The sequence below is a fragment of the Phaseolus vulgaris genome, chromosome 6 (genome assembly GCF_051622355.1).
Source record: "Phaseolus vulgaris cultivar YP4 chromosome 6, ASM5162235v1, whole genome shotgun sequence".
In the NCBI taxonomy this organism is placed as follows: Eukaryota; Viridiplantae; Streptophyta; class Magnoliopsida; order Fabales; family Fabaceae; genus Phaseolus; species Phaseolus vulgaris.
The window spans coordinates 32,851,321-32,992,276 of NC_143503.1; the positions used below are offsets into that span (position 1 = coordinate 32,851,321).

At 31.4% G+C, this 140,956-nt stretch overlaps 17 protein-coding genes and 2 non-coding genes across 39 annotated transcripts in view; 10 read left to right on the plus strand and 9 right to left on the minus strand.

The window, feature by feature from the left end:
* Positions 1-3,639: 3,639 nt before the first annotated feature.
* LOC137832316 (DNAse I-like superfamily protein) lies at positions 3,640-5,836 on the plus strand. Its single transcript, XM_068640412.1, has 4 exons — positions 3,640-4,733; positions 4,926-5,133; positions 5,204-5,333; positions 5,437-5,836. The coding sequence occupies exons 1-4, from the start codon at positions 3,883-3,885 to the stop codon at positions 5,724-5,726; spliced, it is 1,479 nt and encodes a 492-aa protein (XP_068496513.1). The 5' UTR covers positions 3,640-3,882; the 3' UTR covers positions 5,727-5,836.
* A 2,230-nt stretch (positions 5,837-8,066) lies between these two features.
* On the minus strand, positions 8,067-9,036 carry LOC137832317 (protein DMP2). Its single transcript, XM_068640413.2, has one exon. It carries the CDS (start codon positions 8,980-8,982, stop codon positions 8,371-8,373), a length of 612 nt encoding a protein of 203 aa, XP_068496514.1. The 5' UTR covers positions 8,983-9,036; the 3' UTR covers positions 8,067-8,370.
* A 3,466-nt stretch (positions 9,037-12,502) lies between these two features.
* LOC137832323 (proline-rich nuclear receptor coactivator) lies at positions 12,503-13,741 on the minus strand. The gene has a single exon (XM_068640420.2). The coding sequence runs from the start codon at positions 13,542-13,544 to the stop codon at positions 13,014-13,016; it is 531 nt and encodes a 176-aa protein (XP_068496521.1). The 5' UTR covers positions 13,545-13,741; the 3' UTR covers positions 12,503-13,013.
* Positions 13,742-16,084: 2,343 nt separating this feature from the next.
* LOC137832325 (uncharacterized protein At4g15545) lies at positions 16,085-19,868 on the plus strand. Its single transcript, XM_068640426.2, has 9 exons — positions 16,085-16,796; positions 16,897-16,965; positions 17,081-17,137; positions 17,746-17,815; positions 18,121-18,216; positions 18,345-18,554; positions 18,659-18,701; positions 19,480-19,558; positions 19,632-19,868. The coding sequence occupies exons 1-9, from the start codon at positions 16,518-16,520 to the stop codon at positions 19,722-19,724; spliced, it is 996 nt and encodes a 331-aa protein (XP_068496527.1). The 5' UTR covers positions 16,085-16,517; the 3' UTR covers positions 19,725-19,868.
* A 1,920-nt stretch (positions 19,869-21,788) lies between these two features.
* LOC137832318 (Protein kinase superfamily protein) lies at positions 21,789-25,347 on the plus strand. Its single transcript, XM_068640414.2, has 9 exons — positions 21,789-22,005; positions 22,357-22,463; positions 22,599-22,991; positions 23,150-23,401; positions 23,501-23,655; positions 23,871-23,950; positions 24,069-24,204; positions 24,421-24,570; positions 24,814-25,347. The coding sequence occupies exons 1-9, from the start codon at positions 21,971-21,973 to the stop codon at positions 25,000-25,002; spliced, it is 1,497 nt and encodes a 498-aa protein (XP_068496515.1). The 5' UTR covers positions 21,789-21,970; the 3' UTR covers positions 25,003-25,347.
* Positions 25,348-26,894: 1,547 nt separating this feature from the next.
* Positions 26,895-31,409, plus strand: LOC137832326 (putative prolyl 4-hydroxylase 4). 4 transcript variants are annotated; one of them, XR_011084555.1, is made up of 8 exons: positions 26,895-27,107; positions 27,195-27,357; positions 28,058-28,115; positions 29,578-29,753; positions 30,375-30,444; positions 30,567-30,893; positions 30,985-31,017; positions 31,138-31,409. XR_011084555.1 is itself a non-coding variant. In XM_068640428.1 (7 exons), exons 1-6 carry the CDS (start codon positions 26,971-26,973, stop codon positions 30,854-30,856), a joined length of 894 nt encoding a protein of 297 aa, XP_068496529.1. In that variant the 5' UTR covers positions 26,895-26,970; the 3' UTR covers positions 30,857-30,893; positions 30,985-31,105. The 4 variants fall into 4 exon arrangements, 2 of the variants coding, with proteins under 2 accessions (XP_068496529.1, XP_068496528.1); XR_011084554.1 differs by having other exon boundaries at positions 30,567-31,017; XM_068640428.1 differs by lacking the exon at positions 31,138-31,409 and having other exon boundaries at positions 30,985-31,105.
* AHP1 (histidine-containing phosphotransmitter 1) lies at positions 31,162-35,326 on the plus strand. Its single transcript, XM_068640429.2, has 8 exons — positions 31,162-31,267; positions 33,258-33,517; positions 33,688-33,774; positions 33,923-34,053; positions 34,373-34,441; positions 34,679-34,750; positions 34,910-34,982; positions 35,075-35,326. Exons 3-8 carry the CDS (start codon positions 33,715-33,717, stop codon positions 35,135-35,137), a joined length of 468 nt encoding a protein of 155 aa, XP_068496530.1. The 5' UTR covers positions 31,162-31,267; positions 33,258-33,517; positions 33,688-33,714; the 3' UTR covers positions 35,138-35,326.
* Positions 35,327-36,448: 1,122 nt separating this feature from the next.
* Positions 36,449-44,861, minus strand: LOC137832324 (nucleoside hydrolase 3). Of its 7 annotated transcripts, XR_016521662.1 has the most exons (14): positions 44,526-44,661; positions 43,645-43,830; positions 43,088-43,267; positions 42,748-42,858; positions 42,143-42,478; positions 41,419-41,604; positions 41,027-41,314; positions 40,790-40,915; positions 38,983-39,180; positions 38,648-38,901; positions 38,270-38,471; positions 37,462-37,515; positions 37,210-37,300; positions 36,449-36,842 (listed from the first exon to the last, which is right to left on the minus strand). XR_016521662.1 is itself a non-coding variant. In XM_068640422.1 (13 exons), exons 2-13 carry the CDS (start codon positions 43,795-43,797, stop codon positions 36,549-36,551), a joined length of 2,634 nt encoding a protein of 877 aa, XP_068496523.1. In that variant the 5' UTR covers positions 43,798-43,830; positions 44,526-44,861; the 3' UTR covers positions 36,449-36,548. The 7 variants fall into 7 exon arrangements, 6 of the variants coding, with proteins under 6 accessions (XP_068496523.1, XP_068496525.1, XP_090159804.1 ...); XM_068640422.1 differs by having other exon boundaries at positions 37,210-37,515; positions 44,526-44,861; XM_068640424.1 differs by having other exon boundaries at positions 37,210-37,515; positions 38,270-38,408; positions 44,526-44,859.
* Positions 44,862-49,473: 4,612 nt separating this feature from the next.
* LOC137832329 (LEC14B homolog) lies at positions 49,474-55,931 on the minus strand. 2 transcript variants are annotated; one of them, XM_068640430.2, is made up of 10 exons: positions 55,698-55,931; positions 54,859-55,254; positions 54,579-54,698; positions 54,124-54,201; positions 53,337-53,510; positions 52,908-52,985; positions 51,171-51,346; positions 50,427-50,582; positions 50,051-50,111; positions 49,474-49,968 (listed from the first exon to the last, which is right to left on the minus strand). In XM_068640430.2, the coding sequence occupies exons 2-10, from the start codon at positions 55,237-55,239 to the stop codon at positions 49,747-49,749; spliced, it is 1,446 nt and encodes a 481-aa protein (XP_068496531.1). In that variant the 5' UTR covers positions 55,240-55,254; positions 55,698-55,931; the 3' UTR covers positions 49,474-49,746. The 2 variants fall into 2 exon arrangements, with proteins under 2 accessions (XP_068496531.1, XP_068496532.1); XM_068640431.2 differs by having other exon boundaries at positions 55,586-55,710.
* Positions 55,932-57,964: 2,033 nt separating this feature from the next.
* LOC137832330 (Major facilitator superfamily protein) lies at positions 57,965-61,918 on the minus strand. The gene is made up of 18 exons (XM_068640432.2): positions 61,488-61,918; positions 61,208-61,270; positions 61,037-61,126; positions 60,707-60,766; positions 60,548-60,616; positions 60,350-60,415; positions 60,178-60,253; positions 60,014-60,078; positions 59,831-59,923; positions 59,659-59,739; positions 59,486-59,570; positions 59,344-59,390; positions 59,191-59,253; positions 59,036-59,095; positions 58,880-58,933; positions 58,717-58,776; positions 58,412-58,526; positions 57,965-58,301 (listed from the first exon to the last, which is right to left on the minus strand). Exons 1-18 carry the CDS (start codon positions 61,797-61,799, stop codon positions 58,186-58,188), a joined length of 1,575 nt encoding a protein of 524 aa, XP_068496533.2. The 5' UTR covers positions 61,800-61,918; the 3' UTR covers positions 57,965-58,185.
* A 5,230-nt stretch (positions 61,919-67,148) lies between these two features.
* Positions 67,149-81,837, minus strand: SPL7 (squamosa promoter binding protein-like 7). 8 transcript variants are annotated; one of them, XR_016521425.1, is made up of 11 exons: positions 81,146-81,810; positions 80,817-80,992; positions 80,306-80,520; positions 80,135-80,209; positions 79,922-80,029; positions 79,459-79,573; positions 78,903-79,038; positions 75,254-75,416; positions 74,403-74,789; positions 74,153-74,268; positions 69,202-69,337 (listed from the first exon to the last, which is right to left on the minus strand). XR_016521425.1 is itself a non-coding variant. In XM_068640433.1 (10 exons), exons 1-10 carry the CDS (start codon positions 81,598-81,600, stop codon positions 67,283-67,285), a joined length of 2,289 nt encoding a protein of 762 aa, XP_068496534.1. In that variant the 5' UTR covers positions 81,601-81,837; the 3' UTR covers positions 67,149-67,282. The 8 variants fall into 8 exon arrangements, 6 of the variants coding, with proteins under 6 accessions (XP_068496534.1, XP_090159370.1, XP_090159369.1 ...); XM_068640433.1 differs by lacking the exons at positions 74,153-74,268; positions 74,403-74,789 and adding an exon at positions 67,149-67,570 and having other exon boundaries at positions 68,780-69,337; positions 81,146-81,837; XM_090303244.1 differs by lacking the exons at positions 74,153-74,268; positions 74,403-74,789 and adding an exon at positions 67,149-67,570 and having other exon boundaries at positions 68,780-69,337; positions 80,111-80,199.
* A 20,382-nt stretch (positions 81,838-102,219) lies between these two features.
* LOC137832332 (putative 1-deoxy-D-xylulose-5-phosphate synthase, chloroplastic) lies at positions 102,220-106,240 on the plus strand. The gene is made up of 10 exons (XM_068640434.2): positions 102,220-102,455; positions 102,740-102,868; positions 103,011-103,175; positions 103,282-103,432; positions 103,856-104,127; positions 104,215-104,488; positions 104,601-104,908; positions 105,009-105,290; positions 105,384-105,668; positions 105,766-106,240. The coding sequence occupies exons 1-10, from the start codon at positions 102,234-102,236 to the stop codon at positions 105,913-105,915; spliced, it is 2,238 nt and encodes a 745-aa protein (XP_068496535.1). The 5' UTR covers positions 102,220-102,233; the 3' UTR covers positions 105,916-106,240.
* A 2,928-nt stretch (positions 106,241-109,168) lies between these two features.
* Positions 109,169-110,062, plus strand: LOC137833160 (uncharacterized). Of its 2 annotated transcripts, none has more exons than XM_090303586.1 (2): positions 109,169-109,713; positions 109,800-110,062. In XM_090303586.1, exon 1 carries the CDS (start codon positions 109,230-109,232, stop codon positions 109,707-109,709), a length of 480 nt encoding a protein of 159 aa, XP_090159712.1. In that variant the 5' UTR covers positions 109,169-109,229; the 3' UTR covers positions 109,710-109,713; positions 109,800-110,062. The 2 variants fall into 2 exon arrangements, with proteins under 2 accessions (XP_090159712.1, XP_068497621.1); XM_068641520.2 differs by having other exon boundaries at positions 109,170-109,713; positions 109,788-110,062.
* Positions 110,063-115,926: 5,864 nt separating this feature from the next.
* On the plus strand, positions 115,927-120,457 carry LOC137832335 (uncharacterized). Its single transcript, XM_068640436.2, has 8 exons — positions 115,927-116,260; positions 117,171-117,569; positions 117,879-117,999; positions 118,473-118,788; positions 119,035-119,107; positions 119,529-119,619; positions 119,709-119,788; positions 120,105-120,457. Exons 1-8 carry the CDS (start codon positions 116,207-116,209, stop codon positions 120,237-120,239), a joined length of 1,269 nt encoding a protein of 422 aa, XP_068496537.1. The 5' UTR covers positions 115,927-116,206; the 3' UTR covers positions 120,240-120,457.
* A 904-nt stretch (positions 120,458-121,361) lies between these two features.
* LOC137832333 (uncharacterized) lies at positions 121,362-125,301 on the plus strand. Its single transcript, XM_068640435.2, has 7 exons — positions 121,362-122,001; positions 122,458-122,607; positions 122,789-122,914; positions 123,122-123,184; positions 123,603-123,719; positions 123,839-124,305; positions 124,503-125,301. Exons 1-7 carry the CDS (start codon positions 121,491-121,493, stop codon positions 125,112-125,114), a joined length of 2,046 nt encoding a protein of 681 aa, XP_068496536.1. The 5' UTR covers positions 121,362-121,490; the 3' UTR covers positions 125,115-125,301.
* Positions 125,302-126,776: 1,475 nt separating this feature from the next.
* Positions 126,777-134,477, minus strand: LOC137832336 (BRCT domain-containing DNA repair protein). 3 transcript variants are annotated; one of them, XM_068640438.2, is made up of 8 exons: positions 134,177-134,477; positions 133,730-134,068; positions 130,679-133,047; positions 130,327-130,596; positions 129,614-129,694; positions 129,182-129,293; positions 129,039-129,105; positions 126,777-127,167 (listed from the first exon to the last, which is right to left on the minus strand). In XM_068640438.2, exons 1-8 carry the CDS (start codon positions 134,262-134,264, stop codon positions 127,119-127,121), a joined length of 3,375 nt encoding a protein of 1,124 aa, XP_068496539.1. In that variant the 5' UTR covers positions 134,265-134,477; the 3' UTR covers positions 126,777-127,118. The 3 variants fall into 3 exon arrangements, with proteins under 3 accessions (XP_068496539.1, XP_068496540.1, XP_068496538.1); XM_068640439.2 differs by having other exon boundaries at positions 130,384-130,596; positions 130,679-133,062; positions 134,177-134,397; XM_068640437.2 differs by having other exon boundaries at positions 130,679-133,062; positions 134,177-134,396.
* Positions 134,478-134,835: 358 nt separating this feature from the next.
* Positions 134,836-134,907, plus strand: TRNAP-AGG (transfer RNA proline (anticodon AGG)). The gene has a single exon. It is a non-coding gene; the product is annotated as a tRNA-Pro (tRNA).
* A 490-nt stretch (positions 134,908-135,397) lies between these two features.
* On the minus strand, positions 135,398-135,469 carry TRNAP-UGG (transfer RNA proline (anticodon UGG)). The gene has a single exon. It is a non-coding gene; the product is annotated as a tRNA-Pro (tRNA).
* A 428-nt stretch (positions 135,470-135,897) lies between these two features.
* The window catches only part of LOC137832337 (uncharacterized), a 5,399-nt gene continuing 340 nt past the window's right edge, over positions 135,898-140,956 (minus strand). Inside the window, exons 2-3 of the mRNA XM_068640440.2 lie at positions 140,571-140,691; positions 135,898-139,401 (exon numbers count right to left, since the gene is read on the minus strand). Coding sequence (XP_068496541.1) covers positions 136,327-139,218 — 2,892 coding nt within the window. The 5' untranslated portion in view covers positions 139,219-139,401; positions 140,571-140,691 and the 3' untranslated portion in view covers positions 135,898-136,326. The remainder of the gene's footprint in view (positions 139,402-140,570; positions 140,692-140,956) is intronic.

Sequence of the window (140,956 nt, forward strand, 5' to 3'; positions counted from 1 at the left end):
ACTGTTATGGAATCTTATCCCGAGAAGAATGTGGTAGTGATGTTTCACAAAAGATGATGAAGCATGCTTTCTTTCTAAGCTAGTTAAGAATCCAGTGAAGTGCTTATAGCACAGAGACTCATCAGAAAGCAATTAAGTAAAAACGAGGTGATTGAGAAGGAGATAGAATATGGGAAACACATATAGCAGCAACATATCAAGCGTTGAAGTGTCAAAGAGCCCTAACGGGCAAGAACAATCTGTGGTATACTCAACTCCGGATTCAAGAACCTGCACCATTCAGGTAAGCGTGGGCGTCAACACTGCATGTGTCTCCCTCAGAGACTACACTTTCGACAGAGAAGGAACCAGAGTGGACATTAGGGTTCGAGACATTGAAACCAACAAAGAAGGTGGTAAAGGCGTTGGCGCCATTGATCTCAAATACGGAGGCTCCACTTTAGACGTTCGCAAAGACGCAGGCCAGTTCAGCATCGGATACGGCGTTCCGCACGTGAGGTGTGGTTATCTGGTTGCTACCAAACACGACACCACCACACACGGAGGCTCTTTGTTTGTGACACACATGTGCGGCCCTGCGGAACAAAGGTTGTCTCTCGTTGTCGTGCAGGTTTGGTACGATGCTGCTAAAGGCTCTTTTATGTGCAACATAACTGGTCCTTCGCGACACGCTTCGTTTGTAGAGGTGATGGCGGCTATGAAGAAGGCCTATGGTGACCTTGTTGGTTCGCCTAGTTCCACCGCGCATGCAGCTTTCGCCAACACACGCATCATAAACAATTCTGGTGGATTCTATGGTCCTCTCAATGGCTCCATGGTCAGTGATTCCCTGATCAACTTTTTTAATGTCTACATGATCAGTAAGTAAGGGATTCAGCATATCGTATGTGGAGATTGTGCTACTCTTGTTTTATTTCCTTCCCAATAATCAAACTTTTCATTTGATAAAAATATTTTATTGTATATAAGTGAGTGGAAATCTCAAGTCGATTTTATGGGATTGAGTTAGATTTATTAAAGTTCATTTTGTAATATGGTATCAGAATCATGTTTGTTGGGCCTATCGTGCCACCTGCTATTGGACCGTCGAACCATCCATAATATATTGTACCACACACGAGCTATCACTCTCGGCGTGAGGGGTGTGTTGGAGATCAGATATAGACTAAAAATAAAAATATTTCATTGTATATAAGTATATGTAAATTTCATTTCACGAGTCAGTTTTATAAAGTTGAGTTATATTTAAAATGAGCTAGTTTTATCAAGTTGAGTTACCTTTAAAATAATATCTTCCAGAATAATAGGTTGTACACTTCTATTACGCTAATTTGGACGGACATGAATGATGAATTTGATAGAAAAGAACAGGTTAAAGTACTTTAATTGTTTGCTTCTTTATTAAACTAGATTGACGCGTGTTGCTCTGATATTTTTTTTTTGGTGTTGACCCACTTTCTCTACAACAGAACATCCAAACACGTTGAAATCTGTTTACTCTATAAACTATTTATTTTAATTGAGTCCACAAACACCACTTTTTTAATTAGTCCTTGGTAATAATTTATCATTTTCCGACCATTTTTAAACCATCACAATTTAATTTTAAGAAACTATTTTTTTCTAGTTAAGAAACTATTTTTTTTTAGTTTTAGGATTTATTTATTTATATTTATCAAATACTTTCATAAAAAAATCTTTAGGACAACTAAAATCTGTGGTAAAATTCAAAATCGTTAAATGGATTTGTGACTGAAATAGATGATAACAAAAATGATATGATTATTATAATAATTATTATTGTGATATTTTATTATTATTATGACTATTATTATTATGTTTCTTGTTGTTATTAATTTTATTATTATTATTATAACTAATATTATTACTATATTAATAATAATCAAAACAATAATCATAATAACAAAAATAGAAATAAATAAAATATATAATATATAAAATAAGGCTTTAAATCATATTAAATATTATATTTGTATAGGTTTTCAAAAGGTTATTAGGTTGATAAGTGCGATGGTTTTAATTATCACAAACTTCTTAAACGAAACTATTTATAAAATCTAAAAGACGAATTAAAGTCTACTTAGATCTCCTTAAGCAAATTATTTATAATTTTTGAAGGTATTGTCCTGTTACATATTTTTTTTATTCCTTCACTCACGTAATTTAATTAATGTCGATGACACGATTTTTTTCCTAACGTTTCCAAATTGCAACACTATGGTGAGCCTTATAATGTTATATGAGATTTAAAAATCTTAACAAGTTTTTCCTAATCCATGGATCTAATTTTTTAGAACTTAAAATTATCACAATTCTCAAAAACTATATTAAGAACTGTTCAAGTAGTGAAATAATGATTAATTTTTTTTAGAGCTCTTCTTCTCTTATCTTTTTACAAACTTATTTTATTTTAATCAATTCAATCATCAACTTTATGAGATTATCAAGTTTGATGCATTCACATCAAAACATTTCTTTTATAACCATTTAAGTATCTAATTGATCTTTGTATCAACTATCAAGTACTTTTGATTAGTAATCATTCCATCTGTATTTATTTTATTTAGTTTGCTAAATATACTCAATAGTCAAGTCAATTAGAAAAATGATTCAGAAAACCTTAACTTTCTAAATTTTATGATTGGTTAGAATCTACCCTTAGTATGACTAAACTATGCTATTTGTGACTCAAAATTTCCAGCTTAGAGTTTATCCAATGGTCACAATTCAATATATTTTTTTTGACTCAAATGTTATCACTTCAAAAGTTAAGGCTTTTTTTATGTCTAATAATAATGTGAAAAAAATCATTAGTGGTTAGTATTAGTATACTGCATTAGAAGGCATCAATTGAAAAGGTAAATATATTTAAAATAGAATTTGAATTGAAATTAAAGAGATTAAAAAAATATTAAGAATAACACAGGTTAGGTATGAGATTTCTCTTTTTTGAGAGTGCTAAGACTATTTTCTACAACTTCTGTTTCGCCTATTTCAAACATTTAACAGCAAAGCTTCTGTATTCACAAAGAGCATAGTTTACTCATACTAAGGGTATAATTAATTTTTTTCATATAATTTGTAAAGTGTATCATAAAAGTTTTGCTATTGAAACAACTGCATGCTGATTTTGCAAAGGCATGGTTATCAAATCTTTCTCTACCTAAGTCATTGAGTTTTGTTTTGTGAAAAGGACTTAAAAATCTTTGTTTTCCAAATATCTTTTTGAGGGTTAGAATAGCTGAATCAAAATTACAATAGCATACACAGACAAAATTTATTGAGAGATTATAATGTAAAGTTTATGCTGTTAAAAAATTGAAAGCATGATCTACTATTTATATAATTATTACAACTAAATTGTAACTTTTTATAATAGATCAGAGAAAGCTAAGATTTCAACTCATTATATAAGAAAAGTATAAAGCTGCATCAGCCTACGCAATGGATGTGATGCAGTCAAAAATGTCTGCAAATCACGGGATGTAAATGGAGGCTTCCACTCCACTGAACATTGGCTGACCCTACTAAAAAAATCATTAGTTGCTTTATGCAAATTTTTATAATGGTTGTTATTATTAACACATATAAAAAACAAGACAGTAGTTAATTTCATCTGTTCATGTTGGTAGCAGTTGGCCTTGTTTTCTTGTGTTGGAAAAGAAGCTCAACAACATTGCACCATTGTCAACTCTTCTGACTCTGTCTATCTCCCTCCCTGGAGTAGTTAGGACCTAATTTTGTCTCCACTTGTTCCTTATATTCGCTCCTTTGGAAGATGTGCCACTAATTAAGGTGGTGAAAGAAATCATGAACATGTCATGAAAAAAGAAACATTGAATTTATATTTTCTCTGGCAAGATGTTAAGTGTCATTAGAAGAAAACTCCGGCACTTTTATTCAAGGATATTGTGGCTACTATGGAAGCGCCCCAGGTCTAAAGTTGTTATTAAAAGGCTTAGAAAATTGAGCTTTAAGGGTCACCCTAGAGCAGAATTGTGTAAAAACAAATCTAGAAGTGACTCAAATGGCCTCTTGGTTGAGTCTGAATCTGGAAGGCCTATTAGGATTGCTACATTCAATGTTGCCATGTTTTCACTTGCACCTGCTGTTTCAGAATTTGATGAATGGGTTGTCTCCAATCACGAGCATGGATCTAAAAAGAAGAATCTCATAAAGGGTGACTTTCCCAAGAGTATACTCAAGCAGTCTCCATTGCATGCCTCTCTGAACAAAGCTCAGCATCTTTCTGACTCAGAGAGTTTGCCACGTTCAAATTTGAAGGTTTCTATTAATCTTCCTGACAATGAGATTTCATTGGCAAATAGTAGATTGCTTGCTTCAATGGAGAGTACTAAAGAGGGCACATCAGATACAATTATGGGAAATGTTTCTGGCAGGCATCAGGTTCCTGCAAGGTCTCCTGTGTGCTTTCCTTTCATCATGAACTGCTGTGAGGGCTCTGAGAGATTCACAAGCAGCAGAAGCATCCTGGAAGTTCTGAGGGAGATTGATGCCGATGTGATGGCCCTGCAGGATGTGAAGGCAGAGGAAGAGAAGAACATGAAGCCTCTTTCTGATTTGGCAGCTGCCTTGGGGATGAAATACGTGTTTGCTGAGAGTTGGGCTCCAGAATATGGAAATGCCATCTTATCGAAATGGCCAATTAAGAAGTGGAAAGTTCAAAAGATTGCTGATGATAATGATTTCAGGTGTTTATTCCTTCCACATTTCCATTGAAATAATCGCCACTCTTCAGTTAAAAGAACTTAGTTATGATTATTATTATGACTAGTTGAAAGACAAAAACTGTTCTGTTTGTCCACAATTTTTTAGGCTCACTTTTTTTCTTCTTTGAAATTATATTTGTTGCATACATAGTTGATCTGATTTGTGTGATTTAGGAATGTTTTGAAGGCTACAATTGATGTGCCCTGGGCAGGAGAAATAAATTTGCACTCTACTCAACTTGACCATTTAGATGAGAATTGGAGAATGAAACAAGTGAAGGCAATATTTGGGTCCAATGACCCTCCCCATATCTTGGCAGGAGGTCTCAATTCCTTATATGCACCAGATTACTCATCTCAGAGATGGACAGATATTTTTAATGTAACATTCTTAGTTCTCACAACTATTTATGTTAAATTCATTTTCATCTGAGAGTTTGTTTTTGTTGTAGTATTATGAGAAACTCGGAAAGCCTAGGCCAAGGTCAGAAGTCATGAACCTCATGAAATCCAGAGGCTATATTGATGCAAAGGATTATGCAGGAGAATGTGAGCCCATTGTCATCATTGCCAAAGGCCAAAGTATTTTTTCACTTCTTCAATTGCTCTTTCTAACTAATAAACTTAGGTAATTATTATGATTATGATTGTTCAAACTAATTAAACTTGAGTGATCAAATAATAGATGTGCAGGGGACATGCAAGTATGGTACAAGAGTGGATTACGTATTGGCTTCCCCAAACTCTCCATACAAATATGTACCAGGGTCCTACTCAGTCATTTCTTCAAAAGGAACTTCTGATCACCATATAGTGAAAGTGGAGATTATGAGAGTAAATGCATGTACTCAGAAAAACGTCATTAGACAGTGCAGGAAACTAAAGAGTAAGGTTGTGAAAATAACACCACCATGTTCATGTTCTGCTACAAGTGTAAGGGAATCAACCCCACCTACCAAAATACTTGTACCATAGAAAATTGTATATTTTGATTTGATCAATAATTCAACTACATTCCTATGTAATATGTTGTTGCATCATATTGCAAGTAATTTAAATATCAAATTAAACTCAAATTAGTTCAAGTTCAAGTTCAATTCAAGTGAGGCTTATGCTACCAAGGTGAAACACTAACTTCTCTTCAACTCTGATGAATTTGATTTGATGATAAACTATGTCTTATGTAAATAAGATTTATATCCATTTATATATTATGATTAATTAGTTAGTGGATATGTTATCTCCAACCACATAATTGTAGTAAGCGCATGGTATTTTGATTATTGTGAGATGATACAGCATGGGAAATAAATTATATCATAGCACGAGATCTCTGTGAATGGGAAGTTAAGAGCTCGTGGAATTTGCGATCAAAGCATGAGATGAGTTTAACGAAAGTTAAAAGCGCGTGGAAAATAAATCAAGCCACCACATCAGTTCGACATAAAAGGAGGAATTTTGATCGAGAAATTGAAGAAGCACGTGTTATGCAGAAGATATTTTACTGAATCTCACTAACATATGCCCCTTTCATTTTTAAAAAGAATATTTTATTAAATACAAATTATGGTTATTTTAAAATACATTTAGTTAATATACTTCATTCAATAAAAACACGTCAGTAAATGTTCATAACATTCCTGATGTATACTCAAACTTTGTGACATTTTCCTCTCTATATATATATACCTATTTTTTCGAAATACATTTTTTTAAAAATTATAGTTTTAATTCTTTTTAAACGTGATTCTTATAAAAGATTATAGATTGAACTGGTAACATTGAAAGTCGGTATGTCAAAAGGTCAGAAAGTTGAAAAAAATCAAGAACAAGTGCAAACGATAGTGGAAACGTTACACGGAGAAGTAAACAAGTCTCAGTCTTAAAAGGAGACACGTATAAATATATGGATAAAATTAATTAAGTATAAAAATCAATTAGTATGAGATAAATAAAAATATTAAAATGATGTGGCAGGTCCAATAAACCCATTAGCAAGTAGTATAAATAAATAGAATGTTTAATTCAATTTTAGTTTTTTTTATGTGTTAATTAAGATAAAACACTGACTTAATCTTTAGAGTGTTTCGGTAGGTGTTACATCACACATCGGTAGGTGTTACATCACACATCGAGAGACTGAGAAGAAATCCCATAAACACAAGTAACCGAGAAAAAAAAAAGTGAACGAAAAAAAGAAACACCCGAAAAGTGAATTCTAAGACTCTCTCCCATATATTTGGTCCAAGTAAATAAATTATATTAACAAATCCTATTTTATAAATGATTTAGTGTAACAAATAAATATAAATAATTTAGTGAAACAAATAAATAAAGTTTATTTTAAAAAATGATAAAACTAAATGTGAAATCACGAATCTCATATGGGTAAAAACATTTCAATTCAAATAATATAGAGAGGGGAAAAAAGAAATAGAATATGAAAAAAATATTAATGTCTTTGGTTTACAAATATTTTAATTTATGTTTTTGTCTTAGTCTCGTAAACGATGACTACTGTAGACTTACTGCCATATTCATAGATGCGGGAAAAATTTCTTAAAATTGTGTAATTTTGATATTTTTTAAGAAAATTATTAAAAAATAAAAATTTATTCATATATCTTAGTCTCTTGTTTGAAAGAAAAATGACTTTATTTTTGTGTCATCTCACAAATTCCTTTGCATTTAGGTTCATATCATAATCTATCTTATACACACTTTCTAACTTTAATTTTTTAAAATTTCATATATGTCTTATTAAAAGAGTCTACTTATCTTACAACAAAATTATTAAATAAAAATTAATTTTAAAAATAAAAATTAATTAATTACTATACTAACTAAGTTAAACATTATTTTATAAATTAAAAACTATTAATATCTAAAATAATATTATTAATAAAAATTATAAACTACATTCTAAATTTATATTTAATATTATTTATCAAGATTTTAGTTATTATTTAATTTATATTTTAAATTAACCATTATAAATATTAATTTAAAATATAAAATAATTATTAGTTAAAATCTTATAAATTAATATTAGATACTAATCTATAAACTAGTTTATAATTTGCTATTAATAATAAAAATAAATTATTTTTTACTATTTTAAAAATTAATTATTATTTAATAATTTTTTTTGAGATTGTGATCGGATAATGTCTTTCATATCAAATTTTCTTTTTTTCTATTTGGATAGGATACTTCCCTGTTTTATGCAATTTATATTCTTTTTGGTATACTTGGTGTGACCCCATTAGAATCTACTTTGTATTTGTCTAAGTTTCTTTGCTACTCCTGAGAAAATTTTAAATCAACTATCAACATTCTCATCTTGGTAAATCTTCTCAAAGATATGAGCATATGATTAGGCAAGTCCCAGGTGAAGGAGCAAGAAAGCAACCTCAAACTACACACAGTATAACATAGGTCTTATATCAGCATTTGTTTACATCTCTTGTCTATAAAACAAAACCTAAGGTAAAAAAATTATTTATAAGAAAGAATTCAAAGAACATATAACTGTAATAGATACAACAATCTTTGACCATTAAGAATAATTTGCTGACATTCCAAGGTGCATATATATATATATGAATCTGGAGATATATCAAGTCTTAGACTTCTGAGAAGTATCGTTGGAATCAGAACTGGTAGGGTATCCAATTCCATGACGCTTATTGGGGAAAATAACGAACACGGAGCTCGCAACTACTCCAATAACCGGAGGCACCACCTGCATCAGAAGCTTCTCACCGGACTCAAATTCAGGATAGAAACAACGCACAGTGTTGGTATCGAGCAATCCCAGCACAGCGAAAACAACCAACGACAACAAAGCGTGAACGAAGTCCCCGAACCGGAGCTTATATACGGACAAGTCGAGTGACTCGGACGCCGGCGAAGGCCACAGCCCCTTGTTGGTGACGACGCCATAGTGGCGCTCACCGTCACTGCCGGTGTAGCTGTCGGTGAAGGAAGCGAAGGCGCAGTTGAAAGCACACACCACAAGGAGCGCTCCGGTGAGGTACTTGTTGACAGTGGTGCAGTGTCCGTTGTTTGTGACGACAGGAATGAGGAACTGGAAGAGGAAAACAGTGCCGGTGGGGAGAAGCTTGACGAGGTTTCCTAGCGCCGAGAATGTTTTTCCCGACATAGTTGAAGCGCGTGTTTTCTGGGAGGTTGTTTTGGAGGAAGAGGTTATGAGGCCTTTATTCGTCATGGTGTTGCAGTTGAAGAAGAAGTTGCACACTCACTCACCCAATAAATGATTATGCGCTACTTGTGCGGTTTTTATAGAAGTTGAGAGAGGGAGTTAGTTGCTTCTACGCGATGTGGAACATGGAAAAGAGAGTTGAATTTGGGATGCATAAATGCTCATACTCTTGCTTTTGCTTCTGGTTTTGGAAAGACCCACACCCACCTTCAATTCTAATTCAAGCTTTCACGTTTTTTAAACCTCTCATAACCCTCAAAATCTGGTTTCTCTGTGTTCATATACAAAACTCTCCAAATACTCATATCTTCTTTTACTTCTATTTTTCTTTTGCCCACACGCATATTTCTTGATAGGAGAAACGCACGCGGAAAGCAATCATCAAGCAACTTCAGAAAAATAAATGACACAAAATTTCATGTGGTTCGGTCGTCAACTCTAATCTACATTTATACGGGAAACTATTAGGTTTTGATTTTATCATGTTGTATATCAATTACAAATAAAATGATCTCTTTAAATAGAGATTATAAAAGGAACACAATGAGTAAGTCTACTTACTAATCAGCCCAACCCAATTGGTTATGGTTTCATACCCAACATTTCCTACATTTTCCTACATGATAAATCATTAACTCATATCAAATTGTTAATGATACATAACATGATGTATAAATAAATATTATTTATCTTTTACTAAATTAAAAAATTTAAATTCCAATCACGTAAAACCAACAAGTTAAACATGAACTTTTTTTGTATTTTTTTTAGAATTGAATTTTGATGCATGATTTTAGAAATCCAAATATTTTAATTTCATTTTTGAAATTGAATGAGCAGATATAGATATGACGTTATGTCTTTAGTAACAAGAAATTAAGATGTTATGTTAATAGTGTTTGTATTATCCCTTTAGCTGTTGGGAGGTATGCTTCATGTAATGCGTGTTGGATAACCCAGCAATACCATAATTAGTGCATTCTAATTTTGAGACGAAATTATTTCCATCACAATTTTCTTATTTAGTTACCCAATATATATATGTATTGTAGAACTCAATTTTATTAAAGGTTACGGTGTTTCCCTATCATACATATTACCTTTTTTTTGTTCCTGGTAAACCAAATGTTTGGTTATTTGAAGATATGCGTGTTGAATGAGATTTAAAAACTTGAACTTCATCAATATCTCATCATTAAATCAAAAATTAGTTTAGGATGTTTTAATTCTCTACCAATAAAGTGTTACCTTCATTTTAATTATTTGTTAATTTTAAATTCTTTAAATTCTTATTTTTAATAATAGTTAGTTTATATTGAAAAATGAAAATTATTAAATGAGATAATTGAATATTTTAAATTAGGATGAATGTACATTATTACTTTATAAAAGTTTTATCAGCGAATATAATAAAATAATGATTTTAAAACATTAGTTGATTTTATGAGTATGAAAGTTTGTAGTTTTTTTATCTTTCAATTTTTTTTCACACTAAAACACAATAAATTTATGTACCATAGAACCCCTAGATAAATTTTGGGAGATATGGCATGCTTTTCATAATTCAACAAATACTTATTAACCTAGTATGATTAATATAATTACAATACGGAAATTTTTCTTCATTTTGAGGTTAACCCGATAACCTATCCTAATTAAAGTTCAACAATGAGAGGTTCATCACAATCCTATAATTATGCACATCAACCAAGGTAAATAAATGCATTAAACATTATTTATTATTCTCAATTCCCTAAGCTCTAAATATTTGTCAGAGTGAAAAGTTTTAAATATATGTGTACTGGTTGGATCTTGGACTACCGAAGACATGAATTATGTAATAAATACGTGATAAGAAAGTAGTTACATACAGTTAATCTTGAATGAGTCAAGGACACTTCGAAACGCACTTCCGTAATATTAGGAAGTCACTACACACGACCTGATGATCACTACACATCTCTTAGCAAACTAGTTAAACTAGTTATCTGGACCACGTGAGTGAAGACCCAAGTAAACATATAAAAGAGACTTCTGAAGGAGAAAAAATACATTTTTTTTTCATATCATAAGAGAACAGACTAATCACTAGTACTGTACTGACTTGAGTATCGGAGTGCAAAGACAGCAAATTGTGTATCAAGTGGATCAAAATTATATAAATAAATGAAATTTTATTCACTAAATTGTATCCTATTTTTATTTTATTATCATTTTGCCCTTATAAATACAATTAACTATTAATTCTAAAACCTATCAAAACTAATAAAAAAATATTAATTAGTATGACATAAATTCACTTTTTCACGCGTCAATTTTTTATAATAATATATATAATTAAAAATAATTTATTAATATTAAAAATATCACTAAAATATATGTATATAAAAAACGCACTATTTTTAATAAATTTAATCGATTAATAAATAATATATAAACGGATTTATTTTTTATTAAAAAAATCATAACAACATAGTGTGATGTTGAAGATTTGAAGCACTCACCAAAATTACCAGCTAAACACAGAATATATATATATATATATATATATATATATATATATATTTGATTGCAAATAATGAGAGTTCAGCTTTTCCCTGTACAAAATAATGTAGGCCGAAAGTAAACCTTTTATGTCGTATTGGGTCAACTATTGGCTTATCTCCCATTCAAAAATTTCAATCGTAAATAGAAAACAAAAACGAATTATGAAAAGTTATATCTTTGTTTTTGGTTTCCAATAAATTTAAGTTATATATCATATAAAAATCTGGGAATTTAATTTAAGCAATTAAGATGAGAAGACAAAAATTACCTAATCAATAGCAATTAATTTATTAAAAGTGGAAGAGCTTGGTGAGATCGACCAACTAAACTGAGAATTAGAGTTATTTGGAACATTCAAAATTAGTGTAGCAAATGGCAGCTTTTGAAATTTGATTGACAATGTCTTTGGCACATAACATTTAAATTTAAACCTGTAACACACCGTTTTTAAATTAAACAAAAAAGTTAAAGCTGACCCAAGTAATTTTAAATCCAAAATCAATGTTGAATGAACTAAAATTTATCCTAAATGTTATTCCTTTTGCGCACATTTTTAAACCACGAAATCACTTAAGTAACTTAACTTTTTCAATTCAAAGATATTTCTTTTGGGAACAATTTAACAACTTTACTCACAAAGCATTCATGATTAAAGCATTGGGAAACTAACAGAATAAAGGAGAAAAAAAAAGTAAAAGGTGGCACAAAAAGTAAAGTTTTGAGAAGAGTGAATGATGATTCTGTAGTTATACATGACACAACTCTACGCAATCCTTATTTTCACCAAATTATGGACCTTTCTTCTCTCTCCTCAAATCCTCAAACTCCAACCCCACCTTATCATCCCAACCCAAAACCAAAACAAATACAATAACAGTTCAGGACCATCTCCTTCTTCTTCTTCTTCTCCTTTGTTTCTGTAATTGAAGTTGGTAAAACAAAATAGAAAGTGAAATAATGGAAAAGAAGTGAAAGAGAATTAGAATGTGGCCAAATTTCCCTATTTAATAATTGGACTTTATATTACAAAAGGGTACAGACCTAAAGAAGCTCACAGGCAGAATCGAATTTAGCCCATAAAAACCAAACCAATCCATTCACTTCCGGATTTTACAAATCAACCCCCATCCTCCTCCTCCCGTCTTTCCTCTCACTTTTTTAATTTAGTTTACTTTATTTTCCATCTCTAACCTGAAATTACAACCTAAACTTACCCTTAAAAAACCACCCTCCACCACATCCACAACATCTTACACGCCGTCCAAACATAAACTACTCCAAACTTCTTTTATTAACACTTCAGCCCCCAAACTTTCCCCAATTCCAGATCCGCCCTCCCGTTTAAAAAAATCACGGTCGGCTCAGGACTCCGGAACCGGAGGGGCGTAACGCAGAAGTATAAGAAGATTCTAGAATAAGGAATGGAACGAAGGAAAGGAAGACGGGTCGGTTATATCACACCCCAAACCCGGAAGTGCTCCCGCTCCGGCTCATTCAAGGCGGAGCAAGCGCCTCAGATCCCTCGTGGCGGAGTCGTCCACAGCCGCCGCCGCTCCCACTTGCCTCTTCGAAAACGACGGCAAGGGAAGCGCGCTGGGCGCAGGCGACATCGCGAACGCCGACCCCGCATAAACATCGCGTCCGGACCTGAAATCCACGATCCGGATCTGCTTCCCAAGCTTTTCCGGGTCGGGTCCGAGTCTCTGGGTCCCGACGACAACCAAATCGTCACCTTCCTTCTTCAAGGCTTCGCTTTTGAGCTTTGAATCGAGCGACTCCCCCCTCCGGAGAATCGTCACCTTCTCCATCACCATCCCGCTGCTCCTCGAAACCTTCGAATCGTCGGAAACCGGCCTTTTCTCCGCGACCCGTTTTCGTTGTTCGGGTCGGGCGACAGGCTTTCGGTGAGCGCGGTAAACATTGACGTTGTTGGCGTAAGTCCTCCGGCGGGAAAATGCCGGCGGCGGAACACCGATTCGGTGGCTTAAGCAATCTTGTGGACGTAGAACCTCCGTGCCCATGGTGAAGAAATTTGAGAAGAAAAAAGGTAGAAGGTTGCAGATCTGAAAGGTTGATTCTTAGATTTGTGTGGTAGGTTGGTTGGTTTGGTTTTGGTTTGGTTGATGTTGTTCTTCCTTGTTTAAGTTATGTTATTGATGAAACAAGGAAGAGAAGGGTATAACGGGTAATGAAAGAGGGGTTGAGTCTGGAATGCGAGAGAGTGGGGAAGGGTGATATATAGGGGAAGAGGAAAGAGACAAAGGTGGGGGTGGGTTCCACACACTTGCGTTGCGCGTGAAGAAAGAGAAAGAGAGTGCCTCTTTCCGTTATAGGTCCACGTTTTCTAACACCTATTTTTTTTTTTTCCTTCTTCCCTTCACGCTTCAGACCCACCGTTTCTGACGTCAGCTAACGGCGCCGTGCACCCTCGGTTAGTTGTCATTCTCGATGGCCCTGTTTCCTGGAAATTATTATTTGAGGTGGGCTCCAGCTCGGGTTGCCCAATAATTATGCAATTTCCAAAGATTCTTCTTTTATTTAAAAAAACAAATATTATAAATAATATTTATGTGCTTTTTTTGCCATTATTAAAATTATAAAATGAAAGGAGTGGCTACAATAATAATAATAAATGCCACCTCCACACTAATATACACTCTCACTTCCGGTCAACAGTCAACTATTCAAGCTACACAATAAAAATTAATACTACTCAATATTATCACTTTTTTCAACTTCACATAAATGAAAATTATGGTATAATTTGAAAATCACTTCAATAAAAAACTTTTTGTAATATCAATTAAAGGGAAATTTTTGCGAGTGTAATATAATAAAGAGGAAATGATTTTGCACTTCACATGGCCATGTTCATGCTCTTAATTATGAATGCTGTTGAATAATTCCCTCTTATCTAGTTTTTAAAGAGAATATGACATTCGTTGTTTCCTTGCCACCCTTTTATTTTCTAACCTAACCTATGATCATTCTCTAAACTATTTTATATTATTCATTGTTATCATATTCTTCAACACGATTTCATCTTATTATTTTATACTTCTTTCTCTTTGATTTCTCTTAATCTATCTCTTAATGGTAATAATTTTATTATATAAAAACAATTGGTCAATCTCACAATAATAATCCATACAATCAAAGCCAATCTTTGTAAAATATAAAGAAAAGAGGATGATCATGAAAATATTAAAAAACAAGGGTTGAAATGGACATTTCACCTTCTTCATGGGTGTTTGAATGATGTTGTATGCGCACTTAGTCAAGCATTCCATTGCTTACTCAAACAGAAACACTTGCACATTTATTCGCCCCCTGTTTCGGATTTTTTTAAAATACCCTTTAAAATATAATTTCACTTTAAAAATAAAATTATAGGTTATAATCATCAATAAAAAATCAATAGCTAAAACGTGTAATTACATAAACTATTATATTTGCTTAGTCACAATTTTCCGAATTAATATCTTAATGACAAAAAAAAGACTATAATTATGTTTTAACTTCGTTGTTATTCCAATTGTGTTGTTTTCTACTTTTAGCACCACAAATAACAATAGTTGAAATAAATAAAATGAAACTTAAAATTGTAAAAAGGTAAAAAAAGCCATTTCAAATAAAGGAAATTTAAGGAAATGAACTAAAACAAGGTGTTCATTGATCTATTTTTAATAAATGACTAAATTTCTATTTATTATGAGGTCGAAGTTAAGAGTTAAAAAAAGTCAAGGTTGTAAATTAATTGTTTTCTCGTTTGTATCTTTCATTTTATTGGGATAAAATTTTAGTAACATAGTTTGACAAAAAAAGTAAGATTCACAGTTCCATAAAAAGAAACTTCATGATAGTTATTTTTTTTCATTTAGCTTCATTATAGTTCGAGCAACTTATAAAAGGAATCAATATAAAAATATAGGAAGAAATTAACAGTTATTACTATTTTGAAAAGGTTATTTGTTTAGAGATGAAAGAGCATATTAGTGTTTATGAAGTTTGGGAAATAGTTTTTTAAAATTGTAATAACTAAGTTGTTATTATAAATAATAGTACTAAAAATAATATAAACGATTCCCTATCCCCCACCTGTCTGTTTCAATATTTTGAATTATAAAAAAAGAGAAAAAGAAATGTGGGGTCGAATAAAGGTTTTCCATAATAATTAATTAATTAGAAAGAATATGGTGTCTGTTTAGTGTCTGTGCAGTTTGGAGACATGGAATCATAGAAAGTAATAGAGAATGGGATTTGGAAGGATAGTGGAAATATCCAAACAAGAGACAGGTGGCTTCCTATGATTCAAAGGATACCTTAATAAATGATAGAACAAACAAACAATCGTTAAAATAAGCTTAAAATATTTTGAACCTAACTCAATCTCATAAAATCTACTCATAAAATAAAGGTTTCTATTCAATTATATATAATAAAATGTTATAATCTTTAGTTGACGTCGGATTTCCCACAACATTATTATGTATAATAATAATTTTTGTTTAGTCAAATTACCGTTCTTCATATATAATTATAGAAAACTCGAGGAAGAGTTGTAAGAGAAAATGTACTTGTACATGATTGGTGTTTCTGGCTGTGAATGGTGCACCAAAAGTTATGGTGATGGAGAAGCTTATGAAGAATGAATGAAGCACCTTCAGTAATGGATACGTAAATAATAAATGATTGTATTGGGAGTTTTGGGTCACAGAAATTACAGAGCCAATATCCACCACAGTGTCTCCTTCAAGTCCTATCCTCGCTCAAACGTAACCAAGCCACAAGTTATAACAAAAAACAAAACAGACCAATTCATAAGATAAAACGTCTTCCCACACACTCATCTTACTATCCAAACCCTCTGCCCTACCTTCTCGTTCATCAACAAAACATCATACTACATAATTAAATCCAAAACAAAATAAATCAAACAAAAATTTACTACATTATTCTACTATGTAACGGTGTAGCAGAGGAACCAACAATAAATGATGCTGGTTCAATCCAGTGGTTCCCAGGTGGATCTTCCGGAGGAGTTGCTACAAGTTCTGCCGTCTGATCCTTATGAGCAGCTTGATGTGGCCCGCAAGATCACCTCCGTTGCGCTCTCCACACGTGTCAACGCGCTCCAATCAGAGTCATCCACTTTGCGCGCCGAACTCGCCGATAGGGAGCAGCTCATCGCCGAGCTCCAGGCTCAGGTCGACTCCTACGACGCCGCTCTCTCCGAAGCCGCCGATAAGCTGGCCCGAGCCGACCAAGACAAGGTCCGAACCGGTCCCTCAACCCGCAACCCGGTTCAATTTGCAATAACCAATTATTTTATTTTATTTATTTATTTGTTTGGCCTGAGATTATTAATTACAGGAGAGTTTGGTGAAGGAGAATGCTTCTCTTTCCAATGCGGTGAGAAAGCTCACCAGAGATGTCTCCAAGGTGAAAATTCTGAATTCGATTGTAACTTTTATCAGCAATTCCCATGAAGTCTTGGAATGTGGATATGGTTTTGGACTAATGGGTTCTCTTCTCAATGTTATTGCATGCATTGCAGTTGGAGAGTTTCAGAAAGACACTTATGAAGTCACTCCACGAGGATGAAGATAATTCTGTACGTTACTTTTATTTATTAATATTAATATTAACATTATTATAAAAAGGACATCTTATCTAGTGTGGTTAAGGTTTAATAAAAATAAATAAGTTTTTTTACAAAAAATATTAGCAGTATATTTACTTAAAATTTATAATATATATTTATGATTTTTTTAATGAGTTACTCTTTACTAGTATTGTTGCCTTGTTTCGTGTGAACGTGTTTTTTTCTTTTATCTTGGTTGGCTTAATTTATTAATTAGTTTACCAATATATGCGACTATTGTCAAATACACAGTTGCTTTCCTAATGGGGAGAAATGATTAGCTGGTTTTCAACCACAGGTCAATTTATGGTTCAGATAATTTTATGTGTTATATAAATAAATATTATTAATTATTTTATTTAAATTTAAAAATTAAAATACGTGTTTATAATAATGCCTACTTAAGAGATTTTCTTAAACCATACCTTTTGAGATTTATCAATTTTTTTTTTATGTATTTTACTTAAGAATCAAATATAATCTGTATGTGTGACATATATGATTAAGTGTTACTAAAGAACTTTTTATAAATTTAAAATTTCATGTTACATGAACAATCGCATTTGAGTTTGGCACAGGGAGGAACACCAGAAAGTGCCGCTAAGTTGCATAGTCAAGCAAGTATCACTTCCTCGTCGCAATTTGGAGGTACTTTCAAAGTATATAATTAATTTTTTAGTGCCACCAAGTTCACCAATATTAACCAGGGAGAATTTTTGTGTGTGTAATCTAAATTAATGAATGACATTATTTCCTGACATTAAATAATAACTATGCAAATTTTTGTGCTAAGTACCAGTTTACCTATTGTTAATTGGTGCTATAAGTTTACACAACAATGTACCAATTAATGCTAGTTCTTGAATTTGAAGGAGAGGAAAAGGTGAAGAAAAACAATCGTTTGGCAGTATTTTCCCATTCTGGTTGTGATTCGAGTTCTTGTTTGACTGCAGATGAAGATGCTTCAACGCCTTCTTCTAGATCTTCTTCAATGCGACTAAACCCTTCTGATACGTCAAATTATTTTGCAGAGGATCGTGAGTCTGATGGTGTGTACCATCATCTAATGGGTTAATAAAACTATACATATATTATGTATATATGCATGCATCACCAAAATATGTTATGTACCTTTTTCTTGCTTTTGTTGTGAATTTGAAAAGTACGATGTATGCAGGTTCAAGATCTGGAGCATCACATAATGTTGTGTTATCATCTCAAAGTAGCACCCCTCGCATTACTCCTCCAGGTTCCCCTCCTAGTAGGTCTGCACTGGTATCCCCAACAAGAACATCATCTAAGCCTGTGTCTCCAAGGCGCCATGCAATGTCCTTTTCAACCTCAAGAGGAATGTTTGATGATAGGTCCTCAGCAGCCTCACAAACTGGTCACTCCCTTCAAATCATTGCCTTTCTTGCATATGTTCCACCACTTTTTTCTCTACGTTTTTTCTAATAATACCTAGTTTCACTGCTTTTTCTTTTGTTTCAGGTCGAACACGGGTGGATGGAAAAGAGTTTTTTCGCCAAGTTAGGTTAGTGAGGTTTCTTTTACTAACTAATTTAACTATAAAACAAATGAATTTTGTTATGGATCAAGATGGGTCCAGGGAACTATTAAGACTACCCCTCTTCTTCTTTGGTCGATTATTCGGATAACACTTTATTTATTCTCAAAGCAAGTTTTTTCCTTTCCTCTACTTGTTACACCTCTTTCGGTCTTCTTGTAACCTAGATTCGAATGATACCTACAGAAGATATTATGACGTTCAAGTCAATTTTAATATTCGACACTCAGTAGTCAAAGCACTGTATGATGACGTACCTGGTTTTTAGAATCTGTGTTATTTATATTATTTTAGTGAGTCTTTCTTATTGGATAAGATTAGGGAGCTGAGTCATATTTAGAAATACATTACCTAACTCTTAATCATTGATTAACTTCGCTAACTCTGTTCGTAATTGGAGACATAGTATCGATCATACGACTCTTGCCACTACAAATTCAAATATGAAAGAAAAAAAATCAAGTTTTATACATATCCCTAATAAAGATGAAGTCAAAATAATCATTCTCTTATAATTTTATAAAAATAATTTATCATTAAAAAATACAGATACTTTCTAAATATATATATATATATATATATATATATATATATATATATAGATAGATGAGAACAGTATTCACTGTCAAAGTAGTGTTCACTGTCTTTAAATTTGAAGCAATGGTTTGTAAGCACAAATGTTAAATTATGTTTTTGATATATAACAATTATTCTTCATTCAATTGGTTGTGTTTGTTATTTTTAGGAGTCGCTTATCTTATGAGCAGTTTGGTGCATTTTTAGCAAATGTGAAGGAACTGAATTCTCATAAACAAACCAAAGAGGTATGCTTCCTTGTCTCTTCCATGCTTCCCCTCCCATGAATCTAAATTTTGTTGCCACTTTTGTGAATTGCAGGAAACACTACAGAATGCTAATGAAATTTTTGGGGCTGAAAACAAAGACCTTTATACTATATTTGAGGGATTGATAATGCGCAATGTCCATTAGCCCTGCCTTCACTAAACTTTGTAACATCTCATCATATTTCCTCTACTTCTTCCCAAACTACATTTCTCACTACTTGTTGCTTCATAAAGTTTTCTTTGAGTTCTACAAGGTTGTTTTTATATTTATTTAAAAGATCTTATTACATGTATCAGTCTGTAATTTTTTTTATGTCAAGCTAAGCAATACTTTTTTCAATAAAAAAAAAGAGATTATATGTGGCTTCAAAATTCCCCGCAGATTTTTTATGTGGAAGAAATGAACATGCTTAAAAAGCAAATAAACTTTCACGATTTTTTGAATCAATCACGTGCACATGAATCTTTTGTTATTAACTTGTGAGTTCCAAAAGAAGGAAACCCAAGCTGGGAGTGTATACCTTATAATGAACAATGATCGTGATTGATTTTCCTTCAATATTTTTTACACTATTTGCTTCAAACCCACGCATTAATTTTCTCCTTTATGCATCTGAAAGCGAGGCTTTGCTTAAGTAACCCCAATCACTGGGATTCAGATTGCAGCTACCAGCTAGGATTAGAAATATCCTATGCTATTTGTTTCTTATTAATTTCTATACACAATTGATTATATTCTTATTTTTTTTCTTTAAAACTATTCTCTTTTGTTTTTTAGTTATTGTGTATTGAAGAACGAAAGATTATTTTAAAGTTATTGTACATCATGGGAGTAAATTCATATTAGAAGTAAAAGTGGTAAGTTGGAGTATGCGGAGATGTTAGTGAATAACAATGAGTGTGGTGGATAAATGGTGAATATAATTGAAAAATGAAGGGACATTGTGTTAGCATTATTAAAAAATTATTAAATAAAAATTAATTTTAAAAATTAAAAATAATTAGTTATTATATTAACTAAATTAGATACTATTTTAGAGACTAAAACAATTATTAATTTTTAAATTAATTTCTATTATTAATAAATAATTTTTAAATTACTTTCTTGTATCATACACTAACTTCTTAAAATAATACCCTGAATTGAAATTGAAGCAAATGATGTGGAGTTGCCAAAGCCTTAAATTTGGGAAAGAAATGTTTGAAATACGAAAAAAAAAATGAAGAACCTTGTGTCATCTTTAATGAGATTTCCCAAAAATTTAGGGTTTTAGAGAAATAATTTTATGTTTTTACTTGTTAGGGACAGAAGGTGAAATGAAAATTTGAAGGTGATCTTTTCTCAAAGTAATTCAGCACTACTTTGATATGAGCTTCAATTTATTTTCAATGGAGTAATCTGTAATGAGGTCCAAATCACTAATCAGGTTCAATAAGGTTATTAAAATAATATAAATAACACACATCTCAAGGAGAAAGATAGTCATTTTTACTGTGCACTCATCGAATACTGATTACTTGTTTTACTGACTTGAGCGTCAGAGTGCCTTTCGCAGGTATCCTATTCGGTATTCACCCGAGACCGAGAGCCGAAAGAGAAGCACGAAGATAAGAAAGACCCCAAACACCCAGCAACCTGTCCGATCAAAGGAGAAAGACTAAGACTTCAATAGTTCTCTAGGTCTCATCTCCCTAGCAGCAATATAACCTATAATATGAAAATATGGGTTGGATGTTAATTTTTATACATTTGCACACAAAAATTACCAAACAGATAAAAAGACTTAAAACGTTAATGTAAAAAGATAATATTAGTTAAGGGACAACTTAGTATGTTAATGTTAGATGTCAGGAACTGAAAAAATGACTAAATTGGGGGTAACTATCCTTTTCAGTGGAAGCTATATAATTAATTTAAAGTGATTTGTTATTATGGCAAAAAAAGGTGGCATGGGTTGGCTTGAGCTCTACGTGGAAGTTGATAAGCCTTTCTGAGACAGCGACAACCTTTTAATTAAACTGGATTAATATATTAATTTGGTACACAAACTTGTTTATTCATTTAATTATTAATCTATATTTCTTTTAGATTAAAAGGAAAAAAAAGAATTGAGATTTAGTTTGAGAAGAAACGATGAATGAGCAACTAACCAAAGCCGTATTTTGGGCATAAAAAAACGGTTTGAAATAATGACAACGTTGTTGTATTATCATAGGAAGTAGGAAAACACAGAAAAATCATGCCAACCGCTACTTTCATGTCTCTCCTTCTCTCTTTCTCTCTCTCCCTCTCTTTCTCTTCTCCTCCTCTCTGACTCTACATGCGTGCACGTCATTCCCGTGGCAACCCTTTTGGTTCTCGGAAACTCGTCTTGCTTAGCCTTGGCCACCATGAACGATGAACGAGAACCAACAGCTTCCCCGAGGTACCTCTCTTTCATGCACCTGCTTTCTCCTTCCTTCTTTCTTGCTGAAACCTTTGCGTTCTATTTGCTTTTCCATGCAACGTTTGCTTTTCATCTCATTCATGGTTTCTCAGTTTCTGTTGGTAATGTTTCACGTGCCAATCTTTTTTTAAACTGGGCTTGCCACTTTTCAACCATGTCACCATTGATGTTGTCTTGATATTTTTGGCGATAATCTTGTGTTCGGGGCATGCATTCAGTCGGTGGATTTTGATCACACGTGGTTTTATTGGAACTTGATTTTAGTCTCTTAGGTTTTGTCCGTTGTGTGTGTGTGTTTTTTTTTGCTGACAAAGAAGATTATATTGGCAGCAATGGCGTCCACAAGATAGAAAAAAAACAAATAGTTGAAAAGGAGAAATCTCTTTTTAAAGGGAGACGTCCACGACCTGGGTTTTCTGATTCATTCTCAAGTATAGGTAATTAAATTTTTCTTTGTCTTCTTTTCCTGTTTCCAACAAGCGTTTTAGTTTGCTCCAAACATGTTGAATTGAAGTGTATTGGACCTTGCTCTTTCATTTTTGTACTAATGCTGAAAATGAATACCATATTAGAATTGGAAACTTTAGACATTGAAGTGGGAGCCCCACCTGAGCACTCTCCTAGGAGTCAAGGGTCTGAAACCCCAAGTTCAAGGACCAGCACTTCTGATTCGGAGAGTCAGGGGTCTTTAGTAGGAAATTCACCTAATTCTAATAACCAATGGCGTGGTTTCTTTAAGTTACTGAAGAAAGGATCCCAAATGCCTTTCCAAACTTTTCATCCACTTAAAAATGTTCCTAAACTGACAAGAAGAAAAAGCAAGAGAATCAGGGAGGACCTGATTCCATCTTTGAATTCTCCAGCTCTTCAGTCATCATTTGACACTGAGTTTGGCTGCTTCAAATCTTCCTGGAAAAACTTCACTCTCGCAGAGATCTTGACCGCAACAGACGAATTTAGCCAAGGTATGCAATTCTCTTGCCAGGAAATATAAAGTTACTGTTGGATGAAAAAGAAACTACTAATTTCTTTCTAATTGAAGAATCCAAGAAACTCTGAAAGAAACCTTCGTTTTCTTTTCTTTTTATGATGACATGTTGACTTTATATGTTTACTTTTGAAGTTAATTTGATTGGGGAGGGAGGCTATGCTGAGGTTTATTTAGGCAAATTGGAAGATGGAAACTTTGTTGCCATTAAACGGTTGACAAGAGGGAACCAAGAAGAAATGACTGCAGATTTCTTGTCCGAGCTTGGCATTATAGTACATGTGGATCACCCCAATATAGCTAGATTGATTGGATATGGTGTTGAAGGAGGAATGTTTCTTGTTCTTCAATTGTCTCCACATGGTAGCTTGTCATCTATACTTTATGGTAAAAATGCTAACTAACCATTTTGAGTGTTTCTGCAATGCCTTGCAAATCTTGGGAAAATAGAAGTTCTAACTTTTTCTTTACTTTGCATGATTTCAGGACCTAGAGAGAAACTAAATTGGAGACTCAGATATAAGATTATTTTGGGGACTGCTGAGGGCCTCCGCTATCTGCATGAAGAATGTCAAAGAAGGATCATTCACAAAGACATTAAGGCTTCTAATATTTTGCTCTCAGAGGATTTTGAGCCCCAGGTGCCTACTTAGCCTCACTTCTTCTGTTCTAAATCAATTTACCATCTTAGAACGTGTTTTCTTAAGAGTTAATTGAATGTAACTGACGTTTATCCAATAAGACAAAAAGTGTTACTTCTCTTTTTCCTTCATAGGACTGTGTAAATGTCCTTTTAACAACTTTTAAACCTCAAATCAAACAAACACCTAATTGTTTCATGCCAATATTATACCAGATATCCGATTTTGGGCTTGCAAAGTGGTTACCTGACCAATGGACTCACCATACTGTCTCCAAAGTGGAAGGCACATTCGGGTTTGAATATTTAACATCTTCACAAGTTTTTCCCTGTATACATTTTTTTCATTCCACACTTATCAATCACCACTCTTATTTCCTGTTTTTTTTTCGTTGACCTTGAATGCCACAACAGCTACCTTCCTCCTGAATTCTTCATGCATGGTATAGTAGATGAAAAGACAGATGTCTATGCTTATGGTGTGCTATTATTGGAGCTCATTACTGGTCGACAAGCTTTGGATAGCTCACAGAGAAGCCTGGTGATGTGGGTATGTCTGCCTTTTCACATAGAAATACCAAGTGTTTGTTAAGCACCTTCTTGACATGGAAAATGTTTAGTTTTAAGAGAGTATAGTTTATTATTCACTTAAACAATGTAAAGGATTATTATACTGCGATCCAATAACAATTGTCATGCTAGAAAAACAGTGAATAAAAATTAAACTCAAATTTTAATATGCCCTTTTAAAAAATAATTGTTGCAGGCAAAACCTCTGCTATCTGCAAACAACATCAAAGCCCTAGTCGATCCAGTTTTGGTTGATGCTTACGATGAAGAGCAGATGAAACTTGTAACCTTAACAGCTTCTCTATGTGTTGACCAGTCTTCGATTCAGCGACCAGATATGAGCCAGGCATGTCCTTAATAATATATTCAGTAGATTGCTAGAGCAGGTGGACTTGTCTCATTTTCTTACCTAACAATGAATAACATATGGTTAAGCGTTGATCCTGTGTTTGGATTTGGACAAGAAAATAAGAAACAAAATAAAATCTTTTAATGCTGCGAGTAATCATTTTTTAGATCAGAGCTATCCAATACACTCAATGTTGCCAGCTGATATGGAGCATGTGTGTTTTTTGGTGATTGGATGCAGGTGTTGGAGATCCTAAGAGGGGAAGAAGAAATCCTAAGCATCTTGAAAGAACGGTCCAAGGTAAAACTTCAGAGGACATACTCTGAAGAACTCTTAGATGCAGAAGAGTACAACTCAACCAAGTTTTTGAGTGAGAGGGATCGACATATGGAGACTATTCTAGGATCAGTTACAGACGAAGATAAATAGTACATGGCCTGTACTTGGGATAATGTGTGTACAGGAAACTTGAGAAGTTGAAATTGTAGTGCTGAGATTTATTTTCAGAACATGGAAACTGATTCTGACAATACAAGAGGATTCAGAGCTGGCAATACATTGTTGAAAGTGTTTACCAAGACACAAAGAGAGGTAGATGCAGAACCTCGTGTGATGTACCATGTTTGTCAATAGTTTATTTAGCTATAATGATGAAGTTGGGGTATGATTTGTGAAGCCAAATTCAAGCTTCAGGATGGTTGCCTTGGATGGGATTACTGTTTTCCATTTTATCTACACACATTCAATGATCATCAGCAATTGGAAATACCATTTTCAGCAAGTTCTTTTATTTTCTACTGTAACCAAAAGCAGATTGCCCAAGAAATTTTCTGTCATTTGTTCCATTTGTGTCAAGTGAGTTTTATGTCTCACCTCAAGTGTTACCACCGGGACTTGGAGATGGATGTAAATTTTTAGCTTTTAGTTTTCAAATACAGATTTCAAACATCAATACAAACTGTTTTCTTAAAGTATCAATCAATGGTTTTCAATACAGTTTCAAAACACTTTTAACTATCTTTTTCCTTTTTCAAGTTGTTTTGGATTTTCACTTTTACTTCTAAATACAACTAATTAAACACATTCTCATCCTTAAATTACAGATGAGACAATTTTTGCTGCTATATAAACACTAATAGTTGTCCTGTTTTTTACTACAACCACCAATAATATAGGTCAATACTTTTTACTGTAGTTTTTAATTCTGTTATGGTCTTTTATCTCTGTTATTAATTCACTACTATAGTTACTATTAATAATTATTTTATCAGTCAAAATCGGAAACATATAAAACATTCGAACAACTCACTCATCTTCTTAATCAATCAGTTATATCCATTATCAACAATTAAGTAATGTTGGCTTTTTATGTTTATAATTTTGTTACACTCTAATGTGTGTAATGTGACACCATAATTTCGCAATATGAAATTATGCTTTTTCATATTATTTAAAATTACAATTTTAGTAATTAAGTAAATTCTAATATATTAGATGCCCTATTCTGTTTCGTGTCTACTTTATTACTTAAAAACTGTTTGAAAAACAAAGTTAATACTAAATAATAGGAGTATTCATGAAAAAAATATTGAAAAACAAAGTTAATACTAAATAATTAATAGTAAATGGTAAGAGTATTCGTGAATATAAAGAAGGGAACAAACGAAAAGAGAAGAAATATTGTAAATTAAAACCATATCCACTTTCAAAGTTAATATGATTCATTAAAATATACTTCTAATTTGTGTTTGGATGAATATTAAAATTTGTTAGTTTGGTTGGAATATGAAAAATAAGTAATAAGGAGAAAATTGTTTATTTGCATTTAATATTTAATATTGGGGAGCAACATGTTTATCATTTATACACTATTATATTGTAATAAACCTTCAGTTTTATTATTGAAAACTTCAAATAGTCTTAAAATATTACCTTCGTTGTTATAAAACTAATTATTCAAGTAATGTTTCTTCAAGAATTAGAAATCATCGTGTAATCGATTAAAACCCTATAGATATAATTAATTAATTAAAAAAATATGAAGAAAGTAGTGGTAAAAAAATCATATAATAATAATAGTATTATAATTTAAATTAATTTATATAAACAACGTAATTTGATCAATTAATTAAATATGTCCTTGTATAATTTTTAAAATATATCCTATCTATTAAATCATTGGTCAATTTTTCTTTCATTGTTGATTCTCTTTTTCCTAATCAGAGAACATCGCGTTTAATGGCAAAATGAAGAGTTTTTGAAGAATAAAAGTAATGATAATAATTAATTAAGAATGGAAACTAATAATGACAAAAAGGTTTCAAAAAGTCAAAGTGTGTTTAATGTAAAGGCAAAGTACAGAGGAAGTTAGTTAGGAATTGAAAGAGGGAGAGGAAGATGAGTAGGGTTTGGTGTGTAGTGGTATCAGCCTTTGCGTGGATGATGCAATGGCAGGGAGGGTCCAGTTCCTACGCCGGCTCTGCTAGTGCCATCATAGACCCTTCCAAGGTCAAGCAAATCTCGTGGAAACCGAGGTCTGTTTGTGTCTCTGCACATGTTTTGCTTATCAAACTAAATTTGGTAGCCAGCGAATGATGATTGCATCGATTTGGATGATGCAGAGCTTTTGTTTATGAGGGTTTTCTGACGGAATTGGAATGCGACCACCTGATTTCCATCGCCAAATCGGAGCTCAAGAGATCCGTTGTGGCCGATAATTTGTCCGGTGAGAGCAAGTTGAGTGAAATCAGAACCAGCTCCGGCATGTTCATTTCCAAGAATAAGGTTCTTTATCTTCATTCATTGCTATTGATTGCTTTTATAGAATTTTGATATTTGTGATAGTGGTAGATCCAATGTCAATCTTATACGTGCTGTATGTGGGGCTGTAATGTAACTGTAAAGGAGCATATGTTTATTGTCTTTAGCTTTGATTTTTTTTGTTAGTAAAAATGGTAACACGGAGAGACACTCGCAATGCTGTCTGGTAGGTCCCAATAACTAATAGAAGTCCATTTAAAGGATTACAACACATGTCTAAATTGCAAATAGTTAAATCCAATTATGGATTACTCAACTGGTCTTTGAGCGTTGGCGGCTCTCTCTAGAGAGGTTATCCACAAAGTAAGATTTTAATGGCGTCAAGGAAAATTGAACCCGCTTCCATGGGGAAGACGAGAGTTAAAAAATTGCACTGCTCTTGTTATAATTTGGATAGTCATTTCCACCCATGAGATAGAGAATAACCTCTGGTGACTTGGAAATTCTATTCCACCCGTGGTTTGGAAAGTCACGAGTTAGGGAATAACGATGAGGACTGTTTTATAGAAGAATAACGGTTTTCTAAACATTATGGTGGGTTTTAGGTTTGATATGTTGGTTGAACTTTGGTGGGTTGCTTTTTGTAATTCGTATTATAAAAAAGAAAAAACTGTGCTGAGTTCTTTTTATGAACTGTTTTTTACTCTGTTCAGTTATTTTATAGGATCCCATTATTTCTGGTATTGAGGATAGGATTTCGTCATGGAGCTTCCTTCCTAAAGGTATGGTATATATAAAATCATGATGGATGTCTGCATGGTATTATTGTAACCTGTGGAACTTATATCTTAGCCCTGTTGTTGATACTTGTTATTGCGTATGGCTTTTACTTGCACATGATTGGGACAACTGTATTTATATTATTGTCATTTGTTATCACTATTTTCTTTTTTTGTTTTTTCTGCTTCTATAAGAACTGGATTATACAGAATCAATTTAGTTTTTAGCCAGAAACACTAGCTTTACAAGTGAATAAGAAGCCAGTCTTACTATTCTCCATATCTTGTCTCTTGTTTAGTTATGGTAACGCAGTCTTTGGCTTTAAAGGAATAAAAACAAGGACTTTAAAAAACATAGGAAGAAACCAATTCTATATCAATCATGAATATGTTTACTTATTGAATAGAACATAAGCACATTATTTCAGGATTGAACTGTGATGCTAATTTTGGGTTTTCGAGCTATTAAGATTTACATTTTTTAAGTTTTAGGGAACCCGTTCTCTCTCTTCCATCTTCCTGCATACCATGGCCCTCCACAGTTTCCTTTCCAGTCTTATTCTGCATGTCAGAGACCTACTGTGACTGCTATGTGTGGAATTGTTTATTGCAATTCTCATTCCTCTGAACTTCTATATAATGGCACAATGAACTTTAAACTTGTCTCAATTAAATATTGGAAGCTATTATCATTTATTAGTTGAAACAAGGAAACTTTTGATTGCATTTAGTGACGTCTTATGTGTTCAGTATGCTTTTATTCAACTAACAGTTTAGAACTTTTAAACTAACTCCACTAAATCATTCTCTCCAAATTTCCCATTTTTAGCATGGAATTCTGTTTTCAAACAGTCCTACATTACTTTATTTCCTGATAAAAACTTTCCACTTTTATATTCTTAATCAAATAGCATAAATTAAAGTAAACTGCTTTTGTATTGAAGACTTAAATGGTTTAATTTGTGTGGATTTAGCTTTTCCATAACTCTAAGCATTGACTTTAAAAATGTTAGAGTATGTGGAAAGCATGAAGGGCATTACTCTTTAATCGTTCTTTTTTTCCTGTGTATGGTTTCCATGAAGCATTCAATTGGCTGCTGCTTAACAGTCATAAACATTTGTTGCATCATCAATATTCCATAAATGCTTGACAACTCTCCATACGTACCTATCCATTTGGAACCTGCTACAGAAACAATTTAAAGCATTCAAAATTTACTGGAGAAAATCAGAAGTAGAGGGACCAAAGAATAGTAATTGCGAATCACAAGTATCTTTTGCAAATATAATCTTCATAAAACCATGAGCCAAAAAATGTGTCTTCATAAATGAAGTTATTGTCTAAACAGTTAAATATAGAAGTGCATTTGCAGCTTCTCTCCCTTCCCTTAACCCACAAGACAAAAAATGTTAAAATAAGGAGGCAGTAGTCAATTCCTTACATTATTTTATTATTAAATTTCAGAAAATGGAGAAGACATACAAGTATTAAGATATGAGCACGGGCAGAAATACGACCCTCACTATGATTACTTTTCTGATAAAGTTAATATTGTTCGGGGTGGACACCGCGTTGCCACGGTTCTCATGTATCTCTCTAATGTAACCAAAGGCGGTGAAACAGTGTTCCCTAATGCAGAGGTTTGTCTAGTATTTCACATTTTTCCTTAGAAATAAAAAATAATGGTGGTAAGTCATTGCTGTTATTGTTTTGTCAAATTATTTTTTATGGTATCTCCATAATTATAATTGGCCTTGTGTTCTAGCTCAGATCCTTATTTAGTTCTACATATTTCTAGTGTCAACTGAACCTATCACTGTGAACTAATTAATATTAAGTTACCCAAAATGTCCTGTGAGATTATATTGACCTGAGTTTTCTCTCATCTTTTCACTAGTTGCTCATAATTATTCTAACGATAAGCCTGGAGACTGCGCAAAAGCTTTTGGTTTTAAAAAGTTTATACTTGATTAGGGCCTCTTTGGCATATACTCAATTGGTGCTAAGAACATTTCAGTTTTTGAGAATGGTAGACGTAGAGGAGAATAGGAGATGCAATAGTTTCTGCGATATCATATTATGATTTTTTTCCACGCCAATAAATCCCCCTCTTTGTCCCTCTTCTGTTTTTTTCGACGCCATGTATGGCAAGTTTCACAGCTTAAGAGTCGGAAGATTCCTAGTTTTGCAAAGGAAATTGTTTTTTCCTTTTACATCTAGTAGCTAACTTCAGTAAGATAACTTTATAATTCTGGTTACAGGAATCTCCACATCACAAAGGGTCTGAAACAAAAGATGATCTCTCTGACTGTGCCCAAAAAGGAATAGCAGGTGGTCAATTGGACATTTTTTTTCTTTAATGTTTTTTCTTCTCCACTAATGTCTTGTGCCACATTTGCTGCTTGTCAAATTATCTTGAATAATTATTTTCATTTCGTCCGAGAAATTTACAGTGAAACCAAGAAGAGGTGATGCACTTCTTTTCTTTAGTCTCTTCCCAAATGCTATCCCAGACACTAGAAGTCTGCATGCAGAATGCCCTGTAATTGAAGGTGAGAAATGGTCAGCGACAAAATGGATTCATGTGGACTCATTTGATAAGATGGTTGAAGGGGAGTGCAGTGATCAGAATGAAAACTGTGAGAAATGGGCTAACCTTGGAGAATGCACAAGTAATCCCGAATATATGGTTGGATCTCCGGGTCTTCCTGGCTACTGCATGAGAAGTTGCAAGGCATGTTAGGAACAAGTGTTACTGAATGCTTTCCAGATTCCACGTGGTATTATGCATTTTTTTCGTGAATTATAATGTATTCTGTCTCATTATAATATTGACTAGCTCCCTGATTCCATTGCATGTTCACCTTCAAGAGGTGCATTTGTGAGTTATGAAGTTGTTGGCAGGTAATGCGGGATTCACCATTTTTTTGTCGGATACTTTTTGTATGTAAAACTACAAAAAAAGAAAAGGATGGGTACGTTATTTTCGCTATTGTGATGTTTTGTCATTTTTGTTACGTTCAGTTGTTGCTCTCGTGGAATGAGAATATATCCGGAAGTGTTTCTAGAATTCAACTTAGCTGGAGGTAGAAATTGAACCAAGAGAAGCAGAATATTTTCTTATAACCAAATACACGAATAAGAAGCCTAATGGGTGAGTACAAAACATAATTTGCTGAATTTTATATTGGACTTTTACTCTCTGCGTCATGAATCATTATCAATTTATAGGAACTACGGTGAAGAGAACAAGAAGAAAGTAATTGTTAATACGAAATGGTTAGCGTTATCACTTACTGGCAAGTATAAAATTAAGTAAAATCGTAATTTAATTCATCACAATTGACTCTTGAAGAATGATTGTAAAGAAACTACGAAATATTTTTCATGAATGTTTTTCGTTTAATATTTTCTTTGTGAAATATTAAAAAATAAAATAAAAAGATATAACATTATTAAAAGGTAGTAATTAATGCATTTTCCTAATGAAGGAAAGAAAATATTGTTGTGGGCCAACCTCCTTGATGGTGTCTCATAATTTGTGTATAAATTGATGAAGTGCCTCTCTGGTTAGGCGTTCAGTAATGTGAACGTGGATCAACTTGAGGCAAAATTATTTACTTTTGCGTGATTGCTGAATTCTGTTCGTTATTATATTGGAAAAAGAGAATCAAGAATCAGATCCAAACAAGCAATTAGATTGCTAATCTTTTCTCAAAAAGTGTGTCATGTTAGAATAATTGAAAATTGTAAAGGCACTTTGTTGGTTCGTGCATTAAACTGCTTCTTAATTATAACTCATTTTCTAACCAGGTCAATTCAAGTTTTATGGTTTTGTCTTGTATGGTTAATAAAGAATAAGAGTGGTGAATAAAGTTACACGTTTGGTTTATCAGTGTGAACAATCATGGCAGGTTTTTTGCTTTGTTGGGAAACGGAGTTCCGTGATAACTTGAGCCACGCGCATGCATATTTTAAGCAACAAATTTTGAAGGCTGTTTTTTAGGTGTTAGACATGAATGGATGGTTTTTTAGACGGTAAAAGCATGCTATTGTATTATGAATGGATAGGAAAATATTATTTTATAACTATTAACACTACTTTATAACCATGTATACATCTGATTTTATCGATATAATTTTAAAACTATTTTATTTAAAACAAAATTCTGGAAATTTATAGCACTCTTATGGATGTAATGACAAAAGTATCGTGGAAAGTATAAGAGAAGAATAGAAAAGGAAATGGTGAATTAACGATAAGGACATTTGGTGGGAGCATGGGCTTCCAAATGTGAAGGAGTGGTTAGTGAAGAGTTTATAATGGTGAGGTTGGCAAAGATCAGAGAGAATGGTGTCAAATCAGATAAATGAAATGAAAGAAAGATGAGCATGTTTTGTGGTCCTTCTCTTCCCGAACAGATTCTAAGTGCATTGCAGCTACCACTACACTCACTAATTAATTACATTCTTATTTCACGAATGAGTTTATTTAAGAACACCCTTAACACAAATTAATTTAACTTTGATCTAATAAAACTCATACTAGTAAAATAATTCTGTTTGTTTAATATTTTTAGCTAGTGTATGAATTTTTGTTTGTTTAATTGCTCATTTTAATAGTTGAATAAATTTTATTTAATCTCTACAGTCAAAAATAATTTCTTTTAGTTATTGTACTGACTGTTTTTAATATTTTTAGTCTACATAAGTTGATGATAACAATTTGAAGAAATTTTAAAAAAATATGCGTAGGAACTAAAAAAGTTAAAATGATATGTGTAAAGATTAAAATGAAGGAATTTGAATGAGGACGAAAATATGAAATTTAAATACAGTTAAATGAGTAATTATTTTTTTATAATGTATAATCTTTCTTGAAAACTTTGTAAACATATTGGTGATTTTTAAGTTATAATATTACATCATTTGAATTTGGTTAACCCATATAAGTTCACATTTAGTGAGTTAACCCTAACTAAGGTTTAGTTAATGCAAATTCTGAGTCAAACTCGTCAATCTACCATCAAGCAAAACTCTTGTAACTCAAGAATGTGTTACATCTGCATGTATTTATTTACCTATTTTTGTTCTGGTTTTTTACTTTGTCTGTTTTCTGTTTGTGTAATAAAAATGATGAGAAGATTTGAGTGTGGAGAAGAGAGAGAAAGAGTAATATGGAAGGAAATGTTAGGAATGAATGAATGGTATAAATAAGAGAGAGAGAGAGAAAGAGGAAGTGGGGTCCCAAATGGTGCAGAGCAAAGAAAGCAAAGGGAAAGAGAAGAGAAGAGAAGAGAAAGGAGAAGAATAAAAACCCTTTCTCCCGGGGCCATCCAGTGTATAGAGCAGACACCAACACCCAAACCTTCAAATATTTTGCTCTCTCTCTCTCTCTTTCAAGGTATACTCTCTCCCCTTCATTTCATTTCTCACACTCTTTCATTCACCAATAATAAATAAATAAATACAAATATTAGCTCACTCACTCATTCACTGATTCTTTTGTAACACAACATAATATAACATAACAACCACCACTGTCTTTCTGTTTTCTGCTGTGTTGTGTGACAGACAACAGAGGAGCGCGCCCAATAAACCATGGACGTGGGTCAGATGCAGAGACAGTGGATCGACTACACCAAACCCCTTTTCGTCGAGGTAGCCCCTCCACTCCACACACACACCCTCTTGGTCTTTGTCTTCTTTTATTCCCTTTCCAGCCTTTTTAAATTGCTAGTAGTAGATCTGTTGTTGGGTTGCTTTCAATTTTTGATTTTTTTTGTTTTTTTTTTTATGGTGAGAGAAGGGGTTCTTGGATGGTCAGTTTCTGCAACTTCTGCAGCTTCAAGACGAGAACAACCCTGACTTTGTCGTCGAAGTCGTCTCTCTCTTCTTCGAAGATTCTGAAAGGCTTCTCAAAGATCTCACCTTTGCACTGTCAGTACCATTTCCTTCCATGCCCAATTTTATTTTAATAAACCAGAGTTAAAAATGGACCATGCATTTAAATAAAACAACTTCCTGAGGTTTGTAATTTTTTGAGTTACGTTTTATTTTATTATTATAAATTAATGGGTTGGATTTCATGCTGTCACCTTTTGTTACCGCGGGAAATCTACACTTGGTTGTGAAAGCTTTGATTGGATGAATGTTTGAGAAACTTACTGCAATGTTGTGTGTTAGTATTGTTTTATGTCAAGTGATGAATTTGGAAAAGTGCTTGATCTTCCATGTTCTTGGGGCTTTTCCTGTGCAGAGATCAGAATGGCGTTGACTTCAAAAAAGTTGATGCTCATGTTCACCAGTTAAAGGGTAGCAGTTCAAGGTATGGGGTTTTATTAAAAGCCAACCAAAAATGTAAAATACCATGCAATCCGAATAAGTTGGACTTTTTGTGCCACTAACCTGTGTTGGTTTGGGTCTGTACTTCCAATGCTTTTGAAACGTTGAGTTTTATTCTTTAAAACTCAGGATAAGTTAAGCTTAATAGGAGAAACCAGTTGCTATGCTATGCTGTCTTGGTTTGCTGAGGCAAATTTGTTTTTGTTTGTCTGGTCCACAGCATAGGTGCACAAAGGGTGAAAAATGCCTGCATTGCTTTCCGCAACTTCTGTGAGGAGCAGAACACTGATGCGTGAGTTGTTAATTTTCAGAAAGTTGTTTACTAGTTTTGGCGTCTTGAAGGATAAGTGCACAAGATGAATGAATAAGCTACTCGGGCTTTTTAAGTGCTCAAGTGTGCTAGTTTGGCTGATTTCATGGTCTGATCATGGAAAGTTTCTGATTACCGCAGGTGCCTCAGATGTCTGCAACAAGTGAAGCAAGAGTACTGCCTTGTGAAGAATAAACTTGAAACACTGTTCAGGGTATTAACTAGATTAAAAACTTATAACTGAATATCATTCTATTTACATTCTGGATTTGTAATTTATATTTCTTTTATGGATTCTTGATGCAGATTGAGCAACAGATTGTGGCAGCTGGAGGGTCAATCCCTACGGAACTGAGTTTCAGTGGGTGACTGGGTGGTTTGTAGAGAGATTCTTGTATACTGATTCTCTTTGTTAAATTATTATCCTTTATCTTAAGTCCATGGTGAATGTATGGTTTTTTGTTTCCATTCAATGTACCTTTTTCCTCACCAAAAAGCTCCTCATAATTTGTAATCTCTTGCATGCTTTAATGAAGGATGATAGCACCATTAAATGAACTTTGCCTATTGTATTTCTATGAAGAACAAGAAAGAAAATCAGTGGTGAGAGCACAACGCAGTCCTTTGAACACCAGCTATACTCTAGATAGATGCCTTTGAACACCAGCTATACTCTAGATAGATGCCTTTGAACACCAGCTTACTCTAGATGCCTTTGAACACCAGCTATACTCTAGATGCCTTTGAACAAAACGCAATCCTTTGAACATATATGAATAATAACTGCAAGAATGATGCCTGAATAATACCTTAATTGTACAAGTTTATTTCGCACTTTATATTTCTCTCCACTTGTTACCAGTTCTTTCTATTTCGAGATGTAAACTATCATTGGATTTACACAAAATTTCACTCTCAACAAAATGTTTGGCCATGGAGAATGATTCATGATTCTTTATTTACCTGAAGTGAGATGGGGTGAACTGGGGACGGTAATGGCATCAAATAGCAGTATTTAGGGTGAAAGAATATAAGACAGTTGTCACCCCTTGGCTGAAAGAGTGTAGGGGTATAACTTATAAGCCAATGGAGTTGCAATGTCACTTTATTTTGGAATAAGAAACTGGCAAGGACGGCAAAAAAAGTATTAAAAATTGGTGTGGAAGATAAGAGAATCTTGAGGAGATATGATTCCTTAGAAGTCAAATCATGATGTAGTGGCGTAAATCACAAAAGGAAATGAATGCAATGTCCATTTTTGTCTACTCCTTAGTGGAGTAAATCACAAAAGGAAATGAATGCCCAACATGACCATAGGCCATATTACCAAACAAAATCGTTTTTTAAATTTGATGTTGATATTCTTAGGATGCCTATCCGCAAGCTTAGACATGCTAACCCGACAGCGGTGTCAACTCACCATTGTCACTCTCATGCACATGCACTCAAGATTTTTCCTCGTTTCTGTTGATTGGTACAACGAAACATGGCAAATAAATAACCATAACCTACCTACATACCCGCCATATTTTTATTTTTATTCTGCTAGAGACAACTGCTACTGATGATTTATAGAATCTTTAAACTTTCAATATTATACTCGTGTTTGAGACATGCAATTTTTAAATCTATTATGTATTGTAGTAAACTGTTTAATCTAAAGGGTAATTACAAGATGATAGCCAAAATCAGAATCAAGCACACAACAAAACTACAGTGTATAGAATAAAAAAACATGTTCTTCTTTTAACAGGGAAAACATGTTCTACTCTAGCTTTTATCATGAGGAATGTGGACGACTCCATTTCCTTCTCTGATCTTCAAAGCTTCCTACCTTAGCCGATTGGTTCCAGTCACCAAGCCTGTTTGCATACATCTCATGATAAGCCTTGGCATTCACATGGCTTAAAATTCTGACTAATTTTCCATCTTCCTCATCCACCACCATTTCTCCATCGATGGACACATCTCCTTGGGCCAAGACTTTAACCGGCTTCACCTCAAATTCTTCACTTAGATTTGAATGGTTGTCAGCTATGACAACAGCACCAAGAATTTCTCCTAAGAATGTATCCTACATTGTAAACACAAACCGTTAGTAGCAGAAACAATACAGAAAACCAAACAGTAATATTAACATAGTATCATATGATATAGAGATTAAACTCAATATACTAAGGAATAGTGTATATATTGACTGTAATTTTCTTAATGCTGTGATTCAATTTCAAATTGACATTAACGACGAAATATTTAGTGTGATTTGTTGTTGATAGTGTGAAATTTTTTGCTATACCTTGTATAAAGATTAAATGCAATCTATAGAGTAAACAATAATTGTTCTGTAAAGGGTTATTCGTTCACAAATTGAATTGTGTGAAAAGTGTGTAGACTTTTAAAATAGCTTCCTTAAAAGTCATACTTATACATTGAAGTTATACCATATGCTGATATCTGTGGTGGCTTTGCTTCAGACGTTGTAGCCTTAATAGAACACGCTTGGAAAACACAACTTCAGGTGTCTGTTCAATCCTACGCAACCAACATAAAATGTGTGAAAACGAACTTACTTTATGTTGGACACTGAGGGGAATGAGTGTGATGTTAACTTCCGATTGAAACACTATTTTGGCTGCTAAAGGATCTAAGAACATATTAAATTCTGCATATCGGTTGGAAGGAACAGAAAATACATTTCCTTTGTCATAGACGTTGTTGTTGATGTGTCCTCCCACTACATAAACCTCCTGAAACATAGAAAATTGCTGTGTTATGTCATTACTGCAAATTATAATATTGTAGCTACAATTTTGCCTTAACATGACAGAATGCTAAGCAAAGTAAAGTTAAAATAGTCAATTTTAGGATTTACTTAGGACTAAAATCTCTGTTTCATCAGAATGACATCAAAATCCACTTTTCAAAGACTACTCTTACATATGTTTTAGTTATCCAGTGTTCTTGTTTGTTTTCATAAAATTACAGCTTAAGTATATCCACGAGCCTTTAATTTGACTTATGCGAAGTAAGTTATTTTTTTTTTAAATCAGGTAAATTTGCTTTATTGATTGGTTTTCTTCTATTTAAAACTGTTAAATTCTCATTTTCAAACTAAAGCTTAATAAGTTAAATGAACTAAATTATTTTAAAGACTTTCTACTTAAAGTCTACCAACTAAAATAAATAAATTTCATCAAAAAAATATAAATTAAAACTTCCCCATCCAAGCCCTAATATCACAATGCATAAAATCCGTCAAACTTGATATAAATTTCTCTAAGGCTGTTACTTAAAAAAAGTAAAATTATTTCGTATATCAACTCCATCACAAATTCAAAAACTAGCTAGAAGACAAATGATAAAGAAATCAAAATTTCTAAAATTTAACAATAAAAAAGGTTTAGTTTACTACAATTATGAAGAGGCTGAAATCATGCACAACTTAAATTAAAAAGACTAAATTACTATTATTTTCTGAGATGATTGTAAAATATAAGTTACCTGAATTCTTGAGCTAATGTTTTTCTGTGATACAACCTTTGCCAAAGTAGTCAAGGGTCCATTGGTTAATACTGTAATTTTAGATCCAGGTTCCATTGTTTGCAATACAGACTCCCAAATTTCCATAGCCAATGGTTGTCTGAAATTAAGGTGATCAGTATCTTGAGGAGCCTCAAACTCCATAGAATTTATAGGTGTATACCTAATCAGGCACATATCAAATTGTTAGTGTACATTCTGTGTAACCTTTTCAATTTTCCACTGATCATGCAGATGCTTGTACTTTCTTAGCATATCTAATTCATTCTTCCTTGTAATTAGCATGAAGGTTTGAGAATTTGTTATGCATGAGAATGCTGATAACATAAACAGAAGCACCTTTTGGGACTACGTGGGAAATCACGAGCAAGTCCATAAAGAGTGTCAGAGTCCAAAAGTCCACCATTGCCATGGGGAATGGCTTTAGCATAGTTGCAATCTCCAATAAGTGGGAAAAGTGGGTCTGATTCATTCATTGCAAAAACTTCACCTAGACCAACTGGGATATCATCACGACCCATCATATGTAGTAAGTCATAAATCACATCTATTGTTGCAGCATTTGTCCACCCAGTTGGGCTCACAATTATTGCCTGAAACCAAAACCATATGTCACTTTACATGTCTTTTTAATTCAGCTCTGCAAAAAATTAATGGAATAGCAATTAATGTACCTTAAGATTTAGAACTTCAACATCAACTTTGAGGAGGTAGAATAGAGCAAGAAAATCTCCTACACTCATGTCCATATCAAACACAACAGGTTTCCCCAGTGTTTTGTTTTCAAAATTTGGCATGTAAGTTACTTCTTTGTAGTAAGGAAACTGTGTAGTGAAGTTGAACCTCCCAGCATTTTGTGGTTGCTTTAAAACCTGCAAACCACCATAATCAAAGCAAAATTCAGATATTGTAAACTAAAGTGATGAGGGCTTTTAAGAGTTGTCAAATAGAACATGAAAGGTTCAAAATTCTGATAATGTCAACTACAAATAATAAAATGTAAACTAAATTACTGTCATAATAATTGATTTTTCAATTACTGATTATTATTGCACTTTATCCTTTAAAGTATATATATAGCCAGATCTTATTTTATGGATCCAACAATATAAATTCGTTAGTGATTTATTTTACACAAAAATTAAAATTAGTAACTGTGACAGAAGAAAATCTCTAACAATATCTATAACATTCAATTAAGCTATAATTTGTGATGGATTTTATGACAAATATTTTCTATTGCTATAAAGTTCGTTATATATGTAGTCACATAATTGATAAATATATTTTAATAACGAAGTTTGGGATGAATACTATAAATTATTGACTCTTCTTTTTCAACATAAAGAATATTACGAATTTAATTTTATTATTATGAAAGATTTTTCGTCCATTACCAAATTTTCGTTATGAAATCTATCACATTATAAATTATGTGTAATAAAACTTCTCGTAAAGAATGGTATCCCTCACAAAAATAATGGAGATTTTACTAACTTTAATAAATTGTTAACATTTTTTATTAAAAAAATACAATTTAAATTATTTATCAAGATCCAAGAACAAATTATTGAAAAAAGTTATTGTGACTTGTAATTAAACTTTGATAAGTTTGAATTTGAATTATTCAAAATGAAGAACTTATGTTACCTTTTCTACTATATTAAGTATTTATGAAAATACATGTGCATGATGACATGTAGTATAACATGTGTAATATACAGTAGTTAAGTATTAATGATTGGAAACTTAAGAAATGGACCTTCAACCATATATATATATATATATATATATATATATATATATATATATATATGTATGTATGTATGTTGTTATCATCATTAATTATTTAAACTATATTGTTTTTATTAATATAATTAATCATAATAATAATAATTTTTATAGAAGTAATAAAAAATAATTAATGTTTTGTTTTCTATATATGCATGTCATAGGTTTTCATTATTCTCATAATAATTTCACAATTTCACAACTAAATATTGGTACTTATAATGTATCTCATGTTAACTTTCTTAAGTTCTTTTTTTTTTCTTAAAAATATATATGACCCTTTTAGTTTATACCAAATTAAAAATGGCTATTATGTTTAAATGGTTTCCCTAACATAGTCATGCCAATACGATATTAAGAAATGGAGCATGTACTATTATGATCAAGTCCTTTTCCTAAGCTAATTTCTTAATGATATTATTAAAATCATTGTCTAAATTCAATATGATTATATTTAATACGAAAGTAAATATCAATTATTTTATTATATAGAAAGATAGTAAATATTTCATAATTGAATAAAAACATCATTAATAAATATTAATATTAAAAGTGTCTACAATAACTAAATAATGAATTTAAATAAATATTTGGGCATAATACAAAGTTATTTTTTAATTAGTGTATTCTAACACACAAATCCTTCACTGAGTTATTAAAAAGGTTAAAGTAAAATAAAAGCAAACTTACATTTAAGAAGCTTTTAAAATATTCTTTGTCAAGTGGACTCCTAACATCTTGGTTAGGCTTTGCTTTAGTGGCAATAAGTACCTTCACTGAGTTTGCACCATCCACCTCATCAGATGTATAACCATCCTATATATATATATGCCACATTTTGTAATGAATAAACACAAGCATTTTGCTGTATGCATGGTTAAGTATTTGCATAATCTCAAAGTTGAAACCAAAGATAAAAGCAAGTACCTGACATCTACCTTTCCCATTCTTCACAAAGCAAAATTGATCTCTAAGCCCTTGTTGAACATGACCACTATGCACCCCACCTTTCTTTAGATTGAATTTAGGTACTTTCAGGCCATCAAAGAATGGATTGGAGCCATCACATATTCCAAATGGTTTGTTTGAAGTTATTACAGTTATGTTTTTGTACTCCATCTCAGCAAATTCATTTTTGCTTTCATGTTTCTTATTGGAGTTTCTCATGCTTGAGATTGCTACACCAGATGCGAAAGAGTCCCACATAAAATAACTCTGTTAACAATGAGTCATTATCAGTATAAGAAAAATGTGTGTTTAATAAGAAACATTATAGGCACATATTATATATGCAAGCATTGTTTATTGAGATGTTATACCGTGTAAAATTGGTTGTCAGGCCATGTATCACGAGCCATTTTAGCCATTTTCAAGGACTTGAAACAGTATTGTGCCTCGTATGTGTCTTGACTTTTCTCAAATTCATTAAAGAATTCTTCAGTGATGGGGATTGTGTTTGTTGCATCAAGAGGGACAAGGGTAACAGGTATACCAGAATGAATAACCTAAAACAACATTTTTTTGTCAAAATCAAATCATATTTATGAATTTAACTTTACATATATATAAATCTAGACCTTGAAAAGACATGATGCTGAAATTATTACTGTTGGCATCAAGGGATAGTTAAAAAATGATAACCATTGTTAACTTGACAATGACATTTATTCAAAATAACATGAACCTTGAAAAGGCTTAATACTTAGTTGAGGTGGAGAGAAAACTAAACAATGATGACTATTACTTACTTAACAATGACATTTGTTCAGAATGTATTTAAATAATTTTATGGTCTAATATAGCATGAGAACAATTTGTAAATCATATAATGCAAATATTTATCGCACAAATCATTAAGATAAAACTATAATTCAAATTGAAGAAAAACATACACTATAATTAAGAACTACATATAAGTTTTGTGAATAATATAAATAAATAAAACATCAATGCCACTAACAGATGTTTGAGGGCCCTGTGATGATAACTAACACACTTCAACTTATTAATAATTAATAATTCTCCACATAGTTTGAGACCGACCTGATATGCTGCAAAAGGGTCACCAAATATATTGAACTCTGCATAAGGATTAGCTTCATAATTTGTGAACAAATTGCCACGGTCACCACATTCCCTAGGAACACAGGAAGAGGAAGCATTTTGAGGGCAACAACCAGTTGGGTTTCTTGACCTTACACCACCACCCATGATGTAAATATGCTCCACATTTTTCTTCAAGCGTGGATTATTCATAAGAAAAATAGCAATGTTTGTTTGCACCCCTATCACAATCAAAGTTATGGGACCTGCAGATATTTTTTCAATCAGCACTTGCTGTGCAGTTGGTTGTTGTAAGGGAGTATATTTTCTTCTCCCCTAATTCCAGGATGGAATCAACAAGAAAATGAGTATTAGTATATAGATTACAAAATATTTGAACAAATGAATCACTTTACTTTTTCAATGTAATTCTAAGCACTTTCAAAGGAAAGTTGCTAAAGCACCAGCAGTATGGTGAAGCACGATTGAAATTCATTATTAAAGGAGAATGTTGGAGAGTTTAGTACTTGTTTTTTCTATTATGGTAAGGAGTGATTATATACTATAAGTACGTAGCATGTTGTAATTAACAATGTATATTTTACCTGTGGAAGGAAAGCTTTTCGTATGCCATAATTAGTATCAATATCTAAGTGCCCTCTTCGACCCATAGGAATGGCTTGCCTGTATCTGCAACCTCCTGTTGTTGTCATTCCCTAATTCAATGAAATTTCATTTGATCTAACATTTCAATCATGAACATGAATATGAATATGATGTTTTATAAAACTTAAATGTGGTTTCATGAGTACTTTTGGTGTTATTCACCAATCAAAATCAGAGTTTTACCTTAGTGACACAGATTATAAATATTTAAGTTTTGTCTTATCATGTGTTTCTAGGTATTTGGAGGCGTATAAAAAGAAAAGAAAAGGTCACACCTACCTGTTCTATAATTGAAAGATATCCACCTACATTTGGGAGAATGGTACCATTTGGGAGTATTCCACCCTCTCCTCCCATTCCAACTGCAATGTCATCTCTTCCCATCATGTAAAGTATGTCATAAACTTGATTTACAGCATGTCCGGCATTGGTCCAAGCATTTGCATTAATTGTGATTCCCTATAGTTACATGTATGGAGACTTAAACCATCACAAAGTTCCAAAATCCAAAATGGTAAAATAATGCTCAAAATGGTGCATGACATTATCATCCTTTCAATCATGCCAAATATGCAATGTCATCTTCATAAGATCAAATTTAGCTAGCTTTACAGCACATGAAAACAAATAGAATACCACTTATGGCTTATCCAGTAAAAAGGAAAAAGTACACACTTTTTACTATAACAGATCCTTTTGCTAAAAAATAAAAATGATTTCAACCAAGGAGTAAATTATCCAACTTAGTCAATCAAAGCAATGACAGTATAACAAAATTAAGAAAAAAAATAAAGGCAATACACCATATGTTGCTTAATCTGCTCTGGTGTACTAACCTCCAATTGAAACTCTGATCTATTGAGCTTCAAAAGGTAGAGCAGAGCAAATACATCATCAGTATCAACATCTGTATCCAAAAGAATTCGACGATGTTGGCCCTCCACAGTAGTTGCCAACATAATCAATACCACAGCTACACAAAACTTCATTGGAAACCTTCTCTCTCTTCTTAACCAAGAATTCTGTTACATACAAAATATGCAGTACAGAATGTCAAATAGTCAAAAGTAGTTCTCATCAACATAAAGTAACATGTAAAGAAGAGAGAATTCAATATTGTGTGGAGGAAGTGAAAGGCACGTAAATAAATTACAAGGAGGTAGAAGTAGAAGCAGCTTAAGTAATAGGCTTGTTAGAAAAGTAAAAATGAAAAAATTTAATTTAGATGTTCATGGCTTTGTAGTGCATAAAATAGCATACATGCAATATTAATCAATTCTGACAATCCACAGAGAAGAGAAGGATAAAGAAGATGCAGAAAGAGAATAACTTAATTATGAAAAATAACTAAAGGCTAAAAGAGTATAGTATAGTAGGATTGGGGGTGACTCATGATCTTACTTGTGGTTAACTTTAAAGATCTGTTATTCCATTTCTTTGATGAATAACATCGTTACAAGTGTACTTGTTGCTGTTTGGTCTACACCATAGAACAAGGACGACAATAAAAATAATAAAAACATTTTTTTTTAAATTGTGTTGTTTTTTACCTTTTGATTAATCTTGTTGGATTAAGCTAGGGAATGATTTTGACTTACTGATAAAAAAAACAGAAAAGACAAACAAAATAAACAGTGAGAAATGAAAAAAGTAACAGTATAACATAAATATAGATAAGAAAAGAGGATGATGAGAACATGAGGCAGATAGCAGTTACCAAGGCATGTACAGATGCAACTTTGGTGCTGTAAAGGTGGATACAGAGAGGTTGTTTTCTGCTACAATAACAGGTGCTGTGATCTCTGGTGGCGGCTTAAAGATAGAGAGTTCCATGATTTTGAGTAAAGGAAAACAGAGAATGGACTTGGTTATTGTTGGAGAATAATTTACTCAGTGTTGAAGAATAATTCAGAGAATGTGGATATGTTAAGTTAGTATGTATGTTTTGGTGTGGAGAAAAGAGTGTTCCTCAGTGTAGTTGACAGAGAGAGAGAAAGAGAAAAAGTAAAAAAATTTAGTTGAGAAGAGATAATCCATTGGAGCGTGCTGCTGCAGAAATTATCAAGTGATGTTGTATTAATTTTTATATGTAAGTAATTAATTAATTTTGTTTTATAAATTATAAAAATTTAATATCTTGAGATCATTGACAAATCATCATTGATATATTATCTATTTTGGAGTAGATACACAATATTTGAAAAATGTTAAAACCTAAACTGAAAATTGACTCTGTATTGAACATCATTTATAAAATTTCGACATATACTAAATAATACAAATCTAAAAAAAAGTTGTGTTGAATCTAATCATAGTGCAATAACTATATTCCTATTGAGCGACTATAAAATGAGGGTATAATATATAGTTTTAAAAATGAAATTGTGTATATTAATGTGGATGACTTTTCCGAAAGAGGAAATGTGTATAATTTTTCAAGTGAAAAAAGAAAAAGAAAAGAAGTGTCTTTATAATTTGGTCAAAAAGTGAAGTATTTTTATAGATGCAATGGGGCACAGCCACTAATTAGCATATTCTCGCCACTACATATACAATTTTCACACAACATCTTTTCTCTGCTCCACCTAAATTCTACTTAGTTAGCTTTTAGAGTCTATTATTTTAAAAAAAAAACATTTTCTACTAGAATAAGCATATTCAAGTTTTTTAAGTGTTTGTCTAATTTATTTATTGTAAAAGTATGTAATTTTTTGTGTTTTAATAAATGATTTGCTTAAAATAAATAATTGATTTACTTAAAAAAAAATATTTTAAGTTGAATCGAAGTGGCTCATTCAAAAGTAGATGCGCACACAACTTCAATGTTGACTTGGAATCTTCACCTCATCTATATATTTCAGGTTAATCCTCCAAAGAAGGAAAACTCAAAAGTTGTGACATTTTTTAAGCGTTTCATTTGTTAGTTTTGTCTTTATTAAAACTTTTCTTCTTATTTTTAGCAAAATTCTGCTTGTATATTTTTTAATTTTCTTTAAACACGAGAGTTCATGATTAATCTAAAGAACTCCGGTTTTTTTTTTTACGAATTTTATAGTCTGTTGACTGAATAAGTAAAATGAAGTTAAATTATAATATATAAATAAATATAGATCTCATATTACAATTTACAGACCAGTTATGTGAGATTAAATTATAATTAAAGTTTATTTTTTAATATGATATAAGAGTAGATTTTACGATATTTATTAAATATATTATATTATTTATTATTCATAAATATATAATTTCATGTTTTATGAAAGTATCTATTAGAGATTATGTAGTCCAGACACTGACATGGATACTGAGATAGGTATAATTTCTAAAATCTAGAATGCGGGAACACACCGATCTATATATTATATAATTATGAATTATATAAATTGACAATAAAGATTATGTGCACAAGTATGTTTCAATTTTTTTTTACCAGATGTTTCTCATGACTAGTTCAAAATGATTTGTTCCTTATTTTTGTAATCATAATAAAAGTTTATACAATAAATTTGAGTTTTTAGAAAATTAATGTATTTATCCTTTTTAAAATTACATAAGAATCGTGCTAGAATTCTCATAAATCTAACAAATATTTTTTTAATTAAACACTTCACCGATACGTGTCTTACAAGTGTTATACGAATGTCGGTGTCCGACACGGACACACCATTTAAAAGAAGTGTTCGAACTTCATATATTAGAGATCTTACATAATTACAAGTAAGATTAAATCAAGTAACATCTTACAGACTGATTTTATAATACTAAATTAAATTAAAATAAAAATACACGTTTTAATATAAAAACATATTAATTTTATTTACTGTTTAACAAACATTGAACTCATCTACTCATAATAACATTTTATGGATGGATATTTAATCCATCTATTTAAAATTTATTTTATTTACTTTACTTGTACACAAAAATTCTTTTTCTAGTTTTTCTTCTTAGAGAATTTGTTTTCTACAAAACCTGCCACAGGTTTTTTACTCATTTGACAATCATGAATTGAATATTTTGATTAATTGATTTAGAAAAAGAAAAGATAGAAATTGTAAAAGTAGAAAAATAAAGATGTTAGAAACTACTTTGGGTAATTTATGCAGCAAAAGATGTTATGCTTTTTTCGACAAATGGCTCTCTTTAGTTTGGGCTTTCGTCCTTCATCAAACTCTCACAAACTTTGGACACGTGAAAGTGTATAAACATTCATCTTTTCTTCTTCTTTTTTTTCATGGATTTTTTCACTTTAGAGATAATCCTTTCTAAAATAGTAAGATCCATTGAAAGAATCAACTTTCCTTCTTTTTTTTTCTTTCAATAAATGTCCTTTCATATGTTCAAAATTAAGATCAAAATTTAAGAACAAGATTATCCCCCAAAAAATGAATAATTTTTTTCTTGGTGTTGCTAAATATCCAAAAGTTAATGATAAAGTCTTTTACAGAAACAAAAATGGCTTAGGATGAAAAGATTGATTTGTGTATCATCTTATGTTGTTTCTTATTTTTCATGATTCATGAAGCTCCCTTCATCCAATGAGCCTTTCTTTTCATCAGTTTAATCGATGAGGTGTTGAATGTACGGGCACCACACTCCTTCACCCAATATTCTATAAAAATCATAATTGCACACCACAACAGAGAGGTTAAAGTTAATCTGAAGGAAGCACTCCTAAAAAAATCATGAACCTGAATGCACACGAGCTTTTAATAAGGATGACACATATATATCTCTTGTGATCCACTTTAGGATGCAAATAAAACTCAACCCTTCATATATAATCATGTTAATTATTATAAAGATTCGTTTTTGGTGCACTCATAATATAAGCCAGTGTTCAAACTCATTTTCAAAATTGACATAAAAAGTCATATCTAACCACCAATAGCATGCTATGATGTTGCAGTTATTGATGAGCTGAAATTATTAGTCTTAAACTTTGGATAACTTTTTTGAGCAGATAATCCTTATTTAGGCTAAGGCATACTTATGAATTACTTCAGTAGTCAAAGATGACACTTTGGAAACAATGAATACGTGTCATTGTTAATTAAGGTCAATTGTCAGGATTTGCTGCCTTGGAATCCCAGCAGAAAGTGAGACCCATTACATATTTTAGAAAAAAAAAGTAAGCCCAATATGATTAGTGATAAAAACATTAATTATCATATATATATATATATATATATATTATTGTATCATTGGTATAAATGATCCAGTGTCATTTCAGTGACATGACCGAATATTCTATTGGTTATGTGGTCGAATAGTCTATGGATGATATAGTTGAATTCAATTGTTAGGAAACCAACGATTAATTTTATGTAAGGTGCAATTAGTTTTATTTAAGGTATGAACTCTTACTTTAATATCGAGATTAGCTTTGCGGCCTATCCTAATACAAGTCAAACTAGTGACTCATTATGATCTTATAAATATATACTACATTCAAGATAAAAGTACACATCATTAAATAGTATTTATTGTTTCTACCTATCTTATAAGAAATCTTAACTTAGACATCAAAATACCTTTTGTAGATACTTTATTTTTATCATCTGAGACCGAATCGTGTGTAACAAAAGAGACTAAACACATTTAATAGGAGACTATACATATTTAGCAGGATAAAGATGACGTTTCACGTGTATTATATATTTAAAACTCAAATATTGTTATATTATTGATTGAGGATAACCAATAGGAAATCATGTAATTTTTCTAGCACTATATTCTCATTCAAGCAAACCGATATTTTGTTGAATGCGATTGTTTTCTTTGATAAAATTGCAGCGGATTCTGAAAGTCTAAACAAAAATGTTTCATGTTCATGTATACAATGCATAATGGACCCAAAAGAATTTATTTTTTGCCATCTTCATTCTTTTCAAAACAAATGTTTTGCATGCTTGTTTCTGCCCTCTTTAGCTCTTCCCTTCTATCTCTGATTTTGACTCCAATCATTATCTCTTTTATCAGATCCTACCTTGTCGACAGTAGCAGGTTAATGACTATATTTATCCTATTAGTTTTTGAAACAGAGTAGCTTCACTTTTGTTTTCTAATATTTTTGGTTCTCTCAACTAACTTCTACAATTCCTTTTTATAGGCGTTTTGGTTGTTCTTGAAGTTAGAAACCTGTTGGTATTTTGGATTCTTGGCCTTCCAAGTTACTTGCTTTTTCTTGAATTTAAAGGGAATTCAAGGGAAGGGGAGTCCATTTATGCCAGAATCTTGTAGATAATAAGAGTTGGTTGAATAAAAAACATGTTTTATTGATTATGTAGTTGAATTGGATATATATATATACATATAACATCGAAGGATAAAACATGTATGAAGTGTTGTTTAGTTAAGGAAAGAGAAAATAACGGAAATAATTTTGTATATTTAGTGTAAAAGAGAAAAAAAAATACATTATATTACTTCTCTTATTGTTACTCTTCTTTCTCATTATCTCTTTTCTATTTCTTTTCAACTAAATACCTTTAATTCCTATTTTATTTTCATCTATCTTTAGGGGCATATTTTTATCTCCTCTCTACCAAACAAAAACAAAGATGTTTTCTCCTTCCTTGAATCTATAGGAAAATTATGTTTCCCTTCTGTGTTCATCTTGTATAAAAATTTCACCCTTCGAAATTAAAAAATGTAAGAGAAACTGATAAGGGTAAAGTTAGGAAGATATAATAGCCCAGTAACGATTTGGGACTCGTTTAATACATTAGGGGACAACATTATACAATAACTAAGCCTACATGTTCATCCCTGATAGACTTGCAAAACTTGAAGAAGGTATAAAAACTTAACAAATTTTTGGGACCCTTTCTAAAACTGTAGGAGAATAGAGAAAGAAGAGCGAAGACACATAACTTCCATATGGTTAACAAAATATATCATGGATCCAAAGAGACACAATGTACAAAGAGCATGAACTATAGATAAAGCAAATTTCTCCGACGAATTCGGCCTGCTCTTTTACTTGGAGCAGCACTGGCTTCAACACTCCCAGTGCCTTCATCCCTCCCAGAAAATTCCCACCTAACAATGTCACCATCCCAAGCTGAAGAGATCATCATTGGATAAAAGGGGTGCCAACTACAATCTCGTACAGGTGCTTCATGATGATCAAGTTTTGCAACTTGTGCACCACTTACCTAAAAAATATAAAATTATTAAGTCAAATCTTCATACAAATGCAGTTAACTTTTGATAAAATATCTGAGAAATTTCTTTTACCAGGTCATATATATATACAGAGGAATCACTAGACCCGGTATAAATGTACTTTTGACCAGTGCTGCAACAAGAAATGCATAGTGTCATTCACATTCTTAAAAAAACAAAGGAAGGACAAGAGAGAACATGGAACAACATCATCAACACAGCCACATCCTAGCCACTCCGTGAAACATATTCCAGTTTCTGAAGTAACAGCCATTGATTTGGATCATTACTATAAAATATATAGCTTTTTTTGACATGGAAACAACATATACAAAACATCAAGCGATTTCAGCACCTAATTATGTTGGATAAGTTAGAATCTTATATCAAGTTAAAGAGCAACAGCAACGGTGCACCAAAGTAAGAAAGTTCCAAAAGTACAAGTTACCTGTATGAAGGAGAGAAATAACAGCGCACTAAAGTACGCAACACCGAGTGACCCTTATATGTTGCCAGTGACTGATCATGAGGATGCTTTAGATTTCTTGCGTATTCAGGATAGTCCATCCACCGATAGTCCCACTCATCATCTCCAAGACCCAGACTGTTGGTTTAAGAAAAAACAAAATTCTTAAATACACATCACAGACTATAAGTAGAAAAAATAAAAGGGAGTCACATTTTTTGGGTTTTCTTCAACCAAAGTGGCCCCAACATAAAATATCATTCCAGATCAACATTCATAACAAGTAGTGGTGAGTATATGCGTACAGACTTAATCATATGGAAGAAGAGTTTGGCTTTACAATTATCAATAACTAAGATGAATAACAATTGAAAGAGTAAGTTCCATTCATGCAGCATCAATAAACTACAGAATTCTCAGTCCAATTGTTCACATCGCAGTTCAGAACCAGAATAACATTTACAAGGGGTTTAGCAATAGAATCAATCAGACTCAATGTAACTTCCAAGCTCAATTAATACTATATGTTTTTGTAGATCTGATTTTTCAAATTACTATTATCTTTTTTCTTTTTAGATCTTATTTTTCAAATTACTGTCAGTTTTTTTGTCTCTGTATTCTTTCTTCTTTCTACTTCAAAGCAATTCAGGTTACAGAGAGAAGCTATAAAATTCATTGGCATAACTCTGAATATACGTAACAAAGTGAGGGATAACAAAGTTTTACTTTATAGCATTAGAAGACATCTTCCTTATATCCCATAATTTGGTAGTTTGATCTTTTCCGTTCGAAACTAAATACCGACCATCCCCACGGCTATCAATGAATGTAATGCCTTCTAAATGTCCCATTAAGATACCAGCTGGTTGTCCTTTGGTGACAAAGCAACGCCTGTCCCATACCTGCACAACGTCACAACAGCCATGAATATTGAAAATTATTAATAGTGCAATGAGCAACAACTTGAGAGTTAACATTAAATCTTCAAGTCATTAGTTATGAGCCAGGTCCAAGCTTCAAAGAACGCTGTCCTTGTGCTTGCACCTTGATATGCAACTGCATTCATAAATATATACTTATTTTATATATAATGTGATTATAGAAAGCTCGTTCCTTAGTATGCAGCATCAACCAAAGATACCCATTTCTTGCAAAGCTTGGCTATAAACAACAACCAACAAGTAGCATAAATATTGTCCAACTATTGGGCTCTCTATATTGTCAAACTGTTTCTTGTCTTTGACAGCGTATCCATTCATCTAGACCTAACCAGTTACCACATTAAATGTTGGTAAACATGTTCCTCTTTTTGGCAATTAAATAATATGACTAAAATAAATATACTAATAGCCACATCTCAACTAACATCACAAGCAATAGAAATCCTACGATTTTTTCCCAAAATCACCCATATAAAAACTTCTAAGCGTTTGAAGAATACTCTTACAAGCACGAAGGCTTAAGAACGTCAGACAGCACTTTGAGGAAAGATGAACTTGCAGAATTTGATTAATTTCAAAGAAAAAATAAATACATTCCAAAGCCTAACCTTGGAAAACACCAATGTATTTTGCACCACTACATTGTGAAGAAAAAAATTTCAAGAAACCCTTAATCTTGGAGAACACCTAAATCCTCGTTCATTTTACACCTTCGGGAAAGTTAATTTATTTTATAGTAAAAGGTCCTTCCCCATATTAAATTTCTCTCGGAAACATTTAAAAATAAATAAATTGATATTAAAACATTAAATTCCCCATAGTAAACACATACATGTCATGTCAGTCTTCGAGATAGTTGAAATAGGTCCGGAAGAAGAAACAGAAGAATTAAATTCAGATATCCCATGACATGAATTAAATTAATATTTAAGAGTAAAATTACTACACATTTATATATAGTGTTGCTCTGCTACAGACTACTCCGTTGATATCTTCAGTTCTTCATGATTACAAAAAACACACTTGGTTTTAGTAAAGATGAAACAACAAAACCTATATCCTCAGCTTAAAAATAAACTAAAGCTAATTGCATTGCCATCTACTAAGATCAAATTAAATCAACTACACTTTCCCCATAACAGTCTAAGGGTCTGTTTTGACAATTTTTTCCATGAAGACTTCTAGGAGAGGAAACAAGAAAAAAATGAAATTGACTTCTCCATAAGTTAAAATTAACTTGTGCACAAGCTTAGTAGAAACTCTCATAGCTTCTCCAAAAAAAAAAATTACTTTTTCATAAACTAATTTTAACTAATGCGAAAGTCAATTTTACTTCATAAAGGTCCTTGTGGAGACACTAGTCCAAACCACTCCTGATAATGGCTCTAATGGTGTGATCAGTACTATAAACTTAACTCACTAATAATGGAATAAAGACATGCTGTAAACAAAAATATCACTGCAAACAAAGAAATCAGCAGAATTATCAAATTCATTTTAACCAAAAAAATATGAATATTACCTTGCAGAAACTATCATCACTTCCAGAATATATTAGATGGCCAGATTCGTCAGCAAAGCAGACAGTGTTAACATCAGACTGCAACAAGAAAAAGACACATCAGATATGATCCACCTTCCCTGCTCACAGATAAAGATCCACCTTGATTCACTATATTACTATGATAGTAAATTCTACAAAGATGAAAGAACAGGCAGAGAAGATTCTCGGGCTCAAAATTTGGTTGCCTTCCCAAAATCCCCAACTTTATTCCAAAATGAACCATGACTGAATTTTGACTGGTTCAGGAAAAAATATCTTAATTTAGTGTCAGTTATTATTCAGATTTTAAGCAATCAGCCAACTTTTAATCACTATCCTCATATATTTCAAGTTTTTTATTTAATTACTCAAAGTTAGCAACTAGTCATACCAAATAGTGTATAATACCTGGTGAGCAGGAATTCTAAGGCTAAGCTTATCTGCTGCAAGATCATATACACATATTGAGCTGTCACTAGTTCCAGCCACAAGCTCTTGCCCATCCGTTGAAAACTTGACAGAGAAAATTCCAAATTCATCATCATCTTCATCGGAAGAGAAATTTAATCCATGGTGAATTTCCTGCAATAGTAGCAAGGTTCCCAAATGTAAAGCAAACAATTATTTAATGTGAGTGCATATAGACAGATGCATATATACATTTACTGGTGGAAAAAAAGCACTCATTGCCTGGATTTTAATTGAAAGAAGATAGAGAATAAAAGTTGGAAAGAAAATGAGAAAAATAAAAGCAGTCATAATAAGCAGTGAAATATAAACCAAGATAGGGTATTTTCTTTATTGTCGTTACAGATATAAAAAAATATTTTAGGTTGGAAGTTTAATGCATAAGCATAAGAACAAATCTGTGTATGCTACATAATATCAACAATAAATAAAAGATTGGTTGCATCTTTAACAAAGAACATTACAATTTTTTGCATCTTATAACAAGCCTTTCTTTATTGTACAGAGTTGACTTGCTTAGAATAAGGAGACAAATTATTGCATTAGCCACTGATTGATCTTACAAGAATAACACAGAATACAGTTAATGAAAATAATATAATTTTCACACAACTAGGAAAATAACTGTAAATGTAACATTTGCTTACCACTCTACAACATTAGAAATCTATAAAAACTATATTTGACTGGCTATAATGAATGAGAGTGAACAAAGTTCAGTACATACTGTAATGTTTGCTATTGACTCTGTTGCTGCAGATCCAACAGTAACAATATGGATAATTGGTGACATACTGGCATAAACCTGCAATAATTAATTAAAAATTTCCAAATGTGAGCAGCAAGAAGTTAAAAGAAACAAAGAGGTTAACCGCTCAGGCTTATAAGAAAGGTGTTCGCCTTCACAAGCCATGGTCAAAATTAGAATTTGGATTCTCTGTTGGTTTTTTTCGTATTGTCCCTCTACCGTGTCTTCAAGTTACATTAATTTTGATATTTTAAATACATTAAAAGTATTTTTAATATATCGAATTCATTGTAATTTGGAGGCACAACAGAAGGAGAGTACCAAAAGACCAGTAAAGAATCTGGACTCTCAAAAGTGGTAGTATATAATATCAAATCCTTAATCCTAGTAATATTCATGAACACTGCCTTCATTGGCAATCAACTCAAACTTACAAGAAAGTGTTTATCTGGTGAGAGAGATGTATCAGTAATTGTCCACCGTAAGTTTCTAGCAGAGATGTCCTTTTTAACTTTCCAGCCCCTATCAACATCATAGACCCGGATGTGGCTTCCCTGTTTTATTGCAAAGCACAAACAACTACAAATGAAGATCTAGTGACCCTTTTGTACTGGTACAAAACTCTTCAATTTAACAGAATCATCTTCATCTTCAAACATAATTTAAACATACAATCACATTAATTACAATGATAATGATAATGAAAATAATAACCTGGAATCCAGCAATAAAAAGAGAACCGTCATCAGAAAACTGTGAAACATAGGCACGGCTTTTCATCCTATCCACAATCCAAGGACCTTTGGTAGGCAAATAGCGGCTTAACACATGACATCCATCAGCTGATGAAAATCTCCCTCTTCCAGAAAAATTACCTTCTCTACCAACTAACATTCTCACAGTAGATGCAGGTAACCTCATCCTACCAGGAACAGCCCGGCCCAAAAGGTCATGGGGACTTGACCTAAGTTTTGTGAGCTGTGCAATTTCATGATCAAGATGATTATCCCTTTCTCCAGCTATTCCACCCGCAGAAGATTCATTACTGGCACCACCATCACTACAAGTACTCTTATTTTTGTTCAACCGACTCATAATTCTCTATATATCCTGAAAAAAGTATCAAGTCCAGTAAGAAAACCAGAGTCATAGAAATTTTTAGCCACAAATGCACAACAACAAACGGAGAATCCTATAATTTTCAACATTCAATGCCAAAGAGAACCCCTTTCAGTCTCACACAGTGAAGAAGCAAATCAAATGAAATGAAATAAACTAAAAACAAGATGTTGCTCAGAACCAAAAGTTTTTCGTTTGCGGTCCTTTTTGGTGGATGCAGCAAAAGGGTAGGTGTGAAATGAGGAGAAAAAATTAATTGAACAAAAAGAAAGGAACTTTAGTCCAATTACGATAATTCAAAGGAAAACGAATATCTGGGTACCAATATGCAACTCGATTGAGCATCAGTGCACAGCAGCGAAAGATCAAACAGTTGAAGTGAAAATTGAAATATAAATAAATTCACAAAGGGATTATTAAAGATTGAAGGTAACCTCTGATTTGAACAAGAAGTGAAGTCTTGAATTGAATCACTTGCTTTCTTGGATTTTGGTGTTACAGTGTGTGAGTGATGTAATTTGGGAAGAATGAATATTAAATATTGAAAAATTAAAAATGTCAAAGGTCCTTAATTTCCTTGGCTTTGCTTGGTTTCTTCTAAAAAATTGCTATCTGCACACGTAAGGTACACACAGAAGGTGATACAGACTCCCAGGTCTCAAGCTCTCAAGCTCTAACTTAAATTAACATTAAAAATAATCAATAATTTTCTTATTCAAAATTAAAATTAAAAATCACATTAAAAATATATTAAAAATAGAATAAAAAAAAATGACAGTTGTTAAATTTTTTAATCTTCGTGAAATACCTTTTATCTTTCTAAAAACACCATTTTTATTTATTCGGAACTTTACATAATTGTAGTAATTATTTTATCTGTAGTGAAAGATAACATTGTAGTAAAAAGTAGTTGCATTTTAAAAAAAACAAATTCATATATATTTTTCATCATTAATGAAAATCTAAATTTTATTTCATTTATTTTTATAAATAAAAAAACTAGAGATACCTTTTAGAATTAAAAAAAAACAAATATTATTTAATTTTAAAAATTATTTTAAAGAAATTCGTATGTACAGCTTTGAGTGAGTAAGTATAAATAAATAAAAATATACACAAAAATCCACCGATAGTTATTTAAATAACAATTAAAATACAACTTTCATAAAAAAGTCACTTTTCCTAATTCAACATAGAATAATGCTCAAATGAAATACTTCACCAACTTCTACACCAGATTTTGTTCATGAATCTTCACAACATCAACAAACACTTATTCGTCCTTTTCACTAGAAATATAGAAATATGTGTTCTCGAATGGGTGTTGGAATCTAAAGAACTATTATTTTTGCTTATATCTTTCGTCGGTTACTACCACTTTAAGTTTTATGTTTCGCCTTCCTCCTCTTGGTCGCCTGATTTCACAGGCAGGCATGGTACTTGCAGAAGGTACTCCAACACTCAAGTCAGTTAGGGTGTCGGCATTCGGGTGTCAGAGTACTGTAGATAATGATGTACATGTTCTTAGAGTTTGTGTTATTTATATTACCTTAATGGACCTTTGTTAGTGGGTCGAATTAAGGGGTTGGTTCATGTTTAGGGTTGTGTTAAACAACCATTAATTGTTGATTAACCTTGCTGATTTGGTCAACCTTGACTCGTCGTCATGAGTCGGTCGGTCACATGTCGTCAAGTGACCTTCTCATTTTGATTGATTGGTTAAATGGTCGAGTTCCTGACCGACTCGTTGCGGTTGATTCGATCGTCCGGATCCGAGTACAATATGCATTAAAAAAAACCTCTTGTTCAAATAAAATTCCTTTTTAAATATGATAAGTAGATTTCAAAGTACGCCAAGTTCCTTAAATAATTATGCACACATCAAATAAAAGTGTTAAGATCTAAACATTTTCATCATTCCTTTCACTATAGGCCATTTTTTTAGAAATTTGCTGAAGATATTTACGAAAAATTTATTGTATGTGATTTATCTTTTTATACATATTTAGAAACGCCATTTTGTTTCTACAATTAAGAATTTTTCTTAAATGAAATATTATGCATTACTGAATAATCAAATTATTATTATGCATTTACTAAAGTATATATTTCCAAATCATTGTCGTACAAAAGGAAAATATTTTAATTATCACATAATATACACTTTTCTTGTGTATTTGGTAAAATTGATAACCTTCTTTTATTTTGTTTTCCTTTTTATACTACTTCCATTATTCTTTTATTTATTATTTTTAAAGAGCTTCTTTATTTTAATTTTAAATATGTAAAGATAAAGGAATAATAGTATGGAAATATCAAATTATTAAATCAGAGGAATAAAATATTACTAAAAATACTTTAAGTAAATATTAATATGAATGGTTTTTCTTAATTTGTATGCTCTACAATTTTTAGTACAATAACGTGGAGTAATAGTGAACCTCAATCTAAATCTAATACAAAACAAAACGTTCGAGTTTAAGAGGATTACACAAAGCAATTGAGTAAGAACAAAACTTACTATTCTCTAATTAAATTTAGATCAGAATTCCATAAGTAAAAGTGAATTTATGATGTATCTGGTTAAGGTAATAATTACCATCCATCTAAAAAAAAGTAAATTAATGATGAAGAACATGGTAGGTTCTTAAATTTAAATTTTCAGGTCACTACTGCAACAAGAAGAAAAAATCAAGAAGCATGGTTGAATTTTGGAAGCAATTAATTACTCACAAGCTGAATCCATTAAAAATATCAGAAGAGACAGAGGCAGAGTGTTACAGAATATGGCTTTTTTTCTTATCAAATAAGGAAATACTAAGCTATTACTATGCAGCAAAAAAATGGATATGGTACAATCTGTAATTTGATAACTTGAGAATCCTAGATGGATCCAAAAGAATTTGATAATTTGCTTTCTCTCTATGAACTAATGCAATCCTGAATCTCTTCCAAAGTTTTTCCTTTGGTTTCTGGGACTAATTTTGCTACAAATACAATAGTTAAGAGGGAAGATCCAGCATACAAAAACAGAGTACCTGATCAAAGAAAAAAACAATATAAGTTCATTTCATAATTATAGTGAGATGGGCACAAGAAATAAAGAATGCTAATGAACTGTGTTTCTATAAGAATGTAGTGTTCTTACCTGGAGAACTCCAACTCATAAGAAAGTTGAAAGTGTATGAAACTATCCAAGCTCCTAACCAATTCAACAAAACCACCAAGCTTCCAGCAGTTCCCTTCACGTTTATGGGAAAGATCTGAAATATCAAAAGTAACATTAGATACAACATCTACCTCTAGCACAGCACTCCCTTTAAAATTGTTTCATCTCTTATAAAGAACATTTTTTAAGCAAATATTGATGTGTTCCATTTCAGTGTTGCCTAGCACTAGCCTTCTTTGGCTATATGCTACAAGAGTCTAGTATTGGAGTCAAATGATACATACCTCAGACATTATCACCCAAGGAACTGGTCCCATTCCAATTGAAAATGCTGCTATGTAGATCTGATCACAGAAAGATTCAAAAGATAGGACAATTTCAGGTCAAACTAGAGTTTGACAGAACGTGGGGAGGGGGGAGGAATTCATGTTGCAGAAGAAAACTCACCAACACGCCAGTAACTGCTAATATAGGTACCCACTCAAGCAATAAGCTTTGGTCCTGATCCATCAAGTCATGAAGAATTTTAGAATAGAGACACATATAAGGACCATGTGTTGATAAAATTATTGAAATATAATACATTTTATACTGAAGACTTGCCTTGAGAAAGAAAGCAACTCCTGCTATAAAGCAACCTAAGAACGTCCCACTTGCAGAAACCTGCATGTGTACAAGAACTTTTGTTAAGCATCAAAGTTCTTATTCCACTTAATTTTGCTTGGTCTTGATAAATAAGTGTTTGCAAATAGATTTACCATTATAAGAGGTCTTCTTCCAGACCTGTCCATCAAAATGGCTCCCAATATAGTAAATGGAATCTGTCACTCATTGCAACAGATGAAGTTCAAACACAATAATGCATTCACATTTTGATTTTTGAGAAACTAGTATAGGTAGGGATAAACTACCTGCATACAACCATATGCTATGGTTCCAGCTTTTCCTGAAGAAAGTCCTGCAAATTCAACAGTTGAAGAAATAAATATGACAAACCGAAGAAACTGGTTTCTATTGATTTTCCAAAACCAGCATGTATCTCTTCTCACTTACCAGCTGCTACAAAAGTCTCAGCCGTGTAGAATCCTATGCCATTAATTCCAACAGATTGTTGACATGCCATTAACCCAACCCCAATCTGAAAGTGTGACAAAAATGCAATTTAGGTCTTTTGAGCAATTGTGTTCATTGTGACAAAATTTCTGCAAGAGAAGTGTGTTACTTACAACTAAAGAGCGCACATATTTTCTTTGAAACAAATCCAACAGCTTAGTCTTTGGAAGGCTATTAAAAGTTTCAATATAATCCTATTTAGCCAAAAAAAAGTTAGCTAAGGTCACAAACATGTCAAGTTGTTTAGAAATTTCTCTGAAGGTTCTCAATCAGCTTGGAAAGTACCAGAATTTCAGCAGCTTCATGAGAAATATCCACATCTTTGCCCCGAAGACTCCTTAAAGCAAGTTGAAATTCTTTTTCACGGCCAACCTTTGCCTAAAAATATACATAGAAGTTAATTTTCATTTCAAGATTAAGAAGAAAATAGTGTATTAATCTGGTCCTTAGTAGCCGAATAATGCTTACCAGCCATCTTGGGGACTCAGGGATAAAACACAAACCAACCACCAAGCAAATGCAAGGTACTAGCCCTGCACGGTTCAAACCAAGGAAATGATAGTTATACCTTTCTATCCATAATTTGTTACACCTTAGACTACAATTCAAAACTAAAGCTATCATGTACTTACCCGCTAGTGCAAGCTGTCTCCAATTTATGACACTTCCTATGAAGAATGAAACTGATATTCCAGTAACAATCAAAAGCTGAAAAACAATTAGAGTCATGGTCCAGCTCACTTGTAATTAACTTTTAAATTTTAAATAAAGAGCAAAATAGGAAAGTTCTGAATATTTCCTCACCTGATTTATTGTAGCAAGTCCTCCTCGAAGATTTTTGGGTGCTATTTCTGCTATGTATATAGGAACCTGTTCCATTTTAAAACATTTTTGTTATATATATTACAGTGAAGAGGCATATGAATAAAGAAACATATTTAAGTAAGCCTAAACTTTATGAATGGAATAAGTGAAAGTTTCATGGTTATCAAAATTATTTACCACGTATGAGATAATTCCAATGCCGTCGTATCCAGTGGAAAATCTTCCCAAGTCAAGGAAGCAAGAACTCTGCAATAGATAGAAAAGAATAAAAACCTATCTAGTATTTTGCAACAACTTTTCTTCATATGACCACATATGTGCAGAAAATGAGAATACCTTAGAGAAAAAGACAGCTAACCATCCTGCAATGCAAAATCCTGTTGAAATCCTCATAGCCTGTTTCGCATGAACAATAAGAGTTTAATATGCATTATGTGTTTTATGTTGTGAATCAAAACTCATCTTCAATATAAACTTTAAGTAATATTATTAGAGTCAAGAAATTTATCATACATAACAGTTATAATTGAATAACAATGTAAAAATACTAAGTCCTTTCACACTATCTATACATATATTATTTATTCAAAAAGTAATAACTAATATGTTGTACAATACATGGTTCGGAATATAGATTCTGTTTTTAGGCATTTAGAATTCACATACCCCTTTCCTGCCAAAGAAATCTGTAATCCGGCCACTGGTCATAGCCCCAAGCATTGCACCAATGGTCACTAAAGAACCAAACATTGAAAACTACAAATCCCAAAAAGACGAAATCAGAAGAGAGAATACTATATAAATGAGAATGTGGATGGAAAAGTAGAATACACTCACCTCAGCAAGAGATAGATTAAGATCTTCCCTTATAGCTGCTTGAGTGGGTGCTGAATAGCCCACCTGCCAAAATAATGACTTCAGCCCAACATAAAAAAGGTGAAAGCTTCATCTTTGTTCTGTATGTTTGGTTTGATTTAGAATGTTTCTTTCTCAACTCATACTCGGAAATTTCCACTTTATTTTCTTTTTATTTCCCCTTTCCATAGTCTTGTCACTGTAAACATACAATACAACATAGACTGTGGCAACTGCAATATGGTTTAAGATATATACTTACGCAAGTTCCAAATGTGAAAGAGCCACAAACAGCAACAAGTGTGCTAAGCAAAACCATTCCAATGGATCCATTTTCCGCACAGCCAACTTCTTTATAAGTAGCAGCCTCCTCTGGTTGAATGAAGGGCTCTTGTAAACACTGGAGCTTGGTGGCTTCACCACTCTCCACATCCTCAATTGCCATATTCTTAAACAAATAGAAAAATGGCCTCAGAAGAACAGTGGCAACACAAGAGGAATAAGCTAGAGAGCAGAATGGTGTGAATGGAGGACATGCAAAAGCATGCTGTGTTGGAGGGTACTTATATTGCATGAAACATTGACAGATGTTTGGAATGTTGTCATGGTACAATTGTGGTAAAATGAAGAAGCGTGTGAAGTTAGAGGTGTGTTAAGGGCATGTGGGAATGAAGCTGTCACTGAAGTGGCGTTCAGAAGAGAACAAATTTGAGGGTTTATATTGGGTAATGGATTAGTAAACAAGTTACATCTATGATTGCCCTTTCTTTATTCATCACACCTTACGTGGATCCTACTCGGATGGAACTTATATATATAAATAAATATATAATAAAAGATAAATTTAAAATAAAATAATATAAAAAAATATTAAAATAATAGTATTAAAGTGGATGTATAAAAAAATTGGATATTTAATATATCATTACGAGTTATTTCGGATTGTTTAAACTCATGAAAAGTATTACGTAACATTTCAAAATAGTTTAAAAAATATCTGAGTTGTATTTTTAAATAATTCAACTTTAACAATTAAACATATTATTTTACTCATTAAAATAATAATAATATAATATTAAAATATAACATTGTAAATTGATTAAAGTTTTTAAAAACTGTTTTAGTTAGAATAAAATTAAAAATGTTATAATGTAATCTAACAAAAATTACGAATTATATTTTTCAATTATAAAGTATATATAGAATAACTCATAAATTGTTTCTACTAAAGATGTAAGTCTTAAAACTCATACCATATCTCAATGGTTACATTTTACAATGAGAAGAATGTCTCAATGTTGTATTATCTTCAATTATGAATCATATCTATATCTAATAAATATGTAATTTTTTCTAAAAATATTAAGTTAATGTTGAAGATTTCATGTCAATTAAATAGATAAGAATATAGTATATAAATGAGTATAAATTTTATCTTATAAGTCGATTTTGTAAGATTGAGTTAGTCTTAAAGTTCACGATCTAATAATGTATCAGAATCATTTAAAACTTATCCTAACGAGAGAGTTTATATTAAACCTAGTGTTACTTGCTATTGGATCATTGTGAAACTATACATAAATATATAGTTTCATGCATAAGTTGAAAAATCTTGATATAAGAGAATGGAAAAGTTACATTATTTTATATCTCATTAAATTTTATGTAAAGTTCATACTATAACAAGTTTAAGAAATCATTTTTAACGGTTACATATTCTAAATTAATCCCAAATGTAAATTAATAATGAAAGTGTTCGATGAGAGAAACTAAGACTTAATTCTTTTAGAATCTGAAATTTGAAATAAATTTTGTTTTAGTTTTTAAAATTTAATATATTTAATATATTTGAAAAGCAAAGTATGGTTGTCAAATGTACTGTTGATATACTTAAAAAAAATTACATTAGTCTTTCAAATGTTATGTTTAGAAATTAAAATTAATTTTTAAAATAAAAAATTTTCTAATTTAAGAGATCAAAATCATATTAATTCAACTATATAGTATTTTTTATATTACAAGGATAAAGTGTTTTATACACTACAAGAAAATCATGAAATAGAAACTCATTTTTAGATATCAAAATAATTAGTTACAATAATAACTAATTAGATATCATTTTAGAAACTAAAAAAAATTAGTTTCTAAATTAGTTTCTATTATTGTTAAATAGTTTCTTATCTAATTAGTAACCAAATTTTTTTTTACCAAATTTAGAAACTAATAAATATAGTCAGTCTTTCAACTATTTTTATATTTCCTTTGAATCAAATGGTAATGTAGGACTATTGTTGAAAAAAAATTACTTAAAAAAAATATAAAGAGCCTGCTTTTTTATATAAATAAAAAAAAACTAATAAAACTATTGCTTTAGAATGGAACTCTCTTTGTAACCTTTTAACTAACAAATCTTTGAAAAAAAATGTTTATTTAAATGTTCTTTTAATAGTTGAGAGTATTATAATATTATTCATTTATTACAGTGACATAGAAATGAAAAAAAAAAAGGTAAAAGTAAAAATCTCGTAAGTAATTTAAAAATAACAAATATTATATCTTTAAAAAAACTTTTAATTATATAAAAAAAGGAAATAAATAATTATGTTTATGCTTAATTTATATCATCAATGATTAAGCCCGACGACTAAAATTGAAGCTGAAATTGAGAGTCATATAACTTTTCCCTTTATTATTAATATTCTTATATTTTAGTATCAATTTTATTATGCATGCATGCACTTGTGATATAAGACAAAGTCTCGTGTCAATTGCAGAAATTAAATTAATAGTACTATAGCTGTACATGAATAATGAACTTTTGGCACAAATGAATAAACAAATTGCACTGCTTCATCTACGTCCACTCTATTAACTTCATACCGTATAAGGTATTACTCTACACGTATTTTTAATTTTTTTATTAGATATATTTTTCGTCTCATTACAAAGTTCATAAATTAAATTAATAGTATAATAACGCGAAATTATTTTTTTAATACAAATTTTAAATCTCCAATATATTTGTAGTTAAGAAACTTTTAATATGAGTATTTTTAATATTTTTTTATATGACAAATGTTGATTATATTATAATATTATAACATTAAATATTTTAACATTCTAATCTCTTAACCCTTTATTTTTTAAATGCACAAAATTCAACATAAACTATTACATTTATTATAATTCTATAATTAGTGATTTTGTGTATAACTAATATCTATTCACAAACTGCTGACAATTTTCATACCGATTCAATTACTTTTTTATTTATTTATGAGATCTAAATACACACTTCATTTAAAAAACAGAATTCAATATTATTCTAATCAATAACTTCTTAATGTAAATTATTATATTTAAATATTATTATTATTATTATATATATATATAATAACATGAAATTTTAATACAAGATTTCGCGCAAACTACCCAAACATTTCACAAGGTTAACCCTTGTAACTTGAAGTCCAATTTTAAATAACTAAATATCTTTTTTATGATTTTATGTGTTTCAACTTCAAATTCTTTACAACAATTTACTAGGATTGAATAATAGTATTCTTAAGACAATTATATTTCTTATTTTATAGTTTATATATAGTAGCTTTTTAAAAATTACTTGGTAGGTTAAAATAGTGAAAGTATATCTATACATTATTATTAACCTCAATTGTTAAGTGAGAATTTTAAATGTATTAGGACATCAAGAAAGTGATATAAAGTAATGTTTACATCATGTGTCTGAAATTAAGTATTTGAAATATGAAGAAGGTTTTGTCGAGGATCTTCGTATGTATCTTATGTTGTTGTTTTTCTATGGCAAGGACATGGTCAAAGGTAATGGTCCTAATTGTGCTTCAACAATTTAGGTGTATTATATTATGCATAATGTACTGTGTCTGATTTGCTATTCAGTGTTTGTAAGTATGCTATCAATTATTGAAACATTAATTTAATAACTAATTATTAATGTGTGGAAAATAAGAAGATTCAAACTAGGATGATAAAGTCACATGCATCTTCTTCCATGAAGACTCAACGTTCTACGATATTATTACTTGAGAAAAATGTAATGAAATTAAACTATTGCTATAAACATTGTTAATTTATATTAATATAGTATGTGGGACAATTTGATAATAACAGAATAGTTTTATTTATTTATATATATGTTAAGTATATCATATGTTAAGTATATCATTCATTATTACTTCTCTTTGTTTTTTTAACTATCAGTTTAAAAAAAATATTTATATTTAAATGTCATTTTTAAATTTCAATATAACAATAATTATTTTTATTATTATTTATATTTAATCATTTTATTATGGGTATAAATAAATAAGATTAAAATAGAGAATCTTATAATTATTCATTTATATTTTTTAAGAATATTTAAAAAAACATAGACCACATTTAAAAGAAATTGAAGGAATTATTAGTGTAAACTTATAACATCTTTAATAAAAATTTAGTATCAGAGAACTTAATATTTGACCATTAGATATTTTAACCTATTTAGTTTCCACCATAATAAAATATGAAAATACATTCTAATTTGTAAATTATCTTAATGATCCAACTATTTCATAAACTAAGTTTTATCTTTTTTAGCATTAAACACTAAAATTCACTCGTGTCTTTGTGAATATGATCTCTTGCCTCCAATGGTGAGAGAACTATAAGAAGTTTCTTTTTTTTATTGTTATTCTCAAACCAAATCATAACACATGGCTAATACAACCAAATCATAATAATATCATTTAATTTCTTAAAATAATATTTTAGCAAGTCCATTATGCACCTTGGATCTAAAAGATAAGCAATTAGCAATATATCATAAACTACACTTAAATAACTTTCAAATTTTCATATATTTCGAATTATTGTATTAGAAGATGACCTAGTCATCTATTACAAGATATAACATATCATTGGGGGGAAAAATGTTGGCATTTAGGTATTTGGAGCCAAAAACTATTTATTTGTTTTCATTAGACACTTTACAAACATCTTTGACAAATTTTTACTCTAAATTGCAAAACAAGTGTATTGAATTTCACCCTCCTTTTACTAAAAAAACATATCCTTGTACTATATAACAATATAAGAATCTTATAAGTGGAATTTTATCTAATTTAAGAATCTAAACATAGTTTTAGTGAAAAAAGTTGATAATGACTTCCTCACCTTTTTAGGTGTGGTTGTCCAACATACTACATTTTCTTGAAATTTTTTTTCTATTTTTTCTTTTACAAATGTTAACCATTCTTTTGATAATAACGCGATTATTTCCATTTAAAGGACAAAGTGCAAATTTTAGATATTTTAAAAGTTTACTTAATAAAATGTAAGTAATCCTAAGATATAGATAATATATTAGACTTTTTTTTTCACAATTTTTTTTACCAAGACTAAAGTAATATATTAGACTGACATACTCAATTTGATAGTCTTTTAATATAAGTGTCTTACTTTAGTCTTGGTAAAAAAATTTGTTAGTTTAGTTTTTTTTTTAGTCCTCTTTAACATTAAAATAACCATAAACTAATGATAAGGATTAAAAAAAAAATATATATATATATATATATATATATTATCAGATAATTAAAATTCATAATTTATTTTCTTGTAGAGACTAAAAATTATAAGAATAAACACATATTTAAACCTTAATGAAATAGAATAGATGTTTGAACTGTTTTATGTAATCATTAATGCTGAGATATAATCAAACTAGTTCTGAAACTACTCAAAATTAAAATAATTATACACATAATGTTGCTATAGGTACTATATATGGAGCAGAAATTATACGAAAAATCCCTTCAATTAAAAAGAGAATAGTTCATTAACAAAATTGAATTATTCATTACAAAGATTAAAAAGTTAACTAAGCATATATAAAAAAAATTGGTGGTAATCACAAATTAGAAACCTTGGATTTCAATTGGAACGCAATAAACAACCTAATTGTTCTGATTCCGATGTATATTTATTCAGTGTTACAACAAATATGTACGAACTAGGAGTACAAAAAAATTGAAGCTTCCACTAATAGTTAAATAAACACCTTCTAACGGATACTGCTAACTCAGTAACCCTTCCTGGATGAAGGACGGCTACACAAACTCCAAGACAAACAGCAATTGAAACAATCACAAAAATAGCTGGTCGAGGTGTTAAGAACCCTCTGCCTAAACATCCACGACCATATCTTTCAGGCAACTCTTCCACATTCATTATAATCTCTCTCTTCAAGAGAGGTATTCTTTCTTTTCTGCCATTAGAAGTTAAATTTTTCAGTACTCCCCACTTTGCATCTGCTCTTGACAGGATTCCCTGCAAAACAAAAATCCATGTAGCAAATGTATGTTAGTTGCTAGTGCAGTGTCACTTGATCTTACAAACTATCGCAAGTCATAATACCAAGTGGGGATAAAATGCCACATCGGCTGAATATTGATGACATATGTTGCAATTGTAATAAAAAATTAGCTTTGGACTTGAAGTAATCAGAAAGAACTGATTGATTTCAAGACAATTCTTTAGCTTAGAATTGAAGTCATAGTTCTCTATAAAATGTTATGGCGCATACATAAAACCATTTTTTTAATAGATAATGTAGCACTTGAGAAGCCGTAAATCTAATTTAAGGTTTGGGGAATGGGAATCGAGGTCTACTCTTCTTCAAAGCTATTTGATCTAGGGCCAACATAATCTAATAAGTGAAAAGGTTGAAAGATTCATTCCCCCTTCAGTTACTAAGTTCCTACTATACTATTTTAACATTATTCAATAAAAACACCCTTCCAATTTGGAACACGACGCTAAGGGGCCTTGTAAAAAAAATGTCATGTCACCCTGACACAGTAATTCATTCGTGTCTAATCATTGAGCTAAACATATCACATGGAAGAAATGAATTTAAAGCTCAAGTTAAAAGAAAAGAAATTCAGGATAAATGGATGATAATAGGGTGCAATGTAATAAGTTAAACATAATCTCAAAAGCGACACTCTTTGAGCTGATTCTGCTTCCTTAGTTAACCAACAAAAAAAGAGTGGTGATCATTGATTGCTTCTATATTTCAATGAGTAACCCTGACTATTATTTCTTTTCCTTTTTCACCTTTTCTTTTTCGGTCTTCTTTCCCTTTTGTTTTCTTTCAATCTTACCCATGTTCTCGCCACTTTTAACATGTTAACAACTTCCTTCTTACTAACAATCATTGCGACCTCTTTAATAATACGATAAATTCATTTGTCAATGAAATAAACATACCAACACCTCAACTTCTAAGTTCCATGTTATCAAATTTTACTCAACTTAAACAGTTAAAAGTCTCTTAAAAATTCGATTGCAGTTGCCACTACTTTATAGCACAAGAGTTAGCCAACTTATATTAATACCAGGTGCATCAATTTACTTTCATTATATAGCAAGAAAATGATCATAAAGTAAAATTAAAGCATCTTAATCTAAAACTTCAAAATGCGTTCATATTTCATCATCATGGAGAAAAACCTGAAGGAAATTATTAGCCCTAACCTGACTGTTAGTTGCGATCTTGCTATCTTGGGAGCAGCCTTGTTCAAGTTTAAGGCTTTCCATTTCAGGCAGCGTAATTATACTTCCATTTTTCTGATGTTTCTGATATATGGCAATTTGAGCATCATGTATGTGATTCAGGAGTTGCCTTGTATCAACATAACTCGTCCTATTAATCAAAAAATTGGATTTCATGCTTTCTGTCAAGATTATCAAATTTGGTAATATTTTTTTCAACATGACTGTTGATTCATTGCACATCAGAAAATCCAACAAATGACAATATCTTTGGATTTGTGAAGCTGTCATCACTCTGTCAAAATTTTCTGAAGTGGTGTCCTTAAGCAACCATGCTATATCTACAAGTAAGTCTGACGATGTGTGACTAAGTGTAAATGTTTCACACGAGCTGCAGATAGAACCACCAGATGCAGACCGGAATTGTTTAGAAAGGAGAGATGAATCTAATTTTTGCTGCAGTGTCTTCATTTCAGAACAAATTTCTTTATCCGCAATGAGTACAGGAATAAAGTTTGATAAACCGCATTCATTCTCCACCTACAAAAGGCAAAAGCATCATAAGAAAACATAAGAGGGTAAGAAATATGAACTGACAAAAAGGCAACAATTTAAAAAAAGTTCTTTGAGGTTGACGTGAAGCATTTATAAATGAAAATTAATCAAACTTGTAAACAAATCAACAATTAATATTACGTTAAATCAAAGGTGAAGACAATTTATCTTAATTTGATGTTATTATCATCAAGAAAATGATAATCCATGATATAACGGCGAGATTTACATTGGCAGATCAAGTGACATCACTAATTGATCAATAAAGCATTAGTAAAATTCTGGATTTCAAAGCTCCTAATCACTATAGCCTAATTGATCAATAATTCTCCTAATCAGTGTAGCCTAATTGATCAATAATTCTCCTAATCACTGTAGCCATTAGTCACAACTAGTCTAATAAAAAGAACCAATATAACGGTGCTGAATTCAACACCAGAGAGGGATTCTATAAGAATGATATAGTTTGGTAAGTTTGGTATGGAGATCTTCCGCAACTTAGTTATCAGAAAAATAAATAAGTACAAACAAAAATAGTTACCGACCAAACATGGAAAACAAATTATAAGATCTTTTAAGCTCAAAGTACCCAGCTGTGGTCATTAAAAAATATGTGAGCAATCATATTTTACTATTCCATATTTAGCAGATTATAATAAAAGTATATAACGTAAATATCCTTGAATCATAGGGATCTCCCTGAATCATAGGGGTTACATTAAGTGCAGTTCTTATATTTCTAAAATTAATTTTTCAATCTTGCATATATATATATATATATATATGACGTACTCTTAGCAATAAAATCATTCTTTTCTACTCTAATATTTGAGATGGTATCAGAGAGTTCAAATCTTGAGAGCCACCTATAACTGCACATCCAAAATCCTAGACGACAACCCAACGTTGTTAAACTCGAGGATCGAAAAGGAGATAAAACATCGTAATTCGAGGATCATAATTCGAGTCGTAAGAGTTACAACACAACTAAAAACAGATTCATAATTAGTAAAATATTGATATATAAAATAATTAATAAATTCAGGAATGTTTAATACACTTAATTATCCAAGGAAATCTTTTTCTTGCACCCTCAGCGCTTGCTCCCATTATAAAACAAGGCTACCAGAGAGAAGTAGAAGGTCAGAGAAGAACGTAACAGAGAACGGTAAGCGACCAGCGGCGAGCGACGAAGCAAGCGACGGCGAACGGCGAGGAGAGCAAGCGGCGGTTGCAAACGCAATTGCGAATAAGATCGCTTTGCATAGGTGCAAACGCAATTGTGAACACGAGCACATTTGCAAACGCGATTGCGAAGTGCGACTACGGCAACCACGAGGGTAACAACGACGGTAGCAGCAACAAGTGGTGGCGAGAGCGAGTGAAGGTTTGTGGGTTTCCTTTCGAATTTCTTACTAACCTAACAGAGGATTACGTTTTGGGTTGTATTCTGGACAAGTGGGCCACGAAGCACCATTTTTTTTTACCAAAAATGGTCATTCACAAATCACGCAGAGGATCGAGAAGCTCCAGCAATCCTCCAAGGCCGCACGGCAACTCATTCCGATTCCCTCCGATTCTGATCCGTCGCTCGAGTCACCTCAGCTTGGCCTCCAAACTCACTAAATTGTGCGAGTATGCGAGTATACTTGTGATTTTAACAACACTACGACAACCTTCATTGTTGTCAATCATCTCTTTGAAGGTAGCCTTGATTGTTTCATGATTTATCTCGTCATTCATTACATTGGCCTTGTTGCAGCCATGCAAACTCAATTGACACAACTGAAATAGGGGAAAATAAATCCCATACTCATGGAGAGCTTTAGAATCTTAACACTACATACAAATTGAGTGAAAAAAATTACTTAAAATGGTCTCAACTTGTTCATACCACTTTAAAAAGAAAAGGGAAAGCTAGCCACTTCAGTGATGATGCCCCAAACGAGGAAGATCCCAAATTTACAAAATGAGAAAAAGAGGATTCTGTGATCATGGTGTAGCTATGGAACTCAATGATCCCAAAGATAAGTGATACTTGCATGTTTCTTAATTTGCAAAAGAAATATGGAATCCTATAAAGCAGACATATCCAAAGCTAAAGATGCTGCCCAAATATGAGGTGAAGGTGAAAATTGTGGCTACAAAACAAGACTAATACAGAGTATGCCAATCGACTGAAATCATCATGGATGGAGTTAGAGCATTACCGGGTCAAAAAACCCAAATGCCCAGCAGATTCAGTAATGCTAAAAGAATATATTGAGCAAGATAGAGTTTACGGTTTTTTGGTGGGGCTTAACTTTGATTTTGATCAGGTGAGGGTTCAGATACTTGGAAAAAATAAAGTTCCAAGAATTAATGAAGTGTGCCTATGGTCAAAAGTGAAGAAAGTATAAGGGAATTAATGCTAAAAACTCCAGTTGTGTAAATTCAGCCATGATAACCACTGAGGCCACAACCAAGATGGTAAAACGGAAAAAGAGAGGAATAACCAAGATGGAGAACAAAGATGAAGGAGTGTGGTGTACCTATTGCTACAAACATCGTCACACTCGTGAAAAAATGTTGGAAGCTACATGGAAAGCCACCTAGTAGAGATTGAGCCCCCCCAAAACCAAGACAAGGAGTGGGGAAAAAAGGAGACAACATAAGAAAGGGAGGACATGCACATATAGTAGCTGAAACTAAGGAAGAAAACATAAGAGAATTGATACAACCAAATCAAGATGAAATAAGGAAAATGATATTGTTCATCAAAAAATTTGATAAACCAACAGATATTTGTTATCTAACATATTCATATTTAGGTACATTTGAAAATTTTCCTTTTGATGTTGGACTCAGTGTCTCAGATAGATTTTATAACAAAAATTGGATACCGGATTCGAGTGCCACTGATCACATGACACCTCTACCTAAAAATTTCTCCTCCTACACCTTGCCCCAATGATAACAAAATATTCACAATAGATGGCACTTCCATCACTATAGCAAGACAAGGAGAAGCTAAAACAAACCTATCTATAACCTTGAAAAATGTTCTTTAAACCTATCATTTAGTGTTGTTTTTTATGATAATGTTTGTATGTTGTAGGACAAGCATTTGGGGAGGATTATTGGACATGCTAGAGAATGGCCTCTATTATTTGGAAACACAAATCTTCCCCCAAAACTACACAACAACATTAGCCATTTTTTCTCTTCCTCTAATTTAATAAAGACTACCAGAGAAAAGGTCCTTCTGCAACATTGTTGTCTTGGTCATCCTTCCTATAGAGTCATAAAATTGTTATTTCCTTCCCTTTATAAATTAGATGTGGAGAGTCTTCATTGTGAAGTGTGTGAACTTGCCAAACACAAGTGTGTACCTTTTCCAATCAATAATAAAATGAGCACTTCTCTCTTCTATTTAATTCATACTAATGTGTAAGGTCCTGAAATATGCTTATTGGTTCATTACCTTCAAAGGTGATTGTATAAGGGTTACATGGTTGTTCCTTCTAAAACAAAAATTTGAAGTCAACTCTATTGTTCAATGTGATTTTTTCAATGGTAAAAAATTAGTTTGGTGTCAGCATTAAGAGGATTATATCAGATAATGTCAGATTATTTTAATCATGAACTTAAATTCTTTTGTAGTAAGGAGAGTATCATCCATGAATCATTATATGTCAAAAACCCCAACAAAATGGGATTAATGAAAGGAAAATGAGCACTTAATTGACCAAACACGGACTCTTCTATTTTGACATAAGGTTCATAAATCTTTTTGGGGAGGTTGTTCTTACTGTATATTATCTAATTGATAGACTATCTTCTAGTGTTATAGTCTCAAAATGTTATATGGAGGTTTTGTCTTTCTTCATATCCCAATGTGATTACATCAAATAAACTCATTCCAAGAATATTTGATTGTGTATAACTTATAGACATTCAAATTGCCCTTAGGAAAGAGACTACAAAATCTACCACCAAGCCACAATAACCACTTATCTATCCTTTAAACACTTATCACCTTCTCATAAAGCCTTATTTACAAGCCTAAACCCTAAAACAAAACCTTATCTCTCTATAGGAGGCATTGACTGAGAAAAAATGGAAATTGGTCATGGACTTGAAATGGAGGCACTAGAAAACAATGATACTCGAAAATTGGATACTCTACCAAAATGAAAGAAAAAAAAAAACTAGTAGGATGCAAATACTATAAAAACACAATACAAGGTTGACAAATCCATTGAAAAGACAAGGTTAGTAGCTAAGAGATTCACTCAAACTTATGGAGTTAATTACTTGGAAAAAATTGTTCCAAATGCAAAAATGAATGCAGTCAGGGTGATATTATCTCTAGCGGCTAATTATGGTAGGAACTTGCAACAATTTGATGTAAAAACTGTCTTCCTTCATGGGGAACTTGAAGAAGAGATTTACATGGAATTGTTATGTGGATATGGTGGAATAATGCTACCAATATTGTTTGCAAACTGAAAAAGGCATTGTAAGGACTAAAAGAATCACCACGAGCATGGTTTGGAAGGTTTACTAAAACTATGACAGGTTTGGGCTTCAAACAAAGCCAAAAAGACTACATGTTGTTTGTTAAACACAAGGGGGAGTAACAGTGTTACTAGTGTATGTGGATGATATTATAGTGACAGGTGATGATGAAAAAGAGCAGCAACTATTAAGCCAGAATCTAGCCAAGGAGTTTGTAATCAAGACCTTGGGAAAATTGAAGTATTTTTTGGGAATTGAAGTATTTTTCGGGAATTGAAGTAACCTTGCATAAGAAGATACCTTTGTCGCCAAGGAAATGTACCAAAAATTAGGTGGCATACTCATATTTGTCTCAAACTTTGCAGTGAGCCTAGTCATCCAGTTCATGCACCAACCAGAGGAGATTCACTTATGGGCTGCACTAAGAATTGTACAATATCTTAAAGGAACTCCAGGCAAGCTAATTTTGTTCAATACGAAATGGGAATGTAAATCTTGGAGTATATACAGGTGCTGACTATGTTGAGTCAATTGTGGATAGGAGATATACTTGCTAGGTATTGTACTTTACTTGGTGGGAATCTTGTAACTTGGAAGAGTAGAAAACAATGTGGTAGCGAGATCCAGTGTCGAAGCAAAGTTCAGGGCAATGGCACAAGAGATTTGTGAACTACTATGGCTGAAAATCATCTTGGAAGACAGAATGAAGTGGAATGAATCAATGAGACTTTACTGTAATAATAAATTTGCTATTAGCATACCACATAATCATGTGCAACATGATAGAACCAAACACATTGAAATTGATCAGCATTTTATTAAAGAAAAATTGAAGAGTGGTCAAATCTGCATTCCATATGTCTCCTCTCAAGACAACCTTGCAAACCTTCTAACAAAGGGGTTGAATAGCAACAACTATGAAAGGATTGTTTCCAAGCTGAAAATGGAAAATGCATATTCACAAGCTTGAGTGGGAGTGTCAGCAATCATATTTTATTACAACATATTTAGCAGATTATAAACAAAGTGTATAAGGTAAATATCACTGAATCATAGGGAAAAAATTATGTCCCTGAATATTAGAGATTTGATTATATCCCTGAATAATAGGGATCTGAATATATCCCGAATAATAGGTATATGATTATATCCCTGAATAATAGGGATCTGATTATATAATAACCCTAAAACATAAGGATTCGATTACATTAAGTGTTGCTGCTATATTTCCAAAATTAGTTTTCCAATCTTCTGTGTGTGTGTATGATGTTCTCTTAGCAATAAAATAGTTCTATTCTACCCTAATATTTGAGAAAATATATTTTCCTTTTTTTTTATGATTTTATAGCACAACCCAGATATACACACATAAAGCAAACAGAAAGATAGATCAATTACTACCTCAATAAATGCAGGCCCAAAGAGACTTTCCTCTGTATGAGGGACATATATCTTGTATAACTGATTGTCAAAAGCACAAGAAATATTTTCTTCGGTCCAGTTATGTGGAGACGGTACACAATACTCACATTTCAGATACTTTCCAGAAAATGATACAAGCAGCCTGTCACAGTGAGAACCTCAATACTATAAAAAAAACGCATAGATAAATGAACCATAATCTAAATTAGCTGTACAAAGATGATACAAAATAAGAATATATCAACTAAAATAAAATAAAGTGTAAAAGCATATCACATTACATTTGCTAACAGAATTGAGATTGGAGAAAAATAGAAAAACTGTCGTAACAAGGTTAGTGCCACATACTGCACATTTTCCATACTCTGGGGCTATAACCATATACACAACTTAGATTTCAAAATAAAAAATATATAAGGGGGTATAAATGGTTATTTGTGAACTATTCAAATTTGATTTGTTAAATGCTCAACCAAACTCGTTTGTTTAATTAGATAAACAAACTCAAGCTTGACATTGGGTTCAATTATTTAAATGAGACAAGTTCAGGCATTACACTGATAGCCTGTGAACTATGAAGCCCATATACTCAAAAAATGGAAAAGTATCACTGTGATACCAGTGTTAGACACCGATTCTCCTTGAATACTTCCAGATACATAAAGAAAAAGAATCCATTCTTCATATTTTAAAATAAAAACTGGGATTTTCGGATTTGTATCTGAAAAGTATTCAAAAGGTTTGTCTCAAAGCTTCTTGTTCAACGAAGCCCTTCCTAACTCTTGTAAAAGAAATCAAAGTACATACTCCTTCTTTATTCATTCTTTGAAGAGAAACAAAATGGATCCGAAAAAGACAAGATTTGGTTTATGTGCATTCCAATCTTTGACTTTAATGAAAAGAAAGATATACATGATCCACTTGATGATGGTTTTAGACTTCTTGAATTGACAGTGTTGTCTCTTGATGAACCAAAGTTTTTTTTTCTCAATACTGGTAATGGGAAAAGGAGAATTGTACAATTAACATAAAACATTTATTTAGTAATGATGCTTTGGAATTATAGGCTATTGTACAGAAACGATGCTTACTTTGAATTCTATCCAAGATGTTTTTATTAATGCATTTAATCAAGGTTGGTTATGATATTGGCAGAAACTAGTATTTTTGTTATGATCACAAATATCTTTACAAATTGTGATCACCATGGTTATGAATTAATGAGAAATAATCAACGTCTTTTTCTTTACCAATATTCTGCATATAAAATATTTTATCAACTTTTGTTAACGTATCATATCCTATATTTTGAAAATATTGTCATATCCTATATTTCAAAAAAATTGTCATATCCCTGTGTCATATGTTATCAATAACTCCTTTATTTAAATTGTTGATGGAGATTTTAGTAGTCTTTGTTATTTCTTTATTTATTACTCCACATACCACATATTCAACACATTTCTGCTTGTAGATTATCAGAAAAGCATTGATGAAGTTAAAATATTAATTAAAAACGAATTCATAAATGGAAAAATATGTAAGTTATAAATGAGCTCAAACTTCACTTTTTTGAAGGCAAGCCCCTTTTATGATTTCAATTTTGTTAAGGATCAAAACTGCAGAAACACTAAGGATCATCAAGGAAGATCAAAACACAACCGTGGAATTTACCCTTTTTGTGAGTTTTCTTTTAGCTTGTGGGTCAGGTTTTATGGCCCTATATCATAAAACCCATGTTAAACCAAAAATAAAGCACAAACCATATGGCTTCTTCCATTGAACAAATTCATGTGCCTTCATCTCTATTCCTTCCTGAAATTAATCCTTGGCTTCATCTCTTTGAATCACCCTTCATCTCCCTCGCGCCCACTTCATCTTGCTCTCATCTCTCACACTAACTGCTGCAACTGCAAAGCTTGTGACCTCTTTTTGTTGTTTGTTGTCACACCCATCTCGTTCTGTTTAATGCAACAGCAAGAATCTCCTGGGTTCTCTATCTTGTGGCTTCACTGTTTGCTGCAATTACTAGGTTTGTGGGGTTCTTTGTTCATGTCTCTTTGTGTTGGTTTACTTTCTTATGATTTTGAATTTAAGTTCAATTAAGTGTTTGAAGGTTGAATAAGGTCCTATTTTCTTATTTATGCTACTTTATATACATCTATATATGAATGTATACCATATATATGTATTTCATGAATCTTGTAAGATCTAACAATCTATGTAATGATTTCCTGATCTTGATTTTAAGAAGTATGTTTCCTGTAACTTAAAACAGTCCCTATAACCAGGATGAGACAATAGCATGAAATGGTTACTTTACATTGACCAAATTATAGTATATAAGTGGACGAAAACCTTATCTTATAAGTTAGTTTTGTAAGTTGAATTAGGCTTAAAGTTCACTTTTTAAGATGATGCCAAGATTTATCCTAAGGATGTTTGTTGGACTTATCATGTTACTCGCTATTGGACCGTCCATAAATACTTATTCCCATTCTAAAGATGTCTAGTCCTTGAGTGAGATGGTCTATTGGAGATCCAACATTGAATTGAGATATGGTAAAATTATAGTATACATGTAAGTGCCTTTTAAGCCAATTTGTGAAATTGAGTTAGACTTCAAGTCCACTTTTTAAAAAATATAAAGGCAAATTAATCCTAAAACATGTATAGGAGAAAAACAATGTTACAAATTTACCAGCGACCAATTACATGTGAACCCAATTTCAAGTTAATAGTATTTCTGAATATAGGACACAAAAAATACTTAGATTTTGGGTTCATTGAGACCTAAGTATGCTCCAGTCCCTCTTCCAAAATATTACACATCTCGCACACCCTTTTTTCTCAAGTATCCAACCCCAACTTTAGATCCTCAACATTGCTAAAACCATATATATTGCACAAATTAAGAGTGTAAGCAGGTTATACACAACTGGCAAACCTGACCAACCCTATCCAATCCAATTATACTTTTTGAGGGTTGGGTTTCATTAAGTGCACCAATTTAGAATTGGATAAAGGTAACAAATTTATGAATTTCAAACTTTTGAACTCAACCCAATCCAATTACATAATAAATAAACAGTAAAAATATTATTTGTACAGTAGTTATACTACATTACAAACGATTTTGTAGTTCATCAAATGAATATTATGAGTAAACATTTCATATCACACATGCTATTAGAATAAATATCCCATTCCTTACATGCTCACATAGGACCGCATTTAGTGAGTTCTAAATTGAATTTATGATAATTGTTTTAGTATCTTAGTATTTTAAGAATTATTGTTTATAATAATGCTTTAAGTATTGTTGAACATCTTATAATATTAAAAATACTGATCCCAATGTACTTTTATTAAGAGTTAAAAAGGTAACAATGTTTTTTAATTACTCAAGTCAATGACCTAACCTAATCTAACTCAATTATAGTTGGGTTGAGTTGCTAAATAAAAACAGACAAACCCAACCCAATGATGTTTAATTGGATTTGGTTGAAAACTAGACTAAACTTAACTAGCATAAATGTAGACCAACATGCTCAATTATGTTATGTCTATTATATAATTATGTGCAATAAAAAACTATAAATTATTAGAAGAGGTGTCCATTACATACCGAAATTTAGGCTGCAGTAAGTTACTTCCACAAGCAACAAACTCCATAGGTTTGCCAGCCTCAAAGCATGTAGGATGAACATAATGAAGTCTAGGTGCCTGCAAGTTTACCTCGACTTTCGTCACAGAAGTTCCATCTGTAACAATTGAAATGTGCATGTTGAAATGATAGAGCTCATGAGGGAGAAAAAAATAACAAAGACTGAATATATGGAAATTGATATTGACTTGATATGATACGATGTGTTCCAGTATGTTACAGACCATAAAGCAATAAAATTCACACATATTAATAGTTCAAAATCCTAACTAAATAAAGCAACAGATCATGAAAAATTAAGAAATTTGTAAACTAATCCAAAAGAAACTTGGTATTATTTAATTTGTTTTGGAAAAATTAGAGGAATAATGCAAATCTGCAAGATGGAGGATAAATACCCTATAAAACCGTCAGTATTGTAATAAGGATCAGGTTATAAAATACTAAAGAGAATGAACCAAAAAGAATATATAAAAACACCCATACATACATAGTGAACAAACGAAAGAACAAAAACCTTTCATAACACGGAAGATTGTGCCATTTAGATGAACTAGTGCATTCCCTCTTCCAGATAGCATCTTTCCAGGAGCAACAAGTTTGTTCACATATTCCAAAGAGTCTTTCCGTAACTGGTTGATTCACAACAAGAGAAAAATGAAATCAGAAAACACTAAAAAATATTAAAAGAATTCAGTGAAAACTTGAAAACTGAGGGGAAACAATTTTTCCTTTTTTTTAAGTTGAAGTATAAAATTCTAGTCATCAAATTAAAAGAGAGTGCGTATCAGATACTATATGGTAAATTAAAGCACAAATAAATCTCAATCAATAAAACTTAGCAAAAATTGCCCAGAATAATGAGCAGAACTAAGAATCATACAGTTAATGAGTCCAATATTGAGGCAGGTAACCTGTAACAAGACCACTTAAACATGCACAGGAACACATAATTGAAGAACATCAAGGTGAGCCCTTACATTTATCCACATAATGTCAGGCATTGCAATAAAACTGGTCAAAATCGTGCACCCAGGGCGGATATAACCCTCCAACTCTACAGGCATGCTTGCCAACCATTGGAATATCTGCAAATGCATTTGGCTGCCTGTTAATCAGTTACTAAGACGTATACAGCAGAACGAATTGTCACTATTCAAATACTAAACTGCAATAACAATGCTTTAATATACTTGGTGTCGTAGCCTTCTAGGAAATTCTGCAGGATTCCAATCATAAAGCTTAAACGAAATACGACCTGTTTGGCACTACAAGTGAAGTTTCAATCAGCAAAAGTTAACAATTTCTTCCACAATACTATCATACATTTGGAACAAAAACAATAAACAAGAAGGGCAACCCACCATAGACGTGTAGACACTCTTATTGTCACAATAAGAAGGCGAATTAGAAGTGTTCCCACTATTCACTCGAGTTTCACCCGAAACAGGAAAAGACACAACACTATCACTATTAACATTCTGGGCATCAGGAGCTGATCTCAGAATCGGAACAGGCTCATCTTCATGATCGGGCAACACTACTACGGCGTTGATCTCATTACTCAAATTTGAACAATCTGTGAGATGCATGCACAATTACACAGACAGTGAGCATTCTTAACACACAGTATTCTTGTAACACAGTCTATATGGTTTTAAACTTTATATATAAACTAGTTTTTGCTTACAGAGAAACCTATTTTATTTTATTATTTTCTTTTCCTGTAAGCGGTTACAGAGAGTTCATCCAAACATAGCCTTTTATATTTCCCACTCAGTGCAAAAAAATATAAAATCACAAGTCATATGAAGGAAAAACACGAAAAAATATTAATGAAACCATTAACAGGACACTGTAATACTGAACATAAACCTTTTCCTGCTTCCGGATCATAATTGCTTTCCTCATTCTGTGTAACAGCTTCAAGTTCGACGACAGAAGCACATCCGGAGTCCACCAGGGGCTTTCTCCGCCTTCGCGTGTTATGCCGCTCCAACTTCCTTCTGCAACTTCGTTTCCCTTCGTCGAAATCCGACAAAACATGAAACCTGCGAAGCGTTGACCGTCAAAACGACAACACAGACTACACAATCGCGAGACTAGCATTCAATCGAAGCGCATCTCAAACGACATAACTAACAACAGAGCGAGGTAATTGAATCAAACGACGGCGAAGATAGTAAATGAAAGGGGGATCGCACTTCCCGCACTGCTGGCAGTATCTCTTGGACTCGCCGTGGAGGATGACGGTGGTGGCATTGGCGCAGCGGAGGCAGACTCTATGTCGGCGGTGATAGCCTTTGAGTTCGGAGATATCGACCTCGCAGCCAGGGACCTGGCATCGGGCGGATGAGGATGCACGCGCGGTGCGCGCGCGTTTCTTGCCAGGCAAACCCTCGTCCTCGAGCTTGGCGTCGAGTTCGGGGCAGGCGCAGGGGACGTGACCCGCGAGAAAGTTGGAGCAGGTGAGTCGGGGGTCACGCTTTCGGACCCGGTCGTTAGGGATCTCGGGAGCGTCGTTGAAGGGAGAAGAGATAGGGAGAGAGTTATTGGTGTGGTCTTCGTCGATGTTGAAATCAAGGAGGTAGGAGAAGTCCCAAATGGAGGAAGGGTCTTCAGAATCGTCCATGGGAGGAAGCGATTGTTGGGGTTCCATGGAAAGGGCACGAAGTGGAAACCCTAATTCAATTGAATTGGATTGTGGTTGTTGGGTGGTAGTTAGCGGTGGTTGGATGTTTGGCGGAGAATGGAAGAAACGGCGGCTTCTCTCTCTCTCTCTCTGTCTCAGTGGGTTGAAGTTCTAACAGGTGAGCGATGATGAGGGGTCATAGTGGCGACATTTGCAAGTTTTCTCAAGTACGCGCTTTCTTCTCTCACGCGCGCTTTGTTTCTTACCATTCTCTTTTTCTTCTTCTTAATATATTAAATTAAAGAAGTATTTGTTATTTTAATCCCTTATGTATAATTTAATATTTGATTTTTTTTTAATTTAATTTTCGTTAAATTTAAAAATACAATTTAAGATTAAACGGAACTTCGAACATAACTTTTTAATAATAAATTTATCTGGAAAATGTACTTATTTATGTTTTTTAGCAATATCAAAAAAATTATTCTTTTAGAATTGAATTGTGACTTGTTAGATATTCAAAACCAATATAAGCATTTTCCTTCAATTAAATAATTAAAAAAAATTCTTCAAATTTTTAAATATAATGTGATGCCATTTATGTCTTAGAACTGGTATACTAAAAACAGAAATATTTAAATATATAATTTGTGTATTCATTATAAATTTTACTATAATAGTGTAATTTTGAATAAAAATTATCAAAATAGACAGATTTTAAAAAAAATACGTAAATGGATAAATTGTGTTTGAATTAATTTTTAAGAAATCGTCATTCTTAAATATCATTTCAATTTAACGCACAAATTTTTTCAAGTTGTTATACCATAACATAATTTTGATTTAACAAAAAAAATTTAAGAGGTTCCACTGAGCACAACTTTGTTTAACGTTAGTCATTGCTATTAAGTTTTTTTTTAAGATGAAGTCGTCAAGGATTATGATGAATTTAGTGTAAAAATAATACACAAAAGTGGCGTATGTGTATTACTGTTACATTGAAATTGTCATTAACACCTACAACTTTGTTTCAATTAAAATAAAGTACAATCTCATTATCTAAACTATATTGTTTATAACATTGAACAAACAGACTATAAATTTTGGTATAAACAAGACGGTCTATAAGATTTGTCGATAGACTAGTATGGTAAGAACAAAGAGACTACACGATATGATGTTTAGATATTTTACAATAACAAGCTGACTAAACAGTCTTTGTCTTCTATGCATTAGATGATCCTCGTCTTATTTTGTCCTTATATAGTTTTGTATCTTTTATGTTATACTAATGTTTATCAAATTACATGAATTTTCTTTTATTTATTTGTCTTTTTTCTTTCCTTTCATGGTATTAGGAGTCAATAATGGTTAGTTTTGGATTTTGTCATTTCTTTATATCTTCATCTTTCAAATATTAGAGACTCAAAAACAGAAAGCTTGGATTTTCAATCTTTCAATTTGTTTTTACTTTGAATTTATTTACAAAAAATAATTTGAAAGTAATTGCAATATGGGTTGGTAAAAAAAAACAAATTAAAACTTAAACTGACAATCTTCTCATTCTAGATTTTTCGTAACATTAAAACAAGACATTAAAGATTTTCAGTTGTTCGAAATATTTATGTGTAGAAAAGATACACAAGCATGGTAAAAGACAACTGCAAACATTAATTTGATCAAATTTGTTCAAGAGAGTATAAACATCGGAGATATTTGCAAAATAAGAATGAAAGTGATTTTGCGATTTCAAATTTTGACGTTTTTATGTACACACTCTCTTTGATTGAATGCATATATAGCATATATGTATACTCAAAATATTTCGTTCAACTTTTTATTCAAAAACTAAAGTGCATTCAATTTGTTCATCATACCATCTAATGAATATATGTTACATATGTTCAGACTATTTAATAGATTGTATATCATATTGTAGACGCTCACTTCAGTTGTAAAAATATTGAGTGAGCAAGTATTCATTTGAATTAGTTTTTGTAAATAGATATGACGCAAAAACAAATTAAAAAATGCAAATCCAAGCTTATTTTTTTTAGCGTCTAGTACTAGAAAGATGAAGATACAAAGATATGTAAAAATTCAAAATTAATTATTACTATCTCTTTATACCATGAAGGGAAAGACAAAAGACAAAGAAGTGAAAAAAAATCATATCATTTGATTAACATAACTATAGATACAATGCTATATAAAGACAAGAGAAGACGGTAATTGTATGATACATTTGACATTTTCTCCAAACCTTAAACTAATAACATATCGACCAAGGTCAAATTCACCAAGTGAATCTCTATTGAAAACAATCAAGCATTCATGGTCAAGGTTGAATTCACCAATAGAATCCTTGTGAAGAACGATAAAAGCATTTAAAATTGTTTACCAAGGTTGAATTCACCAAGTGAATCATCTCCCATGACGAAAAAGCATTCAAGCCTTTTTGGGCAAGGTCAAATTCACCAAGTGAATCCTTCTCGAGAACGATCAAGCATTCTTGGCCAAGGTTGAATTCACATAGTGAATTCTTGCAAAGAATGATAAAGAATTAAAGCATTTTTTTCCAAAGTCAAATTCACCAAGTGAATCCCTCTTAATAACGATCATGCATTAAATCATTATCGGCCAAGGTCGAATTCAGTGAATGAATCCCTACCAAGAACAATCAAGCATTAAAGCATTCTCAACCAATGTTCAATTCACCTAGTGAACTCTTGTTGAGAACAATCAAACATTCAATCATTATCAAACATAATCGAATTCACCAAATGAATCCCTAAAAAAACACAATCAAAAGTTTGACGATTCTTATTCTGCCAAAAGAAACTATAGCAATAATAGTTAACTCACTCAAAAGAATAAGAATGACGATAAATTAAAATCAAGCTCGAGAAACGATAAATAACGACTAAAGGTGACAAACAATTTTAAAAATTATATAGAAAAAAATGCTACTAAATTTCAATATACATTCAATTTTTACTAATTATGAATAAAAATTCAAAAAATATTTTTATATATCATTAATAATGGTAGAAATATATATTGTTGAAGACTACAAAGTACAATGTAAAATTTTATTAAACATAAAGTTAGTATTATTTATTGTATTAAGAAGTGAATTTTATATTTAATTCAACCTTAAAAAATGTATCATATAAAATGTATGCATTTATAGTTGACGTGGAATCTCTAACACCCCTTACGTCAAGACCTATGTGAAACTATATATACGAATGGTTTGATAGTAGCCCGACAACAAGTAACCTGATAAGTCTAACCAACTTTTGTTAAGATAGGTTAAAAATGAATCTAATATCATATTAAAAAGTGAATTTTAAGCTTAATTCAATCTTATAAAATTTGCTTATAGGTTTGCATTTATATATTATGAAATATTTTTATCTCTAGTGGATGTGAGTTTTTAAACAATTTGCTTGTGTGTCTTGAAGAATAATTTGTACCCAACAAATATTAGTTAATGACAACAAAAATTATTCATGACCCAATTGAAAGATTTTTTTTTTTACAAATAATATGTAAAAAGTTTCATAAATCTATATTGTTGAAAAAAAAACGACTAAAGAATATATTAAAAAGGAGGTGATTTAGTTAAAAAAAATGACCTTTAAATAATTTAAGGATTTAAAAAAAACTATTGATAATAAGAGAAATTAAGTGCAACATTAAATAAAAAACTTTAAGATAATGAACAAAAATAAAACCCAAAAAAACACAATAGTTATACATTTAATTCTTTACTACTCTACGTCGAGTTAATCCAAATAACCTTAACTAAATTTCTTACTAAAATTTTGAAGTATCTCATTAAAAAAAAACACTAATATAACTAAATCAAGACAAAAACAACCACTATTTGAAATCACTCTTCCAAATAATTAACAATTTGTAAATCTAATAAAAGCAATTACTTGAAACACACACCAAATTATGGTACAAACAATAAAAAAAACACTAAGAAACATATCATTTCCTTAATAAAAATTGAATACTTTTTTTTTTCAAACAAAATCATCAATATGAGGTGCAAGTATCATTAATAAGATAATCAAGTGAACACATACTGTTTTGTTAACGGAATAAAAGAATAAAAAATATTTATTTTTTAAAGTAATTATATTTTAAAATATATATAATAACACAGTTTAATTATTCCGTTAATAGCAGGAGCTATACAGTCATCATAATTTTACGTTGTATTCTCCTTTGAATACTACGATAATCCCTTTGTCTTTCTCAACAGTAGAAGTGGTCACTTTTTAAATTAATATTACATTAATACATAACAAAACTCATAATTTTGTTTCTCAAAGAAGAAACAGTGATTTGGAGAAGCTTGACCTGTGGAATAATATAATTACAATCCTAATGAATGCAATAATTGAACCTAACATTTCGTATAAGTCACAACTGCCCTTGACCCTAGCAGCATTTGATATGTACTTTTTTTTTATCTTCACTATCAAAGTTCAAAAAAGTTAAAAATTAAAGACAACATTAATTATCTTAATCATATTTGTACCATAATGTTTTAAAACAATAAACGAGAAACAAATAAGGAATGAAATTGATGGCAAATAATGAAATAACTATTGTGATAAGAATAAAACATTGACTAAGTTTAAAAAATATAATTATGAGGCACAAGAGTGTGTTTGAACATAAAGATGAAAATGAAAAGGATAGGGTGTTGAAATGGTGGATAGTGAAGAAGGGAATCTTTTGATTGAATCCCTTGAACAATGAAAGCCCATAATTGTTGGTTATCAACTACGTCATCTTTCAAATCCCAAATCAACTCATACTCACCACAAATTCATGTCCCAATCCCACATGTAAAAAAGGTAAACTGAAAAAAAAAACAATTTAATTATTTTTCATCATGTTACTTATATATTTTATTCATTTTGGTACATTGTTGATTGAATCTTTCATTTACAGGGAGAACAAATTACATTAGATAAACAAACAATATAAAAAAGATAATTAAGAAAACAACCTTTAAAAAATGGAAGGTGTTTCATTAAAAAGTGTTTAGAGATTATATTTAAAATCGGTATATTTAAAATTTATCTGTATATTACAGTTCACTACTCTAAAGTTTTAGTTATTAATTTTAAATACTATTAAATAAATCTTACATCTCCTGGTTATTTGGAGTCATGGTTTATTCGATTAAGAGTTTGTTTTGATTTGTATATTATTGTTTTATCGACTTTAAATTATGACATATACAGCAATTATGAATATTAACCTAACTCATGTGATGATATATATAATCTATCAATCTTGAATCTTGAACCCGACTGACATAAAATAAAACTTTGTACTAAAATAAAGTAACGATTTCATAATATATTTATGACAATACATAATTTTTAGGGTTATTTCTTCCTACACCCCATAACTTCTTTGGAACTTATAGTTTAGGCAAGAAAATTATTCTGTCTTTAAAAAATATATTTTTATTTTACAATTCGAAATATATTTGTTCTATTCACACTTTTTATAAATTTTATAAGGTATTTTTAGTTTTGAATATATATATTTAAAAATACATATTTTTAGATTTAAAGTTACTTTTCAGATTTTATAATTTGAAATGTATTTTTTAAACTAATTCTAAATTATAGAATTTGGAAGTATTTTCAATTTAGATATACCTTCCAAATTCTATATTTTAAATTTTTTCCAAATCACTCATTCTAAAATGAAAAAAACATCAATAAAATAAAACATCAATATATATATTTTAAAAGGTATTGGGGGTGCCACAAGAAACTATAGAGGCTATTTCTTCCTGCACCCTAACAAATGTCTTCCTGCACCCCATCAATTTTTAAGAAAATTGTTTTACCCCTTTTAAAAATATATTCTGGATTATTCTTTCCGAAATATTTCTGGAACATAGTTTCTGAAACACATTTTATTAATTATGGATTTACCAATTCGAAAATCAGAAAATGTGTTATGAAAATGATATTTTGAAACACTTTTTGCTTACGGAATCCTTATTCCATAATCACCAAAAACTATGAAAAGGTAATTTCAGTATTTAAAAAAATATAGAGGTGCAGGAAGAAAAATGTAAGCATGCAGGAAGAAACTCCCTACCATAGAAGTGCAAGAAGAAACGACCTTTTACCTTTCTAACATAAGGCCCAACATCATCACTCGTTACCCAACACAATTTTTCTCTCTCTCTTATTCAAGAAGACTTTAGGTTGTTTCTTCTTGCACCCTAAATGTGTTTCTGCACCCATCATTTTTTAAGAAGATTGTTTTATCCGTTTTAAAAAAACTTTCAGATTACTCTTTTTGGAATATTTTGGAACATATATTCCAGAAAAAAATTTATTAATTCCGGATTTATCAATCAGGAAATCAAAAAAATATATTTCAAAAATAATATTCTAGAATGATTTTTTGTTTTTTGGATTTCTTATTATGAAAACACGTTTTGCTTATAGAAATCCTATTTTAAAAACACTTTTTACTTATGGAACCTCTATTCTAGAATAACCCAAACTGTGAAATGATAATTTCTATATTTTAAATAATGTAGGGATGCAGAAAAAAAAATATAGGAATGCAGAAGAAAATGTAGGGGTGCAGGAAGAAACTTTCTCATTGGTGTATTTTCCGTTACCACTTCTCACCGCCTTCAAATTGCTTCTTTTCTCATCCAATTATTATTTGGATTTTTATTTAATACCCAATAAATTTTCTTACCCTATTGTTTTATTTTAAAAGTAAATTGTTACGTCTGGTAAATACATATTCAATTGCTTTAAAGCACGCCCCATCTTAAAAAAAATGACAAAAATATCCCTAATATTTGACACTCCATAACATAATAAAAATATATTTAGTTGTGTATCAAAACAAAATCTTATTAAGTTATACTTATTTTTTTCTAATTGTTGTTTAAATTTTTTCTGGAAAAATCAACAAATGTAATACTTTTTTATTTTATTTTAATAAAATATTTATATACTTTTCTATTTTTTTTTTCTACACCATAACATATATAAACTAATTGATATTTAACTGAAAAATAAGGATATTAATCATAAAAGGATATTTAATATTCTCTTGAATTTTGAAAATGGAAATTATATAAAAAATACAATTAAAAAACATAAAAAAATCAATAATTTGACAAGATAAAGAAAGAAAAATACAATAATTTTTTTATTACTATTTTTTAAAACAAAAAAAAAAACATATTTTTGGTAAATTGTGTGTAAACATATTTTATTTGTACTAGTATAAAATGTACTTTTACAGTTGTATGTCCGTATTTTTTTAAATCAAACAATATAATTTAAAAAATATATACTTTAAAAGAATGATTTTAAATTTAAAAAATATTATTTATTTTAAGTGGAGAAATTATATAGTTGTAATTAAGGGAAAAAATTGTGTACTTGTATATTTTTGTTAAATAAAGAAAATACTTATTAAAAGATCAATTTTTTTAATTAAAAATTCCAACAAAGATCGTTAAAAAATATATTTTTATATAATGATGTACAATTCTAAAAAATAAGTTTATCTAATGAAAATATTAAATTAAATGTGACTATAAAACGTACGTTAATTATATAGTTGTATAGAAATAGCAGTGCCCTTGTTAGTAATGGGAAACAGAGAAAGGGGATTTCTTCCTGCTTGTCCATGCATTTCTTCTTATATTTCATATTTCGAAAAATATTTAAATTACTTTTTAATATTTTTTATTACCACTATCAAACTGTGAAATTTGTAGACTTCTTAGATTCTAATCTAAGAGGTTAAAATTTGTGATTTTTTGTATTTTATATTCTACAAAATTCAAAATAAATAATTTTGATATTTTAAAAAATATGAGGTGTATGAAGAAATAATGGGGGTACAGGAAGAAATATCCACAGAAGAAATAAGCACAGGACCAAAAAATGAAGCCCAGCCCATTTGTTGAACAATTGTGCTTTCTGCCCTTTTATAATATGATATATAAATAAAATTAATATTTTTATTTATAAACAAATGTTATAACAACTTTATGGATTAGGATAGGTAAGGATTTAAAGAAAATGTTACGTATAATGTTTATATTAGGTGCCAGATGAGTGGAACAAGACACAATTGTGTGACATGTGATTAGATTTGAGTCTATATTCTGAAATCAACAATGGCTACTTGTGTGTGTATGTAAGACGTTTTTGCTATTCATTTAGTCAAATAATTGACCGTCTGACAGCAAATATGTGTCTGAATACAGTGTTGAAGAGGCAAACCTTGGAGTGAAATGTGTTTCATGAAAACTTTCAATTTAATGCCTTCACAATCAACAATCACTTTAAAAAAAAAAATGTTCGAGTTCTATTTGTTAGACAAAAGTAGTGGTTACTAAAAATACTTTTTAATATATACTTTTTTAAGAGTGTTTATTATATATTACATGAGTAATAGTGAGTTTGTACTTATTGTTATCGTGAGAAGAGATTTGACTTGGATTTAAATTGAATCGACTCGATCGATTTGTTTTGATTTTGATCTTTAGTTGTTTTAGTTCGAGCCGATTTGATTTGATCTAGGCTCAAACTCACTTAATTTGATTTAAGATTAATTGAGTTTGATTTGAACATAGATTAAGAAAGCTTGACTTGAGTTTGGAATGACTTAGCTTGAGTTGTACACACGCCCACTTAGTTTTATCTAGACACAAATTGATTTTGCTCAACTTAGACCAACCAACGTGAATTGACCTGAGATTGATTGACTAGACTTATCTGGAACTATGTCAACTCCGCTCAACTTGGGTTCGAACTAGACTTGAGATCAGACAGACTTTGACTAAACCTAGGCTGAATCGACTCAACTTAGGTTTGGATTCACTTAACTCAGTGTGTCCAAGCCGAATCAACTTGACTTGGACATGATTCGATTGGATTCAACTTGAACCTAGGTTAAATTGACTTGAACTGGGTCCAGGTTGAATCAACTTGATCTTCTCCTAAATTGATTATGTGCTCAAACCTAATTGACTCAACCTGAATCTGAATCTGACTTAGTGTAAAAGTAATATAATAACTAAATAATTTTAATATAAAATAATATAATTAAAACTTTGTTATTATTTTACAATGATATTGTATAATCACATATGACTTCATTTTTGTTATTTTTTAAGAAAAAAAAAGGAACTTGATTCAGACTGGTTTTTAGTTCTGGTCTTGGTTGGTTAATCTAAGAGCAATTAATAATGGACACACAAACCAAAGTGACTCCCCATTTCAAAACAACCAAATTTTTTTCTCCCTTTTCAAACTTCAATTTCTTGATTGTTATGATTACAAAAAAAAAATAAACTCTATAAATAAATAACACTAAAACATAACAAATTACAAATTTTAAATATTAAAATCAGTATAATCTAAATTTTAAATTATTTTACTAATTTTAAATATTATCAGTATATTTCATTAGTATATAACTTAACCAAAAAGATCAGGAATGTTAAAATTTATTATCAGTGTGATGAGAGGTCGCATCAATTAAAAGTATCCAATAGCAGTGATCCATTTTCAAAATCATCTTGGAATTCATCACACAGAAGTTCTGACACACTGAAAATATTTGATCATAGTAATTAAGAAAAAGAAACCTAGTCTGCATAAAAGCATCCATCAAAATATTGATCCAATAGTTTATTTTTTGTGGTCAAAACAATTAAGAAATTGAAGTTTGTGGTCAAAAAGAAGATTGGTTGTTTCCGAAAGGAGAGTCACTTTGATTTGTGTGTCAATATTAATTGCTCTTAAATTAACCACCCTGTGAATGAATAACATGATCAAAATTAAAATCAATTTTTTTTTAATTTTTTTAAAAATATAAGGTTGAACCAATTTTGTTATGAACAAGATGAAGTGAATGCACATCAATTGACAGAGACACATGATCAAATGCATGTTTACAAATTTTATTTTTCTACTTTGAAAAAGAAATCACGAGACAGAACAATGACCAATACAAAAGCATTTACCAAATTGGAATGATCGCCCTCACTGCTCAACTCTTTAATTCACCGAAAAGTTTTTTCATTTATTTTCTCTTGTTTTCTTATCTATTTTATATTATAAGTTTATATTTTCATAGCAGGTTATATTATAAAACATGGCTTATATTTCTAATTAATGTTTAAAGGACGAATATTGATACATCAGTAGTAGTATTATATCCGGTGCAACAAATCTAATTGAATGTTATTTTTCTATATTCCATAGACTTATTAAAATTTTAATGATATTCATATAAATGGATACAATATTATTAAAATAAATAATGAAAAGAAAAATATGATTTTTTTAATTAATTGACTTGTCTTTGAGAAAAATGTATTGAATTTGTATTTCTCATGAGATGTACTACATATATTACATGCCAAAATATTATATTAAAATAAATTCAACTTTTTTACATGATCAATTAGGTCATGTCGAGTTTATTATGAAAAATAGTTAAAATTTTGAATGAACTCTAATGAACACTGATTAAAGTTTGTAAGATTCTTTTGTAAAAAAAAGGAAATTAATTATTAAATCATCACCATTATATTTTTGGAACGAATACCAGGTGATATTTATGGATCAATGCATCTAACATGTAGTTTATTCAATTAGAAAAAAATTGTATATTTTTTATGGCATAGGATTCCTTTATGGATATATATACACAAGAAAAAAATTTAATCTATTCATAACCGTTTTAAATTTTCATATAGTGAAGTATCAAAATTATTTTTTTCCCACATTTTATCATTCTAAATATATTTTACTATTATGTTATTAACTTAAACATAAAAAATTAAAAAATATAATATGTTAAAAAAGTAAAAAATTAAAAAAATATATGAGATAATGTCAACTGAATGTTAAAATGTACCATTACACCTATTTAGATACAATTATTTTATTCTAAACTGAATACATATTCATTCCTATAAAAAATATTAGTTTCTAAATTAATTTTATTTAACAATAATAAAAATTAATTTTAAAAATCAATAATTTTTTAGTCTATAAAATATTATATAATTTAATTAATATAACAATATTTATTATTTATTTTTTAAAATTATTTTTTATTTAATAATATTTTAGTTATCAAGTTATAAAAAGTACATTTCTTAAATAATGGGTCTGATTGATTGTGCCAAAAAAATATATTGATAAGAAGTGATTTATTTATTTATTTAGAGTAAAAATATAGTACTTTAAAATAATTATCTCTACTACATTTAGTTGTTTCTAAAAAAAAGTTAGAAATTCATTTTTTTCTTTCATTAAATAATAAATTTAACTGAAAATTAAAATACATTAAATTTTTATTTTTTTTTAATTTTTAAAATATTTTTAACAAAATAAGATAAATTTATTTAATTTTAATATTCTTATTGAAATAAAACATTTCAATTTTCTTATTGAAAATATTATTTGGTGAAGTTTTTAAATAGTGTTTGAGGAAGTTGTTTTTGAACCAAATTTTGCGACATTGATTGATGTTATTACGAGGAAGGCTAACCATAATTATTTTGTCATATATCAATTTTTCTATTGGTGTCAGGATACAAAATCTTAACAACCAACCTTTGGTCAAAATGATCATAAGAGCATTAGAAAGAAATTCTGACCCATTTTTATAAACAAAATAAAAATAGTAACACTAACTATAACAATTATAATAGTCAAAAGAAAAATATTTACTAGAAAAGTATAGTTATTTATAAAAAAAATAGCTAATATCAATTAAAAGTAACTAAAATGTGGAGATAATTCTAACTAATGTCAGGTAATAAATAACATTGACATACATTTATTAAAAAGAGAACCGGAAATTGTGTTTAACATGAATTAAAAGTATAGCTAATATACATTATTCAAAAAGTACTGATATATTAACATATCAAATTATTTTATAAGTACAAATTTTAATTAAAAAATCATTATAATTCTTTTTTTTTTCTATCCATAATTGATTATCATGTATTTTTATTATTACAAAAAATATTTTTGACTGTGAAATGATACGAACTATATATAATTTGTCTTATGCAAAATAATGGGGGAGAGGTGTTGTTGGAAGATTGAAGAATACCCAAACAAACCTAACTTATCATCCATTCATTATTCTAATTTTGTATCCACAACTCACATTCATCATCATTCTATAATTTAAATTATTATCAACTATTTAAATTATTACTCATTAATATTTTATTTTAGAATATATATTTTAATACTATAAATTACAATTCAGTTTAATTAAAATAGAAGTTCAATTTTAAATTTTAAATTTAAATAATAATTTATTGTATACTTTTCAGAATGATAAATTTTAATTCACTTTTGATTATTACAAATTTGTTTTAGTTCAAAAATTTTAAAGAACTCTAATTGAGTGTGAATATGGTAACTACATTTGGAATTATTATTGACAGAATTTTCAAGATAAATTGTTGGTGGTGATAACAAAACACAAAAAGAAGAGTAAAAAACTTCATCAACTTATACCACCAGCAACATTTTTTTTTTCATTTTTAACACACGATTATTACAAATTCTAAAACAAATACAAATAAGAAAATATGATAAGTTAAATATTTTTAAAACTTTGAATATAACTTTAAATTCAAATAACTATAAATTATAAACATATGAATCATCACATTTCATCAATCTTAATGTACTAAAGAGTCAAGTGTCTACAAATATCTCATGTTCAATATCACTTATGTTAGAAACCTATTTAAATATATTAACACTTAACTCTACTTTCGAAAGACTCGTACATTGATTTAGATTTAGAGATATGCACCTATTATATTATCCTCGTTGTTATATCTATATATACAATCACATCTACATATGAATCGATTCATCTCATATGACATGGTTAATCCATATGACTCGTCAGTTAAATTATATTTCAATCCACAAACTTAGTCATATGAATCTCCTCCAACTCTGACCACTTTATCATTTTCATTTATATTATTTCGATATACCAGTAGAGTTAGGATACATCATTTTAAATGAATTTTTAATCAATGCATATGATAACAATCTCAACACCGTATTATTCTCCTGAAAATACTATGTCTTGATCATATTTTCATATGATTCATAATTTATATCACACATTAATATAATATTTCAATTACACGAAAATTTACATCTGTAACACAATTCAAAATATCAAAGAAAAACACACAAACACATGAAATAATTGTTTCATATGCATGTATGATTAAAATTTACATATAATTTTTAATTAAAAAATAAGCAACCATCAAACCGTCTTTTAGAAACAAGTTTTAAATGTTATTTTTTTTTTTACCGAAAATGGTCTTAGTTGAGTGAAAATAAGACCAAAACTAAGTATAGTTCTAATACTATATTTGTTTGGGCGAAATTTATCTCGCTCGAGTGGAAGTAGACTTAAGGATAATATATTTTCTACTTAATTTTCGCTTAGCGAAAATAGACATTTGAAAGGTAAAAAATTCATGTTATATTTTTGTTTGAGTGAAAATATCAGAAAAAAAAAATGTACATAACCAACTAAATTTCAAATCTTCCTTCCAAAATCAATACTTCAATTTGTGTTTTATATAACCTACAATATCAATATGCTATTAGGTTACTTATAATTTAACTTATACTCCCATTTAACTTATATGTCAGAATATACAGGATTCCACTCAAATTCAAACTCAAACAACCAACTTTCAATTTTGTTCAAACTTCAAAAATTCATAACATAACTCAACAACATCAAAAACCTTTTCAACATCATAATCAACATTTAAATACCAAACTATATAAAATTAGCTACCTTACTTGATTAGAAGTATAAATACTTACAAAAGACTCAAACTCCTAAACAAAACATGGATAATCTAACATGCTTCACATAGTCCTATCATTAATTTAAACACGTCATTAAAATCTTGAACTAAAAGAGATTAATCCCTAAACCAAAATTTTAACTACTAATTACTCTATATTATAAAATAATGTAAAATAATTAGTAGTTAAAACATTGGTAATGTTAGATATTAATTTTGAAACTAGTTTATAATTTTTTATTAATAAAAAACTACTTTAAATAATAATAACTTTTTTAATTTATAAAACAATATCTAGTTAATATAATAATTAATTATATTTGTTTCTAATAGTATCTGATAATTCTCTTGTGATATATATTTTTTATACTAATTTAATTATAAATTTAAAAATTAAAATTAATTACTATTATCTGTCTTAAGTTACACTTAGGTACTCTATTTATCAAGTTTTATAATATATTAATAAAAAATATTAATGTAGTGTGAAAATATATTTTTCAAAAGATATTTTTACTATAACGCTTCAATACTGATGTAATTAGTATTTTAAAATATAAAAATTATAAACATTATGCACATTTATTACTATTTCTGTTTCCAATAACTGTAAGTTAATTTTGTTACACTAACCAAGAACAATAATAAATTTATTATTTAATAAAACAATAACATTATACATGTAAGTATATTTTTATAAATAGTTAAAAAAATTAAATAAAATTTAATTTTAAAATAAAAAAGTAATTAGTTATTATATTTTAAAAAAAAAATTAAAATCTTAATAGATAATTAAATATAAATACTTTTGTTTTTAAAATTAATTTTATTTAATATTTTTTAATAACAAATACGAATCAATATCATAAATATTTTTTTAAATTCTTTTAAATAGGATTACTTAAAACTTATTTTTAAGTATAAGTTTAGGGGTCACAACAAATAAAACATTTGTACTATGAGAAGAAAGAGGTGATTAAAACATTTTATAAGAATTGGAACATCCTGTTTTGTTTTGTTTTATTTTATTTTATTTATTTATTTTGATAGAAAAAAAATAAAACATTTATATTTATTGCTCACAAAACTCTATTAAAAATGTTGAATTTATATTTACTGGGATTGTTATCTACAACATGTGAACAGGGAGATATGTATTCTTACCATCTCAAGCTTGTCCAGAGACTGTCCATGTGCACCTGGACCACATAGATAGATAAATACACACACACACACATATATATATATATATATATATATATATATATATATATATATATATATATATATATATATATATATGTAAGATCATGCATGGCTAGGGAAATAATTATAAACAAAATGGAGAAGTAAAACCATTGATGAGTTGTTGAAAGAGAAGGAGACAAGTACATTATTACATATATGCATGGTTGTGACAAGAACATCCCCACATAGACAAGAAGAAAGACAATGACAAAAGTGCAGCAAGTTTAACAAGAACAAGCAATGTTTTTTTATTTTTTTTTCCTTAAAGCTTGTCTCCTGTTCCATTCACAAAGAGATTGAACCTGTTTAGTATAATTTTTGTATTTTTTTCACACATATATATTTTTTTTATTTGTTTATTTTTTCATTCATATATATATACTATAAGCACACAGCTTCTACAGGAATAATGACATTGTAAAACTAAAAAAATATTTTTATACTGAAAAGATATTATTAAATGAGGAAATCTTATTGTAATTCACTCAAAGAGTTACTAAATGATCACTTTTAAAATTATTACATGTGCAGATTTTAAAGTTATGTAATATATAAAAAATTTATGTTTTATTATTGACGTGCATGTAACTAAAAAAAAAATTACTGTATATTACATATTTTACTGTTGGTTAAAGTTTATTGAAAACTATAAATTGTGAGGAATGTTTATGAAATAAGAAAAAAATTAACATAACTTTGTACTTCTCAAAAAACTTCAATCAATAATAAAAAAATTATTGGAAAAAAACATGCTAAATATTCCATCCACTGTTATTGTGGCTAGAAATGAAAAAATAAAATAAAAAACTTTACAAAATATTTTATTAAAATCATGAAAATTTTCTAAAAAAAATTAAAAGACAAAGAAAAAAAGAAAATATTAACCGTACATCTCTACCATTCATTCAATGTAAAGGTTAAAAATGATAAATATTAAATTCTTTTTGCATAGAAGCATTAAATGTATTTTAAATAATAATTATCAATAAATTATTTCATTTAATGCATTTATGATTAAGTATGTTTTATTGCAAAAATAGTTTATTACCAACACAAAAAAGTTATTAAATAAAAATTAATTTTAAATATTAAAATAATTAGTTATTACATTAACTAAAATTAAAAAAATATTTTATAAATTAAAAAAATATTGATATTTAAAATATTTTCTATTATTAATAAATATTTATAGAATATTTTTTTAAATTGATATTTAATTATAAATACCAAATTTTAATTATTAATTATTATATTTTAAATTAGTTTTTATTAGTTTTAAAAAATAATTTAAAATTTAAAATATTAGTAACTAATATATTGGTATACCAATTTGAAAACTATTTTATAATTTTTTTAATAATAAAAAATATTAATAATTTTTTAGTTAATATTGATTAATTATTTTTTATTTAAAGTTAGTTGTTATTTGATAATTTTATTGTAGGTAAGGAGAACTACTTATTTTACCCCATACAATTTTGTGTGTAAAAAATATTCATACTGAAATTATTATCTAATAGATAAATATACAATTCATATAAAATACATTTATATATATATAAGTTATTACATTTATTTTAATCTATTAATTAATTTAAAAATATATAACAAAAACTTATTATGATTGTTTTTACAAATTAAAAATATTTAATGTCCTTAAATAATATGTTATTATCACCAATAATTATTCATGCTATATTGCTTTTATGAGCTAAGGATTATATATAACTACATATAAATTTAACATTTTAAAAGTGAATAAATATGATAATTTTATTTTAAATTAAAGATGTGATTTAAGGGAAAAAAAGGTAACACTAAAATCATTGCTATGTAAAATCAGGTTTAATTTAATTTATTTATTGACGATAAAGAAAATATTTGCCATGATTTAATCATGTTGGTGTCATTTACTAGTGTACATGATTTAGTATTTATACATAATTGTTAGTAGTTGAACATATTATCTAAATATGATAAAGTAAATTTTGGTCTACGGACTTATCCGTCAATGTGCTAATATTTGAAAAATTGGATTTTGTTTATAGTTTGTGATTTTTAAAAAATTAAAATAAAAAATAATTTAAAAGATAGTTTTTATATTATTTATATGATGTATGTAAGTAATAATATTATAACTTACATAATTAATATTTATAAATAAATTTCAATTATTAATTATAATAGAATAATTTAATATATAAAAATAATAATTTTAATATATTCAATTAATTTTTTTTCAAAAAATATTAACATAACTAGATTTGTTTTTAGAAAATATATAAATAAAAATAAATTATAAAAATAATAAAAAACTAAAAAATGACCGTCAATCCGCAGTGAATCAACCTGCTATTTGCCCACACTTAATAATGATTATAATTGTGTCTATTTAATTTAGGTGATATATGATGATTTGAAAGGAATATTATATATATAAAATAAGGAGGAAATAATAAATTTGAGAGAATTATTTGTTAAATTAAAAAAAATAAGTCTATTTAATAAATTTTCCTGTAATTATTATTATCAATTAATAATTAGTTTTTTTAATAATCCTTTTATTTTTTCAACTATTTTTTAACCAAAAAATATTTCTATATTGTAAAAGAATACTTAAGAGTAGTTTTGATAGTACTTATTTAATCAATTCAACCACATCTATCAATATACTTTTTAATAAAATTCATTATTTTTCCACTTAAAGAAACCACACTATCCATTTATTTTATCTCATTAAATCAATCTTCAACTTTCCTCTACCCTGTGACTTTTTTTCATACCATTTTTTATTTACCATAACTATCCAATTCACCTTTTATTTACCTAATATAACAGCAAATATTCATTAACCCACTTTTCATTTTTGTTATTTTAAAAGACCAATTAATTGGATTCTTTATTTTGTATTTTTTAACATGTAAAATGTTTTTTTTTTCATTTTAAATAATTTTTTATGATTTTTTTTGGTATGTTAATACTTTACTTAAGTTTCTTATTTAGTTATGGACATAATTTTCTAACTACTATTTAAATTTTATGTGATATTCTTTATTTTTAGATAAAAATATTCATAATATTTGTTTTCATTGCTTTAATTATTTAATGATGAATTTTGATTGTTTAGTTACAAGATAAATAGTTGAACTTGTTAGTAATATTTATATTTGTCATTAGACAATGACCCAAGTTCATTCTCAATGCAATTTTGACCATTGAATCTGGGGATAACATTTAGATAATTTGTTTGACAATTTAAAATATCCTTCACTTATGCCATAAATGAGTTATTATATTCTTGGTGTGATGTAGATTGTTGAACTTTTTTACAGTATCTAAATAGTTTCTTTTGAAAGATGGTATAGAAGAAGTTCTTTCACTCTTATCACATTGGATCAGGTAAACCTTAGATATGCATTGATCAATAAAAGTATTTTTTCATTGGAAGAGTGACCCATCAATTTCAATCCAACATTGATAGCACATATGAAAAGTGTTAAAGGTTAAGTTGTCTCTTATAAGCATGGATGACAAAGTAAAATACAACTAAAGATTTATATGAGAAAAATGAAACAATCATACCATAAATTATCCAAATTCCTAACTATCATTAAAACATGTTTTGATAGAATTTGTTTTTGAAAGCAAATAAGGCTTTATACAATAATAAGTTGATTTATTTCAACTTCACTTATGATATGATAGAGTTTAGGTTTAATTATTAGAATAATATATCAAGAAACAAATCTAGAAGTAAACATTGAATTGATTAACTCAACATTATTCACAAAAACTAATGAACTCCTACATGAGATGGTGGAGGTGAGGATGGAAATAAGTAACCTAACAAAAACAATAAATTACATTTAAAAAATATAAGAGATTTATCAATAAATATACCTGTCATATCAATCTAATAAACATAATATAGTATTTATCCAAAGAAAAAAACAATTAAGTTAACAATAAAATAATAGTTGTACAAATATATAGTAAAATACTAAATTAAAATATACTACCCATAATGAAATAATTATTGTGTTGTTAAGTTCAATTAACATTATCCACATTTTGTTGTTGTGAAAAAAGGATTCAACATAAAAAGAAAAAACAATGATTGATTATGTCCTACTAGTGTGGTACAAACATGTTCACCAAAATCACTTTGCACAAATACAATATACATATTGTAATAGATTTCCAATTAAGTATAGATAAGTAATACATATTGTAACATATTTATAATTAAGTATAGATAAGTGATTTTAACAACTTAGTCATGAATATTATTGATCTCATCGTAGAGAACTACATCACTCAATCTAAAACTAATCAGGAACAAATAAGTTTGTTCAAATAATTTCAAAAAATGCGCTAAAATAGATCTAGCAAAATGTGATTAAAAAAAAGCATCTCATATATAAACATTTGAATTATTGGAAAAAGTTTGTTCTCACCTATTTGGAAGTTTAACCAAATAAATCATTCAAAAATTATAACTAGTAATAAAAAATAAAAAATATTCATATTATTAAATATACAGTCATTAATTTAATCTAAATGTAATCCATATTTTTAACGAGTATATTTATTTATTATACTTTTTTTCTAAAAAAAAGTACACATTATGAAATCCAATAATTTTATTAAAAAATTAGTTAAATTTAAATAAATTATGTATAGAGTTAATTATTATGACTAATTAATTAAATAAATAAACATCACTATATTTATTTTAAAAAAATCACAGACAAAATGAATTTCAAAAAATTAAGTGAAAAGAATATTTAGAAAAAAGATGTTGAGAAAAAAATTAAATTTATAAAAGTATTGTTATGAAAAGTAAAAAAAAAATTAAATAAAAAATTAATATAAAAAAAATTGCTCCAAAAACAATGTTGTTATAATAAATAAATAAATAAAAATATTAACATATTTATACTCACTAAATAAAAAAATTATTTAAAATACCAATTAAACAAAAAAATATGAAATTAAAAAAATTCTTCATGTAAAAAAAATACACAAAGTAAGACATCGGTTAATGTAATGGATAACTGATTTAAAAACAAAATACAATGAATATATTTGTATATACCTAAGTAAATAAAAAGGGTTCGGTTATTTTTATAAATAAGAAAATATTCGGTATATATAAAAAATATATTGCCTCTATCGGTTTAGAGTGTTTTATCTATGACATATCCGTTGCTGACGTGGCCCAACGAGAAAAGCGATTGCCTCCACTCTTACACAATAGACAGACACATCGAAATTTGGATGTGGGAAATTGAACACTTTTTTTTTTGTTCAGAAAACCATACTTATACCTACCGAAATTAAGTACATTTTATAAAACAATAAGAAATTTTATAAAAAGAGAAAAAAAAATTAAAAAAATAAGGTTCCATTTGGTTATTCCCGTGGCCGCACTTTTGCAGAACCACGTAGTTCTCCTATTTATATTCGTCATTATACATCAATGCCTTACTGCTGGGAAGTGTGCTGCTCTTTTCTCCCACCTTGTTACTCACACACTCTTTCTCTTCTACCTTCTCTCATGGCTCTCTCTGCATTATCATTCCCTCTTCATCTCAGACAAACAACATCTGATCCAAAAGCATCAACCCCTTTGCCTTTGCCTTCTTCCCACTCTCATTTCAGTGTAGATCTGCTCACACAATCCTCACGCAGACACACCCAGGTTAGCACATGCATGTCTTTTATTCATGCAAGCAATCCTTGTGTGCTTAAAGGGTATCAGTATCATAGCTTTTAATCAACTCAATTCTGCTTAGTCATTCTCTTGTTCCTCCACCATTTCCATTTTTTTTTGTATTGCAGAGATATGGTTGTTGGCTATAGTTTATCAGCTTTGTCTTATTTTGTTTTATTCTTTTTTTTTTCTCCTGTTTTGTTATTTTCAAGAATCAAAATTGAAACAGGACTTGCTGACAGAAATGCTGGTCTTGTTTTGGATTGTTGTAGGTGAGGAAAAGACGACATGGGGTATGTGCTTCGCTATCAGAGACGGGAGAGTATCATTCACAGAAACCACCAACTCCTCTGTTGGACACTATAAACTATCCTATTCACATGAAGAATCTCTCTGACAAGGTACCGTGATTGAAAGCACATGTATATTTATATTTATATTTATATTTATGCGTGTATGACTTATGCTGCTTATTGTGCAACAAGGAAGATAAATATCATAGGTGTGTGAAAACTTGATTCTTATAATCTGAGCATTATGCAGGAATTGAACCAGCTTGCGGAGGAGCTGCGTTCTGATGTTATTTTCCATGTTTCTAGAACTGGTGGTCATTTGGGATCAAGTCTTGGCGTTGTAGAACTCACTATTGCCCTTCACTATGTTTTCAATTCTCCCAAAGACAAAATCTTGTGGGATGTTGGTCATCAGGTTTTGTTTTTTATCTTCTTTGGTGTTTTTGTTGGTACTTCAACTTCAACTGCATTTCTTTGGGCTGACACTTGATCAATTAAACAATTTTGCATGAATCTTTCAGTCTTATCCACACAAGATACTCACTGGTAGAAGAGATATGATGCATACCATGAGACAAGCAGATGGACTAGCCGGGTTTACCAAACGCTCTGAGAGTGAGCATGATTGTTTTGGCACTGGTCACAGCTCTACAACAATATCTGCAGCACTGGGTAGTTCTTCTATTTCCTGTCAGTGTTTTACCAAACAATTTTTTCTGGACTTAGCCTCGGCAAACAATTAGTTAAAGAAAATATTATATGAATTATATCTACTCCCTAAATTTTAATTGGGGATATGTGATCGAGCATAATTTCTATAAATTTCACATTTTTATAGATATTTCTTTCAACATCACAAGGGAATGTCATTCTTTATTTCATTAATTTCAATTCTGAATATGAAATTAAAGATTTTACTAGTATTCTTAACTACAAATAATTCAATCAATCAGTTCATTTAGTTGAGTCTAATAAGTCAGAAATAATCTCTCTTCTTGAGCCTTACAGACCTATGACTTGGTTTTATGCATATGCACAATAGGATTTTGTGTTTAGGCTATAACATCTGACATTTTTTTTCTGCATAAACAATAGGAATGGCTATTGGGAGGGATCTGAAGGGAGAGAAGAACAACGTGGTTACTGTTATAGGTGATGGGGCCATGACGGCTGGTCAAGCTTATGAAGCCATGAACAACGCTGGATATCTTGATTCCGACATGATTGTTATTCTAAATGACAACAAGCAGGTCTCCCTACCAACTGCTGATCTTGATGGTCCCATACCACCTGTAGGTGCTTTGAGTAGTACTCTCAGTAAGTTACAGTCAAACAGACCTCTCAGAGAACTGAGAGAGGTTGCTAAGGTGAGAATACAGGTCACATGTCTCTATAAGGACTTGTGCAGCTGCAAAGTATACTGATTATGTACAAAATGAGTTTTCTTTTTGCAGGGAGTCACCAAACAAATTGGTGGCCAAATGCACGAGATAGCTGCAAAAGTTGATGAATATGCGCGTGGCATGATCAGCGGTTCTGGATCAACACTTTTTGAAGAGCTTGGACTTTACTACATAGGTCCTGTTGATGGTCATAGAATAGATGATCTTGTTGCCATTCTTAATGAAGTTAAAAGTACTAAAACAACTGGTCCAGTGCTGATCCATGTTGTCACTGAAAAAGGTCATGGATATCCATATGCAGAAAGAGCAGTAGACAAGTACCATGGTAAAATTGACTATCTTTGAATGGACCAAATACCTCCAAGCCCTTAAAGACAAAGATATGAAGTCTAATCTGTCACTTTGGACACTTTCTGTCTATCACCATGATTTTGCAGGAGTAGCCAAGTTTGATCCTGCAACTGGAAAACAGTTCAAAGCCAAGGAAACCACCAAATCAATAACATCATGCTTTGCAGAGGCTTTGATTGCAGAAGCGGAAGCTGACAAAGACATTGTTGGAATCCATGCTGCAATGGGTGGTGGAACTGGTATGAATATGTTCCTTCGCCGTTTCCCAACCAGATGCTTTGATGTGGGGATAGCGGAACAGCATGCTGTTACATTTGCTGCGGGTCTGGCTTGCGAAGGTCTGAAGCCTTTTGTTGCAATTTACTCATCATTCATCCAGAGAGGATATGACCAGGTGAGCATAATTAACAATTTTGGTGTTCTTTTATCAGTCACAGATAACGTGATGAGTTACTGTTATCAATGCTAAAGATGTGTTGTGTGTCCATTTCAAGGTGGTGCATGATGTAGATTTGCAGAAGCTGCCAGTAAGATTTGCAATTGATCGAGCCGGATTCGTTGGTGCTGATGGTCCAACACACTGTGGTGCATTTGATGTGACATTTATGGCATGCCTCCCTAACATGGTGGTTATGGCTCCCTCTGATGAAGCAGAGCTTGTTCACATGGTTGCCACTGCTGCTGCCATTAATGATCGACCCAGTTGTTTCCGATATCCGAGGGGAAATGGTATTGGTGTTGAACTACCACCAGGGAATAGAGGCATTCCTCTTGAGGTAAGTTGGAATTCAAGAGATACCCTTAAGGAGATAATTAAGAACACAAAGTGTGCAAACCAGCTTAAAATTTGTGCTGTGACATTTTAACAGATTGGGAAAGGTCGGATACTAATTGAAGGGGAAAGAGTGGCCTTGTTGGGCTATGGATCAGCTGTTCAGAGCTGTGTGGCTGCTGCTTCCTTGTTGGAACATCATGGCTTGCGTGTAACAGTGGCGGATGCTCGTTTCTGCAAGCCATTGGATCATTCCCTTATCAGCAGCCTTGCAAAATCACATGAGGTTTTGATCACTGTGGAAGAAGGATCTGTAGGAGGATTTGGATCTCATGTTGCTCAGTTCATGGCCCTTGCTGGCCTTCTTGATGGAAAATTGAAGGTAAAATGGTGATCCATGATAAATGTACATATTTTTTTTAAATGTTTATCAGTTATATGTAGCTGAAAACTCATGTGGCTTTGATTTACAACTGCAGTGGAGGCCAATGGTTCTTCCTGATTGTTATATTGACCATGGATCACGGGATGACCAATTGAAGGAAGCTGGTCTCACACCATCTCACATAGCAGCAACAGTGTTCAATTTACTTGGACAAACAAGAGAGGCACTAGAGATCATGACATGAAGAAATGCAAAGGATTTGGCAACTCAAATTTTCATTTTCCCAGGATAAAAAGTAGCATGATTCACCTAGTGTAATACAAGTATGTTTGTATAAAAATAATGCGCATGGAAGATGCATTACGGGTGTTTATTGGTTAGGAGTGTGTTCAGTCGTTCGTTTGAATGAATCTGACCAACTTCACAATCCAACCAAACCATCAAACCAATAAACTTTGGTTTGGATCTCACTCGAATCATATCATCATAGCGAACCAAACCAATTACATTCAATCATGCCATTTTCTTTATTATCAATTATTGTTGCCAATGAAGTTTTATATTATTCATATTCATTTTAGAAAAACTCATTTACTAAACTGTTTTCAACAATTTATTTAAAATTATTTCATGATAGGAGATATATCTATAAACTGTTTTCAACAAAATAAGTCATGAAAATAACTTGCTATTTTTTTTTTTATATAATGAGTTTTGTATGAAAATTAAAATCTTTCAAAATAGAGAAAATTCTATGCGAGTTTATGCTAATATAAATTTAATTTAAATGGACAACTATTGAGATAATACAAACAATGATAAATTTACATGGGTTATTAAATAATGTTAAAATTCTCATATTTTCTACATCAGCTCATTAATCAATGAATAAAATAACTGATATAAAAGTGGATGTTAAGGTCTTGAGAAGATTATTGGTGATTGAAGAAGTGTGCAAACATGTTCGGTCATCCATAGAGACAAATAAGGAATGTTGTCGCACAAAAATACTTTGACTGTGTTTTTCCTCCATTGTAAAGAAAATTATTTCTCACTACAATTTCTTTAATTTTTCTATTTATAATGCGTCCATAGATAAAGATTATTGAATTTTAATTATTTAAAAAAAATTGCCTATTAAAAAAATCATTTTTTTAAATATATACTTATTTCAATTTAAATAATTAATTTAACTGTAAATCAACATGCCAACTGCTTTGTACATTTTTCTTTCAAGATTAGGTTGTTAATTTTTAAAGAGAAGGCGATAATGTAATGATAAATAGTAGAGTGGTTTCAACATAAGAATTTGAGTGTTTAATGCTTACAATTAAAGTTTTTCTAATTTTTTAACTAATTTATTTTAATTATCATAAACAAACTCAGATGAAAAATAACTATACCTTTAGTAATCAACAATAGACGTGCTACTATGTGTGTTAGGATCAGGAAATCTCAAGCAAATTTTTCTTCACTCAGTATCAACCTTACAAGTGTTCTTGTTTCTGCATGGAAACATCTTTTTGAAGTTAAGCATATGTTAGTCACATACCAACTTCAAACTTCATGAGTAAAAACCTTGAGAATTTGTTGTTTTTATTTAATACACCAATAAATTTTAAGTACATACAAGATTACAATTCAAGTAATAATTATTCCTATATAATTGAGGAGTTGTTCTATGAATGAAATGGTTGTTAATGATTTGTTTCATAAAGTTAAAAGTATATCAAATGCTTAACAAACAAACTAGTAATAATTGCTTAATCAGTCATCTATGAAATAATAAGTGTTTATGCATTAATGAGAATTGATTATGTGTTAATTAGAGAAACAACTTACAAATTTCTCTAAATATTTGAGTTTTGAGAATTTTTTTATAAAGAGATGATAACAGTAAAAACGACTATTTTTCTAGTTTTAATTATAGGAATATTATGTGAATAAAAAAATTATAATCTAAAAATTTATGTGGAGGTTGTGTGAGTATTTGAATTATTGTTAGATGTGAAAGTTCTCATGTTAAAAAAATAAATTGTTTAAGATATATATTTCTTGAAATGACAATTTGGATGATGTGGATCAAGTATTTATTTTATTGATTTGTCGTTCAGTTAGTATTCTAAGGGGTGTGAGTAGCAAATTTCAAACTCACTTTATCATTCAAGTCCGATATACATTAGTTGGCTTATGAAAGCGTGTTTCATGGAAATATCAAGACAATTGCTTCCTGCACGCAAGAAAATTTTAACATGTACTTATCACTGACGCAAAATAACTAATATGTCCTTTTTAATTTTTAAATATGAATGGGGTGTGTAGGTCAAAATGTATTTTGTATTTGAAATTCTTGAATATATTTACAAATTTGGGTTTCTGAAACACTTTTCCGGATTAGAACCTTTTGGAACAATCTTTCTAAATTTTTATTTTTTGAAATCCCATTTATAGAATATGTTTTTGGATTTTGTTTTAGATAATTTTTTTCATAATGTATTATTCTTTATATGCTGGATTTGTGTTTTTAAAATGAAGTTTTGATTTTTCAATTTATTCCAAAATTTAATTTCTATAACATACAAAATGTATTTTTCGATTTCAAATTTACTTTTTCTCGACAAATTTTGAGAACGAAAGCAATTATGAAATTTTAGAGCAGTAAAAAGAATAATCTCAAACAGATCAATCTCTTTAGACATTTTTTTAGGTAATCAAAGACACCAACTTATACTTTTCTAGTACTAGGGTTTCAAATCACTCAATGATTATTGAAACCCATTCTATATTACAATCATCCCTTGGTTGTGCATAAATATGTTAGGTTACAGACAAGACACCTCCAAGTAACTTATCTTTCTATAGTATTAGTTTGCTAATTTTTACATCAAGATAATTACTCCTTTATGCCGTTCATTGGATAAACATCTTCATCTTCTTCACCTGAAGAAGATTTTGTTGGGTACTTGAGTATATATGTTTACTTTTTTTTAGACAACTAAAAATTGTTCTTAGTTTATGATGTAACAAGGATGTCAGGAAGGTACAAGATGACCGTAGGACCATGCTTGTCAGTGACAGATATACCATGATTTGATCATTGATTATGCTAAACACCCATAATTATTAAACTTTCCATAATTCATAGTGCTAATGTCAACTTGGTCCTCTAATTTTTAGTCTAGTATAATGCTGAAAGGTGTGTAAAAATTGAAGAGAAAAAAGGCCAAGCAAATATAATACTGACACCACATGCATGTCCATTATCCACACTCACTAGTCAGTTTCTGATGTTGATGCCAGCGTCGGCAGATCCTAGGATGTACTGTGAAGTGAACATCACTGTGGATAAACATGTTTCTGTTCATATCCCGAAATCTAATAAGGTTCTAGTCTTTGGCCGACCAGCAACCGACACTATTGGCACGTGTGTTGAACTGATAAGGAACGAATGTTCTGAGACCTAACATTTCTTTTAACTACAAAATGACACATGTAATTGCAACAAATCTTACCAACATGGTTTGAGCAGCTTGTTCATTATATCATGAAGTGCTAAGTATGGGTGAAATTGAGCACATTGGTGACAACAAGTTTTGTAGCTCATTTTTCTTTGAGGAAGAAATGAAAGGCGTGGATGTTTCATCTTGGTTGCTCATTGAGGACAGTGCAGATTCTGAAGGAGACACTGGCTTCTTTAGTCTTTTATACCCTAACAACATAGTTGCTAACACTGGCTACAATGAGGATGATGCTGAATCTTGTACCCGTGACACTGCTGGTACATGTGGCCTATGTGGGGATGGTGAAGGTGGTGAAGATGAAAACGGGTATGGTGAATTTTGCGGTGATGAAGACGAAGGATGTGGTTCAGGTTGGAGCAACTCTACCATGTGGCTGTCAGATGCATCCTTGGAAGTAGAATGCTCTTCTCCTTTGGTGGTTGAAGATGAAGTGGAAACAAGGATTGTGAAAGTGAATGTGAATGATGTTGAAGATAAAATATTTTGGGAGACATGCATGGCAGTAGGGTACCCTTGAATATGTAAGTTCATTTCACAGAGCTTGTTCATATAGACCAAAGGTTACATACACACATGTTTACTTTTCCTGTTCCAGTCTCTTTTGCAGGTACTGAATAGTTTTAAGGATTATTTCAGTGTTTCAGTTGAGAATATTGCACATTGATAGAGAATTCTGTACACAATTTGTTGTACTATAGTGCTTGTATAAGAATTGCTTTTGATGATCCAAGGATAAAGGCAACTCACTCCTCTACTATCTTTTGTAAACTTTTAAATTCAAATGATTTTCTCTTTTGAAAGATCTATGGGATTACAAAAATAATAGAAGATATTTGCATCTCTATTGAAGGTTTGGTGAAAGATAACTTTGAAAGATCTCTTTTGTAAGTTTTTCATATATTTTAATTGGTGTCTTAAATTGTTGGTACATATCATCTTTTTGGTTCTACTTGATTATATTGGTTGAGTAATGAAGTCTAGTGGTAGAATTTTATAGTTAGTTGTCTTAGAATTTCTGTTTTTATGAGCTTTGATTTGTGTAAAGAGTTTTTTTTTTTAAAAATGTTTAATTTAATATTTTTATTGAGATATTTTTTAAATATTTTTATTTTATTTATTTTTTACCGATAAAAGAAAAAACTGATTTGCATCTCCCACCTAAGTGATGATATTTGCAGAAAAATTGTTGTTCCTTGGTTTCCTTTCTATGTTAATTCATCACTGCTCTAAATGCTCTTTATTTGCATGTCTTAAAAGCTCTAATGATAACTCATACCAAGCAAGTGATATCTAATTGTAATCTTAAAAGAAATCTTTCTTCTTACTCGATCAAATCATCAGAATAGACACTCTCAAATACATATAAATAATGCTAATGCATGATTACTATTATTAGTATATATTTTTTCATCCAGATTTTTTGATTTACTAAAAACAATAGATGAAAGAAATTTGGCAGAGAAGAAAACAGGATAAAAGCAAAGTAAAATTTAAAATTACTTTTTCTGTACTTTGTCTTTTTTCTTCAATTAAATAAAAAATCATTATCAATATTTTTTCCAACACACATAAACTTATCACTAAAATAAGCATAAGATGAAAACAAATTCAATTGTGGAGAAATAAATCACTGATGGAAAGATCTTTTACTAAATTGTATATATACATACATAAAAAGAAAGAAAAAAAAAAGACTTTGAGGTGACCAAAGTCAACTATAGAGAAGCATAAAAAGAGAATAAATTGAATGAATAATTTAATTTATTATATAATCATAAAAGCCCAAAATTGAATTAGAGGTGGAGAAGGCAAAGAGAATTGAGATGGTGGGTGAAGTGTCAATGTCCAACCAATTGAAAAAGACCTAAATGGGCCACATAACATAACACCATATTCATAAGATGTAAACTTTTTATTTTTTATTTTTTTAATTTATATCTTAAATTATATTTATATATATTTTTCATGCCTTGTAAGTTGAATAGAGAACATCACGTGTTTGTCTAGAATGAAGGAAACATGACACCTCATCAAAACAATAACAATGTTGTAAATAGTGAGATAGTGTAGATATATATGTAAGAAGCTAAAACAGAAATTTCACATAATCATTGTGTTCCATCAAATTTATACTTAAGGATTTTAATATTTTTCTTCTCTTTGATAGCCAACATTCATTGATGTCAGAACAACCTAAGACGGAGTCGTTATACCTGTGTTATTCTTTTTATGTCGAAGACATGCTTCCAAAATATATTATTTTATGAGTCAAATACACATGTATATTTATAATTATTATAATTGGTTAAATATTTAAAGGGTTTTTGAGATATTTTAAATTTCACATTTTAGTTATATTTTAAAACTTCAAGATTTTTCTTATAAATTTCTATCACATTGGACCTATCAGAATTTAAATGGTTTGTCGACACCGATATTTGTTCAACACATATTAATAAAGTGTCCAATTTAAAAAATATTTATTAGATTTTTTATAATTCTAACATAATAACATAATTTAAAAAATAGAAATACATTTATTTTTTAAAAACTCAAATTTATTGTATAAATTTTTATTATAATTATAAAAATAAAAAATAAATCATTTTAAACTAATCATAAAAAATATTTTTTTACTAAAAAAATCTGAAACATATTTTTGCAGATAAATATTTATTGTCAATTTATATAATTTATAATTATATTATATAGATTTATGTTCTCAAATCCTATATTTTAAAAGTTATACATATTTTCGTGTAAAGTATATGCATGGATATTAAACACATTTTGAATTTTTGTTAAAAAGAAAACTGTTTTTGGCACCTAGAGAATAGAAATTTATAATGTTTTTCCAACAATTTTTTTTATCTTCAAATATATTATCCTTAGAATAACTTTAAGTTTTTTCCCGAGAAAAAAACTACGCAAACATCATTATGTTATGACAAATTGGTGATTTCCTCTTTCTCAACTCTGCTGAATATGATTTTATTTTTTATATGTTTTGTATACAAATTAACTATTTTGTAATCGTTAAAAGTTTAAATAAATATAATTTCGTCTTTAAAATTTTAAAAAAATCCTCTGTTAAATTTTTAAATGAATAATTTTAGTCTCGTAAATTATATGAAAAAAATTATAAAAAAATATGATATTAGTCTCAATTGTTTTTTCAAATTAAAAATATTGAATAGTTATTTTAAAATTTAAAGGACTAAAACTTAATTTACTTTAAATTTTATGAGCTAAAAATATAAGTAAAACAATTTTTTATCAATTAAAATAAATATAATATATAATCCTTAAAAGAATTATTATTAAAGTCAATAATCTTCTTTTTTCTTGGAACCAGGAGTTCCATGTGATTGGGGTAAGTTCACTTGGTCTTCATCTATTCCGCCTTCCAAAACTCTAGTACTCTGGAAAAATTTTCATGGGCGACTTCCTACGGATCAGCATATTCAAAATAAGGGTTTGCATATATGTTCTATGTGTACGCTTTGTGAAAAGCATGAAGAATCTATTCAACATCTATTTTTTGAATGTTCTACTGCATTACATATTTGGAGTTGGGTTCGACAGATTTTTCTTACTTCTCATTTCTCTAATAAGGATGATCTTCTTTCTTTTATTAAGAGTGATGGTAGTCCTTTGGTTAAATTGATTAAGCTTGCTGTGACAACCTTTTCTATATGGATGATATGGCGTATGAGGAATTATTGAAGTTTCTAAGGCTATTTCGGTAATTAAAGATTTAACTTGTCTAGTGGAAAATTCGTCTAAAGCTTCAATGAAGAATGATATGTTGGATTTCAACGTGATTAAGTTTTTTGGTATTAAGACTTGTAGTGGGAAAGTTCTTCGTCCTCTTCCTGTTAGATGAGAATTTTCTTCACCAGGTTGGGTTAAAATTAACACGGATGGGGCTGTTAGGGGGTATCCTAGTCTTGCTACTTGTGGAGGTATTTTTCATGGGAGTATGGGAGAATTTATTGGTGCTTTTTCAGGGTTTCTTGAAGTTAAAACTGCTTTGGTTGCTGAGTTTTATGGAGTTATACATGCTATGGAGGAAACTCAAAAGATGAGACTTACTAATGTTTGGCTTGAATGTGATTCGGTCTTAGTTTGTGCCGCGTTTACTGCTAGGACTAATGTTCCGTGGATGCTTCGTAATCGACGGAATTCTTGTCTTACTTACTGTGGGACAATCAGGTTTAGGGTTACTCATATTTTTCGGGAGAGGAATGCATTTGCTGATAAGTTGGCTAATTTAGGGTTCATTCATAGAGAATCATTTCATTGGTATAATAGACTTCCATCTAGTATGTTCTTAGAATTCTTTATGAATAGGTATAGTCTACCTATGTATCGTTTTTGTTAACATGTGAGTTTTGGTATAGTCCCCCATATTTTTGTATTTTCTTTCTTTTTCTTTTTTTTAATAATACTTTTTTATGTGATGGCAGATGATTGTTGTTACTTGAGGTGTCAGCCTTGCTGAGATGTCAAGTTGCATAAAGATGCCTAACATGAAAACTTTTATAAAAAAAAAAAGAGTTAATAATCTTATTATATCCGTTAGTTTGTGATTGAAGAATAAAACAAAACTAAATAATATTTTTTTTACCAATGACAGCAGTAAACTAAAAAAACCTATAAATGAAATTGTAAATTTTTAGATAACAGTGACGTTTAATATAATGTTTTAAACCTAAATTAAAATAATTTATAAATAATAGATAAAAAAATGTATATTAACTATGCACTAAAATTAATTTTTTTATTAAATGATATAATGACAATGACATTGAATTACTTGTTTATAGCTTTTTACTGAATGTATGATTAGATTAAATTTTCAGCGAATATATCAGTTTGTTTTAATAAATTTACCTAAACTAGTATAAAAGTTGACTTCCTTTGTCATAACTGAGAGCAGGATAAGAAAATTTCAGCTATCAACTTTTTATTTATTTAATTACAAATAATTATTTTATATTCATCTACCTACTTTGCTTTAACTCTTTTTTTAACACTTTCCCATCACATTTTGTGGCTTCTACTCCATGAGCTTAATTAATAAGAACTCAAAAAATCCTTTTACATTAAGTTGTATGAAAAATAGAAGAAGAGTTGTAGACTTTGACATTAAAACGTTTAAGGAAATGAAATCTTGGGACTTAGGAGACTTTAGGAAACAAAGATAAGAAATTGGAAGGAACTTGGAAGCAACGCAGAATTGCGTATCAGAAACATCAATCAATGTCATAACAAAACTTAATTTGTTTTTTTATTATTGTTTACTATTAAGATCTAAGAACCTTTTATACTGTCACTTAATTCTCTACATTCTTAACAAACTGACATCATCTTCCTTCCATGACCGGACTTGGACCGGATTTATCAGACCCTACAACGAACCGGACTCACGAAACTACTCTCCTTTTATTATTTGAGTGTTTTCTACTCTTTCCAATTCAACCTTCGTCTCTCTTTCAGCTTAATTAATAATTTTAAATTCACAATTTCTGTTTCTAACTTTCTTAAACAGTCAAACCAACTCTGTTATTACGTTGTATCTATTTCTATGAGTAAGGAGGGATCTAGATAATATTTAAAATTAGTTGTATAATTGTTGAATTATTTGCTTTCTTATTTTTTATTTTAAGTTTTATTTTTTAATTGTTAGTGCTTAATTGGATTAACTTGAAAAAGATACTACGACCAAGTAAATATTAATGAAGAGTGTATTTTTGTAAAGCTAACAAAAACATACCTTACTCCTTTGTGGAGTCTTTCGTTTTGATGGATTGAGTGTTAATTGATTTCTAGCATAATTCATGATTTATAAGAAGATATATTGATATATTGAAATATTGGTATGTTAGAATATTGGTATATTTGAAGAATATCTTTAATAAATTAATATATTTCACTAAATTAGTGTGAGTTGATTTATCGGAGATGTTATCTGGAATTATGATTCGTAAGGAGTTTCCATAATTGTTATTATTGTCATTTATTGAACATATTTAATGTATATTAATGCGAGACCGAATAACATGACTTGTCCGTACTGACTGCTACATTTCCGTAAATTGTAAAAAAAAAAGTTCTCCTACCTAAATTATGAGTGTAATGTTTATTAAAAACTTATTTTGTTTTTTGAAAACATTTTAAAACTATGATAAAATAATTATGGTTTTGTAGGAGCGTAAATTTAAATTTCATTTAGTGTAAATTACTGTGAACAATTGCGTTACTATTAACTAATAAAAGCATTTGGGGTTTGAGAAACACAAGAGCGGAAAACAAGGAACGTTAATGTTTTGCGTTTGTGTCTTCTCCTGTGGAATCTGAGAAGTTTGTTGAAGAAACAAAAGAAAGAGAGTGAGCATTGTATTTGGCATTGCTTTGCTTTTGATGCCTCTTTAAATTTCAGAGTTAAGCTTTTCAGCTTTTGCGTGCTTCATCTTATCTTATGACAATCACAAACTGAAAATAAAATATTTTTAAATATAATGCTGTTAAAGTAATATTTTTTTAAAGAAAAATTAACACTAGAATTGTGTTGCTTATAATGATTTAAAAAAAACCTAATTTAATTTAAACAAATACTCGAGTACACGATTTTTTTATTTAAAATTAGTTATCCTAAAGACATTTTGCTGATAAAAAAAATCCTAAACACAAACTTATTATTTTTGTAAAAAAGTACATTCGAATGTTTTAATATTAAAAGTCTAGGTAGAAAAAGTGACGCAGAAATTCAAGAATGAAAAAGATTCCGTACTGTGATAACGTAAAAATTACAGAAATAATGTAAAATAATTTCAAGGGAAGGAACTGCAGTCTTCAATAGTTGCTTGATTCTTTTTTTGTTCAATCTTTGTTGGATTCTATTCCCTTCACTTATCTCTTTCTCTCTCCTTTTTATTTTTTTCTTCTTATGCTTTTCTCTTTGGTTTTTTCCCCTCATTTTGCGCTTTTTGATCTTTGTAACTAGCTATAATGCAAGCTCCTCAACCATCACTCACTGATGAAGCTCCCGAGATTTCCCATCAGGTTCTCTTACCATATCTTGCATCTTTAACATGCCAAGTTCTTTTCTTTTTCACTTTATTGTTTCTCCTTTGCCTTTTTCATTTGATTTTACAACTCTTCTTTATATCCCCTTTTTATTTTGATTCTTCATATGGCACTGGATTATCTCCCTGTTAGTTTCCCATTCATGTCTTTTGATGGGTATGCCATGCAGTGACTGGTGTTTGATTTTTTGATCCAATTAAGGGGTTTCTAATTTTAGCTTAGTCTGCTGTTTCTACTTAAGACTGTTCTTGAAAAGCCCGTGTTTTTAATTGTTTTCCTTAAACGTTTGTCAGTTTCAATATTTAGAATGTTGTTCGATCGGGATCTTTAGCATGTCAACATGTGTGTATGTGCTGTACTTGTTGGTTTTGTTGTTTCAATTATATGAGGGTAAAGGAGAAGAGGAGGGAGAACATGCATGTGCTCTAACCGGTGGTGAGAAAGTTTTGATTTTAAGATTTTTTAGATCCTTGAAGTTGATGCATCAGTTATGTGCTCTGACGGATAATGTCGTTTGCAAAAGGGGTTCTGGATATGACCTTTTCTTCTTAACTTCTTTGACATCTTGCTGTGTTTTGATTTACCAGTTTGTGTAGAGCAATTTATATGTTTTTGCCTGTTTCATTGGTTTAAGCACTTGATTCAATTGTTCAATCTCCGTGTGAGAAGAGGACATCTAGTAATGATCAACTTGATAAAGATAATTAGTTATTCATCATGGAACTAGATTTGAGTGCGAACTTTTGATGTGCTTGCATTTTAGTTATTGCATTCTTGATGCTTTTCGTAATATTTTTGCTATATTATCCGCTGTTCTTTGCTAAATTATGCCAAACTGCTGGGAGCCTGGCACAAGCTTTTGTTAAAGTGTCCTTGTTACATGCAGGCTGTCCCACTGCGAAACAAAGAAGTTTCAGATAGTGGACCCGGTGGTAGGCGCCCTGATATTTCACTTCAAGTTCCTCCTAGACCTATAGGGTTTGGGAGCACTAGTGGTGTGAGGGCTCTGGATCATTCTCAAAGTTTCACTAAAGGGATATCATCATCAAGAGGCTTCTTGCGGGCCTTGAGCTTCAAAAGAAAAGGAAATGTAGTGGATGGAGAAAGAAGCAGCCTACTTAGTTCAGACCCCAAGACAGCTGCAGACAGTTCTAATATGGCCTCCATATCTGAAATTGCATGGAAAAGATGCACTTCTCTTCCTGTTACACCTGCATCAAATCTGTCTCCTTCAGTCGCTACACCCATTTCTGCAAGGACATATACTGAACAAATTAAGCCACATGTAAGTTATCTTCTAGTTTGCTTTATTTAAATATTTTCAAGATGAAATTTTGTGCTAACTGTACCTGTAGCCATAGAAAAAGAGAATCACATTTAAAGGTTATATTACCCTCAGGAATCAGGATATTGTTCGAACATGCTATCAAAGAAATTTTCAATGGTGTATTTTATAAAGCATGAAATTGAAAGTCATGTTTAGTGCCTTCTTTAGCATATTTTAGATGCATGATTGCATAAAATTAAGGATTGCCTTTGGTATAAAAAAAATTAGAATAAAGAAAATGCCTGTTATCTGTAATTTTGTATGCAGAAAGAGGTTGATCGTTCTAAGGTTTCAAGGTCCCTTTCTGTACCTGGACGAAATCTTGTTATTGTAAGATCTGTCTCTTTTTCTACTCGTAGTGAACAGGAGCAACAAGATCCAAATGATGGTATGTTATGCCGTAAACTCTATTATTACAGTTTCATAGTCCTACTTTTTTCCGTTTTTCATTATTAAGCTTGAAGATATCTAATAATTTTCTGAAGTTTGAAATTTTTTTAAATCCCACCTCCAGTGACATTTCCCCACATCACCATGTTCATTTGTTTGATGGATTTGAGTTTAAAAGTCTCTTAAAGTGGATTATTTGATGTTAAGGTTTCTGTTAATTGACTTTTATCATAAACAAATAATTCAAGTCAAGGGTTTGACACCTTATCATAATCATTCTATTGGGTAGAAATTTTCTTGATCCGTGGGCGAAGTGTGAAAATGTTGTTTGTTGACAACTGACAGAATGAGGGAATAGTTCTGTTATTTTTTGAACCATTGAAGTGTAATTAACACTGGAGTTACTTTACATGTTTTGTAGCACATATCACATTTGAAACTTATAGGAACTTTCTATACTTGGCCAATTAGATCAAATAACTCCTGTGCCAGTAGAAGTTACTTCCGATGAGGAAATTCCTGAAGAGGAAGCAGTGTGCAGGATATGTTTTGATGTGTGTGATGAAAGGAATACCTTTAAAATGGAATGCAGTTGCAAAGGTGACCTGAGACTGGTACATGAAGAATGTTTAATTAAATGGTTTAGCACAAAAAGAGACAAGAAATGTGATGTATGTAGGCAAGAGGTTCAGAATTTACCTGTAACTTTGCTTCGTGTGACAAGCTCGATTCAACGACAAAACAGACAGACGCAAGGTCAGCAGAGCCTACATCCAGAGTCAATAAGGTGATTTGAAAACCATTTTCTCAAATAAAGCAATCCATTATATTCCATTATTTACCATACACTTTATTTTTTGGTAACTGTATTATTTAGCATGGACACTTTAGGTGTCTTCAATTGAGCCAGATGACGTCCCGTCATTCATGAAACCGACCTCATCTAGTGAAATCCTTTTGTATTGTTGTATAAGCATTTGATTGTTTCTGTATTTCAGTCTTTTTTGGCTAAATTTCTTAAACTTATTTGCAGCGCATGGCAAGACTTTGTGGTGCTTGTCCTGATCAGCACAATATGCTACTTTTTCTTCCTTGAACAGCTACTGGTATGCCTATTTCCTTTGACAAATGACTTCTAACATCCATCATTGAAGAAATCTTCCTTGTGTGTATTATCTCCTTTATGGTTTGAAGGTTATTCTTACTTTTGGACATTTCTTGCTCTTTTAACCCATTAGGTTCATCTAAAGCATAGAATTCATATGTATAGAACAGAGCCAAGACTTGGAACTCAACATGTTTCCAATATATATTTTACTAAAGACTTAGGGTAACAGAAAAATGAGCAGTAGCTACTCATGCATAATTTCAGTTGTGTTACACCCTTTCACTGGTAGAAAGTAGGCTAACTGAGGAGGTAGTATTAGAATGTTTGTTGTTATGAGGTGTTTCTAATTTTTCTTTCTTTTTCTGACATTTCGTTGTTCAATAATAGTTGGTTTAAATATTGCTTGCTCTATGTTGTAGCTTCCTGAATTGAAGACTCAAGCTATTATTATTTCGGCACCATTTGCCTTTACCTTGGGCCTCCTAGCTTCTATTTTTGCAGTCATCCTGGGTAACAACCTTTTTTTTTTGTTTTTTTTTTACGAAATGATTTTTTCTTTTGAATTTTAATTGTATCTGTACTACTTGTGTTGTTTGCAGCAATTAAGGAGTATATATGGACATATGCTGCTCTCGAGTTTGCCCTTGTGGCTTTAACTGTGCATCTATTTTATACAGTGGTGAGTACGAATGTAGAAATTTCTTGTTCATTTCCCATGATTGATGCCAGATGAAATATCAACTGAAATGTGAAGGCAGGAAGATGTATGTTTCCCTTTTAAAAAATACCAGGAAAGAAAAAAATTTACAATTTGTAGAAGGAAATATAAATTATGTGTAGTAGTAGATATTAGCAGTCCATCAAAAACATTTCAGAATCTAGTTACAGTGATGTTTTCTTTGTGATTGAAAAAACTATATCCCAGATCCTTAGTTGATTACTTGACTGACTCAGGTGTACCTTTGATATGCTAAAGCTTTTTGACTCTGTTGCAGTTGCATCTGATGGCCATATATGCCATACTACTTTCATCAGTTTTGGGTTTTGGAATTGCTATGACCATCAACTACGCATATATCCAGTTTGTCACTTGGAGGCTTCAAGTCTCTCATGATGATCACCCAGTATGAATCTCCTCACAAGAGAAACAGCTTCATGGATTTTTTTTTCTCTGTATCTACTGACATGATGACCTGTCACAATGTTTACTATGAACCTTTTGTTTGTCAATCAATACCACTACCATGTAGTATATTTTTTTCCAAATAAATATCATGAAAATGTATAAGCAAGGAAAACAGAATCTTTTACAATTTTCTATGAAGTTATCAATTTATTTAACCCAAAACTTTTCTGTGAGAAAGTTAAGAAGCAACAAAAAATTCTCCTTGCTATTGCAGGCAAGCTTTCTGGTTTTGCAAATAACTGATGACAAGCATCTTCCCTGGTTACATTTTTCATCCGTTGAAGATACCAATGCTGCATGAGAGCAAGTAAATACTTGTTTTTTCACACTTAAACATTGTATGTGTATATTGTTATTTCAGAAATTTAAAATAGAAAAAAATACAAAAAAGTGACATTATTATAGGAAGAGGTGCATAAGACGAAACAAAATCACCGCAGATGTGTATGCCGGTGTTTATATCTGTATTACAAGTACTAAGGAGTGTAATCTGGTTCAACAAACCGTGTGAATCACAGAAAACTTTTTTTTAAAATAAAATATTATAGATGTCAAATCATTGAAAAGATTTCTTTGACACTAATATTTTAAATTAAAAAATAACACAAGTGTTTGTTACTGTTCACATAGGTATTGGAAATTATTCATTCCCAACTTTTAAGAGTTTTATATAATTCTTATTAATTTTGATATAAATATATATAATAATGAATAAATTTGTAACTAAATTATATAAAAAATATTAAAATAATAATATTGGAGGTCGTAATATGATTATATAAAATTGATAATGTATCATTATCTTTTATAAAGATCAACACTCTCAATTAAAAACTTATACTTCTCACCTTAATAAATTAATATTTTATTTATTTTATTTTATTTTTTAATTTAAAAATATTATTATATTATTATAAACAGTATTAAATGTATTTTTTTTACTGTTCACAGTGTAAACAAAACTTTTCTCGAAAGTGAGCCACAAGCATCAATTTACAATTTACAAATGGGAGCAAAGAATAAATGCGAGTAGATCTTTCATGTGTCTTGATAAAGGCAGTCCTAAAAAATGGCAAAAAAGGATTTCCAAATACAAATAAATTGGAATCCAAGTCTCCTCCATAGACATGAAAATGCTTACAGACCTTACTTGCAATATACATAATTAATTCATAGTTTTGAAGTTGTGATTGACATGGCTGAGATTGACATGGCTGAGATTGATGTTGAAAGTATTTTTCACTATGCCATGAAGGGGCAGTTCAGGGAAGTTTTAAAGGCCTACAACGAAAACCATGGTGCATTGGAGGCTAAGATCACAAAAGCACAAGACACAGTGTTGCATCTTGCAGTGTATTTTGGTCAAACGAGGTTTGTGAGGAAGGTGTTGGATGGCATCAACGAAGAGGTGTGTCTCAACGTTTTGCACATGCGAAATTCGAAGGGAAACACCACTTTGCACCTGGCAGCAGAGGTTGGAAACGTGGGCATGTGCTACAACATGGCTAAGAGGGATTCCAAACTCATTTGGGGTCGTAACAATGAAGGTGAGACCCCTCTCTTCTTGGCTGCTCTTCATGGCAAAAAAGAGGCCTTCTTATGTCTGCATAGCCTAAAACAAAACCATGATGATGAGGAAGACTCCTTGGTTAGGAACAGCAATGGCGACACCATTCTCCATTCTGCCATCTCCAGTGAATACTTTGGTTAGTTTGTCTTATTTTCTCAGTTTCATTCTTTGAGTCTAGAAGTTTCAGTCATACAGCCATTTTTATCAGTTTCTTTTGCATTAACTGTATTTAGTTTGATTGTTTGAGTTTAAAAGTTTCATTTTGATGCAAGCTTTACATCAAATATGTATTTTTACCAATGTGTCATTAACAAGGTAGAGTAGTAAATGGAAGGAAGAAGGTCTAATTTAAATCTAAGACACTTTAAAAAACGAAACATTTTTTAACTTCGAAAAACTAAACTGAAACAAAACATAAACGAGGCAAAAAAAAGGTTTTGTTGTATTATACATATTTTGTTGCTAGTGTTTGTTAAGTATAATGATTAATAAAGACAATAAATTTGATGTGTTAATAGGCATAGCTCATTCTGCTGTAAATATCTTACTCGAGTTCAATTGTTTTTCCATAAAAAAAAAATGAATTTGATAGGTTTGGCGCTTCGAATAATTAAGCTGTATCCAAAGCTTGTGAATTCTATGAACAAGGAGGGGTTATCACCTCTGCAGATTCTGGCTGGGAAGCCTAACTGTTTCAAAAGTAGCACGCGAATGGAGTTCCTTCAGAGTATTATTTACAATTGTAAGAACATGACTTTCATACTCCAAGGATTTTCTAACTTTAATACAATTATTCGCTCAAAGTCACGTCACAGAATATGCCACTGGGTTGGATCTAAGGAACATTCATATGATCTAATAATCTAAATTTTCACGTTAACTAAAGTGCTCACTACTGTTAATGGGTGATTTGTTTTGGTCAGGTACGATTGTTGATGATGAGATTGAGGAAACAGATGATGTACGTTACAATGGAGAAGATGAAACTCACCACTGCCCAATGAACTATGAAACATGCACCACCTTCTTTTCATTGTTGAAGAGTATTAGTACGTCCTTCTACCTAGTATATATCATGTCAGAGTAATGATGTGTGGATACTCCATATATCTTAGAATCTATGAACACCCTTTTTATAACTATTAATTATATCATATCACTGATTATATTTCAGTACTTTTTCTTTCTAAGTGTTAATTAGATATTTATATCCACTCATATTTGTTTCACTTGTTATATCTTTTACACTGTTACAGCAATAGGAAAAGATGACAAAGCTGCAAGCAATGACGAAGAGAAAAATGTCTCGCAAAAATCTGGTAATTTTCCCTGTTGTGTGTATTTCGTGATGCTACTCCTACCCTCTAAAACCAGTCAAAGAGTATAAACATGTATATACCAAGTCACTTCAAATGTTATAGAATCCACCATTCCTATATTTCATTTACTATATTAGGAAGTGTTTCCAAATACATTTTAAGTTTAACGCAATCTTATAAAATCAGCTCATAAAATAAGATGAGTTTTGTACATAATTATATACTATCCGATGGTCGACATGAGATTTCCAACAAAAACTTTATATTCTCTTTTTTCTTCAATTTAAATTTCAAATCTTATTCGGTCCTTATTTTATTTTGTCTCCATCCATCCATGCAAACATATTTTGTAGCATTCATGTTATTAAACACTAGGTGCTGCTGAAAGCACTAATGTATACAATATTTATTGATGCAGAGGAAGAACAAGCAAAGAAAAGAGAAATGAAACTTTACAGCTTCCCTCCCAATTGGGGAGCAGCGATCAAATTCCTAACTCTTATGATGAAGTTCTTGCTAATCATTTTCGGTGTTGGTAAATATATTTCTCTACTCATTGTTAGTCCAAATCACTGAGAAAATGTCAAGTGTTGCATCACTTTCTTAAAATGAAACGATTATTTGCATACAGCATGACTTTGATAACGCATGCAGGGGCAAATTGGATAGGTAAAATTCAACGAAAGAAGGTGAAACACACTCGGGCTAAGCAAGTGATGAATGAACTAATCGAGCGTAGTTCTTCTTCTTTGTACAAGAGTGATTATAGCGGAATGAGTATTCAAGGGAGTGAGAAAAGTAGAAGAATGGCAGCACCTATTTTAATTGCAGCAAAGATGGGAGTGAAGGAAGTGGTTGAAAAGATCCTTGACACAGACCCAGTGGCTATCCAAGAGGTAGACTCTGAGAACAAGAGTGCTGTTCTTTTGGCCATAGAGAACAGGCAACCTCATGTGTTCAACCTGTTGAATGAGAGAAGGTTGATTAGGGAAACTGCACTTCGACAAGTAGACAACTATGGTAACAGTGCATTACATCTTGCTGCCACCTATAGGAGTCATAAGCCTTGGCGTTTTCCTGGTGCTGCAATGCAGATGCAGTGGGAATACAAGTGGTATAAGGTCAATATTCTTCCTATCTCTCATAACAACTTCAAAAAGTTTTCACAAATCAATAGTGGTCTTAACTGTTAAGGAAAATCTACTTCTTTTAACTTCTTAACTGTTAAGGAAAAAGTTTTCATGACATGATCATGGCTTTTTCTTATAATAAAACTGTTTTAATCTATACATTTGAAAGAAATGATTGTGCTTTTCAGCTTGTTAAGGACTCCATGCCACCAAATTTCTTTGAACGTTACAATAAGAAGGGAGAAACGGCAAAGCAGCTCTTCATTAATACACACCAAGGACTTGCAAAAGAAGGTGGGAAATGGCTGACCAAAACCTCAGAATCATGCTCACTGGTAGCAGCACTTGTTGCAACTGTTGCATTCACAACCTCGACAGCTATACCAGGTGGTCCTGATCAACGCACAGGTTATCCATTACTGGAAGGAAGACCTGCTTTCAACATCTTCGCTATAACATCAATAGTTGCACTGTGTTCTTCTGTCACAGCCCTTGTTTTATTTCTTTCAATACTCACGTCTCGGTTCCAAGAAAAGGATTTTGCTTTGGACTTACCCAGAAAGCTTCTTCTGGGATTGACCACACTCTTCACATCTATAGCATCTGTCTTGGTCTCATTCTGTGCAGGGCATTTCTTTATAGTTGAAGATGAGCTCAAATTTGCAGTTTATCCCATATATGTTGCTACGTGTTTACCTGTGTCGTTTTTTGCACTTGTGCAACTCCCTCTTTACTTTGATCTGTCCTCGGCTATGATAAGGAAGGTTCCCCAGCGCTGCTATAAAGTGCATTCAACCTGAATGCATCATCATTATTACTTTTTACAATTTCATGCACTACATTGTTGTCCTAACTAACACTTTTGAACTACTCATTTAATTGGTTGTTTGTAGGCAATTACCATAAGCACTTTTGTTGTGAAGTGTATATTTTGAAAATCTCATTTCACACTAATTAATGTATCTATTACGTATACATATTTATTAACTGATAGTGAGCAGTCAAACTGTTTATTGGAAGTCTAGAACTGCTGTTGGCTTATGTTGTTAGTTAATGGGGGTGGTTTGATGGACGTTTACATTACTGTTTCCTCATTATTGAGTTATATAGTATTTATAGGGCTATGCATTCTGCATCCCTGTATGCCTTCTCAAAATATCTAACTACCCCTCCTTATACTTATATTTAACCTACTTCTCATTTCTTCTCCTCCACTTCTTCCAAAGTTAGCTGCACCCCCTACCTGCATCCCTTTCAAATTTTCTTCGTTCGTCTTCCTTCTTTCGTGAGTGGGAGAGGCTGCTGAAAATACATTCATTATCGTCTTTCATAGTTGTTGAAGAGGTAGGTATTTATGGTGTATTTTTATTCTTGGTGGTTTTGTGTGTAATTTGATTTTCGGATCTGAAAATACATTCTAGAATGTAAGAACCAAAGGTGGATTGTTGACGTTGATATGTAGAAGGAATAGGGAATAAGTTGTTGTACACATGCGAATTGTCACACTCAACCACATGTTTAAGTAGCTGAGGATGCTTGTTTTGCATAAAGAAAACAACTATAAGGTTATATCACACTCTTAAGGTAAATAATACACACAATTTTAACAATTTATATTTATTTTCAATTAAATTTAGTTCATAATTATCACACATGGATATATGAACACATCAGGAATGAGAATTAGGGATATCACTCCCACATATTATAGGAGTTCCTCCCTTGGGTGTCTTTATGTCGTTGTGCATAGAAATTGACAATCGTATACATGTTACGGTGTTCTAGAATTCTTATAGTTAACATTGGCCTACTTGACCGTTTGAGGTGATAGTCATATATATTATAGGAGTTCCTCTCTTGGGATATATTATAGGAGTTCCTCTCTTGGGTGTCTTTATGTCGTTGTGCATAGAAATTGACAATCGTATACATGTTACGGTGTTCTAGAATTCTTATGGTTAACATTGGCCTACTTGACCGTTTGAGATGATAGCCATATACTCAAGATATATTGCTAAAGCTTCTTCATGCATGAGATCATTTATACCAAAAGTCAACATGTTGTAATGGAAAGCCAATAGAGACCATCATCTAATAGCTAGGTTATGTATTTTTAAATTTAACAATAATATTGTACAAAAGTTTTAATTATTAATATAAGATACTTTTATCATTCCAAAATGTTTACTTTTGTAAATATTAATAAATTACTTGTTTTAAAATTCAAAAATGGCCTTTAAATAAATTAATTGGGTTTGAAATTAATTTAATATATATATATATATATTTAAAAAAATCTAAAAAATAATGTATTCCAGAATGTGTAATTCAAAATACATATTTTGTATTTTAAATTCTAAATTTTAAAATATAGAATATGAATACAATTTTAAAAGAGTAAAAATAGATTTTTAAATTATATGGGATGCAGTTAAATTTTATGGTTGCAGATTTCAAAACCCTTATTTATAACCCTTACAGCACTTTATATTTTTCTCTCCCGTTTGTAGCGCTAATGTGAAGGCATAAAGTACATGAGATACCACCAGAGCAACATACAACGTTGTTTCATCTCAAACACTACCACTAAGATTTACAACCTCGATCTGCATCACTCAATTGTCACAAAAAGAACTATTTAACTAAAAGACGAGCAAAACCACCTTTCTAAGATTTCTACACAATAAATACATGTGTTAGAAAATATCTACATGACCTAATCTACACATTATAAAGAGGAAAAGTAGAAATGGAACCACTCTACATTGAGTCACAGGTGCAAGTGTTCCGTTGTCTCTTTTCAACTATACGGCGGAACGAGTTTTCTTCACATGGTCTGCAAAAAGTCGATGCCTGCAACCAAAATGTGCACATCAGGACTGAACTACCATAGATAATGAAACCCATCATTTAGAAGATACAATTTTCTAGGCACTAAATCAGACATAAAAAAAAATTGGGAGTACAAAATTCTTGCTAAGAAATTGGCTAGCATAATAATGGCAAAGCCTCCAACCCACTACCTGAGGGAATAAGATATGCATCTAATGAAAGTTTTCTTCCTAAAAGAGAGATTCAATTCTTTATTAAAAGAGAAAAGAGAAATTTTGTAATAACGTGAAAATGGGCCATAACACATGATGCGTCTGTCTGGACACCAGAGTTAAATAAGGAAATAAAACTCAAACGTTAGTGATTCAAATTCATTAGTAATCCGGATTATGTAATCCGGAAGTCTTTTTTCAAACGAGTTATATAATCCGGAAACTACTATATGGGGGTGATATAAGAAGGATAAAAATGTATTTTCATGTTATGTATGGAGGTGGCAGAAGAAGATATGGAGGTGCAGGAAGAAACAGTCCAAATTTAAATGGATTTTTTTTAAATCCATTTAAAGTGGATTCAATTCATTTCACTTTGTTATGGTCACACACTAACTTGGCTCGAACCGGGCCTAATCAGACTCAACCAGAACACGAACCAACTCAGTTTGACATCGGCCCGAGCCCGGACAACTCAACATTGGTCCGGGCCCAGATGACTCGACATCGGCCCGGGCCCAGATGACTCGACATCCGTCTGGGCCCGAACGACTCGACATCGGCCTGGATCCGAACGACTCAACATCGGCCCAGGCCCGCTTGGCTCGACATTAGCCAGGCCCCAATCAACTCGACATCGGCCCGAGACAAGACGACTTGTCATTGGCCCGAACCCAGACGACTCGACATCGATCTGGGCCCAATCAACCTGGGGCCGCTCGGACCAGGGCCCAATTGACTGAACATGGACCTAGGCTTGCTCCACTCGACATTGGCTAGGGCCCATTCGACTTGAGATCGACCCAAGCCCGAGAGACTTGACATTGGCCCGAGCTCGGGATACTCGACATCGCCTCGGGCTCGAGAGACTCAACATCAACATGGGCCCGTTAGGCTTGACATCGGCCCGGACCCAATCAACTTGACATCGACCCGATCCCGCTCAGCTCGACATTGGCTAAGGCCCAATTAACCTGACATCGACTCAGGCCCATTCAGCTCAACAACGGCCTGAGCCCAATCAACTAGACATCAACTCGAGTCCGGGAGACTCGACATTGACCTGGGCCTGTTAAACTCGACATCGACCCGAGCATGGGAGACTCGACATTTACTCGGGCTCGCTCAACTCAACATTGGCCCGGGCCAAATCAACTCAACATCGACCCGGTCCCGCTCCACTTGACATCGATTCAGGCCCACTCCACTCAACATTGGCTCGGGCTCGTTAAGCTCGACATTGGCCTGGCCCGTTCGGCCCGGGCCCGACAACTCAACATCAGCCCAGCCTTGCTCGGCTCGACATCGACTCAGGATTGCTCGACTCGACAACGGCCAAGGCAGGCTCGGCTCAAAATTGGCCCGGGCGCGCTCGGCTTGATATGGGCCCGGGACTGCTCGGTTAGACATTGGCTAGATTGTCTTGGCTTAACTTGGATCGGGCCAAGTCAAAATCCATCCCAAAATGCAATTTGGATAATCCAAAAATGTATCCAATGTATATCTAATCCATATCCAATTGAATGAATTGGATTTAAAATCCAAAAATATGGATTTGAATTTGAAATAAATCTATTTAAATGGATTAAAACTAATATGGATATGGATAATTATGGATTGGATTTTGTAAATTTGGATTTTTTACCCTTAACACGAGGAAAAGAAAAAAAAAAATCTGACCTTTGATACTCCAGCTTCTGTGTAACTATGCCAGTCAGCAACAGTTCTGACTTGTACACCATTACCCCTGCAGGTGCAAAAAATGGTATTTTAAAATTTGCATATGGAAAAAGTTTTCAAAGCAAAGTGAAACAGTTTCTAACCCTTCTCAAGAAAAGGCACCGAAAAGGCATAATCTTCTTCACAGGATAAGATCAGCAAATCGTCTGGAACTGTGTGGCCCTTCAAAACGGATTTTCCAACTTTCTCCACAACCTTGGCAAATCGTTACAGACAAAAATAATAATTGAGATAGATCAAGTGTAATTTCGAAAAATTGAACCAAAAGAAAGATTTGTTCGATGTGGACAAGTGTCTATATGTTTTCTGAGAAAAGGAGGAAAACAATTGCTTTGATTATACAAATAATAATAAGAATTATACTGATTATACAAATAAAAATTACTTTGATTGTTAGTCTATATGATTTGTTCACAAAAAATCATGAAAAGAAGGAACTATCACAATTGTAAAGATATAATTTTCTTCAACCATATATGTGCAATTGATGAATATACATGGAGAAAGATGCATACCTGTCCATGAACTGCTCTTGCTAAATTTGAAAGAATCTCTTTACTAGGTTTAGTACTTGGGGTGATCAATACTCTTCGACCCTACAGAAAATTATGATCATTTTACTAGGAGCAACATGAGGATAATGCATGTTTGTATATAAAAAAGGTTTAATTATTCTTTTATACCTCCTAAAAGTTAAATTCTGGTTCACTTAGTTTTGGTGTAGGATTTTATCCCCCGTAAGCCATGTTTAGCTGATGTAGTTTCATAATGAGAAATTAAGTTGTAGCACTGAATTTTATGACATGAACTAGTTTACGACTATTCTTACATAGATGAAGCAGCAGAAAAATTTCACATCAACAATAATCTAACCAGGGGACTCAATAGAAAGTTGAAAACTATGGGAACAACTGTTACAATTAAAACCAGAGGGGTCAAAATAAAAGTGATAAAGTAAGCCTTATCTCACCGGGTAGGCTATCCATATACACAAATACATATAGGACATGATGAAAACAATTTATAGGTGTGAGACCGAGAGATGGGTCTAATAATCCCGTGATTCTTTGAATAGATAGTCAGAATTAGAAATTACTAAAAATTTGCATTATCTCTTCTAAAAACAAATGACTTTGTTATAATCCCATCCCTGTTGGTGACAACAAATCCATAATCCAAGAATTAAATAATACTCCAAACTCATTTCACTATGTATGTCATATATTACCTTTAATAGAGGATGCTGAACTGCTAGTGCTAGTGAAACTGGCAAGCTGAAACCTACCTCCTTTTCCTTTTTTGCATCCCTCAATATGTGATTTCTCTCATCAATAAAACAGTTAGCTTGTCCACAGCTCTCAATCCACAAGTGTGTGACCACCAGTTTACCAAAAGCAATAGCTTCCAACATATTTCTGGTACGTACAAATTGATCAGCTATGAAGTGGGTAGCATCTGCAATGGAGGATACCACAGAAACTCCAAGCCGTGCTAAAATCTGCAGTGAGCACCAGAATATGTCTGAAAACCACACATTTGTACTTACTAATAGAAGTTTACAAAAAATAATTAAATGATACCTTCTTCTGATGCTTAATAATATCTTCGTCCAAGTGGCGGCTGTAAAGAACTCGAACATTAGTCATGTCCCTCCTCTTCCTTGAATCTTTAGACGGAGTAAGTAATTCAGGTCTGATATCACTCAAGCTTTGAAGTTCCCTGTTGAGCTCCTTTCGAGATACTTTAAGGCATGATGTCGGATTTATATTGCATGATTGTTTGTAATATTCGTCACCCACACAAACAGGTGATGCATCATTCACAGGCCTCTTATACTTTGATGGAGTTGCAGATACCTTGTTCCTCTCTCTTGGCGATTCATCTGAACTGGCTTCAGAATTATTAACATTATCCCCTGGGTTTGCCTTATCTAAATTTAGCTCTGATATTTTCCCTTGTTTTCGATCAACAGAAGATATTACTGAACCATCATATGAAGATGAGTGATCTTTGCAATTTACATGTGATTTGACATCAGAATCTGTTCTCATTTTTCTCTTCCTAGCAGTAGATTTCCCAGTATCTTCAGGTTTTGCAGATGCTTTGGATGAACAAACTAATGTTTCAGATCCTAAATCATGATCAGACAACTTCCTAATTCTAAGAGATCTCCTTCTTTTAGGATAATCTACTATATCCAATTCAACATTGTCACTGAAACTACCAACACTTGCCTTCAGAGCCGAAGTCCCCAAGTGACTCAATTTGGAATTATCACCTACTTCAAAGTCATCAGAAGATCCTGTAGTAGATTTGGAATTCAATGTTTTGGATGCCTGTAGGCCAATTCCACTGCTTTTCTCAAGGGAATCAATACCTATATTTCCATCTCTCAAACTCTTGGGTGGTATATCACGGTTTATTGATTGATTTACCGATAAGGATCGTCTAGTTCTTTTGGCAATTGGTGAAAAATGACAAACACCATTATGCAATTCCCTTTTGTTGACCAAACTACCTCTACTTTCTTCATTATTGCCATCGGGATTATTCAACTCATCAAGCTGGTTGCTTTTCAAAGCTCTAGCTGACTTTCTTTGCACAATTATCGGAGACAAGGATACTCTACCATTTTTTTCATTATCACTGGAGGTTTGGTTGCCTTCTGCATTTAACTTACTCCTCTTTGATCTTGTCATTATACTGTCCCTTCTGTGTTGCGTGACTTCTTTAGTGCTTCTCTTTGATAAACCTGAAGTTTGCAACAATGATTTAACATCAACTTTCCTTTTCCTGTCGCATTGTGCCAATTGTTCCTTTGACGAAACAAGCCCCACTTTTCCAATAGAGTTATTAAGTTTATAATTTAAACCACTTCTAGTAACATGAGCAGTATCATTATCAACAATATCCTTGGCATTGCACAATGTTTCCATAGCCTCAGCAGCCATTTGAGTATCTGGTCCTACATCCAACATCTGTTCTCCTGCATTAGCAACGGGCTCCATCTCTCCTCTAGAGAAATCAATGTCGAATTGTTCATCCAATTCCTTAGCAAGATTCCGTTTTAATTTTATTGTTGCTTCTGGTACAACACTGTCCCTTACTTTCAGAATATTCATCCCTACTCTTGAATCAGATTTAACTGCACTCTTTCTTTTATTAGGAATATTCCCGTCTTCCTTATCATCATTTAGATTTACTCCACATGCTCTCCTGTTCCGGAATCCCGGCAACGACCTTGGCCTATGTGTTTCACCCTTAAAAAAATCGTTCTTCCTCCTTAGATATATATCTCCCCCACCCTCGTCTTCACGGCTATCATCCCAGTCATAAATACTAGTTCTTCCAGCTTTGCCTTTATCATTTACGGTCTTGGTCAAACTGTGTTGCCATTTTGTACTCGGAATGGATTTGGACTTTTCCTCCCTATTCTTAACACAATTAGATTCTTGATCAAACTCTGTGATATTATCTTTAAGAAACCTATCAACAAAGTCAATAGCATTGATCTGTGACAATACTCCAGGTTCTTGAGAGTTGACGTAGCTTAACCCTTCCAATTCACCATGGTAAATAGGAAGCTTGTCTAGGTCATCTCCTTCATTAAAAACATTGCCGCTAAGACAAGTTCCATTTGTTTCAACAGGTATATCATCGCTGAAAAGCTTTCTCACTGTCGACTTAGCAACCTTACCCTTAAATCCCCCAACTTCCACACTGTATTTCCCATTATCATTTTCCTGATCAACTCCCCCAACCTTCTCAGAACAACTAAGAAAGGACTCCCCTTTATCTTTTACAACCAGTGATTCCTGGTATTTCTGACCAGTACCCTTGACAGAATTGGTCACATCCTGATTTTCTTTAAAATCCACCTTGTGAATGGCAAGAGCAGCTTGCCGCAAAGATTCTACACGGAGAAAAGCAAACCGCGGTGGCATTGAACCTGAGAATATATAAACTTTAATAGGAGAGTCAAATGAAACAAAACACATTCACATGTTACATTTCGGGGGGGGGGGGGGGGAATATATTACAAAATAATCAACCTGGCAATGTATTTAGTCCTACAGAGAAAGCTAAGACAGTAAAGTCAGATACAAAATATTGTAGAAAAACAGAGATGCCACTTCTCCTAAAAGAATATGAAAAAAATCATCATCCCACCCAACCAAATTAGTATGTATTTCACCCCAAAGGCAAGCTAATCAAAACATAATATTGGGATGAAAGTCATAGATAATCCCAAGTTCATGATTTGTCAGCCAACTTTTCTCTTCTCCAGCATGCATGCCTACTAGTGCAAGAAATGGGTATAGACAAATAAAGTTTCCACAATTATTATTATTTTCAATTATCACTAAAATTGCCAATACACGTTATTAAACACCTGAGAATTAATAAGCCACAAACAAAATGGACATTATTAAAAAACACCACTTCAAAGCACAGAACACTTCAAAACACCACTTTTCAGTTCGCTGTTTCCATTTATTTTCACCAATCCAACTGTTGAAATCTCTAAATTCACATACAAGAAACAAAGCCATGACAGCTGAAACAGTGTAATGCACCCAAGGAAAAAAGAAAAATAAAGAACAAAAATCCGAATTGAATCACTCACTCACCAGAACTGTTTCGCTGACACGATTTATCCTTTCTGCTGCCCACGGCTTCACTATTGCCACTGTCAACAGATAGCTCATCATCATCCACATTCTCCAAAATTTGCGTTCTATCCGATTCACACTCTTCCTCCGGCAACTTAGTCTCACCATCGCCCAACGCCTGAGTTTCACTGGCAAGGTTCATCGCTTCGTTTTCCAAAATGTCGTCATCTTCATCAAATACCTGAGTTTCCCCAGCAAGAACCAACGTTTCGGTATCCAAAACACCGTCGTCGTCGAAAGGCACGGTATCTTCGAAGTACCGCCACTCGTTGTCATCGCAATCATCGTCCTCCACACCTGAGATTTCAACAAAACAAACAAAAATGTTACATTTGATGCAAAATTAGGGGATTCAATCTCATGATAGATACAAAAGAAATTGAATTAAAGAAAATAAGTACATACCATCGGCGTCGAATGGTTGAGTGTCAACGTAGTCAAAATCTGCGTGGATTCCACGATCATCCTTAGCGGTGGAATGATTGGGACTCATCGCTTAAAACCCTTACCAGAGATTAGGGCACTGAAACAGATAAGAAAGGATTAAAGAGCCAGAAATTTTTTGGAGGGAAAATGTGGCGGGTTTTTGGAGTGGAACGCTTAAAAGAACAATGTAGATACAAAAAGGTCTGAAACAATAGTAATTGGTAACTTTTTCACATTTTAGGGTTCTAAAATTTTTTGCAATTCTCTCTTAGTGCGTGCTAGTAACAAGTTTACTATGTAACCGTTTTGTACTCACTTTTCAAATAAATAAAAATTACTTTTGATTACTTATTTACATATTCAATTTTTCCTACAATTTAGTTCCTTAATTGTAAATGCAAGTAATTTACTTTATTTATTTTTTAAACTAAATTTAATAAAAAAACATGATTATAAAAATTTCACAGTACTGTAATTATGGAGAACATATTAATAGATTGATTACTATATAAACATTGAAATAAAGTTAAAATATATATATATATAAATAAATTATTATTTAAACTTTTTATAATCTTAAAAATGATATATGATGTATCTATTTAATTAAATTATTTTAATTAAATTGTAAACAAAATGGGCATTTGGTCTAGTGGTATGATTCTCGCTTAGGGTGCGAGAGGTCCCGAGTTCAATTCTCGGAATGCCCCTATAATCGATACATTTTTTGTGCCATTATTATTATATATATTCTTCTTATTTTAATTATTGAACTATTTATATTTTAATACTTTACTTCAAAATATTGAAAATCGGTTAGTACAGCACTATTTACCCACCATGTATAAAAAAATGAATATTCCATAGTATATTGTTATAATTAATGAATTAAGGAAAATCAATCTCCAGCGGAAATCAAGAGAGAACTATATTTCTGCAAAACATATAATTTAGTATATGTATTTGTATTAGCTGGTAATGTTACACTTCAGAAATAAGTTTGAAATAAAACCAATGTTTTATTGTTAATGTATATTGTGATTATTATTTTTCAAAAGAATTACCTTATTTAAGAAATAAAAGCATTTTTAAGGTTAAATGAAATAGTTTTGATATTTTTTTTTAAACAACTTCATAAAAGCAATGTTTTTCCTAATATATTTTAATGTGTGCAACAAAAACAACCTAAAAATAAAAAAGGGGGCATTCCGAGAATCGAACTCGGGACCTCTCGCACCCAAAGCGAGAATCATACCACTAGACCAAATGCCCTCATTTAGAAGTTTTCATTCTTAATATTTATATAAATTATAATTATATAAGACAATTGTTATGACGTCATGTTAATATATAATTTATATAAAAGTTTAGTGGGGAGTAACTGTTAAAAATAAATGAGCATTGTAAATGTAATCCTCGTTGTGGTATAAATATAAATAATAAAAAGGGTCATGAATTGAAATCAAAATTGATACTGCATTTAGCCAATAAAAAAACTAAATTTACAAGTATTATAAAAATTGATTATTTTTAATATAAATGATCATCATTAAAGTCGCCCCCTACTTAAACCCTCAGTATGCATATATGCGAAGGAGACAAATTGGAAAACTTATGTAATTTTCATTATGAAAATGTGATAGCAATTTTGGTGCCTAAAATCTGGAAACTGGCAGGGTTAGTCCCCTCTGAGATTGGGAAGTCAGAATAGTGCAGATTCCATTGCTCTTGACCAAACATAACCAAACATAATGCAAGATACATTGCATACACCTGAATCCAAGGCACTCACATGCGGTTGCATAGGAACGCCAATCCCAACTCAAATTCTAACGGAAGATAAACAAAGCAAAGAATGCAAATGAGAACCAGCAATACCTCCTTACCTCGAGACAGCTGGAACAATATCTTAAGGTTGATGTCATATCAACTGTGATCATGCAGGAGCTACTACAACTGCATTGACACAGAAAGTATATTGTTTTTATCTAATGTAAATCTGAACAACTAGTAAAAAGAACTGAGTCCAAAAATGCCATTAGGACCGCAAATTTTGCTTCCCGGCAAAAGGGTTATACGTAAATACATTAAAACCTATTCATGTTCTGTTCAGGAGCCCTAGGATTGTATTATTTGCTGCTAAAATAATGAACGGGTAGTGCTCCCGGATCAAGCTCCCAGAAGCCTCTCAGACTGCCACCATGTTCTTCTGATAATTTAAAGGCAGGGATTTGGTGGGAGAACCTGAGCAACTCTTTCCAAAATATTTTCATGGTCCCAGCTGATCCTGCATTTGATCTGCCCTTAAAAACTGAATTATAACCACTTACCAACTCCAAGGGTAAAACATCCATCCACAAATCATTTTCTCCAACAACTTCCACTACGTCATACTCCAAATTTTCCAGATCAGAACGTTTTATTTTAGTCGTCCAATTCTTGTACAATGCCCAAATTTCGCCTTTCCTTGGAAAAATTTCATATTCCTTCTTCTTACTGTCAATAATAGCCTGCACCTGATGTGAAATAGAATAGGTGTCAGTATAAGTGCAGGGACTGGCACCCGTTTGGATTTTAAATCTGCCAATGGAAATAAGCATGTCTTTATCTTCCCATCTAACACTGTTCTCCGGTAGCCAGCAGTTAGTAAGATAAGTAACTTGCAACTCAACTTCTGGTCTAGTCCTAATCCTCTTAATCTGACCATAGTATTTTGGCAGTCCATCCTCATCCCCATAAAATGCCCAAATCTGACCAACCTGAAACTTTTCGATGGACCTCCAAGCATCAAAATTGTAGAACTCAGGATCTGGAATTTCAAAAGCATCTGCGGCTGAGGCTGAAGGATCACTACCAGTATAATCTACGGGATCCTTGTTCTCCTTTGAAGAATTGTTTCTTTCCACATTAAGCTTTGCAGTAGAGACATCTACCTTCCTAGCAAATTTCAACATATCTGAAGACCTTGTGCCATTCCCACTGGATGGACCATGACCAACATTTACATCCAAATCTCCAGGAACAGCAATTTCCTCCATATGCATTGGCAAGGATACAGGATCAAGTTCCCAAGACCCTACAGGAACACCAACTCTTTCCTGACCAGTCATTTTAAAAGATGGAACCCTGTGAGAGAATCTGAATAACTCGGCTGATGGAATTTGAATTGTATGCTTGCCTCCATCCATTTTAGTGAAGAGAGACACAAAACCTTTCAACTTAGCCAAGTACGCAACAACTACTCCCACACCTTCAATGTAATCTGATAAGATTTCGACAAATTCAAAATCATACTGCCGATGAGACTCCACATCCATATGCCATTTGATATCCCAATTTTTAAAGAGAGCCCAAATTTCTCCCTTTCTAGGATATACTTTATATGTCCCGCGGCCAATCTTTTCACAAACAATAAGATGAGAAAACATCAGTCGATCTTCAGTGTTTTCTGTATTACCAAGTCTATGTTTCCCACAAGCAACTGGCAATTGCTCATTTATCCAGTGGATTTCATCTTTCTCTTCTGCATCTGGTTCAAACCATGTTATCCTCAACTTGAATCCAGGAGAGAGAACTTTTCTGATTAAAGCATAGAATCGAGGCATACCATCTACAGTATCATAAACAGCCCAAATCTGCCCAGCAGCAAAAGACCCCTCTTTCTTGTCTTTGTCAAAGTCACTGAATTCTGCATCTGGATAAACAAAATTATCTGGTTGATTTGTTGATTTCGAGAGTGAATGCTCTGAAGTTTTGTCTGTCTTTGAGATACCCACTGCCTCTTTTTCCCTCACCTCCTTAAGCTCCTCTTTTATATTTAAAACGCTCTCTTTAGGATAAAAGCTCTGCTTCTGCTTTACCTGCCGCTGATCTTTCTTATCAGCAGCCAAACCATTCTGTTCATTAATTTTGGCTGCCCCTCCATGCTCCACTTCACCAGCACCAGATGGAGATTCAGTCCCTTCATCATCACTCACATTTTCCTTGTAGGAAACCTGATGCTTTTGCCGCGTAGATCTACGTGGATTCTCTTCTCTGTGGGTAGAAAAACCATCATTGTCATAATGAATAACCTCTTCAGATTCAGAATCAGTACTCCCCACAGATTCAGAACTTTCACTGAATTCAGCTGCCCGCTTTCTTCTTCTATTTCCACGTGGCTTCACAGGGTCATCCACAGTATGACCTTTGTTTTCATGTGATTCAATATTTGATCTGCGGGTATCAAAATTACCTTGAGATCCAACACCAACATTGAAAGTGCCATGATTCTGACTATAGTTCTGCACACCAAAAGCTTGCTGACTTGAATTAGTTGCTGGTACTCTACCTTGCATAGTAACATCATATGCAATGAAGGGCCTATTGCAATGTTGACAGCGAAGAGATCTGTTTAAAACTTCCCTATAATACTCATATCTAACAGAACAAAATGTGCACATAGTCCAAAAAGTAGGGCGGCCACCATTAGGCCCCTGTTGAGATGTCTGCCCAGACTGTTGTTGCTGATGGGGATTTAAGTTTGTAAAATTGGGCCTAACACTGGTTTGCATCACAGGATTAAAATTCATCTGAACATTCTGCTGATGATGAGATTGCACGGTAGTTCTGTTCATTGGAACCCTGCGCAGATTCATGTCAAGCCTAGATCGTTTTTCTCCATCCAGAAGAACTCTTTGAGCTTCCCCAATCAGCTTAAACGCAGCTTCTGCGCCAGCAAACTTGTTTTTGTCAGGATGAAGTTGGAGGGCGAACTTCCTATATTGCTTCCTGATTGTTGTATCATCAGCCATCAGCTCAATTTGAAGAATTTTATACCAGTCCATCTCATTGCCAAACAATTTCTGCTCAGCAAAGCAATGCACATCACAGACAATAAGCATTTGATTAATATTCTCCAGATCAGGATATAGCTGCTGAGCCTTAAGAGCAAATTTTCGAGCCCCATTAAAATCTTTGTTTTGCATTCTCCGTTCAGCAATTTCCTTGGCCCTTACGGCCTCTTCTTTATTGCACTCCATCAAAAATCCAGATTTCAAAACCTAAAAGTGAGTGCTATGACCAAGCACACTGACAACCAGTCTACATTTAATTTGTAACTGCTATGAGAACAGACTACCGAGATGCAAATGCAAATTGTGAACAAATCTTCCAAGACCCCACCAATCACCAAAAAGATTACAGTCTGCACATTCAGATTGACCCTGCAAATATTGTATAACATGCAATTATAAGATCCCATGTAAAAAATCTTAAAAATGGAGTTGTTGATATCACAAACAAATTTCTAAACATAAAATCAATGCCTCGGTAGATGAACCAGATCTTTCAATTTGTTAGGAAATCAGTACTAGAAACACTATACTGTCCACGACAAAGTTTTCAGATCACCATAGTTTTATGTGCGTGAACTTGTCACATAAAAGAAACAGGATAACTAAGGAAAAAAGGTATAAGCAAAGATAAGGTGCTTTCTTCAAATTTTTCTCCCACTCTTTTTGTTTAGCTTTCTCTTTTATTATTTTTTGACCAGGCAGGATATGCATAAATTACATACAACCAAAAGAAGTGTTAAAAAGACAGCTGTAAAAATGCTTCCATGATTTCATCCACCCAGGGTAGGTTCTGCTAATCAAAATACTAAGCTTGAAGTCTGATTCTCAATTTCTCACAGCCAACAAAGATAGTTTTATAAAACAATTTACAATCAACAATCAAATTCCCACTAGTTTTGAAAATTCCCACTGATCAACAATCAAATTCTCATCTAAAATCTACTTTTGAAAATTCTTTCCGATACAAGTGTTTTGGAAAACATAAAAGAGAAACAACCATCATTTCCTATTTATTTCAAATGCTCTGTTCAAGGGACAGACTTTTGGAAGTAGAAATGCGTTCAAGGGTCAAATAAATTTAAGAAAACAGTAAATAAACAAGGCCCAAGCCTTCACAAAGGCTCTAGAACAAAATCGACACGGAACGGATATGACAAATACATAGATGAAGATACAACAAGTTTACGAAGAGTCCACAAATGTACAATAATATGAACAAATTTATAAGAAACGACAAATTTTAATAAATACAGAATATAACGGAACTATAAACAATAAAATTAGTATAAACTATAAAATTAACTTTAAAACAAAATAAATCTAAATAGAAAATCAATATTTTAAAAGTTATCATACATTATGCATAAAAAATCATTATAACATAATAAAATTGTACTTATTTTTCAAATTATCATGATATTTGCATTTATTTTGACCAGAGAATTTTTTTAGAAATGTAAAATGCAATTAGGAGTATTTGAAGTGCCAGGCAACAAGCTTGAAGTAAATGTACTTTGTTGCGTAGGGTTGCAGCATACCTGGTTCGAATGGGGTTGGTGTAGCACTCCCCCACGCTAAACTTCCACCGAGGAACAAAAAATCTTGCTGTTCAAATACAACATAAAAAACTAGCCCGACAAATGCTAACCATTTATAAACCTGCGCCAACACAAATCAGAAAATAAATTAACATAAACAAAACCCTGATATTCGAACGAGATTACTGTGCCATAGGCCGCCACAAACAGAAGCAACATTCTAACGCCAAAGGAAGGAGACAGGAAAAACCCTAATCTACTCCAAAGCTAACAACCAAAAACACAGAATTAAGAAATCATTTTTCCAAAACAAAAATCAGGGAAACTTTAACAAACCCTTCCCAGAAAGAAAAAAAAAAACCTTTACAATAAATGGAGGCACTCAT

Bases quoted from the DNA above. Each gene is read 5' to 3' on its own strand.
- LOC137832316 (XM_068640412.1), top strand. From the start codon at position 3,883: ATGTTAAGTGTCATTAGAAGAAAACTCCGGCACTTTTATTCAAGGATA. The intron at 4,734-4,925 runs GTGTTTATTCCT...TGTGTGATTTAG, and splicing joins GCTGATGATAATGATTTCAG to GAATGTTTTGAAGGCTACAA. The intron at 5,334-5,436 runs GTATTTTTTCAC...ATCAAATAATAG, and splicing joins CATCATTGCCAAAGGCCAAA to ATGTGCAGGGGACATGCAAG.
- LOC137832317 (XM_068640413.2), bottom strand. From the start codon at position 8,982: ATGACGAATAAAGGCCTCATAACCTCTTCCTCCAAAACAACCTCCCAG.
- LOC137832323 (XM_068640420.2), bottom strand. From the start codon at position 13,544: ATGGGCACGGAGGTTCTACGTCCACAAGATTGCTTAAGCCACCGAATC.
- LOC137832325 (XM_068640426.2), top strand. From the start codon at position 16,518: ATGATGCTGGTTCAATCCAGTGGTTCCCAGGTGGATCTTCCGGAGGAG. The intron at 16,966-17,080 runs GTGAAAATTCTG...CATGCATTGCAG, and splicing joins TCACCAGAGATGTCTCCAAG to TTGGAGAGTTTCAGAAAGAC. The intron at 18,702-19,479 runs GTTAGTGAGGTT...TGTTATTTTTAG, and splicing joins GAGTTTTTTCGCCAAGTTAG to GAGTCGCTTATCTTATGAGC.
- LOC137832318 (XM_068640414.2), top strand. From the start codon at position 21,971: ATGAACGATGAACGAGAACCAACAGCTTCCCCGAG. The intron at 22,464-22,598 runs GTAATTAAATTT...ATACCATATTAG, and splicing joins TGATTCATTCTCAAGTATAG to AATTGGAAACTTTAGACATT. The intron at 23,656-23,870 runs GTGCCTACTTAG...ATATTATACCAG, and splicing joins CAGAGGATTTTGAGCCCCAG to ATATCCGATTTTGGGCTTGC.
- LOC137832326 (XM_068640427.1), top strand. From the start codon at position 26,971: ATGAGTAGGGTTTGGTGTGTAGTGGTATCAGCCTTTGCGTGGATGATG. The intron at 27,358-28,057 runs GTTCTTTATCTT...GTTATTTTATAG, and splicing joins TGTTCATTTCCAAGAATAAG to GATCCCATTATTTCTGGTAT. The intron at 30,445-30,566 runs GTGGTCAATTGG...AGAAATTTACAG, and splicing joins TGCCCAAAAAGGAATAGCAG to TGAAACCAAGAAGAGGTGAT.
- AHP1 (XM_068640429.2), top strand. From the start codon at position 33,715: ATGGACGTGGGTCAGATGCAGAGACAGTGGATCGACTACACCAAACCC. The intron at 33,775-33,922 runs GTAGCCCCTCCA...TGGTGAGAGAAG, and splicing joins CCAAACCCCTTTTCGTCGAG to GGGTTCTTGGATGGTCAGTT. The intron at 34,054-34,372 runs GTCAGTACCATT...TTTCCTGTGCAG, and splicing joins AAAGATCTCACCTTTGCACT to AGATCAGAATGGCGTTGACT.
- LOC137832324 (XM_068640422.1), bottom strand. From the start codon at position 43,797: ATGAAGTTTTGTGTAGCTGTGGTATTGATTATGTTGGCAACTACTGTG. The intron at 39,181-40,789 runs GTAAGTTTGCTT...GGTGGTTTGCAG, and splicing joins ATTTTAAAAGCTTCTTAAAT to GTTTTAAAGCAACCACAAAA. The intron at 38,902-38,982 runs GTACATTAATTG...TTTTGGTTTCAG, and splicing joins TTGAAGTTCTAAATCTTAAG to GCAATAATTGTGAGCCCAAC.
- LOC137832329 (XM_068640430.2), bottom strand. From the start codon at position 55,239: ATGAGTCGGTTGAACAAAAATAAGAGTACTTGTAGTGATGGTGGTGCC. The intron at 54,202-54,578 runs GTAAGTTTGAGT...TAATTATTGCAG, and splicing joins CACCAGATAAACACTTTCTT to GTTTATGCCAGTATGTCACC. The intron at 53,511-54,123 runs GTATGTACTGAA...CTACTATTGCAG, and splicing joins AGTCAATAGCAAACATTACA to GAAATTCACCATGGATTAAA.
- LOC137832330 (XM_068640432.2), bottom strand. From the start codon at position 61,799: ATGCAATATAAGTACCCTCCAACACAGCATGCTTTTGCATGTCCTCCA. The intron at 61,127-61,207 runs GTGAGTGTATTC...TGGGATTTGTAG, and splicing joins TTAATCTATCTCTTGCTGAG to TTTTCAATGTTTGGTTCTTT. The intron at 60,767-61,036 runs GTATGTGAATTC...CATGCGAAACAG, and splicing joins ATTTCTTTGGCAGGAAAGGG to GCTATGAGGATTTCAACAGG.
- SPL7 (XM_068640433.1), bottom strand. From the start codon at position 81,600: ATGGAACCCCAACAATCGCTTCCTCCCATGGACGATTCTGAAGACCCT. The intron at 79,574-79,921 runs GTAAGGGCTCAC...TGAATCAACCAG, and splicing joins CTGACATTATGTGGATAAAT to TTACGGAAAGACTCTTTGGA. The intron at 79,039-79,458 runs GTTTTTGTTCTT...CAATTGTTACAG, and splicing joins AATCTTCCGTGTTATGAAAG to ATGGAACTTCTGTGACGAAA.
- LOC137832332 (XM_068640434.2), top strand. From the start codon at position 102,234: ATGCCTTACTGCTGGGAAGTGTGCTGCTCTTTTCTCCCACCTTGTTAC. The intron at 103,433-103,855 runs GTAGTTCTTCTA...CATAAACAATAG, and splicing joins AACAATATCTGCAGCACTGG to GAATGGCTATTGGGAGGGAT. The intron at 105,291-105,383 runs GTAAGTTGGAAT...ACATTTTAACAG, and splicing joins ATAGAGGCATTCCTCTTGAG to ATTGGGAAAGGTCGGATACT.
- LOC137833160 (XM_090303586.1), top strand. From the start codon at position 109,230: ATGGGTGAAATTGAGCACATTGGTGACAACAAGTTTTGTAGCTCATTT.
- LOC137832335 (XM_068640436.2), top strand. From the start codon at position 116,207: ATGCAAGCTCCTCAACCATCACTCACTGATGAAGCTCCCGAGATTTCC. The intron at 116,261-117,170 runs GTTCTCTTACCA...TGTTACATGCAG, and splicing joins CTCCCGAGATTTCCCATCAG to GCTGTCCCACTGCGAAACAA. The intron at 119,789-120,104 runs GTGAGTACGAAT...ACTCTGTTGCAG, and splicing joins TGCATCTATTTTATACAGTG to TTGCATCTGATGGCCATATA.
- LOC137832333 (XM_068640435.2), top strand. From the start codon at position 121,491: ATGGCTGAGATTGACATGGCTGAGATTGATGTTGAAAGTATTTTTCAC. The intron at 122,608-122,788 runs GTAAGAACATGA...TGTTTTGGTCAG, and splicing joins TCAGAGTATTATTTACAATT to GTACGATTGTTGATGATGAG. The intron at 124,306-124,502 runs GTCAATATTCTT...TGTGCTTTTCAG, and splicing joins GGGAATACAAGTGGTATAAG to CTTGTTAAGGACTCCATGCC.
- LOC137832336 (XM_068640437.2), bottom strand. From the start codon at position 134,264: ATGAGTCCCAATCATTCCACCGCTAAGGATGATCGTGGAATCCACGCA. The intron at 134,069-134,176 runs GTATGTACTTAT...TTGAAATCTCAG, and splicing joins TCAACCATTCGACGCCGATG to GTGTGGAGGACGATGATTGC. The intron at 130,597-130,678 runs GTATCATTTAAT...TGCTCACTGCAG, and splicing joins TTATTAAGCATCAGAAGAAG to ATTTTAGCACGGCTTGGAGT.